Source organism: Symphalangus syndactylus, chromosome X (genome assembly GCF_028878055.3).
Source record: "Symphalangus syndactylus isolate Jambi chromosome X, NHGRI_mSymSyn1-v2.1_pri, whole genome shotgun sequence".
In the NCBI taxonomy this organism is placed as follows: Eukaryota; Metazoa; Chordata; class Mammalia; order Primates; family Hylobatidae; genus Symphalangus; species Symphalangus syndactylus.
The window spans coordinates 67,527,104-67,669,111 of record NC_072447.2 but is presented as its reverse complement, the minus strand read 5'-3'; the positions used below and the strand labels follow the sequence as shown (position 1 = coordinate 67,669,111).

The window sequence follows — 142,008 nt, the reverse complement described above, 5'->3', positions numbered from 1 at the left end:
GTAACACAAAAAGCATGATCCATAGAAGAACAAATTGATAAATTTAACAGCCATGGTGGCACATGCCTGTGGTCCCAGCTACTCAAGAGGCGGAGATGGGAGGTTCGCTTGAGCCCAGGAGGTCGAGGCTACAGTGAGCTATGATCACACCACTGCACCCCAGCCTGGGTGGCAGAGTGAGAACCTGTCTCAAAAAAAGGGGAGAGATCTCCATACCCATCCTTATAACAGCATTTTTCACAACAGCCAAAAGGTGGAAGCAACGCAAATGTCCATCAGTGGATGAATGGATAAATAAAATGTGGTATATACATACAATAGAATAATACTCAGCATTAAAAAGAAAAGAAATTCTGACACAGGCTACAACATAGATTAACCTTGAATACATTATGCAAAGTGAAATAAGCCAGTCACAAAAAGATAAATATTATATGAATATCGGGGTATTCAAATTCAGAGACAGAAAGTAGCATGGCAGTCGCCAGAGGTTGTGGGCAGAAGGGGTTGGGAGGTTATTGTTTAATAAGTACAGTTTTGGTTTTGGTTATGCACAATATAAATCATTCTGCCATAAAGACACACACACACATATGTTCACTGCAGCACTATTCACAATACCAAAGACATGGAACCAACCTAAATACCTATCAACGACAGACTGGATAAAGAAAATGTGGTACATATGTGTGGGGATTATGGGAACTACAATTCAAGATTTAGGTGTGGACACAGCCAAACCATATCAGATGGTAACGTTTATGTTCTGTGTATTTTACCATAATTTTTAAAAATAAAAACAAATGTGTCAATAAAGCTTTCCCATAATGAAAAAAAGACAGTGTTTACAGTGGCCAGGCACAGTGGCTCATGCCTATAATCCCAGAACTCTGGGAGGCTAAGACGGGTGTATCACTTGATGTCAGGAGTTCAAGACCAGCCTTGCCAACATGGTGAAACCTCGTCTCCAGTAAAAACATAAAAGCCAAGCATGGTGGCGTGCGCCTGTAATTCCAGCTACTCAGGAGGCTGAGGCATGAGAATTATTTGAACCCAGGAGGCGGAGGTTGCAGTGAGCCGAGATTGCACCACTGCACTCCAACCTGGGTGAGGACTCTGTTTCAAAAAAAAAAAAAACCCCTTGTATCCAGCATATAATCCTCAAAATTCAAAAATAATAAAACTATCCAAAATATGCAAGAGATGTGAACACCTTGCCAAATAAGATATGTAGATAGCAAATAAGCATATAAAATATGCTCAAATCATTAGAGGATGCAAATAAAAACGATGAGATACCACTACATATCTAATGTCAAAAAACCTGGCCAGGCATGGTGGCTCACACCTGTAATCCTAGCACTTTGGGAGACCAAGATGGGAGGATCACTTGAGGCCAGCAGTTCAAGACCATCCTGGTCAACACAGTGAGACCCCATCTCTATTTAAATGTTATAAAAAATAATAAAAAAATTTAAAAATTAAAAAAATAAACTGACACCCCCAAGTACTAGAAAGGATGTGGAACTGAAACTTTCATACTGATGGGAATGTGAAATGGTACAGCCACTTTGAAAAACAGTTTAGAAGTTTCTTAAAATGTCAAACATATGCTTACCATATATCCCAGCAATCCAACTCTAGGTATTTACTACAGATAAATGAAAACACAAAATGTTGCATACAAATGTTTATAGCAGCTTTACTTGTAATTGTCCAAAACTGCAAAGATCCTAAACATCCTTCAACTGCGGAATAAACAGTAGTAAATCCACACAATGGAGTGACTCAGAAATAAGAACTATTAATATACTGAGGAATATGGATGAATCTCAAATGTATTACTCATAGCAAAAGAAGTCGCTCTCAAAATGCTACATACCATATAATTTCACTTATGTAACATTCTTCAAAAGACGAAAATATATGGCCGGACATGGTGGTTCATGCCTATAATCCCAGCACTTTGGGAGGCCGAGGTGGGTGGATCATTTGAGGTCAGAAGTTCAAGACCAGCCTGGCCAGTGTGGTGAAACCCTGCCTCTACTAAAAATACAAAAATTAGCCTGGCATGGTGGTGGGCACCTGTAGTCCCTGCTACTCAGGAGGCTAAGACAGGAGAATCGCTTGAATCCGGGAGGTGGAGGTTGCAGTGAGCCAAGATCACGCCACTGCACTCCAGCCTCAGTGAAAGAGTGAGACTCTGTCTCAAAAAAAAAAAAAAAGACAAAAACCTAAGAACAAAGAAAAAGGCCAGGCGCAGTGGCTCACTCTTGCAATCCCAGCACTTTGGGAGGCCAAGGCAGGAGGATCATGAGGTCAGGAGTTTGAGATCAGCCTGGCCAACACAGTGAAACCCCATCTCTACTAAAAATACAAACATTAGCTGGGCGTGGTGGCAGGCGCCTGTAATCCCAGCTACTCGGGAGGCTGAAGCAGGAGAACCGCTTGAACCCTGGAGGCGGAGGTTGCAGTGAACAGAGATCACGCCACTGCACCACTCCAGCCTGGACAACAGAGCTAGACTCCGTCTCAAAAAAAAAAAAAAAAACAACAAGAACGAAGAAAAAAACCAGTGACTGCCAGGGTTTGGGTGTAGGGGACTGGTTTTGACTGCAAAGTAGCAGGAATGAATTTGGTAGGGACAGGCTTCTGTACCTTGGTTGCATTGGTGGTTACACAACTCTACACATTTATCAGAGCTTTATAGAACTGTCCACCAGAGTGAATTTTACTGTAATGTAAATGTTTATAATTTTCAAAACCTGAAGGCATAAAATAAGCCTACTCATTGTATGATTCTATTGATATGACAGTCATGCTAAAGCAAAACTATAGGGGCAGAAAACAAATCAGTGGTTAGCAGAATCTGAGGGTTGGGGATAGGAGTTGACTACAAAAGGGCCTGTAGAGTTTTAGGGGGGTGATGCAACTATATTTCGATTGTGATAGTGGTTCACTCCTATATATGTTTGTACAAACTCACATAACTAAAACTATAAAGAGTGAACTTTACTATATGTAAATTGAACCCTAATTGTTTTGAAAAATGAAGGTAAAAAGAAAATACTTTTTTAAAAAAAACCTTTGAGATATGCTGTAGGTAGAGAAACTGCACTCCCAACATCTTTTTTGTTTTCCTCTTTTTTTTTTCCCTGAGACAGTCTCACTCTGTTGCCCACGCTGGAGTGCAGTGGCACAATCTCGGCTCAATGCAGCATCGACCTCCTGGGCTCAAGAGATCCTCCTGCCTCAGCCCCATAGGTAGCTGGGACTACAGGCATGAGACACCATGCCCAGCTAATCTTTGTATTTTTTTGGTAGAGATGAGGTTTCGCCATATTGTTTAGGCTGGTCTTGAACTCCTGACCTCAAGTGATCTGCCTGCCTTGGCCTCCCAAAATGCTGGGATTACAGGTGAGAGCCATCATAACTGGCCTGCAGTCCCAAATTCTTGCCGACATGACTACTTTAGTTCTCTTTGATTTTGGCCAAATTATGCTCCCATGCTGTTTCTTACTCATTTAGATACTTCCATTTCTAATATTTACCTCCCAGCACTTCTCCATTACTGATGGGGCCACCTCCTGATAAACCCGTAATTTGCAAATTACAATGGGTTTACCAGGAAGTAGCCCCATCATAAGTAGAGGTGCATTCTGAATGTATACTGCTTTTCCACCAAAAATCCTACATCAAACCACCAAAAGTCAGGGACTGTCTGTATTTTAAATGCTAAATTACAAAACGCTGTATGATTGCAAAATAGACTTAGCTGTCCTGGTATGCAATTTTTTCATTATAACACTATTACATACCAGGAGAGTTCAATGAGATAGTGTGAAATAAGTTGTAGCCTATTCAAGAGCACTGAGTGTAGTTTTAGCAAGACACTAAAAACTAGTAGTTTAAGAAACTAAAGAGTTTTTTAAACCAAAAAAGAAAAAATGCATTTAACAGACTTGATAACAGAGACTGGCACAAAGTAGGGGCTTAATCAATCTTCCTTTGTTAAGGAGGCAGTACAATACAGAGGAAAGGGCCTGCATATGGTTTTAATCATGCTTGGGTTCCAATCCTAGCACCACCACTTAATATGCCCACTTGGGTCTGGCCATGCTGTCAACTTTTTTTTTTTTTTTTTTCCCCGAGACGAAGTCTCACTCTGTCCCCCAGGCTGGAGTGCAGTGGTGTGATGTCGACTCACTGCAACCTCCGCCTCCTGAGTTCAAGTGATTCTCCTGCCTCAGCCTCCTGCATAACTGGGATTACAGGTGTGAGCCACCATGCTTGGCCAACATTCTGAGATTACTTCTTTTTTTCATTTGGGGAGATGAATCCCTTACTAGCAGAGCTGTATTGAGGGTTAAAGGTGGTAATGGGTCTCCAGGGCTTGGTGCAGTTTGTACTCAACAAGTACGTAATTCTCTCCTTTGGTTGCCCCTGAATACAAGAGTGGTCTTGTACTTCCCTGCCTGAACAGCCCGCAGCCAATGGCACTCCAGTCCTTGTCACATGGTTCCACTCTTAGGATGTAAATTAGGAGGTACCAGCTTGAGAGGCAGAGGCAAAGGCAAGGTTAAGATGCAGCTGTGGGGCCGGGCACAGTGGCTCACACCTATAATCTCAGCACTCTGGGGAGCCGAAGCGAGTGGATCACTTCAGGTCAAGAGTTCGAGACTAGCCTGGCCAACATGGTGAAACATCGTCTCTACTAAAAATACAAAAATTAGCCAGGCGTGGTGGCGGGTGCCTGTAATCCCAGCTACTCGGGAGGCTAAGGCAGGAGGATCACTTGAACCAGGGAGGCAGAGGTTGCAGTGAGCCGAGATCACGCCATTGCACTCCAGCCTGGGTGACAGAGCAAAATAAATAAAGGTGCAGCTGTGGGTCGAAGGATGGTGTGGAAGTTTGGGGTAGACGTCCAAGACTGCAGTAATGCTATGCCCACCCACTTCAAATGTGTGAACTCAAGTAAATTGCTGGGAAGTGAAGTCATGGGCAAAACCCCCAAAATACCCTGGCAAAGAAAGAAGATTGTGTTTCAGTTGCAATCACCTACCCTAGTCCCTTTCTGAGGGCCTCTGGCACTGCTCGGGCTCACTGCCCTTGTCTGATGGGGTAGGATCTCCCAGAGGAGACAGCTAATTGTACTTTAATGAGGTGACTTACAGACACTGGAAAAGGAGTTGGCTGGTACACTCCCATATATAGCAGTTCTCTCGAGGATACAGTCTGTGAATAAATGGTACCAGAACCCTCTTGAGCCATGGAATTCAAATGCTGGTGCAATAGGCGACATGGTCACACAAGGGCAGGGTCCAGCCAGAGTACTTCAGTTAAAGAGATTCCTCCAATTCACAATCTGCCCAGAAATGCCCCCAAGACGGGGCTTCCCCCTAAAGCCTCCCTACTAACAGATGCTTTGTTTTCTCTTCACGCAAACAGGGTAGTGCCTACCATAATTCAGCACAAGCCAGGCTTGTTTGTTCTCTTCTTCCCTCTACCCTATTCCTAGAACCTTCCAGAGACACAGGAGGCTCATTACTTTCTGCTTTCTCTCACTGCCACCCAGGTGAAGACCTATGAACTTGGAAGATGCATGGCCCAAAGCCCACTGCAGGCATGCCTTGCCACTGAAATCTCCTGTGGGGTGGTAAAGAAACCATCACCCTCCCACAGGGACCCCCAGGTCTACCAGCAACCTAACTTCTAGTAGCATATTCACCTGTCTAAGAGAGTTTTGTAGGTAGAGTTTTGTAGGTCAGCCCTCAACAGGTGTTAGCACCTGAGCTCTGCTGATACTTCTTTTACTTCTCTTGTAAAACAGAGTAGGGGTTAAATAGAGGGTATTGGATTTGGCAGCTGCAGCCCCTTGGGACTTTTTTTTTTTTTGAGACGGAGTTTCGTGTTGTTACCCAGGCTAGAGTGCAATAGTGCCGTCTGGGCTCACTGCAACCTCTGCCTCCCTGGTTCAGGCGATTCTCCTGCCTCAGTCTCCCAGGTTCAGGCGATTCTCCTGCCTCAGCCTCCCAAGTAGCTGGGATTACAGGCACCTGCCACTAAGCCCGGCTAATTTTTTTTGTATTTTTAGTAGAGACGGGGTTTCACCATGTTGGCCAGGCTGGTCTCGAACTCCTGACCTCAGGTGATCTGCCCACCTCGGCCTCCCAAAGTGCTAGGATTACAGGTGTGAGCCACAGCACCTAGCCGGGACTGTTTTTACTGGAGGAGGGGGAGAAGACACATAGTGGGGAAAGCGTTCTTTCAATATGCAGATGCTTCAGGGAGAACCAAACTATTTCACTGGTATTCCCCCATACCACCGGCACTGGTGCTTGGAGTGGAAGGGAAGTGAGATCAGTCGATTAGTCACCAACACCATCATCAGCATTGCCAGAGAGGTCGAGAGCAGACATCATGGAATCAGACAGCTTGCTGGCAATTTTATCTGCAAATGGAGAAATACAGGCAATCTTTTTGTGGCTGGCTTGCCACCAGGAGGCCTGCTGATGCTGGCCTACATCTACCTTGGTCTACATCAAGCTCCTGAACTGGCTCACTTACCCCCAAACACTACCACAAAACTGGTGAGTGCTGGAAGCCACTGCTCAGCTTCACAGGTAGGCAATCCATTTTTCTACCTGTGAAATGATCATCCCAACACAGCTTCTATCTCAGGGTTTCAGACTCACTGGGCTCCAAGTATTTTTGTCCAAATACCAAAGCAATAATTTTCTTTTACTGTGTCAAACTTAGCGCTCTACCATTACCCTCAAAACAAAGCTCTCACAGCAAAGGGCAACATGGCCGTATGTTCACCATAAGCCTGAACGTTTACCAGGCACACCTCCCATCCCCCAGACACACCCTGTTGTTCCTCAGGATGGCCCCCAGACTTCACCTCCTCCAAGAGGCCTTCTCTGATCACCCCTATCCAACCACCATCCCCAGGCCGGGTTAGGTTCCCTCACTGTGCTTGCTGGGTCTTCAACGTGATTACTATGTGCTCGTGCTGCCAAGGCCTGTTTTCTTGTCTCCTCCTCACTCCCTAATAAGACTAGGAGTTCAAAGGCAATTCATCTGAATTCCCAGGACTCAGTGTGGAGCCAGGCCAAGAGTGAATGTCTGATTGTGTATATTTGGTTACAGAACACAATCTAGTTCAAAGAATAGGGCTGATGGGGTCAATCAACCCAAAGTCGGTATTTTGGCTCCATCAACTACAAGTTGTCTTACCTTCAGTGCGTCACTTAATGTCTCTGGACCTCAGTTTTCTCACTTATCAAATAAGGGTAAGACTTTTGCAATGAGTTAGTGAAAATAAGTACAGCATGGAAACCCAAATGGGCCAGCTACACAATGTACCACCATTAAAACAAGGGGAAGAAGTTCTTTTGTGTATTAACATAGACATACCCCTAAGATACACTGAGTGGAAAAATGATAGGGCAAAACCATGTGTCCAGCAGATTGGCATTTGTGTGGAAAAAGAGAACAAAGAATATATAGATATTTGCTTGTGTGTCTCAGGAAAGACACAATAAACTAACTGGCTGACGAGGGGGCAGTCTGGATGACTAGCGGGTGGGAGAGATTTTACTGTATATCCTCTTGTACCTGTAGGATTTTGAGTATATTGCCTATTGATAAAGTAAAAATTATATATAGCCTGCAAGCTACCTAACGCACAGAGAGTACCTGATAAATAAATGGTTATTATTTGATACATAGACTAGGCAGGCCAGTGGTTCTCCCAGTGTGATCCCCAGAGAAATAGCATCAGCTGGGAACCTGTTAGAAATACAAATTCTAACAGGCCGCGCAGAAGACCTACTCAATTAGAAACTATGAGGGAGGGGCCCAGAAATCTGTGTTTTTAACAAACCCTCCAGGGAATCCTGATGTGAGCTGAAGTTTGAGAACCACTGTGCTAGTAGTTGAGCCTCCTAGCTCATCCCTGCCCCCAACCCTAGACTGGAGCTGGACACAGAGAGATACTCATTCAGGAGCCCCAATCAAGATCCCAGGTGGGGCCACGTGCGGTGGCTCACGTCTGTAACCCTAGCACTTTGGAAGGCTGAGGCAAGTGGATCAACTGAGGTCAGGAGTTCGAGACCAGCCTGGCCAACATGGCGAAACATCGTCTCTACTAAAAATACAAAAATGAGCCGGACATAGTGGCAGGTGCCTGTAATCCCAGCTACTCAGGAAGTTGAGGAAGGGGAATCGCTTGAACCCAGGGCGCGGAGACTGCAGTGAGCCAGGAAAAAAAAAAAAAAAAAAAAAAAGATCCCATGTGGGCCCTTTTTAGAGCACAGGGTTGGTCAGGGGCTCCCACCTGCACGTTTCTGCATCTTCTTCTTATTTTTCAGGGCAGATGCCAGAGCCTGGCCCTGTTGCAGGGGGTCCGTCTCCATGATCCTCTGCAGCACTGGGCGGCGGTCCACTGAGCAGATATCCACCATATTGTTGCTCTTAGGGCGGTGGTCCACATTGCGTTTAGCCCACCCCATCTGATGACGGTTCGGATTGGTGCAATACCCAGTGAGATCTCCAATCTAGGGAGAGACAGAAAACATAACGTTGAGGTCTTAACCCCCAGAGAACCTCCAAAGACTTCTGCAGAAAAGGTAGGGACACAGGCTTGGGTAAGAACAGGAGCCTAGAGCCATGTGGAACTAGGCTCCAATTCTGGCCCCACCACACTCCAGCAGGTGCTTAGTTAACTCTCAGCCTCAGTTTCCTATCCGTCAAATGGGGGGTGGATAAGGGGTAGTTTGCATGGCTTTTACAAGAATAAAATGAAAAAGTACGCCGGGCACGGTGGCTCATGCCTATGATCCCAGCACTTTGGGAGGCCGAGACAGGCAGATCACAAAGTCAAGAGATCGAGACCATCCTGGCCAACATGATGAAACCCCGTCTCTACTAAAAATACAAAAATTAGCTGGGCATGGTGGCACACGCCTGTAGTCCCAGCTACTAAGGAGGCTGAGGCAAGAGAATTGCTTGAACCTGGGAGGCGGAGGTTGCAGAGAGCCGAGATCACACCACTGCACTCCAGCCTGGTAACAGAGACTCTGTCTCAAAAAAAAAAAAAAATTTCTGGCGGGCACAGTGGTTCACTAGGATTAGGTCTGTAATCCTAGCACTTTGGGAGGCCAAGGCAGGAGGATGACTTGAGCCCAGGAGTTTGAGACCAGCCTAAGCATCAAAATGAGACCTTTGTCTCTACAAACAATTCTGTTAAAAATTAGCTGGGAGGCTGGGCGCGGTGGCTCACTCCTGTAATCCTAGCACTTTGGGAGGCTGAGGCGGGCAGATCACTTGAGGTCAGGAGTTCGAGACCAGCCTGGCCAACATGGTGAAACCCTTTCTCCACTGAAAATACAAAAATTAGCCAGGCATGGTAGGGGGTGCCTATAATCCCAGCTACTTGGGAGGCTGAGGCAGGAGAATCATTTGAACCCAGGAGGTGCAGGTTGCAGTGAGCCAAGACTGCACCACTGCACTCTGGCCTGGGCAACAGAGCAAGACCCTGTCTCAAAAAATAAAAATAAAAATAAAATTAGCTGGGCATGGTGGCTTGCATCTATAATCCCAGGCACTTCGGAGGCTGAGGTAGGGGGATTGCTTGAGCCCAGAGTTCAAGGCTGTAGTGAGCCAAGATCACACCACTGCACTCCAGCCTGGGTGCCAGAGCAAGACCCTGTCTTAAAAAAAAAAATTTTTTTTTGACATCTACTTTGTGTCCAGCTCTGTGTGGGGCAATGCTGGGGACAAAGAAATGAGTGACTCCATTCCATCTTTTTTTTTTTTTTTTGAGACGGAGTTTCGCTCTGTCGCCCAGGCTGGAGTGCAGTGGCATGATCTTGGCTCACTGTAGCCTATGCCTCCTAGGTTCAAGCAATCCTCCTGCCTCAGCCTCCCGAGTAGCTGGGATTATAGGCGTGCATCACCACACCTGGCTAATTTTTTTTATTTTTAGTAGAGATGGGGTTTCACCATGTTGGCCAGGCTGGCCTCGAACTCCTGACCTCAGGTGATCCACCTGCCTTGGCTTCCCAAAGTGCTGGGATTACAGGCATGAGCCACCGCGCCCGGCCTCAGTTCCATCTTCAGGAAACAACCAGGCTAAAGAAGATACAATGATCTATACCACTAATCAGAGTATGGTAACTGCCCATTAGAAACATGAAGGATGAGTGACTGAGGTTAGGGACAATAGTGGTGGTCAACATACTACCGATGGGTAGGGGTCATTCCTGACTGAACACTGAAAAAACATAGAGCACACCTGAGTACCAAAAACAGTGTCTGTCTCTGGCTGGGCGCAGTGGGTCACACCTGTAATCCAAACACTTTGGGAGGCCAAGGAGGGCGGATCCCTTAGAGTCAGGAGTTCGAGACCAGCCTGGCTGACATGGCTGGGTCCTGGACCACGTGCTCCTGACTCCCTTGCCCAGAGAACTCCTCAGCTTTCAAGACGTGGCTTGACAGGGTTTGGCTATGTCCCCACCCAAAAATCTCATCTTCAATTATAAACCCCATAATTCCCACAATCCCTACATGTCAAGGGAGAGACCAAGTGGAAGTAATTGAATCATAGGGGTGGTTTCCCCCATGTTCTTATCATGATAGTGGGTTCTCATGAGATCTGATGGTTTTATGTGTTTGGTAGTTCCTCCTGTGTTCATTCTTCTTCCTGCCACCTTGTAAAGAAGGTGCCTGCTTCCCCTTCACCTTCTGCCATGATTGTAAGTTTCCTGAGCCCTCCCCAGCCATGCTGAACTGTGAGTCAATTAAATCTCTTTCCTTTATAAATTACCCAGTCTCGGGCAGTTCTTTACAGCAGTATGAAAACGGACTAATACATGACTCAAGCAAGACTTCCTTGACCCACAGGTAGTACAGGTTAGGGTCCTTGGATCCATGCTGTCCCAACCTCGAACCCTATCTGCACCCTATGAGTCTCCCATTACAGTGCGGATGTCTGTGTCTGAAACCCACTAAAATATGAACTCCTCAAGGGCAGAGATAGGGGATGGACTGGCAAAAGAAGAGGCTGAAAAAACCTCTAGGAGTCATCATATCATGCCCTGCAGATCTTCAATAGCAGGCCACAGGCATATGGACTTGATCGTGTAGGTGCTGGGGAGCCATGAAATCAGTTTAAGCAGGGGAGGTGACATGGTCAGACTGGGCCATTAGAAACCAGGGGACATGGCCAGGTGCAGTGGCTCACGCCTGTAATCCCAGCACTTTGGGATGCCGAGGCAGGTGGATCACCTGAGGTCAGGAGCTCAAGACCAGCCTGGCCAACATAGTGAAACCCCATCTCTACAAAAAAAAAAAAAAATTAGCCAGGCATGGTGGCGGGTGCCTGTAGTCCCAGCTGCTCCGGAGGCCGAGGCAGGAGAATTGCTTGAACCCAGGAGGCAGAGGTTGCAGTGAGCTGAGCGAGTTTCCGTCTCAAAAAAAAAAAAAAAAAGAAAGAAAGAAAGAAACTTTGGGACATATGTCCAAGTAAGTGAGGGCTGGAAGCTTAGTTTAGGGTTACAGGAACGGTAGGGATGAAAAGGATGAAAAGCTTGTCAAAAGATTTAGGAGGGAGAAGACATAGGTCTTGCTGACTGACAGAGTATAAGATCCCAGGCCAGGCATGGTGGCTCACGCCTGTAATCCTAGCACTTTGGAAGGCCAAGGCAGGCAGATCACCCGAGGTCAGGGGTTCGAGACCAGTCTGGCCAACATAGCAAAACCCTGTCTCTACTAAAAATACAAAAATTAAGCCGGGTGTCATGGCACATGCCTGTAATCCCAGCTAATTGAGAGGCTGAGGCAGGAGAATCACGTGAACCTGGGCGGCGGAGGTTGCAGTGAGCCAAGATCACGCCACTGCACTGCAGCCTGGGTGACAGAGTGAGACTCTGTCTCAAAAAAAAAATAAAAATAATAAAAAATAAAATAAAATAAAATCCTGGTACTAGTTAGGGAGAAGAAAGAGTCGTTTGCAAGTTGGACTACTGGGTGGCTAGATAGTGATACCTGCTCTATGGGCTAGAACCAGGGCTGGGAAAGCTGCCTTAGAGAGCAAGCGTGCTTCCTGGACCTGTCATTGCTTGGTAAAGGATGCACTAGGCCAGGCATCCAGAGGCCCATAGGGAGCGAGTGAACCACCCACATCTCACCACATGAAAGGCAGGTAAAAGGGACTGACCACTTCCCAGAGCCCTGGGGAGAGAAGAGGGTTGCCATGAACAAAGATGACAGGTACCTTATACACGGTGGTTTTATTTTCAATGGCATCTGCTATTTTCGTCATCGGAGAATGCAGCAACTTGATCTCCATTTCAAGTGGGTCCGTGTCACCCAACAGCTCATCAGATTCTCCAGTGGCCAAGCCTTTAACACAACCAACACCACTGTCAGGGCCCTGGCTCCCCTCTGTTGCCAGCCCCCTGGTCAGGCCTTAGTGAAAAGGATACATGGATGCTTCCCAGGGGAGTCAAGTGCAGGAACTTTTTCACTCCTGCTGAGAGGCCACATCACCAAGAATTAAAAGCATGGGTTTTGCAGTAGGATATTCACTTGCTGGGAGCTGGACTCAGAGCTTCAGCTTCCTCATTTGGAAAATGGGAATTCCACAAGTCCTCTTCAAACTGGACTGCTGTGAGACATGGCAGATGTCTGTAATGCTCTGGCCCAAGATGCTGCTCTGCAAATGGCAGGCACTGGGATTCCCTCCCCAGGACCAGACTTTCTCCTCCTCTCTCTGGCCCCTTGCCTGGAGCTGGCCTCTACTGCAGCCCTCAGATGTGCCCACTGCCCAGTGCCCCACTACCCTCATGCCTGCTTCTATAATTTTGCCCCTATTCCCTACCCTTGGCCTTCTAATCCCTACTCACCCTTCATGATCCAGCACTAGGGCCAACTCCTCCAGGAAACCCTTAACACTAAACCTGTTCCTCACTGTCTTCTCAATTTCTCAGACCTCAGTCTTTTGCCAAAATGTATTCTCAGTGATGGAGCACCTCTTGCCCTCACATCCAACCAGGGTCAAGCATCATCATAAGAACATAAACTCAAACCCCTCTCAACTGCCCTACTTAACAGAAGAGGAAACTAAGGCCAGATACAGTGGCTCATGTCTGTAATCCCAGCACTTTGGGAGGCCAAGGCAGGCAGATTGCTTGAAGCCAGGAGTTCGAGACCAGCCTGGCCAACATGGCAAAACCCCATCTCTACTAAAAATAAAAAAAATTAGCCAGGCATGGTGGTGCACACCTATAGTCCCAGCTATTCAGGCGGCTGAGGCGCAAGAATCACCTGACCCCAGGAGGCAGAGATTGCAGTAAGCCAAGATCATACCACTGCACTCCAGCCTGGGCAACAAAGCAAGATTCTGCCTCAAAAAAGAAAACAAAAAAAAAACAAAAAGAGGAAACAAATTCAGAAAGGGGGCTGAATTTGTGGCCCAAAGCCACATGGAATACAAACTAGAAAGCAGGCAAGTCCTCTTAACCTCGTATGTAATACAAGGACACTAAAAGACCCAGAGAAGGAAAACTACTGGACCTCAAGAGAAAAAACAGAGAATCTAGAAGCCAGGCTAGCCAGGGCTTCCTCAACTACCCTATAATGTCTACAGACAAGCCCAGAGGGCACTGGATACCTTTCTTAGGCAGTGTAGAGAATGAAGCAGGGAGCCACAAGCCAGGGCTGCAGAGAGTAATATCTGAGGAGAGCAAACATTCTCAGGAGTTTCTGAGAGTCACATCTCTGTTCCCCAGCAAATAATCATCTTAATAAAAACTAACATTTACTGAGCATCTATTTACTATATGCCAGGCACTGTTGTTCTAAATGTCTTTTACATTATTAAATAAATCCTCATAACTACCTTATCAGGTGGACTTACTGTCCCCATTTTACAGATGACATCATTGAGACAAAGAAGTGAAGTAATTTGTTTAGCATCACACAGTAAAAAGGAAACAAAGCTCGGATTTGAATCCAGGCAGTCTATACTTTTGGACACCCAGCTCCTCTGAGCTGGAAGAGTCTTCAACAGGGCACGAGAACTGGGTCAAAGGCCACCTCTGCTGACATCTTTTTGGCAAATATCAGCTTTCTGTGACTTGGGTACCTTACTCACCGACAGGGGTAAGAAGGAAAATCTAGAAATGGACCTGAAATGGTTGTGAAAAAGCCTAAGGCAACATTAGAGAGTTTTTGAGAGAATGTCTCAGTCCATTCCAGGTCCCAAGAGACAGGAATGGAGCCTCACATTTCCAGAGCACCTCAATGGGTACCAGGCACTTTTTCTTTCGTACTTACCAAAAGCTCGCAATCACCCTCCCCCAACCTGCGCTGCCAGGGCCAGATTAGAATTCCCCACCTTGCAAGAAAAGAAATATTAGGCCTCAAGCTGCTTAAGCAACTTGCCCAAAGCCCAAGTAGGGCCAAGGAAGCGGGAGGTCAAACGTGGAATTTGCTGTCAGGTCTGTGTGGCCCCACTAGTGCAAGACCAAGTGCACCCACTCTTCCCACACTTACATTCCATGGTGTCTTCATTGGCCTGTTCAGTATCCTCAATGTCAAAGACCTCGGTCATTTCCTTAACGATCTCAGCACTGAGATGGGTGGGCAGAGTGTGAGTGGCTGGTGGTGGTATATAGAAGCTGATCTTCCCGCTGCATTGGAAGATAGGGGAGATTAGTGGTGCTGTCACTGAGAGAACCAATGACAATCCAAGAGACAATGAGTTTGCAGGCCAGAAACAGCAACGGAACAAGAAAACCCAGACAGTGGCTTCTGAACAAGAAGGAGTTGAGTTGCTGGATAATCACCGGGCATAAAGTCTCGAGCAGGACATGACCTGGCACCTTGGCCATCCTCTGCCCCAAGACCCAGGAAGTCAAGCTGCCCCAGTGGCAATGAGCACAGATGAGCCCCTCTGGGGAGCCAGGCTCCCAGCAGGCCTCACCCTTACCCCTAACCCCCTCCTCACCTCACCCAGTCAGCTAGGACAGCTTTGGCCGCCTGTTCCTGACTGTATAAGCCTCCCTTCTTCTTCTTCCCCAAACGGTGGGCCACTGCCGTCAGAAAGTGCTCAGTGGTCTGGAACCCAGAGATGCCATAATAGTTGGAAATCTGGTGAAGGGAGGAAGGAGAAAAGTCATGAGGAGGAATGAAGGGCCCTTGAAGTAAGGCAGGGCATCAGCCAGGGCTCTGCTGCGAACCTCCTCCAGGTTGCAGCGCTGCAGGATGGTCTCCACTGGGGTCACAGGGTCTGCCAGCTTCTGCACGTGGACGCAGTTACGCAGGATGGTGCCCACCTCTGAGTTGGGCCCTGGGACAATGCCTGGAGCATCCAACAGCCGGATGAACTTGTCCAGGTAGACCTCCTGCATGAATCTGGGGTGAGGAAGAAGAAAGCCCGGATATGTCTGGCATCATAGAGGCCCCAGTCATGAAGGTGGGCCTGGGATGTGGGGGTGTAAAGGAGTGAGGGGAGGGTGTATTAGAGACGAAGGTGGAGAGACGTAGAGCTGGAGGAGGGGTGACTGGGGCTCTACAGACTTGAGGCTGATTCTAATCTAGCCTCTGCCACTGGGGACTGAGCTGCAGGACCTTGGGCAAGCTTGACTCTCCAAGCCTCAGCTGCTTCATCCAGTCAACAGAGCTCCCATTAGTAGCCCAATCTTGCATCGCTATTCAGAAGCTTCAAGGCGCTAATGGGAACCACCCATGTAGGGACCTGGCCTACACCTAGGGTGTATCAGGAAAATGAGGACTATGAGACTCCCATGCCTGGGGAAAGCATCAGGGGATGGTCCACGATAAGGAAAGGGACAGGGGCTGAAGGCATAGGAGTTGGGGGAAAATGGTAGGGTCAAGGAATTGTGGAGTGGAGGAGCAGGCAGGTGCTTACTTGGTAATTCCAGGAACAGCTCCCACGCTGCATGCGCGGCTGCGCTTCAGGCTATTGATCAGGCTGCTCTTCCCAACATTGGGAAGACCTACAAAGTAGCAGCAGATGTCTCAAGGCAGAAGAGGCCCTCAGGAACACTCAGGCCAGCCTGTGTGAGGGAGGCCTAGCCAGGGGCAGTAACCAGGCCATGCGGAAGCCAAAAAATTGAGCTTGGCCTCCTCCCTTCCCACCCCAGGCCCTGACAAAGCCCCTACAGGGCCTTTATACCTCTCCCCTCCATTTGTGAGCATGCTAGATAGGTATGTCCCTCTTTCTAGACGTGACACCAACCTCCCACCCACAATCAGCCAGGCAGAGGTCCTCAGTGCAAGGCCTCAGTGGCACAGTCCAACAGAAGGTGGACATCGAGAAATGTCTAAGAAACAGAGAACAACCTGTCTGGGTGTATCATTCCATGGATGGGGATAGAGGTCATCTCCAAATGCCAGTCTCTCTGTGCAGCTGTCTACCTGAGGTATGTATTTTGCTGTTTGGGCATCTGTCAGCCATTCTCAGCCTGTGGATGTCTTTGTGTTTCCCCTCACTGGGCCTCATTCTCACCGTTCTCTTTCTGTATGTGCTCAATTTACATGTGTGTACTATTGTCTCAAGCATATGCTTGTTTCAACCCGAGAAAGCTGATTGCCTAAAGAAAAAAGAAGTGTATGTCTAAGTATACCTCTTGTGCATGAAGCCTCTGCACACCTCTCTCCCCCCTCCCTCTCTCTAGGTCATTCTCATTCTAAATATCACCATGCATGAAAGTCTCTACACATCTCTCTCTCTCTCTCTCTCTTTCGGTCATTCCCATTCTCAGTATCACCACTTTTTCCTTTTCTTGTCTCTCTCCCACTCAGTCTCTTTCTCTATCTTATCTTTGTTTCTCTCTGTGTCTCTGTATCTAAGCACCTCTTTCTCTGCCAATTTGTCTGTCTCTCATTCTGGCCATTGTTCTTTTCTCTCTGATTCTCTCCACCCCACCAATCCTGCCTCTATTTGTAATTCCCTCCATGCCAACTCCTGTCAGCGTCTGTCCATGCTCCTCGTCTCTGTGGGCTGGTCACTTCGTGGATGCCTCTCTGTATGTGTCTCACAGTGTCTCTTCTACTCTCTCCCTGTCTGCGCCTCCTTAACCTCCTCTCTGTATGTCTCTATTTCTCTCTGTACAGGTACACATACCTGCCTCATTGTGACATGTCTGTGTATTTGTGTCCCTCTGTGACTCTGAGTATGTGATTATGTTCGAGGGTCAAAGTGTATGTGGGCACATGCGTGTCTTCTTTTTTTTGAGACGGAGTCTCGCTCTGTTGCCCAGGCTGGATCTCAACAGTGGCACGATCTCAACTCACTGTAACCTCCACCTCCCAGATTCAAGCAATTCTTCTGCCTCGGCCTCCCGAGTACCTGGGATTACAGATGCTCGCCACCACACACAGCTAATTTTTGTATTTTTAGTAGACACGGGGTTTCGCCATGCTGGTCTCAAACTCCTGACCTCAAATGATCTGTGCGCCTCAGCCTCCCAAAGTGCTGGGGCTACAGGCATGAATGAGCTGCTACATCCAGCCCTCCTTGTGGTTCTATGCGCGTTGGGGGAGCAGCATTGGGGTGGGTGTGTGTGGGAAGGGCTTGGTCTACATGCATTTTGACTCTGGTTCTGTCTCTCTAGATGTGCCTCCTCTGGATCTCTGGGTCTGTAGTGTGGGTCTGCGTATGTGTTTGTGGATCTGTATGTGTACTTAAGAGCTATGTGTATGTGTTCCTCTGTATGTACAGCCTTGTCCAGTCTGCTTCCATGTATATCTCTCTCTGAATTTGTCTCTATCCCTGCAGTGTGTTTGTCTCTCTCATTCTTTCTTTGGGAACACATGTCTGCCTCTCTACATACATGGGTTATCTCTACCCTTCCTATGTCTCCCTTGACAGATCTCTGTACGCATGTCTGTTTCTATGTCCTTTTTGGTGTTTCTGATTGTATCTCCCTCTTTACTTGCCTCCATCATGTAAATTTGTCTCCTCTTTCCATTCCCCACCAATCCTGCCATCTGGCTTCCCAGTGCGTTCTCTGTGTCTTCTTCTGTATCTATCCCGGTATGCGTACCTATACCTTCTCAGTGTCTAGCTCTCTCTCCAATGTCTTTCTCACGTGGCTTCACATTCTCTCTGTGGTGATCTATCTCTGCCTCTCTCAATTTCCCTACTCCATGCCCATCATCCCTCCCTCAGGAACCTGTGTTCCAGAAAGGCCCAGGTTTGATCCTCAGCTCTGCCTTGTCTTGCACAGGGCTGGGCTCCAAAAGTCCCTTTGCCCTTCTCTGGGCCTCACTCAGAATTCTCATTTGTAAAAGGGAGATGGTCACCCCACCCTCCCATAGCTCTGATAGGATGAGATGGTACCACCTCCAAGCCTGGCACCCTGCATTTGCTCCATGGATCTAATACTCAATACACAGTGATGACCACCCATCCAAGTTACAAATCACGAAACCCTTCCTGAACCACTCCTCTCTTCCCCCAAAAGACAATGAAGCTCCCAAGATCCTTTCACCCAGTGAAGTGTCCGCCCAAGAAAGAAGCCTGAGCCCCATGACCACCCAGCAGGTCTTACCCACAACACCCACACGAATGTGGGTGCGCACTTCACCAAGGCGGCAATAGTTCCCCAGAACCCTCATGAGGTTTTCAGCTCCAAAGCAGGCTTTGCTTTTCAGCAGTGACTCAGAGGCCTGATCTACTGGCATGCTGCAACGATTCTGGAGAAAAAAAAATGAATATTACAGAAGAGACGTCAGGTAGCAGATGAGGTCTGAGCCCAGATTTCCAACTTTCAGGGCCTCCCTATGATCACTGAGCTCCTCAGCCTGAGACGGAAGGCTTCTCACACAGATCTTGAACACGTGTCACTTCCCCATTCCCCTCCACTGTCTTTGTGTCTCCAGTCTTCTCTGCCCCTGCCTCTGCTTCGACACATGTCACTTGCCTCCCTCGGCAGTGGCAGGATGGCATCCTGGCTCTAAATAGGCCAGGTTTGAGCTCCAGGTCTACTTCTCACAGGCCTATGTCCAGCAAAGCCTGATTCCCTTCTCCAGGCCTCAGTGCCCTGTGTACACAACAGGGATGCCCACCCTCCCTGCCTGCGCAAGGATGAGAGGGAGCCTGGCCCACAGCCTACCCTCCCCCTATTCCTCACACAGGACAAGGCCATCCCAACCTTTACTCCTGATGCCACCTCCTCTGCCCAGAATTCCCTCCCTCCTCTTCCCTTACTTTTTTTCTTTGAGACAGAGTCTTACTCTGTCACCCAGGCAGGAGTGTGGTGGCGCAACCTTGGCTCACTGCAACCTCCACCTCCTGGGTTCAAACGATTCTCATGCCTCAACATCCCAAGTAGCTGGGACTACAGGCATGCACCACCGCACCCGGCTAACTTTTGTATTTTTAGTAGAGACAGAGTTTCGCCATGTTGGTCAGGCTGGTCTCAAACTCCTGGCATCAAGCAATCTGCCCACCTTGGCCTCCCAAAAGGCTGGGATTACAGGCGTGAGCCACCACGCCCAGCCACAGCATTGTTTCCAATATCACAAAATTGGAATTAGCCCATATATCCATCAATAAGAAACAGGTTAAAAAGCTGTAGCCTTAAAGTGGAATACAAATGAAATACAGCTGTTAGAAAAGGTGGCTTCTGGCCGGGTCCTGTGGCTCATGCCTGTAATCCAGCACTTTGGGAGGCCAAGGCAGGCGGATCACTTGAGGTCACAAGTTTAAGACCAGCCTGGCCAACACGGCAAAACCACGTCTCCACTAAAAATACAAAAATTAGCTGGGTGTGGTGGCACGCACCTGTAATCCCAGCTACTCGGGAGGCTGAGGCAGCAGAATCGCTTGAACCCGTGAAGCAGAGGTTGCAGTGACCCAAGATTGCACCAGTGCACCCTAGCCTGGGTGACAGAGTGAGACGTCATCTCAAAAAAAAAAAAAAGAAAGAAAGAAAAGAAAAGGCGGCTTCTATTTTTGCCATCAAAAAGGCCAAGAAGCTGGGCACAGTGGCTCACACCTGTAATCCCAATACTTTGGTTGGGAAGCTAAAGCAGGTGGATCACTTGAGGTCAGGAGTGCAAGACCAGCCTGACCAACATGGTAAAACCCTGTCTCTACTAAAAATACAAAATTAGCCAGGCGTGGTAGCGCATGCCTGTCATCCCAGCTACTCGGGCGGCTGAGGGAGGAGAATCACTTGAACCCGGGAGGCAGAAGTTGCAGTGAGCCGAGATCGTGCCATCCCACTCTGGCCTGGGCAACAAGAGCAAAACTCTGTCTCAAAAAAAAATTAAAATTAAAATTAAAAAAAGGCCAAGAAAATGTAAATAAGGTATCACGTTTCTGAAAGGTTTAAAAGTTTAACGCTATCAAATGTTGCCAAGGGTGTAGGAAAAGAGGCCCTCTCACGCATTCATCTACCCCACTGGTGGGAGTATAAATTGGTACAGCCATCATGGAGGGCGATTCATCAGTGTCTAGGTAAAGGTAAAATGCAGAAAGGCTATGACCCAGCCACTCCCTTTCTCTACCTCACCTACAAACACACACTTGCCCATGTGCCAAGGAGACATGTGCAAGGGTATTTGTGGAAGCCCAGGTTATGACAATAAAAAACTGGAAACTAATTGTATTCAGCATCAAAAAGGCACATCTCTATAGAAAGATGTCCAAGAGAAAAAAAAAACTAAGCCACAGAATGATATCCATAATACTTCCAAACAGTATTCCCTCTTTATATATACACTTCTATGTATATCCAAAGCACAGAATAATATTTGGAAGAAGGCCGAGTGCAGTGGCTTACGCCTGTAATCTCCGCACTTTGGAAGGCTGAGATGGGAGGGTCAGTTGAGGCCAGGAGTTCGAGACCAGCCTGGGCAACAAAGCAAGCCCCCCCCCCCCCGCCATCTCTACAAAAATAAAAAAGATAAAAATTAGCCTGGCATGGTGGCATGCACTTATAGTCCAAGGTACTCAGGAGGCTGAGGCAGGAGGATGCCTTGAGCCCAGCAGTTTGAGGCTGCAATGAGCTATCATCACGCCACTGCACTGAGGCCTGGATGACCAATTGAGACCCTGCATCTAAAATAAATAAAGTCTGGAAGAATACGCACCGAACTGTCAATGGTAGTTACCTCTGGGTATGAATAAAGGAGACTAGAATTAGGGAGACTGGTGAAAGGGTATTTAAGCTTTATCTGTAGTTAATTTTATTTTTTCTACTTTATTTTTAAATAAGTTTAACATCCAATGCAAAATTGAAAAGAAATGTCCCTTAGTATCCAATTTCTCTCCCAGAAACAGTTTCTGTATTAATATTTTACAAAGCATACATATTTCTCTATTAATGATATAATTGGGAAGAACTGTGATTTGTTTCAAAGAGAAAAATGATTGGAGGTATACGTATTTTTTAAAGTTAACAAGTAGTTCGTTGTGCACAGTGGCTCACACTTACAATCCTAGCATTTTGGGAAGCCAAGGCTGGTAGATCACCTGAGGTCAGGAGTTCGAGACCAGCCTGGCCAACATGGTGAAACCCCATCTCTACTAAAAAAAAAAAAAAAAAAATACAAAACTTAGCCACAATCCTGGCTACTCTAGAGGCTGAGGCACAAGAATCACTTGAACCCAGGAAGCAGAGATTGCAGTGAGCCGAGACGGTGCCACTGCACTCTAGCCTGGGTGCCAAAGTGAGACTCTGTCTCAAAAAATAAAAAATAAAGTTAGACCGGGAGTGCTGGCTCACGCCTGTAATCCCAGCACTTTGGGAGGCCAAGGCGGATGGATCACCTGAGGTCAGAAGCTTGAGACCAGCCTGGCCAACATGACGAAATCCCATCTCTACTAAAAATACAAAAATTAGCCAGGCATGGTGGCACGTGCCTGTAGTCCCAGCTACTCAGGAGGCTGAGGCAGGAGAATTGCTTGAACCTGGGGGGCAGCGGTTGTGGTGAGCCAAGATCACGCCATTGCACTCCAGCCTGGGCAACAGAGTGAGACTCTGTCTCAAATAGATGAATAAATAAACAAACAAACAAGTAGTTAACTGTATTTTACAAATTCCCTATAGACATGCTTTAACCTTACAACTGAAAAAAAAGAAATGGTTCCTGAAGAGTGATAATACAGGAAGAAATCAAGTGAAACTAATATTAAGAAGTCACTGGCCAGGCATGGTGGCTTATGCCTGTAATCCTAGCACATTGGGAGGCCGAGACGGGTAGATCACCTGAAGTCAGGAGTTCGAGACCAGCCTGGTCAACATGGCGAAACCCATCTCTACTAAAAATACAAAAATTAGCAGGGCATGGTGACGTGTGCCTGTAATCCCAGCAACTTGGGAGGCTGAGGCAGGAGAACCATTTGAACCCAGGAGGTGGAAGTTGCAGCGAGCCGAGATCGCACCATTGCATTCCAACCTGGGCAATAAGAGTGAAACTCCGTCTCAAAAAGAAAAAAGTCACTCGGTGGAGCAAAAAGCTCAAAGTTGAAGGCTCAGTTCAATTACTAAAGGGCTGGAGGTCCAAGTCCAAGTCACCACCCCCCCAGCTCTGGCCCCAAACTACCCTGAAAGTGGCTAGATGACCCTAGCCCCAGGCTTACCAGGTTTTTGACCTGATGCTGGGTACTGGCCTTGAAAGCCACGGTTGGCAACTCATTCCGAAGGTAATCCAGCCATTTCTCCACAACCTCCTTGGGGACCAGGTCTGTGGTAAATATAGGAACAGATGGGGCTGGTAAGCAGAACACCTCCATGGTTCCCTCCAAAGACACCTCCACCCATACCCAAAGCTAGGCCCACCTACCATCAACAGGTCTCTCAACTGGCCCTGTCATTCCCATCCAGTCCGCAGGCTGGAGTTAGAAAGGACAGTCTGGTCTATGGGATGCGTTAGCCCTCCCTGAGGAGGCCTCTGTTCCCTCAGGGAAAATGGACAAACTAGCTATCTGGTCCCAAATGTTCTCTTTCCAAAACAGCGCCAGGAGCATCAGAGACCTCCCAAATATTGTGTTTCCCATCCCCTCTCTGGATCATTCTAGGTTGGGCCAAATGTCAAAGATAACCCTAACAAGAATGGCTATCATGTGTGAAGTACTGACCACCATGTACCAAGCATTTTATCATTAATTCTTACAACAAATCTGTGAGGTTGGGATACCCGTGGCCCATTTTACAGCTAGAGAAACAGGAGCTCTTGGAGGTGGCATGACTTATCCAGTGTCTCAGAGAAAAGAATCAGGACAGGTGGGGGGCTGAACCCCAGACCGGAGTGACTCCTGAGCCCATGTGCTCCTCTGCCCCACTCTTTGAGTTGAGGGTGGAGGAACTCTCCAGGGTTCTCCAAAAACAGAGAAGGCTCAAAATGGCAAGAACAGGGGACTGAAAGGCAGACAGCCTTGGACTCCACACCTAACTTGTACCATACTCTGTGATACAGGCTTTGAAAATCAGAACAAAAATTTCTACTTTGCATGACGATTATGAGTATCACTGAGTTGCTGGGTTCAGTGTCTGGTCCGAGCTAGACGTTAAAGATGGCCTGCCCACCTTCCCTGTCACACCCAATCCTGCCTAACACCCACCAATCTTGTTCAAGACCAGGACCAGCTTCTTGTTGCCTTGTGCTCGCAGGACAGCCTCCTCCATTTGGAAGCAGCGGCAGCCTAATGGGTCTCTGGCATCCAGGACTTCCAGAATCACATCAGAGTATTCCACCACCTGCAGGGCAGAGGACCAGGGGATGAGGGCAGGGAAAGGATAGGGTAGCAGTGACACAGGCCTGTGAAACAAAAATCTCCTTCTCAGTCAGGAAAAAACAGAAATGGAGAGGAAAAGGGGCTGGACTGGAACCCTCCCCCAAAAGCCTGAAGAAATGGAACCCTGTACCTTACGGAACTCCTTGTAATAAGCCTTCCTTGTGGCCTCGTCATCCAGCTGAGGAAACATATTTAATTCCTGCAAAACTTCCTCCTAAAGGAGAAGAAAAAAAGAGAATGGTCCAGGGGAGGAGGAGGAGAGAGCGAGAAAGAGAAGCAGGGCTTTGGAAACTATAGGAGGCTTTAAAAATCATGTGAGTCCTGGCCATCAGAGAAATCCAAATCAAAACCACAATGAGATACCATCTCACACCAGTTAGAATGGCAATCATTAAAAAGTCAGGAATCAACAGGTGCTGGAGAGGATGTGGAGAAATAGGAACACTTTTACACTGCTGGTGGGACTGGAAACTAGTTCAACCATTGTGGAAGACAGTGTGGCAATTCCTCAGGGATCTAGAACTAGAAATACCATTTGACCCAGCCATCCCATTACTGGGTATATACCCGAAGGATTATAAATCATGTTACTATAAAGACACACGCACACGTATGTTTATTGTGGCACTATTCACAATAGCAAAGACTTGGAACCAATCCAAATGTCCATCAATGATAGACTGGATTAAGAAAATGTGGCACATATACACCATGGAATACTATGCAGCCATAAAAAAGGATGAGTTCGTGTCCTTTGTAGGGACATGGATGAAGCTGGAAACCATCATTCTCAGCAAACTATCGCAAGGACAAAAAACCAAACACTGCATGTTCTCACTCATAGGTGGTAATTGAACAATGAGAACACTTGGACACAGGAAGGGGAACATCACATACCGGGACCTGTTGTAGGGTAGGGGGAGAGGGGAGGGATAGCATTAGGAGATATTACCTAATGTAAATGACAAGTTAATGGGTGCAGCACACCAACATGGCACATGGATACATATGTAACAAACCTGCACGTTGTGTACATGTACCCTAGAACTTACAGTAAAATAATAAAAAAAATCATGTGAGTCTCAAGCCACCAAAAAGTAGCTTTGGCCAACCAATAAAGCTGGGAACTGGAAGAAAAATGGACAGAACCCCATGGTTCATGTGTGCACCTATGTGTATGTGTGTGCTCGAGCACCAGGTGGAGACCTGAGTGTGCACATGGGTGTGAAAGGGAGGGATGGAGGAGGGAGGTGTGAAAAAAACAATCTATGAGGGACACAGGATGGGGGAGGCATACACACTGCATGTCAGAAAAGGGAGTATGAGCTGGCAAGTGTGTATTCTGTGTGTGAGACAAGAACATCTGCCAAAAAGGCAGCAAGAAGCCCTAGAAGGAAGACAACATCCCCTCACATATGCTCCTCTCTGTCTCTCAATCCTCTCCTCATACTCTCGCTCCCTCTCCCCCAACCCCATCCCCTGGTCACATGTAACTCTCCCAGCCACCAGCCCCAGTCTTTAGGCTCAACCTTGGGAGAGAGGAGCTCTCCAGGGGTGTCCAGTCACGGGTAAGGCTCAAAATGGCCCTTTATCTCCCTCTATCCCTCCCTCCCTCCCTTCGTCCGTCCCCACGGTTTTCTATCCTCTTTACACTGATTCCCTTGTTCCCCTCCAACAACTTCACACCCTTCCGTCTTCCCTCTCACAGAAAAACGGCAAAAGATGCTTTGAGCAAACCTACCCAGGGGCAAGGGCTACACTCTTACCTTATGCTCAAACTCCTCCTGGCGTCTTAGGACATCCTGACAGTAGCTCTCGATGGTCCTGCGTTTTTGTCTTTCTTGCTCCCGGGCAGCCTGCTGCTTCTCCCTCATCTCCTCAACCTAACAAGTGAACACACCCTGGTACTGGAGCTGACTGGGTCTGCAGCCTAAGGGAGGGATGGGTGACAGGCAGAGGAAATGGCACGACATGGCAGAGGTGGGAGGAGCAGGGTCCAGGGAGAGGGAAGATATGACATCAGGAGATGAGGGTTTGAGAAGAAGAAAAAGAGAGATGAAGGGAAGAAAGAGTTGCAGAGAAAGATAAAAAGAGGGTACAAAAAGCAGAGAGAGAACGTATCCTAGGCAGGCAGAACCACTTAAGACCAGAGATGGAAAGAAGCCAAGGTCCTGGGATGCTTCATCATTTAAAGATAAGGAAGAAGGCCGGGCAGGGTGACTCACGCCTGTAATCTCAACACTTTGGGATGCCGAGGCAGGTGGATCACCTGAGGTCAGAAGTTCAAGACCACCCTGACCAACATGGTGAAACCCCGTCTCTACTAAAAATACAAAATTAGCTGGGCGTGGTGGTGCACGCCTGTAATCCCAGCTACTCAGGAGGCTGAGGCAGGAGAATCACTTGAACCCGGAAGGAAGAGGTTGCAGTGAACCGAGATCACACCATTGCACTCCAGCCGGGGCAACGAAGTGAAACTCCATCTCAAAAAAAAAAAAAAAAAAAAAAAAAAGAAAGAGGAAAAAGCGGCAAAAGAGACTGTCAGTGGCTAGTCAAAGAAGAAGAAGGACATCCAGGAGAGTGAGATGACAAGAAAGTCCACGTGCTTCAAAGAAAGCATAGCCTCAAATGCTGAGCATTCCAATAAGATGAGGGAAGAACACTATTCATGAATGTGATGTCAGGGAAGGCGCTGATGAGGCCAGCAGGCGTAGTGTCAGCAGAGCAGTGGAAGCATAAGCCAGACAGCAATGGACTGGGTGGTGAGCAAATGCACACATAAATCCAGTATCATGGTAACCTCCCTCTCTCCCGGCTTCCACAAATTGCCTCAACAACCCTAACAACTCTTGCCTTTGCCCTTCCATTCAACACTTCTGAGGACCTGGCATTCAAGGCAGGCCCTCTCTCTCCCCACCAAGGCAAAAAGCTTACCCTCTTCTTCTTTAATTCAGTCTCTCGATTGGCATGATCATTGGGGTGAACAAAATGAGGTGCAGAGGGCACTTTGGAGGTTGCTTTCTTCCCATTTTGCTTTGCAGGCTGGCCACCACATAAGAGAAAAAAAACAGAGGTAATGAACCCATGGAAATCACCTCAAAAAGGCAGCAAGAAGCCCCAGAAGGAACACAACATCCCCTCATAAATGCCCCTTGTATCTCTCAATCCTCTCATCCTCTCACTCCCAAGGTGAGCAGCAGGAGTTAAAGCTTCTCAGATAAGTGTAGTTGTGGGGACAAAGAAAGGAGAGAGGCAAAAAGGGCTCCATCCCCAAAGATCTGCCCATCTGGCTGGGTAGAGGTCCTCTCTCCCATAGCCAGGCAGGGACTGACAGGAGACCTCTCAGAGGGGAAGGGCAGCTGGGAAGGTTTCCCAAGGCCCAGGGATAACCTTTCTAGATAAGTGACTCTCAAAAGAGTGGTCCTCAGACCAGCAGTAGCAGCAGCACCTGGGAACTTGCTAGAAATACAAATCATCGGATGCCATGCCAGACCTACTGAATCAGAAACTCTGAGGTGGGGCCCAGCAATCGATGTTTTCCCCCATCCTCTAGGTGATTCTAGAGGACTGGTTAAAGTTTGAGAGCTTCACCCATGCTAAATTGTGAGAACCCAAGCCTTCTCTGGCCTATACCTTCTTCTCATTGCTCTTTCCCAAGCCTTACTTACCCACACCTTTCCCAGCAGGACCAGGAGATCCAGGAACCAAAGATGATGTTTTGGCCTCCCTCTTCTCCATAAGAAACAGGGACTTGAGAATCAGACAGTCTCAAATCCCAGTTGTGTTATCTTGAACCTAGGAACTTTCTCACTGACAGTTTCCTCAACCAAAACACGGGGATAATGATAATCCCTACCAAGGTAAATCAAGCACGAAGCTGCATGTGGCTTGGGAAAAATGCTGCTGATTCTCTGCTGCAGCCACCCAGAGAGGGAGGGAAAGCCAGATCCACTGACTCCAATGTGGCACTCTGTCCAGAGTCACCTAATATTTACTGGGTTTAGTGGGCCTCTCCCAGGACAAGCAACCTGTTCTTGACCTTAACCTCAACAACAGGCATACCTTACCTGAGGGTAGGGCCAACTTATCTTCTTGTGGCCCTTGGAAGCTTCACCTGGCTTTTTATTTTCTACAAAAGAAAAAAAAGAAAGAAAAGAGCCGTCATCCATCTACGCGATATTTGTTGACACCTGAATCAAGGCCAGGCCACACTGGGAACCTAGCTAGGAAGCCTCAGATGCCATGTCTGTCTAGATCCAGCACAAGACAAGAGATGCAGATGCCAGCAATAGTATCAGAGGAAGTACTGGATATATTTGCAACATTATTTCATTGCAAATTCAAATAATTCTGAGAGGAATTCTGTACAGAGAGTAACCTGAATATGTGCTTGTGACTCCTCTTTCCCCCAGAACTTCCTACTGGGGGAAACTCAACAATTTAAGTGCCAGGCTGAGGTGAGGGAGCTGGCAGCATGAGAAGGTAATCTAAGGAGTCCCAGCCCACTAAGCCTGGGCAGATGCCCTCAGTATGTGGGGAAAGAACTATCCTTCCTGCTGATCCTGCTCAGGCCATTGCCTCCAAAAGGACTTGACCTACTCAGCCAAAATGCTGCCGCCTCCCTCAGATACAAAAAGGAGAGATCTACCACTTCTCCAGTCATGACTTAGCAAAGCCCAGGAACTTATGAGGCCTCTCCCCTTCTTCAATAAGAAGTCCCATCTCTCATCCCGTTCACAGTTGGCCTATTGGGAAGAATGGCTCCCTTTAATTCTTACCATCTTCACAGGGGCTCAAGGAATTCCTAGAGAGACAGGAGTTTCTGGAAGGTCAGGATATATACAAACAAATATATTATATGAGCAGCTCAAGAATACCACACAGAGAATAGGCTCCACAATCACATCAGTTGGCTCCCACTGCAGAGTTAATGTAGGAAGCAGAACTTAAGTTCTACTGCAAATTCTTTTTGAGACCGACTCTTGCTCTACTACCCAGGATGGAGTGCAGTGCTGTGATCTGGGCTCACTGCAACCTCTGCCTCCAGGGTTCAAGCGATTCTCCTGCCTCAGCCTCCCGTATTCGTATACAAAAATACAAATTTTTGTATTTTTAGTAGAGATGGGGTTTTGCCATGTTAGCCAGGCTAGTCTCGAGCTACTGCAAATTCCTAAGGAGAATCAAGAAGATACTTCAAAGGAACTGTGTGAGAAAAAAAGATTTCCCAAAACTTGACATTGAATAAAAATTCAAAAGCCGGGTGCCATGGCGCATGCCTGTAGCCCCAGCTACATGGGAGGTTAAAGTAGGAGGATCCCTTGAGCCCAGGAGTTCTAATCCAGCCTGGGCAACATAGCAAGACCTCATCTCTTAAAAAAATACACAAACACAGACTGCTTTAACAGTCCAAACTTAAGCTGGGCACAGTAGCACCTGCCTGTTGCTAGCTGGGAGGCTGAGGCAAGAGGATCACTTGACCCTAGGAGTTCGAGAACAGCCTAGGCAACATAGTGAGACTCTGTCTCTTAAAAAAATTCAATAGAAATAGTGAAAAACAAAAAACACATCACTAACAACCAAATTAATAAGCTAGAAGACCAAAGGAGGGAGCTTACTTAGAGCAAAAATTCAAAGAAATGGAAATGATGAGCAAAAATATAAAAGAAAAAATGGACAATAGAGCCAAGAGAACTAAAATCTAAACAACAGGAGTTCCTGAGAAAAGGGTACAAATGGAGAAGCAATAATTTTCTGAAATAACAGACGAAAGTTCCTTAAGTTGAACATAGGCTTGAGGTTTCAGATTGGAAAGACACAGGCAGCAGCAAGATTAACAACCAAGGCCGGGTGCCATGGCTCACCCTGTCATCCCAGCATTTTGGGAGGCTGAGGTGGGAGGATCGCCTGACACTAGGAGTTTGAGACTAATCCAGGCAACATAGTGAGACCTTGTCTATACAAAAAAAAAGTTTAATTAACCAGGTGTGGTGGCGTGCACCTGTAGTCCTAGCTCTCAGGAAGCTGAGGCGGGAGGACTGGTTGATCCCAGGAGTTCAAAGTTATAGTGAGCTATGATGGCACCACTGCACTCCAGCCTGGACAACAGAGACCCTGTCTCAAAAAAAAAAAAAAAAAAAGATTAACAACCAAAAAGACATACCCTGGACATATCCTGATGAAATTTCTGAACTCCAAAGATAAAGAGAGAAAATTCTAACCAATAGATCACTCTTACTATGTGAAGGTAAGAAAAAGACATTTTCAGGTGAGCAAAGATTACCACCTGTCTTTCTTTCCTTTCTTTCCTTTCCTTCCTTTCCTTCCTTCCTTTCTTTCTTTCGTCCCTCCCTCCCTCCCTCCCTCTTTCTCTCTCTCTCTTTTTTTTTGAGACAGAGTCTCGCTCTGTCGCCCAGGCTGGAGTGCAGTGGTGCCACCTGAGCTCACTACAACCTCCACCTCCCGGGTTCAAGGAAATCTCCTGCCTCAGCCTCTGGAGTAGCTGGGATTACAGGCGTGCACCACTGTGCCTGGCTAATTTTTTTATTTTTAGTAGAGACAGGGTTTCGCCATGTTGGCCAGGCTGGTCTCAAACCCCTGGCCTCAAGTCATTGGCTCGCCTTGGCCTCCCAAAGTGCTGGGATTACAGGCATGAGCCACCACGCCTGGCCCTGTGTTTCCTTTTGGATAAAATTACTGGCAAAATAAAAATTAAATCAGAATAAAGATCCCAAGCTAAAGGAAACAAATAGTGGTGGGCAGGAAATCTACTAAAACTTATCACTGAGGCCAGGAGCGATGGCTCACAGCTATAATCCCTGCACTTTGGGAGGCCAAGGCGGGTGGATCACTTGAGGTCAGAAGTTCAAGACCAGCCTGGCCAACATGGTGAAACCCCATCTCTACTAAAAATACAAAAATTAGGAGTTTGAGACCAGCCTGCCCAACGTGGTGAAACCCCATCTCTACTAAAAATACAAAAATTAGCCAGCTGCCTGACTTGAGGTCAGAAGTTTGAGACCAGCCTACCCAACATGGTGAAATCCCGTCTCTACTAAAAATACAAAAATTAGCCGGGCGTGTTGGCACGCACCTGTAATCCCAGCTACTTGAGAGGCTGAGGCAGGAAAATTGGTCGAACCCAGGAGGTGGAGGTTGCAGTGAGCCAAGATCGCACCACTGCACTCTAGCCTGAGCAACATAGCAAGACTGTGTCTCAAAAAAAAAAAAAAAATAGCCAGGTGTGATGGCACATGCCTATTGTCCCAGCTACTCAGGAGGCTGAGGCAGGAAGACCACTTGAGCCCAGGAGGCGGAGGTTGCGGTGAGCCATGATCACACCTGCACTCTAGCCTGGCCAACAGAGTGAGACCCTGTCTCAAAAAAACAACAAAAAAAGGATTCTTAAAATCCAAGAAGCATATCATAAGGAAATAGCTCAGAACTGAAATACCAAATTATTTCAACAAAATCCAGGAATCAAGTAATGGGGGTTGGAAAAGCAAAAGCATGAAAGCATGCTAAAGGTTTCATTTTGAAAGGGTAGGTTACAAAATAGTCATTATTTAACTTTGATAAAGTGATAAATACAGAATTAATTATGTTTGATATAAATATGAATACAATTACCAACATAACTTTAATTACCAATGGAGGATTGTTTAAAAACTTCATCAAGTTAGCAAAACATAAATAAGGGAATAAAAGGAAACAAAATAAATAATAAATATAAAATAAGATGGTAGAGAGCCATGCACGGTGGCTCACACCTGTAATCCCAGCACTTTGGGAGGCTGAGGTGGGTGGATCACGAGGTCAGGAGTTCGAGACCAGCCTGGCCAACATGGTGAAACCCCGTCTCCACTAAAAATACAAAAATTAGCTGGATATGGTGGCAGGCACCTGTAATCCCAGCTACTCGGGAGGCTGAGGCAAGAGAATCGCTTGAACCCAGGAGGCGGAGGTTGCAGTAAGCCGAGATCGCACCATTGCACTCCAGCCTGGGTGACAGGACGAGACTGCATCTCAAAAAATAAATAAAAAATAAGACGGTAGAAATCTGACCAGACATAAACGCCTCATAACAAATGTGAATGGGTCGAATTTAAATAAACACAGTTTAAATAAACACGAAACAGACCCCCAGTCTCCTTTCTTCTAAAGTACTCATGTTGCAACAATAGCAAAAAAAAATGTGAGGTTTGGAATGAACCAGGTCTGGACATTTTACTCAACAATTTCCATCTGCCTAACTTCCCTGGAAACTGAGTGCCTGCAATGGATACAAGCACACAATGAAAGAAAATACATCACTTGGAGAGAAAAAGAATGTGCTTCAGAGGGGAGAAGAGAAGGGGGGAGGGAAAAAGGAGAAGGGGGTGCAGTCAGTCATCCCTCTCAGCACTCAGGAGCCTCTGCTCATAGGTTTTTCAACAACTCCAGAGAGAAAACAGCTACCATTTTATAACCAGCAGATATTCTTACTCTGGCTCAACAACTACCTAGCTATATGACCTTGAAGAATTTTTCAAAACCTCTCTGAGCCTCAATGCATCCACCAACATCATCTAGGCCTAAAATCACCAATTCATCAGTACGCAAAAGCAGATCTCTGTATTCGTTAATCCCTCATCTCCCATACTGTCACCCACAGATGTCCCAGTACACCCACTGACTTCATTCCCCTCATCCTTCCTCTGCCATAGCATCAAATTTCCCACAACATTCTCTGAAACTCCCACCTGGGTGATCAGCACTCCCCTAACAACCTCTCCCTGGGATCAATTCTCCAAGCTCCTGCCTTGATACTTGGCTCTCCCAAGGACAATGTTTCACTTGCAGGCCTCTCAAAAGGTGGTTGTTGTTTTCACTGGCACATGTTTATCCTGGGGTCAGTAGGTAGAGTACGTAGTCCTCCAGACTCACCAGTGCCAAGCTGAGACTATTTTTCCCTCTTGTTAAAAAGAAAAAAAAAAAAAACCCAGGTGTGGTAGCTCACGCCTGTAATCCCAGCACTTTGGGAAGCCAAGATGGGAGGATTGTTTGAGCTCAGCAGTTCAAGACCAGCCTGGACAACATAGAAAGACCCTCATCTCTACTGAAAAAAAAAAATTAGTGGGGCATAGTGGCAAATGCCTGTAGTCCCAGCTACTCAGAAGGTTGAGGCAGGAGGATCGCTTGAGCCCAGGAGGTTGAGACTGCAATGAGCTATGACAGCGCCACTATACTCCAGCCTGGGTGACAGAGTGAGACTCCATCTCAAAAATGTGTGGAGGGGGATAGGATAAAAACCCTGCTCTTTTTGAGGCCCCAACTAGGCTGCTATGCCTGTCATCTATGACTTACTTTTCCTCATCTATTGAAGCACCTGGTTCATTGCTTTTCTTTTGACCCAACTCCTGCCACCAACAACCTGGGTGACTTTGGAGATCACTGGGCAACCCTTCCAACAATCTAGGTTTCCCACTTCCTTGACATCTTCATCTCCAAGGATCTCCATTCAATCATAGTCACTCACCCACTCATTCCTATGGTTACACCTATGGGGGAACCACTTGCAACTGCTTGGACTTCTGAAAGTAGTCTCGACACCCCTCTCTCCTATCTTCAAGCTCATTTGTCCAACCTCCTAGAGACTTGAACGTTCTACTCAGTTCCTTATTTGTCAGCCATCCTTCTTCCCTTCCTGTCCAGCTAGCATCCCACAGTCTGTTATTACAATTGCACTCCTGCAAAAAGCCGCAATTCCTTTGCCCCTCCACTGCCCTACTACGACATCTTTATCAGTGTTTGGTAACTGACCAGCAGGCAGACAAGGCAGGCAGGCAGGCAAGTTCCATGGAGTATACACCTGTGCCACCAACACCAATAGCTGTAAACTTCTTTGATTTTTTTTTTTTTTTTTTTTTTTGAGACAAAGTCTCGCACTGTCACCCAGGCTGGAGTGCAATGGCGTGATCTCGGCTCACTACAGCCTCCGTCTTCCGGGTTCACGCGATTCTCCTGCCTCAGCCTCCCAAGTAGCTGGGATTACAGGCACACACCACCACACTCAGCTAAATTTTTGTATTTTTAGTAGAGACGGGGTTTCACTACGTTGGCCAGACTGCTCTCGAACTCCTGACCTCATGATCCGCCCGCCTTGGCCTCCCAAAGTGCTGGGATTACAGGCATGAGCCACCTCGCCCAGCCAGTTGTAAACTTTTTAAGTGATAGAACACTCCCCCCTTAAAAAATAACCACTCAAACATGAACAACAGCGGCCAGGCACAGTGGCTCATGCCTGCAATCCCAGCACTTTGGGAGGCCAAGGTGGGTGGATCCCTTGAGGTCAAGAGTTGGAGACCAGGCTGGCCAACATGGCGAAACCCCGTCTCTACTAAAAATACAAAAAAATTAGCCAGGCGTGGTGGTACGCACCTGTAATCCCAGCTACTCAGGAGGCTGAGGCTGGAAAATCACTTGAGCCCAGGAGGCGGAGGTTGCAGTGAGCTCAGATCATACCACTGTACTCCAGCCTGGGCGACAGAGCGAGACTCTGTCTCGAAAAAAATTAAAAATTTAAAAGAATGCACAACAGTTAAAACTGCATTTGAACGCTCTTTAGCACTCCTCGAAAACGTTCCCAGACTTAATCATTATCATTTGGGTCCAAGATACCCCTAACCCAGAGTGCAGACAGCTGCACCACACGTTACCTCCCCCCAACTTTCCCAGCAACCATCCCAGTTAGTCTGATCATTAATTGCAATTTACCAGTGAAGGTCTTGGTTTTGTGTGCACAAAGGAAGTTTTTCTATTTAATTTTCACCATTTTCCTCACTAATGTAGATGTATAGAATTATTCTTTATTTTTAACAGGTAATAGATTCATATGATTCAAAAAAACAAAAAGGTGTTATTTTGAGGTCTCCCTCCCATGCTTGTCCCTATCCATTGCAGTCCCCTCACTGCCACAAGAAACCACTTTATTAGTTTATTGTGCATCATTTTCTTTATGTAAATACCAATATATATTCTTATTTCCTCCCATTTTCTTCCATAAAAGATAACATACTATAGTCCTGTTGGCCAACTTCTTTCAGTTAGCAAATCTGAAGATCTTTCCATCTAATAGTCTTCCCACACAATACAGTTTTTCCATATAATCTTTCTATAGAATACTTCTTTATCTTTTAAACAGCCAGAATTCTTAAGTATGCATATATCCTACTTTAACCAGGTAATTTTTGTCTTTTCCATCACTATCAATATTTTTATCATCTAGTATTAGATGTTCCTAAATAAAGTATAATTACCACCTTTCTTGTGTTACTTATAAATATGATTATTTGGTCGGGCATGGTGGTTCACGCCTGCAATTCCAGCATTTTGGGAGGCCAAGGCAGGCAGATCACTTGAGGTCAGGAGTTCGAGACCAGCCTGGCCAACATGGCAAAACCCCGTCTCTACTGGTAACAAAGCGAGAGTCCATCTCAAAAAAACATAATAAAATAAAAGTGTGATTATTTGCTTTTGGTATTAACAGTATGATTCTTGATGACATTTTTATGATTATATAAAAAATGTATTTTTTTCCCACCAAGCTGTCCACTGGCAGGGTCAGCATTCACAAAGAAAACAGAGCCACTGGGTTGCACAATCCTCATCCAGCCTGCCCAGTGCCAGTGTGCTATCCAAATGTTATCATTTTCTTTTCTTTTTTTGTTTTTTTTTTTTTTTTTGAGACGGTGTCTCACTCTGTCGCCCAGACTGGAGTGCAGTGGCACGATCTTGGCTCACCACAACCTCTGCTTCCCAGGCTCAAGCGATTCTTCTGCCTCAACCTCCCAAGCAGCTGGGATTATAGGCACACTCTTAACCACTAGTGCAACTTATGGTACCAACTGATAGAGAAAAATGTTAGGACATGTCGGGGTTACAGGCAGTGTGATATGTTGTTTACCGCAATTCACCTCAGATCATGTCACTTAACCTTGCTAAGCCTCAGTTTCCTCATCTGTAAACTGAGAATGGGGCATAATGGAAATATTCTCTTACAAGGAAGTCAGGAGGACAGCAATGATACCATATGAAAAAGATCCAGACTGAGTGATCTGAAACATATTCAACAGTTTTTAAAAGTTGCTGTGAAGGCCGGGCACAGTGGCTCACGCCTATAATCCCAGCACTTTGGGAGGCCAACGCGGGCAGATCACTTGCAGTCAGGAGTTTGAGACCAGCCTGGCCAACATGGTGAAACTCTATCTCTACTAAAAATACAAACAGTAGCCTGGCATGGTGGCACACACCTATAATCCCAGCTACTCAGTAGGCTGAGGCAGGAAATGCTTAAACCTGGGAGGCGGAGGTTGCAGTGAACTGAGATTGCACCACTGCACTCCAGCCTAGGTGACAGAGCGAGACTCCATCTCAAAACAAAAACCAAAAAAACAAAAAGTTGCTGTGAAATTCTATGAATATTCATTAAAAGCACAGGATTGGGAGGGGTGGTAAAGGAAACTCACTGTGTCTAAGTTTCATCGTGATGACCAGCTTGAAAGCAGATAGGTTCAAATCTGCTTGCTCTCTTCCTGTCAGAATGGGAGAAGAAGCAATTTGAAGACAGCTGGGAACCACAATGCCACAAGCCCCCTCCTAAGTCCCCTGAAGGTAAAATGTTAAAGAACATTATGAGGAAGGCATAATAAATTAGGAAAACTGGGAGAAGCTGGAGCTAAAGCCTCATATGGCTGAGTCCACACAGAGAAGGCAGTGTCATACTACCCAAAGGGAGGAATAGATCTCAACCTCATTCCGGGAGGAGTCAGTGGCTCAAAGCCACTGGGCTTTGAGCCCAGTGGGGTCAAATGGGGTCAGATGGGGTCTTTGGTCCTTATTCCTCCACACTGTAGTGTTATATTCTAGGTAGGGGACTAGTGCTCAACGCCACACTGAGGGGAAAGGGACATGCAAGGATGGTCTATTTCTATATGGGGTGGTAATAGTGCCTCTTTTCCCAAGTAGGGGATTCTCCATCTCATCTACCCTGGGAGAGGTGGTGGGGAAGGGTGTAAATAAGATCCCAGGAGTCTACCCTGGGGAAAAGGGGCCTGAGAACAGGGATTCTTACCTGAGTGTCTGTATGGACTGAGATAAGTACAAAATCTTGGAGGAGGGGGTAAAAATCTGTGCCTGCATATGCCTGGGGTTTATACCTTGGTGATTTCGGTTGGGGGGATTGCCATCTGTCCCTCTACTCTGGGGTGCAGAGAAACTGGGGAAACCCACAAAGTGGCTGTGTGCATCTCTGCTGCATGGGAAAAGAATCACAGATTTGTTTATCTCTAGATTGTGGGGATGGGTCCTGCGTCTCTTTACTCTGGAGAGGGCTGTGGTACAGGATCGATATGCCTGATTCCACAACTATGCAGCTTTGAATAAGCGGGTCTGCACCTTACCTGCAGTGAGTTATTCTGGACCCTTCTATGGGAGGTGGACTGTGACAACTTTCATCTTTTATGCTGGTTGAAGTCAGCAGCACACTAACACTGAAAGAAATAGGGGCTCTGGTTCTCTGCATGGGTGGTGTGTGGAGGGGGCAGGCAATGCAGCTATAAATTAACAGATCAGCCCTAATACTTGGGGGTGGGGGCGTCTGTGATTCTACCCTGGGTGGAGAGAAACACATCTGAGCTTCACTACCTTGGGTAAAGGGGAGAGACCATACGCACTGAACTGCCAGGTAATCAGCAATGTCACTCCCTCTCAACATTACAGGGAGGGAGACCTGCATATCTGCTCCTGTAGGGTATCTCCCTTGCTACATTTAGTGATTCTAAATATTTGGGGGAGGTAGGGGAGGTAGGGGGATGATCTGTGTCTACCTCAAAGGGAGAGGAACACATCTGAGCCCCTCTACCCCCACGGCCCCTCAAGGGGCAGACCTGACTGTCTCTTCATGGATTAAGGTCTGTTCCTGTTTGCTTCGAAGCACGTTGGGTGCTTCGAAAAATTACACATTCGGTAAAACGGGGGCCACGGAAGTAGGGATCAGGTCTGATTCTCCACAATGGGGACTCACTCTAACCTAAGAGGAGGGGGCAATCGGCTTAGTTGTCCATAGGCTGAGGCCTGTAACTGCAACCACTTTGGGGACGGGTGAGTTGGGGAGCGATACTGAGGGCTCTAGATCTACGCGAATGGGGAAGAGATGCCCTCCCTCTGTATATTAAATGTTTCTAAGCTCCTCTATAATGGTATGGGAGCAGATACATCAAAGCCTCTGTCTGTCCTGAGGAGGTGCCTCGAGGCGGCTGTCTAAAGCCAAGCCAAGGAAGTGCCTTAAGTCGGGAGAAGTCTGCGCTGCTCATCTGGGTGGAGGGAGATGTCTCTACACGGTTGGGGTGGATGTCCCCCATGCCTTTGGTGGGTCGACTCCCGTTTATACAGAGTGAATGCAGAATGGAGCCTCACTATCTTGAGGACGATCAACGCTTCACCACACAAGTGAAGTTGGTGCCTCTCTACACAGTGTGTCCCGGGTCTACACCTTTCTAGGTGGGATGGGGCAATGCTCCTCTCCCGGCAAACTCCACTCCGCGAAAAGGCAATTCGGCGCTTCTCCACGTGTGCCGCGATCCCTGCCCCTCTTACGGGCCCTTCTACCCAGGAAGGGATCCGGCTGTTTACCTCTCTATTTCAGGCTGGCGGGCATCTCTGGTTTCACATCCAATAGACGATCCTAACTGCCCGGCCGTCTAGGTGAGCGCACACTGTAAGAAAAGAAGAGAGAAGTTTCTTACCCACACTTCCGGCGGGGATCTGAGAAGCGAGGGCAACACGACAACTCGGTTGGGCGAGCACAAACTCTCGCGCAGCTAGGCTCTGACTTCCGGATCCCAGGCTGGCGGCGCCCGACTCCGCCCGTCTCCGCCCACCGTGCGGTCTCCGCAGGGGGGCGGAGCTTCTGACTGACAGCTCGCGCCCGCCCGTCCCTTCCTCGCGACCACGCTGGCCCCGCCTCCTGGCTGCCCCGTAGGTAAGGAAATAGCGGAGGAGGGAGAAGGAGGACGGCGAAGTGACCGGGAAAAAGCGGCGGGTGGACTGGTGCGGCCATATACCTTACTTGCAAGCCAAAATTTTGTCTGCGGGCATCTGTCTGGGGTTAAATATGCGTGCTCATAACCAGGCAGTGACCACGCCCAATCAGACAAGGGTGGGGGATGGTGTCTTTGTTTGCCTGGAAGATGGCGACAGCAGGGTGTGAGAAAATGGCCGCCTGGGTCACATGTCTGGCCGAGTATTCCCCACCTGAAGTGAATTGGTTAGCTGTTCCCAACCACCTTCCCGGGTCCTTGAGCCCCAGACCATCCCTGAGCACTCCCAGCTTTTTCTGCATACGTTTAGATCTATGGCCATACCCAACCCGAGCTAGAGCAGGAGCCAGAACAACTAGAAGCCTCTCCCACCCTTTTGCCTTCTTCCCCTCCTACTCCATCCTTCCCTCAATCCCGGAGCAGCGTCTGCAGAAGGGAATGAATTTATATCTCTGGAGTGGGGCAAGTAGGGGTTTCTGAAGCCATCTCAAGGAGCTGGCTGGGAAGTGAGGTCTCCCCCCACAAAATAGTAAATACTAGTCTGCAAATGTTTTCTTCTTGATGGTTTAATTCCAGCCCCTCCTCTTCCTCAAGCCTAAACCCTGGGGTGGGGCACAGAGTAGGTGGAACTCTGTGCCTCCGAGGGTGGGTTTGTTTCTCCACTTCAAGCACAGACAGGCTGAAAATGACTCCCTCTGTCCCTTTATTCCTTACATAAACAGGACTCACTACCTCTCTACATCGTTGGAGGGCTTCTAACCTCTCATCCTAGAGACACATGAAATTCCTCTGGACCCCAAACCAGCCCTGACCACTTTCACCTTTCCCCCTGCATTTGCAATTTTTTTCTGTTTCTCTAAGACCTAACTCTTGTCACTTCGATGAAACCTTCCCTGACTTTCCCAGATGAGTTAGAAACCCAGAGCACCTTACCTATACAGCTAAGCTAGCACTTATCACAATACTGTAGTTGTTTATGTGACTCTGTCTCCACAGGAGGGTGAACTCCCTGAGAGCAGGGGCCATGTATCTCAAGCTTTCAACAACACCCAGCACAAGACTGGTGCGAGGCAGGCTTCAACAAATGTTTGTTAAATGGGTGAGTTTACAGGCCTGCACCACAAAAAATGGGAAATGGGCTGTTTAATAGATGGCATTGGGAAATTTGGCTCTCCATGAAAAGAAATATAAAACTGGATCTCTATTTATTCCACCTAAGAGGGTAGACTGTGAATGTGAAAGATAAAACTATGAAGTTAATAAATGCAAGAGAATATCTTTGTGACTTGTGACGGGGGAAGGACTTTTTAAACAAAATCCCAAATGCACAAGATATATGGGAAAAAATACAATGAAATCTTGTGGAAACTAGTTATTACGACTTTGGAAAACAATTAGGAAGTATCCACAATAGCTGAAGATGACCCTGGGACCCAGCAGTTCTAGTATTGGAGATGATTGATTAATAGGTAGGTAGATAGAGATCACCCCTAAACTTTAACTCCTAGAGAAATTCTTACACATTTGCTCAATGAGCATGTGGAAGAATGTTCATTGCAGAACTGTTTGTAATAGAGAAAAAAATGTGAACAGCCCAAAATTCCACCAACAGGAGAATGAATAAGTAAATTATGGTATAGCCATATGACAGAATACTATGCAGAATACTATAATGAAAAAGAATGAATCATGTTGCATGCATTGACCCAACTAAATTTCAAAAACACAATACTGAGATAAAATACAAATTGCAGAAGGACACATAAAGTATGAAACCATTTATATAAAGTTTTAAAATCTAGAAAACAGCAAACAATGTTGCTTATAGATTATATAGATATATAAACAATAATTTTTTTTGAGACAAGATCTTGCTCTGTCATCCAGGCTGCAGTGCAGTGGCTTGATTTCCTCTCCCTGCAGCCTCTACCTCCCTGACTCAAGCCATCCTCCCACCTCAGCCTCCCAAGTACCTGGGACTACAGGCATGTACCACCACACCTGGCTAATTTTTGTATTTTTTGTAGAGACAGGGTTTCGCCGTGTTGCCCAGGCTAATCTCGAATTCCTGAGCTCAAGTGATCTAACCACATCTTGACCTCGCAAGGTGCTGGGATTACAGGTGTGAGCCACCACCCCCAACCAACAATAATTTTTAAGGAGAAATACCAAATCCAGAATACTGATTACCTCTGGGGAAGAAAACAAAAGAACAGAATGAGACAGAGATACTCAGGGAACTTCAACTGTTTGTCTAATATTTTACTTTCTAAGCTAGGTGGTAGGTACGTGGGTTTTTGTTATATTCTCTATACTTATTTTTATGTCTGAAATATTTCATATTTTTTAAAAGACTACAAGGATCTGAAACAAAATGTTAATAATAGTTAAATCTAGATTAGTGGTTCTCTAACTTTCCCCAGCATCAAAATCACTGGGAGGGCTTGTTAGAACACCAATTACTGGGCCTCATGCCCAGAGTTTTGATTCAGTAAGTCTGGTTTAGGGCCCAGGATTTGCATTTCTAACAAATCAAAGTGACATTATCAGTGAATTTAATTTTCTTCCTTGTACTTTTCTGTGTTTTCCATGTATTTGATGAATATATATTACGTTAGTGAGAGATTGTGTTTTTTAAAATCTCTTTCATCTCTACTTCCCACTTTCATTTCCCTCCTATAGGCAGCCATTCAAAGGTGTTTTATGCATATTTTTGCATATATGCATTCTTGCAAAATACGTATTATTGCTTTATGTGTATTTCCTCCTTTTTTTTTTTTTTTTTTTGAACCAGGGTCTTGCTCTGTCGCCCAGGCTGGAGTGCGGTGGCATGACCTCCACTCACTGCAACCTCCGCCTCCTGGGCTCAAGGGATCCTCCCACCTCACCCTCCCAAGTAGCTGGGGAACTGCAGGCGCACGTCACCATGCCCAGCTAATTTTTAAAGATGTTTTTACTGGTCTCAGCTGCACACGGTGGCTCACACCTGTAATCCCAGCACTTTGGGAGGCCGAGGCGGGCAGATCACCTGAGGTCAGGAGTTCGAGACCAGCCTGGCCAACATGGTGAAACCCTGTCTCTACTACAAAGAAAAATACAAAAAATTAGCTGGGCACCTTCCTTCCTTCCTTCCTTCCTTCCCTCCTTCCCTTCTTCTTTCTTTCTTTTTTTCCCTCTGTGGCCCAGGCTGGAGTGTAGTCGGCTCACTGCAGACTCCCTGCCTCCAGCTCCCGTGATTCTCCTGCCTCGGCCTCTGGCCTGCCTGGGATTGCGGGCGCGCGCCACCACCCCTGTCTGGTTTTTGTCCTTTGGCTGGAGGCGCGGTTTCGCCATGTCGGCCAGCCTGGTCTCCAGCTCCTGACCTCGAGTGGTCTGCCCGCCTCGGCCTCCCAAGGTGCTGGGACTGCAGACAGAGTCTCGCTCACTCGGTGCTCGGTGTTGCCCGGGCTGGAGTGCGGTGGCGTGGTCTTGGCTCGCTGCAGCCTCCGCCTCCCAGCCGCCTGCCTTGGCCTCCCAGGGTGCTAGAATTGCAGCCTCTGCCCGGCCGCCGCCCCGTCTGGGATGTGAGGAGCGCCTCTGCCCGGCCGCCCCGTCTGGGAGGTGAGGAGCACCTCTGCCCAGCCGCCACCCCATCTAGGAAGTGAGGAGCGTCTCTGCCCGGCCGCCCATCGTCTGGGATGTGAGGAGCGCCCCTGCCCGTCCGCCCCATCTGGGAAGAAGTGAGGAGCGCCTCTGCCCAGCCGCCCCGTCTGGCCCCGTCTGGGAAGAAGTGAGGAGCGTCTCTCCCGGCCGCCCCGTCTGGGAAGAAGTGAGGAGAGTCTCTGCCCGGCCGCCCCATTTGGGAAGTGAGGAGCATCTCTGCCTGGCCGCCCATCGTCTGGGATGTGAGGAGCGCCTCTCCCCGGCCGCCCCGTCTGGGAAGTGAGGAGCGCCTCTGCCCGGCTGCCCCGTCTGGGAAGTGAGGAGCGCCTCTGCCCGGCCGCCCCGTCTAGGAAGAAGTGAGGAGCGTCTCTGCCCGGCCGCCCATCTGGGAAGAAGTGAGGAGAGTCTCTGCCCGGCCGCCCCGTCTGGGAAGTGAGGAGCGCCTCTGCCCGGCCGCCCATCGTCTGGGAAGCGAGGAGCGCCTCTGCCCGGCCGCCCATCGTCTGGGATGTGAGGAGCGCCTCTGCCCGGCTGCCCATCGTCTGGGAAGTGAGGAGCGCCTCTGCCCGGCCGCCCCGTCTGGGAAGAAGTGAGGAGCGTCTCTGCCCGGCCGCCCCATCTGGGAAGAAGTGAGGAGCGCTTCTGCCTGGCCGCCCCGTCTGGGAGGTGTACCACGGACGCCAGACACAATGTGGGGGCTGGTCGTGGTGGCTCATGCCTGTAGTCCCAGCACTCTAGGAGGCCGAGGCGAGTTGATCACTTGAGGCTAGGAGTTCAAGACCAGCCTGGCCAACATGGTGAAACATATGAAAAATACAACAGACAAACCAACCAACCAACCCAGCAACAACAAAACAGGTCTATCCTGGAGTCATACTCTTTCTATTTTCCTCCCTTTCTGATCCTTTATCCCACTTTCTTTTTCTTCCTCTTCCTTCTCCTTCTTCTTTGTCAAATAGAGGATTGAGTTATTATCATTGATCCAAAGTCCCTCTCTCATTTATTTTCTTTAATTCCCACCCCCCATTTCTATTCCCCGTCTTCCCATGTGCAACCTTCCTAATATGTTTGATATGCATCTTTTTGTTTGTATGTATTTTTAGAAAATGTTTACTGTTTTGTGTGCAAAAAAAAAAATTTAATAAAAAAAAAGCAGGGGAAAAAAAAAATTAGCTGGGCATGGTGGCAAGCGCCTTAATCCTAGCTACTTGGGAGGCAGAGGCAGGAGAATTGTTTGAACCCGGGAGGTGGAGGTTGCAGTGAGCCAAGATCAAGCCATTGCACTCAAACCTGGGGGACAAGCACAAGACTTCTCTCAAAAAAAAAAAAAAAAGATTTTTTTACTGGTCTCGAACTCGGGGCTCAAGCAATCTGCTTGCCTCAGCTTCCTAAAGTCATGGGATTGTGGGTGTGAGCCACTGCCCCGGCCAAATTTTTATTTTATATTGTTTCCAAATTCAGAACAATTGAAAGAATGGTATAATGAAAGCCCATATACCCTTATACTTCACCAAATATCATCCTACATAACCACAATACCATTATCAAACCTAAGAAGATTTAACTATAATTCAATAATGCCATCAAGTATAGCCCATATTCACATTTCCACCCAATTATCCCCAAAATGCAGCTTTCATTTTTTGATTCCAGGATCTAATCAAGGTTTATCTATTACATTTCTTTTTTTTTTTTTTTTATTTTTTTGAGGCGAAGTCTCGCTCTGTTGCCCGGGCTCGAGTGCAGTGGCACAATCTTGGCTCACTGCAACCTCTACCTCCTGGGTTCAAGTAATTCTCCTGCCTCCACCTCCCGAGTAGCTAGGACTATAGGCGCAGGCCACCATGCCCGGCTAATTTTTGTATTCTTAGTAGAGACAGGATTTCTGCACATTGGCCAGGCTGGACTCAAACTCCTGACCTCAAGTGATCCATCCACCTTGGCCTCCCAAAGTGCAGGGATTACAGGCATGAGCCACCATGCCTGACGTTTATGTATTACATTTGGTTGTTATATCCCTTTAACCTCTTTTAATCTAGAATAATACCCCTATATTTTTTGTGTTTCAAATGACATTTATGTTTTTGAAGAGTCCAGGCCAATTGTCTTGTAATATGTCCCATATTCTGGATTCATTTGTTCTTTTCACATGAATAGATTCAGAATAAATATTTTTAGCAAGAACAGTACATAGGGGATATCCTTTATTTTGTATTGTCACCTCAAGAGGCACATGACATCAGATTGTCTCACTATTGAGCATACTTTGTATTTGTTGTTTTTCTTTTACATAAATATCTCATTCTGGCCAGATGCGGTGGCTCATGCCTGTAATCCCAGCACTTTGGGAGGCCAAAGCAGGCAGATTGCTTGAGGCCAGGAGTTCAAGACCAGCCTGGCCAACATGGCGAAACCCTGTCTGTACTAAAAATGCAAAAATTAGCTGGGTGTGGTGGCGCACACCTGTAATCCCAGCTACTGGGGAGGCTGAAGCACGAGAATCGCTTGAACCTGGGCGGTAGAGGTTGCAGTGAGCTGAGATCACACCACTGCACTCCAGCCTGGGCGATGGAGTAAGACTCTGTCTAAAAAAAAACAAACAAACAAAACTCATTCTGTTTTTCATTCAGCCTAGTGTTTTTAAGGTCTATCCATATTGCTGTGTGTACATCTAATCTATTGCTTTTTTTTTTTTTTTTTTTTTTGAGCTGGCATCTCACTCTGTTGCCCAGGCTGGAGTCCAGTAGCGCTATCTGGGCTTACTGCAAACTCTGCCCCCCAGGTTCCTGCCTCAGCCTCCCGAGTAGCTGGAATTACAGGCACCCACCACCCTTTTTAGTTGAGACGGGGTTTTGCCATATTGGCCAGGCTGGTCTTGAATTCCTGGCCTCAGGTGATCCACCCACCTCGGCTTTCCAAAGTGCTGGGATTACAGGCGTGAGCCACTGTGCCCAACCTGACCTCATCCATTGCTTCTATCTGCTCATGGTAACCATACTGTGCCTTCACTGCACAGATTGCCTCCAGCTCTCTGATAATACTTCAGTGAACATCCTTGTACTTCCCTTATTGACCTGTGTGAGGATTTCTTTTGGAACATACACTCAAGAACCACATGATTACATTCTAAAGTATGCATATACTTAGTTTGACTTAAGAACACCAATACTTCTAGATGGTTCTCTGGGATGGCAGTACCAGTTCACACTTTCACCATGTGTGAGAATTTCTGTATCCCCACATCTTCACTAACACTCGACATTTTCTAGCTTGCTATTTTTTGTTTTTAAGACAGGGTCTCTCTTGTGCTCTCCTCGGCAGCACATATATTAAGACAGAGTCTTAATGCAGTAGTGCGATCTTGGCTCACTGCTACTTCCACCTCCCGGGTTCAAGCAATTCTGCTGCCTCAGCCTCCCTAGTAGCTGGGATTACAGGTGCCCGCCACCATGCCCTGCTAATTTTTGTATTTCAGTAGAGATGGGGTTTCACCTGACCTCAAGCAATCCACCCACCTCAGACTCCCAAAGTGCTGGGATTACTGGCATGAGTCAGCACGCCCGGCCAAGATGGCTAATTTTTGCCAGTCTAATAGGTGGAATAGGTTTTAATCCATCTAGATTCCACCCTCATATGTGTTAATACGTGGGGATGTAGTTTTATTATTCTCCACATGGTGAGCCAGATTTCCTACCATCAAATACTGAACAATTCCTCCTTTTCCCATTGATTTGCCATGCCACCATTATCATATGTTATTATCCATACACACATAAACACACATACGTCTTTTTCTGTCCTTGGGCCAATACCACCTTGGTTTTAGTATGTTGTAATGTGTCTAAATATCACGTGGAGCATTTCCTCTTCTTTAGTCTTCTTTTTAGGTGTCTTAGATCTATTGCCACATAAATTTTAAAATGAGTCTATCAAGGTCTTCAAAAATCCAACTGGGATTTTGATTGGGATCACACTAAATTTATAGATTAATTTGGAGAAACTGCCATCATTGTAATAATTACTCATTCCATCCAACAACATGGAATATACCCTCATTTCTTCAGTTCATCATCTTCTGTGTTCTTTATTAAAGTTTTCTCTTAAGAATTGTATATTTTAAAAAATAAAAATGAGGTCAGGCACAGTGGCTCACACCTGTAATCCCAGGATTTTGGGAGGCCGAGGTGGGCAGATCACGAGGTCAGAAGTTCAAGACCAGCCTGGCCAACATAGTGAAACCCCGTCTCTAATAAAATACAAAAATTAGCTGGGTGTGGTGGTAGGCACCTGTAGTCCCAGCTACTTGGGAGGCTGAGACAGGAGAATCGCTTGAACCCGGGATGCAGAAGTTGCAGTGAGCCGATTGCGCCACTGCACTCCAGCCTGGGTGACAGCGAGACTCTGTCTCAAAAAAAAAAATTAAAATAAAAATGAATTGGTTACCTTGGATGTTGCTACGGCATCAGCTCATTCTGCTGATAATTAATCAACAAATGGAAAAAATCTGGCATTATTCCTGCCTTCCCACATGAATCATATTGCAGGTTAATCAAATAGATAATTAGGGAAAGAGCTTCTTTATGGGAGACTCACAACTTACAAATGCAAGAGAAATGGCAGTGTTACAATTCAATCCCTAATGAGATAATGGATTTAAGAAAAAATATGGCTGCTAAAACCATAGGTGAATTTGGGGAATTATAACAGAGGAATTAGGCTGATACCATCTGACCCTACTCATCAAACTTATCATCAAAGACAGAAAACAAGATATATGCGCTTTCTTATGTTGTGCAATAAGAAGTATACAGCGCTATTCATGAAGTATACTTTTAAACAAGAAGGAAAAAAGAAACAATTTAATCAAGCATCTCTATTTAACTTCATTTACAAAAAATTCAGGGAATATAGGAAGAGAAACATGTTAAATGATACCGGGAGAAACAATACACCAAAGCAAGAACCTGGGAAATTTTACAGGACAAATGAGCCAGTATATTCAACAAATAAATGGAAGGAAGAAAAGAGGGAAAATTACAGATTAAAAAGAAAATAAGGCTGGGCATGGTGGCTCATGCCTGTAATCCCTGCACTTTGGGAGGCCGAGGCGGGTGGATCACTTGAGGTCAGGAGTTCAAGACCAGCCTGGCCAACATGGTGAAACCCCATCTCTACTAAAAATACAAAAATTAGCTAGGCATCATGGCACATGCCTGTAATCCCAGCTACTGGGGAGGCTGAGGCAGGAGAATCACTTGAACCCAGAAGGCAGAGTTTGTGGTGAGCCGAGATCGCACCACTGCACTCCAGCCTGACGGACAGAACGAGACCTCGTCTCAAAAAAAAAAAAAAAAAAAAAAAGATTAAAAAGAAAAAGGAAGGAAATTTCAGAGATAAAGCAAACAAATGCAATGTGTGGATCTTGTTAACAACCAGATTCCAATGAAGTATAAAAATATTTTTTTTTTTGAGATGAGATCTTGTTCTGTCACCCAGGCTGGGGTGCAGTGGCAAGATCTCAGCTCACTGCAGCCTCCGCCTCCCAGATTCAAGCGATTCTCCCACCTCAGCCTTCCGAGTAGCTGGGATTATAGGGGTGCACCACCATGCCCAGCTAATTTTTGCATTTTTAGTAGAGACAGGGTTTCACCATGTTGGCCAGGCTAAAAAAGGTATTTTGGAGATAATGAAGGACAGTAGAACATGGACTGGGTGTTAGATGATATTCAGGAATAAATGTTAAATATGTTGGGTACGTTAGACTGGGCACAGTGGCTCATGCCTGTAATCCCAGCACTTTGGGATGCTGAGGCGGGTGGATCACCTGAGGTCAGGAGTTTGAAACCAGCCTGGCCAACATGGTGAAACCCTGTCTGTACTAAAAATACAAAAATTAGGCCGGGCACAGTGGCTCACGCCTGTAATCCCAGCACTTCAGGAGGCCAAGGCGGGTGGATCACGAGGTCAGGAGATTGAGACCATCCTGGTTAACACGGTGAAACCCTGTCTCTACTAAAAATACAAAAAAATTAGCCAGGCATAGTGGTGGGCACCTGTAGTCCCAGCTACTTGGGAGGCTGAGGCAGGAGAATGGCGTGAACCTCAGGGGTCGGAGCTTGCAGTGAGCCAAGATCGCGCCACTGCACTCCAGCCTGGGCCACACAGCAAGACTCCATCTCAAAAAAAAAATACAAAAATTAGTCAAGCGTGGTGGTGCACACCTGTAATCCCAACTACTCCTGAGGGTTTGGCAGGAGAGTTGCTTGAACCTGGGAGGCGGAGGTTGCAGTGTGCCCAGATCGTACCACTGCACTTAGGCCTGGGCGACAGAGCTAGACAATGTCTCACACACAAAAAAAACTGTTGGGTATGTCAACATTATTGTAATTATGCTTTTTAAAAAAAAAAGTGTGTTAGAGAAACATGGTTTTTATGTGTGAGATTACCTCAGGTCTGGAATTTGCAATAAAATACTCCAGGGCTGGGCACAGTGGCTCATGCCTGTAATCCCAGCACTTCGGAAGGCAGAGGCAGGGGGATCATCTGAGGTCAGGAGTTCAAGACCAGCCTGACCAACATGGTGAAACCCTATCTCTACTAAAAATACAAAAATTACCTGGGCTTGGTGGCAGCTGTAATCCCAGCTGCTCGGGAGGCTGAGGCAAGAGAATCACTTGAACCCAGGAGGCAGAGGTTGCAGTGAGCCTAGATGGCGTCATTGTACTTCAGCCTGGGCAACAGAGCAAGACTTCGTCTCAAAAAAACACACAAAAAAATCCTCCAGATGTATTCAGGCATTACTTATGCATTAAAATACATTAACAAGTAAGTTTTAACAAAGAATTGTATATTTCTTAAATTTCTAATTGCCTTCGAGTTTTGTTACTTTGTGAAGTTTTTTTTTCTTTTTTGAGATCAGGTCTCGCTCTGTCACACTGGCTGGAGTGCAGTGGCGTGACGTGGGCTCACTGCAGCCTCTGCCTCCTGGGGTGAAGTGATTCTCCTGCCTCAGCCTCCCGAGTAGCTGGGATTACAGCTGTGTGCCACCACGCATGGCTGATTTTTGTATTTTTAGTAGAGATGGGTTTCGCCATGTTGGCCAGTCTGGTCTTGAACTCCAGGCCTCAAGTGATCCACCCTCCTCAGCCTCCCAAAGTGCTGGGGTTACAGGCATGAGCCACCGCGCCCAGCCTGAATATGTCACTTGTAATAGAAAAAACACACATTTTGAATATTGAAACTATTTAAAAATTATACTTTGAGATTTCTAATCCCCATCTAGTCCATCCAGTTCCCCTGCACCCCCACAGGTATCAGTTTTGTTAGTTTATTTTGTCTTCTTCTAGTGTTTCTTTATACAGATGCAAACAAATATAAATGTATAGCGTATTCCACCTTCCGCATTACACAGAAGGTGCCATACTATGTATATTGTTATACATATTGCTTTTTTCACTTAATACATCCTGGAGGCCAGGTGCAGTGGCTGACACCTGTAATTTCAGCACTTTGGGAGGCCCAGGTGGGCGGATCACCTGAGGTCAAGAGTTCAAAACCAGCCTGGCCAACATGGTGAAACCCAGACTCTACTAAAAATACAAAAATTAGCCAGGTGTAGTGGCACACGCCTGTAATCCCAGCTACTCAGGAGGCTGAGGCAGGAGAATCGCTTTAACGCAGTAGACAGAGGTTGCAGTGAGCCGAGTTTGCGCCACTGCACTCCAGCCTGGGTGACAGAGCTAGAATCCGTCTCAAAATAAATAGATTAATTAATTAATTAATACATCCTGGAGGTCTTTCCCTATCAGAGCACTAGAGAGTTTCTGGTAAGTAGAAAGCATGAAAGTAGAAAGCTTTCTGTATGAAAGCACGTAGGACTGCTACCTCAAAGTATTAGGTAATGTGAATGTATGTTATGTGCACATTTATTTAATGACTGTGCAACAAAGGATAGATAGTTCATACATATGCAAATATTTCTGTAGGATAAATTCCAGGAATTACATTTGTAACTTTGGGAGATATTGCCAAAATTGCCTCCACAGGTGTTGTATCATTTTGCATTTCTACCAGCCAAATGTGATTGTATCTGTTTCACCACAGCCTCACAAGCAACGGAGTGTATTGTGAGACTCTTGGATTTTTGACAATGATAGGATAGAAATGGTATCAGGCCAGGCATGGTGGCTCACGTCTGGAATCCCTGCACTTTGGGAGACCGAGGCAGGCAGATCGCCTGAAGTCAGGAGTTCAAGACCACCCTGGCCAACATGGCAAAACCCCGTCTGTACTAAAAATACAAAATTAGCTAGGTGTGGTGGTGAATGCCTATAATCCCAGCTACTTGGGAGGCTGAGGCAGGAGAATTGCTTGAACCAGGAGGCAGAGGTTGCAGTGAGCCAAGATAGAGCCACTACACTCCAGCCTGGGTAACAAGAGTAAAACCATCTCAAAAAAAAAAAAAAAAAAGGAGAAAAAGAAAAAAAATAGTATCTCAGTGTAGTTTTGCTTTTCATTTATTATGAGTGATGATAATTTTTTCATGTGTTTAAGGGACTTTTTATGTGTTTTTCTATTAATTATCTATTTACATCCTCTGTCTCTTTTTCTGTTTGGTCTCTGGCCTTTCATTCATTTCAGAACTTTGTTATATAATTAGAGAGGTCATAAACTCTACTCCTTTAAATACAAGTTTTAAAAATTAAATAAATAGGCCGGGCGCAATGGCTCACGCCTGTAATCCCAACACTTTGGGAGGCCGAGGCGGGCGGATCACAAGGTCAGGAGATCGAGACCATCCTGGCTAACACAGCGAAACCCTGTCTCTACTAAAAATACAAAAAATTAGCCAGGCATGGTGGCGGGCGCCGTAGTCCCAGCTACTCAGGAGGCTGAGGCAGGAGAATGGCGTGAACCTGGGGGGTCGGAGCTTGCAGTGAGCCGAGATTGCGCCACTGCACTCCAGCCTGGGTGACAGAGCGAGACTCCGTCTCAAAAAAAAAAAATTAAATAGAGAGATAGACCTTTGTCAATGATCTCAGCTATCAATTTTTTCCCCAGTTCATCATTCTTCAGACTTCGCTAATGGACTTTTTTCCAAAGCAAATTTTATTTTTTATTTTATTTTATTTTATTTATTTATTATTATTTTTTGAGGTGGAGTCTCGCTCTGTCGCCCAGGCTGGAGTGCAGTGGTGCAATCTCAGGTCACTGCAACCTCTGCCTCTTGGGTTCTAACGACTATCCTGCCTCAGCCTCCCAAGTAGCTGGGATTACAGGTGCCTGCCACCACGCCCAGCTAATTTCTGTTTTTGTTTTTTTGGTTTTTTGGTTTTTTGGTTTTTTTTTGAGACAGAGTCTCGCTCTGTCGCCCAGGCTGGAGTGCAGTGGCGCGATCTCGGCTCACTGCAAGCTCCGCCTCCCGGGTTCACGCCATTCTCCTGCCTCAGCCTCCCGAGTAGCTGGGATTACAGATGCCCGCCACCACGCCCGGCTAATTTTTTGTATTTTTAGTAGAGACGGAGCTTCACTATATTGGCCAGGCTGGTCTGGAACTCCTGACCTCAGGCAATCCGCCCGCCTCTGCCTCCCAAAGTGCAGGGATTACAGGCGTGAGCCACCGCATTTGGCCTCTGTATTTTTAGTAGAGATGGGGTTTCGTCATGTTAGCCAGGCTGGTCTCGAACTTCTGACCTCAGGTGATCTGCCTACCTCGGCCTCCCAAAGTGCTGGAACTTACAGGCCTTAGCCACCGCACCCAGCTGCAAATTTTATATTTATATAAATATATGTTTTCTTTCATGGATTCTAGATACTGAGTCATAGTTTTGTGATAGATTGCATTAATGACCCCAATTTTTCATGTGTCTCTTTATCTAACTTTGGTAAAGGTAGTAAGTACCTTCCCACACTGACTCTTGAGTTTGGCCATACAACTTGCTTTAATCAATGGGATAGTAGCAAACTTGATATAAGCAGAGACTTGAAAAAGCTCTTGCATATTCTGCTTCCTCTCTTGGACCCCTGCCACAGCTGTGAGAACATATTCAGACTAGCCTCCTGGAGAGATGTGAGAGACAAGTAGAAATGAGCTTGGTCATCCCAGCCAATGTGTCCTATAGCAGCCAACCAACCTCCAGCCAAGCCACCAACTGGGTGCAGACACATAAGCTAGCCCAGTTGAAATTAACACAGCCTAGTCCAGATCATAGAACCTCCCAGCTGATCCATAGACTCTGTCTAAGTTTTGGTACATAATTATTCACTTTGGTTTACAACAGAGCATTATTGTGGCAGTAGTCCCCCATCATCATTCTTTGTTTTCAGAGATATGCTGGCTATGCTTGCTTGTTATTTTTCCATATGAACTTAGAATCAGCTTGTCTAGTTTCAGAAAAAGAAAAAAAATGATATGCTTTTTTTTGAAACAGAGTCTCGCTCTGTCGCCCAGGCTGGAGTGCAGTGGTGCAATCTCGGCTCTCTGCAACCTCCACCTGCCAGCTTCAAGCGATTCTTCTGCCTCAGCCTCCCAAGTAGCTGGGATTACAGGCACCCACCACCACACCCAGCTAATTTTTGTATTTTTAATACACGCAGGGTTTCACCATATTGGCCAGGCTGGTCTCGAACTCCTGACCACGTGATCTGCCTACCTCGGCCTCCCAAAGTGCTGGAATTACAAGCGTGAGCCACCGTGCGCAGCCAAAAAATGATAATGGGCTTATACTAAATTTATAAATTAATTTGACATCTTTGTGATTTTAAGTCTTCCCATCTGAGAACATGGCATGTCTTTCCATTAGTTCAGAGTGTTATGAATGTTTCTCATTAAGGTTTTAGACATTGCTTGTGAAGGTTGTTTGTAGGTATTTTATCTTTTTTGTTGCTCTAATAAATGGAGCCTTCTCTTCCATATATCTTCCAACTGAATGATTTCTATATATTAATTTTATATCCTGCTACCTTACGGAATTCTCTTGTTTGTAGTAGTTTCTCTATTGGTTTGTTTGGGTTTTGTGGCTATACAATCTGATCATCTATAAATGGTGATAGCTTTACTTCTTCCATTTCAATTGTATACATAATTTATTTCTCTTTTCTAATTGTAATGATTACTACCTGCAATGCAATTTTTTTTTTGTTTTTTGTTTTTAAGACAGAGTCTCCCTCTCTCACCCAGGCCACAGGGCAGTGGCAGGATCTTGGCTTACTGCAACCTCCACTTCCCAGGCTCAAGTGATTCTCATGCCCCAGCCTCCTGAGTAGCTGGGATTACAGGTGTGCACTACCACACCCAGCTAATTTTTGTAACTTTAGTAGAGATGGGGTTTTACCATGTTGGCCAGGCTGGTCTCAAACTCCTGGCCTCAAGCAATCTACCTGCCTTGGCCTGCCAAAGTGCTAGGACTACAGGCGTGAGCCACAGTGCCCAGACAACCTCCAATAAAATGCTAAATTGTAGTGGAGAGAGTAGGTACCCTTAGTTGGTTTCTGATTTTAGCATATAAATACTGGTGGTATTTCCTGGTTAAGTGAAATGCTGGATTTGGGGGATCTATCTATCTATAGAGAATGAGATAAAAAATATATCAAGGAAGAAACCACATATTCCTCTTTTATTGAATGTTTTTATAAAGAATGGGTATTGATACCAAAGTTACTGAAGGAGAAGAAAAATAAAAGAATGGGTGTTGAGTTTTGACAAACAACTCTTTGGTATCTCTGAATAAAACGATAGGATTTTTTTACTTAGATCTAATAATAGGTTAGATTATATTAATGGATTTCCTAATATTGAACAATTCTTGCATTCCTGCAATAAAACCCACACAGTCATGGATTCTATTTGTTAATAATTAGGATATTGTGCCGATATTCCTAAGTGAGAATTAGTCTATATGGTTTTCTTTTTCTTATGGAATCTTTGTCAGATCTTGGTATCAGTGTTATTATTCACTTGATAAAAACATTTTTAAAGTGTTCCTTCCTTAGGCTCAGGAAAATAAAGAATAGTATTTGAATTATCTGCTTTTTAGTGTGAAAAGACTTCCTGTTGTGAAAGGATCTTGGTCTCTCTGGTGCTTTGAGGAATTGGGGAGCTCTTTATAACTTTCTCTATTTCCGTGAAAGTTGATCTACAAGGCCAGACGCGGTGGCTTACGCCTGTAATCCCAGAACTTTCGGAGGCTGAGGCGAGTGGATCACCTGAGGTCGGGAGTTCGAGACCAGCCTGACCAACATGGAGAAACCCTGTCTCTATTAAAAATACAAAATAATCCAGGCTTGGTGGCGCATGCCTATAATCCCAGCTACTCAGGAAGCTGAGGCAGGAGAATCGCTTGAATCCGGGAGGCGGGGGTTGCGGTGAGCCGAGATCGTGCCATTGCACTCCAGCCTGGGCAACAAGAGCGAAATGCCATCTCAAAAAAAAAAAAGAAAGAAAGAAAAGAAAATTGATCTACATGGACTTATCTTTTAGGGTCAGTTTGTAAATTATATTTTCGTAGGACATTATCCATTTCTTCCAGTTCTTTAAACAATTTCTATAGAGTTGTGTTTTGTGATTTTTAAAACGTCTTCTTACTATAGTTATGTGCAACTTTTCATTTATTTTGTATATTTGTGCTTTCTCCTTTTCCTGATTATGTTATCTAATAGCTTATATAATTCTTTTTTACAGAATCAACCCACTCATTTATTAGTCCTACTGTTATCTATTTTATTATAGATAAAACTCCTTTATTTTAACTTTTATTTTTGTTAATTCATTCCTTCTGCTTCCCTGTATTTGTTTTGTCTTTCGCTAACTTTTTCAATCTGATGCTTATTCATTTAGTTTTTTTGTTTGTAATGTAAGTATTTTAAGGCTATGAACTTTCCACTGACCACTGCTTTAGCTGTATCCATAGATTCTGATACGGAATGTTTTTATTGCCATTATTGTCTAGAAATTCAGCAATTTTGGTTTGTTTTTTGTTTGTTCATTTGTTTGTTTTGAGACAGGGTCTTGTTCTATTGCCCTAGCTAGAGTGCAGTGGTGCAGTGGCAGCTCACTGCAGCCTCAAACTCCTGGGTTCAAGGGATCCTCCTACCTCAACCTCCCAAGTAGCTGGGACTACAGACATACATCACGACACCCAGCTACTTTTTTATTTTTTGTAGAGACAGGGATCTCACTGTGTTACCCAGGCTGGTCTCAAACTCCTGGCCTCAAGTGATCCCCCCATCTCAGCTTCCCAAAGTGCTGAGACTACAGGCATGAGCCACTGAAACCAGCTCGAGTTTCCCCTTGACCCAAGAGTTGTTTGAGAGTTTTCAAGTATTCAGATCCATTTTACACTGATCTCTAGTTTTATCCAGTTGTGATCAGAGAACATTGTCTATATTAGTTTTACTTTTTGGGATTTATTGAGATTCTCTTCTTGTCCTAATATTGAGTGTGCTGTTTAGGTTTTCTGGTTCTTACTAGGTTTTTTGATCCTTTGCTCTGTTCTGGAATGAGAAAGGTAAGTTTAATTTCTCCTGTTCTTAGTGTGTTTCAATTTATAATCTATTTCTCCTTGTATCTCATTATTTCAGCTTTGTGAAAATTGCTATTTCGTGTGGTACAAAAATATTAGTAACTTTATATCTTCATTGTGAATTGTGGCTGTATTAGTCCATTTTCACACTGCTGATAAAGACATACCTGAAACTGGGAAGAAAAAGAGGTTTAATTGGACTTACAGTTGCACATGGCTGGGGAGGCCTCAGAATCACGGCAGGAGGCAAAAGGCATTTATTTCTTACATGGCAGCGGCAAGAGAAAATGAGGAAGAAACAAAAGTGGAAACCCCTGACAAACTCATCAGATCTTGTGAAACTTATTCACTGTCACGAGAATAGCACTGGAACTACTGGCCCCCTTGATTCAATTACCTCCCCCTGGGTCCTAGCCACAACACATGGGAATTCTGAGAGATACAATTCAAGTTGAGATTTGGGTGGGGACACAGCCAAACCATATCAGTGGCCTTTTTTGTCTCAATTAATGCTTCTTTGTAATAAACTTTTTATTTTTTATTAATTTTGGATTCACAGAAAGGTTGCAAAGATAGTACAGGTTTTCCATACACCCTTTACTTAGTTGCCCCTCATGTTAACATCTTGTATGACTACCTTCGTCTGAGCTAACTGAGAGATTAACATTGGTATGTTACTATTAACTAACATCCAAACTTTATTCAGATTTCACCAGTTTTCCACTAGATATCCTTTGTCTATCCTAGACTTCAATTCAGATATGACATTGCATTTAGTCACCATATCTCCTCCAATCTGTGACAGTTTCCCAGTCTTCCCTTGTTTCTAATGACCTTGTCGATGCTTTTTGTTATGAGTTCCTAACTTGTCGAAAATTAAGATGCAACATTTTTGCTTTTATTATTTGCCTTTTATTGGTATGCCTTTGCCCTTTCTTGTATTTTTAGCCTTTCTGAGTCAATTTGTTTTAGTTGACTCTCTTGAATATAGCGTTGAGTTTTGCTCAGTGATCCAATATAAAAATATTTTTCCTTAAACACTTGAGCTAAGACAGTTTGTATTTATATATATGAAAGATGTTTAGTGTTAGTATTGCCATATTATTTTATTTTATTTTATTTTTTTCGAGATGGAGTCTTGCTCTTTCACCCAGGCTGGAGTGCAGTGGCACGATCTTGGCTCACCGCAACCTCCACCTCCCTGATTCAAGCAATTCTTCTGCCTCAGCCTCCTGAGTAACTGGGATTACAGGTGTCTGCCACCACAGCTGGCTAATTTTTGTATTTTTAATAGAGATGGGGTTGCACCATGTTGGCCAGGCTGGTCTCAAACTCCTGACCTCGTGATCCGCCCGCCTCGGCCTCCCAAAGTGCTGGGATTACAGGCGTGAGCCACAGCACCCGGCCTGTCATATTATTTTAATGTCTTTCTATATGTTTATATATTAAAAGCATTTCACTATATAGTCTGTTTTGTTTGCTTGTTTTTGTAATTATCCTGACATTTAGAAAAGCTTATATTTTGGTCTGCTGATTAATTTTAAGTATCTTTTTTTAATTACCTTTTTCTTTTTTATTTTTTTGAGACAAGGTTTCCACTCTGTCACCCAGGCTAGAGTGCAGTGGCATGATCACAACTCACTGCAACCTTGACCTCCTGGGCTCAAGGAATCTTCCCATTTCAGCCTCTGGAGTAGCTGGGACTGCAGAGGCATGCCACCACGCCCGGCTAATTTTTTTTTTTTTTTTTATAGAGACAGAGTCTCACTTTGTTGCCCAGGCTGCTCTTGAACTCATGGGCTCAAGTTATCCTCCCGCTTCAGCATCCCAAAGTGCTGGGATTACAGGTGTTAGCCACTGTTCCTGGCCTGTATTTTCTTTTTTTGTTTGTTTGCTTTTGTTTTTGTTTTTGTTTTGTTTTGTTTTGTTTTTTGAGACAGGGTCTCACTCTTGTCTCCCAGGTCCGAGTACAGTGGCATCACCTCGGCTCACTGCAGCCTTGACCTCCTGGGCTCAAATGATCCTCCCACCTCAGCCTCCTAAGTAGCTGGGACTGTAGACACACACAACCATGCCTGGCTAATTTTTTTTTATTATTATTTTAAGACAGAGTCTTGCTCCGTTGCCCAGGCTGGAGTGCAATGGTGCAATCTCAGCTCACTGCAACCTTTGCTTCCCAGGTTCAAGCGATTATCATGCCTCAGCCTCCCGAGTAGCTGGGATTACAAGTGCCCACTACCACACCTGGATAATTTTTGTTTTTTTTGTTTTTTGTTTTTTTTTTGAGACGGAGTCTCGCTCTGTCGCCCAGGCTGGAGTACAGTGGTGTAATCTTGGCTCACTGCAAGCTCCGACTCCCAGGTTCACGCCATTCTCCTGCCTCAGCCTCCCGAGTAACTGGGACTACAGGTGCCCACCCCCGCACCTGGCTAATTTTTTGTATTTTTAGTAGAGACAGGGTTTCACCGTGGTCTCAATCTCCTGACTTCATCATCTGCCCGCCTTGGCCTCCCAAAGTGCTGGGATTACAGGCGTGAGCCACTGTGCCCAGCCTTATTATTATTTTTTGTAGAGGTGGGGTTTCACCATGTTTCCCAGGCAGTTAAGAGTTATGCATCTGGCCCGGCGTGGTGGCTCACGCCTGTAATCCCAGCACTTTGGGAGGCCAAGGCGGGTAGATCACCAGGTCAGGAGATCGAGACCATCCTGGCTACCAGGGTGAAGCCCCGTCTCTACTAAAAATACAAAAATTAGCCGGGCGTGGTGGCGGGCGCCTGTAGTTCCAGCTACTCGGGAGGCTGAGACAGGAGAATCGCTTGAACCCTGGAGGCGGAGCTTGCAGTGAGCCGAGATTGCGCCACTGCACTCCAGCCTGGGCGACAGAGCGAGACTCCGTCTCAAAAAAAAAAAAAAAAAGTTGTGCATCTATATGTATAAGTGAAATGAGCCTAAAATTTTCTTTTCTTCTGTTGTCCTTATCAGGTTTTAGAATCAAGATTTCAAGATTGTACTAAACTGATAAAGTGAGCCAGGAAGCTTTCTCTCCTTTTCTATTTTCTGGAATAATTTCTGCAAGAAGAGAATTAATGGTTCTCTTAAGAATCTGGCACAACACACCTGTAAACCATCTGGGCCTGAATTTGGGGGGACATCCTTGTCTACCATTTTCATTTATTTTCTTTCTTTTTTCTTTTTTTTTAAATGGAGCTCTGTCACAGAGGCTGGAGTGCAATGGTGCAATCTCGGCTCACTGCAACCTCTGCCTCCTGGGTTCAAGCAATTCTCCTGCCTCAGCCTCTCAAGTGTCTTGGACTACAGACAAGCACCACCACGCCCAGCTAATTTGCTGTAATTTTAGTAGAGATGGGGTTTCGCCATATTGGCCATGCTGGTCTCAAACTCTTGACCTCAGGCATGAGCCACCATGCTCAGCCGATTTTAATTTCATTAATACTTAGCAGTCTATTCAAATTCTCTATTTCTTCAGATACAATTTTTCTTATTTTATATTTCTCTCTCTTTTTTTTTTTTTCTCAGACGTACTCTCACTCTGTCACCCAGGCTGGAGTGCAGTGGCACAATCTCGGCTCACTGCAACCTCCTCCTCCCAGGTTCAAGTGATTCTCCTGCCTCAGCCTCCCAACTAGCTGGGACTACAGCACCACCACGCCCAGCTAATTTTTGTATTTTTAGTAGACAGGGTTTTACCATGTTGGCCAGGCTGGTCTTGAACTCCTGACCTTAAGTGATCCCCCATCTCCTTGGCCTCCCAAAGTGCTAGGATTACAGGCGTGAGCCACCGCACCCAGCCCGTCTAGTTCCCAATGGTCAGGTTTCTGACTTGAGTGTCTGATGGTGGCTTCACAGAGAGGAGGGCAGCAGAGGAGCAGCATACCTGTCATTTGGGGAACAGAGGGAGTTTGCCTACATTTGTACTTCCAGCAAAGGAATGGGATTCTCTGTGACTTTGGATATTTGTGACCGTATGTGATTGTGCATACTTCTAGGAATGTGTATGTTTGTACATGATGCTCTACTGTGCTTCTATTTATATGAAAATATAAGACTGAAAGAGAACAATTTTTTTTTCAGACGGAGCTTTGCTCTTATTGCCCAGGCTGGAGTGCAATGGCGTGATCTTGGCTCACTGCAAACTCCGCCTCCCGGGTTCAAGCGATTCTCCTGCCTCAGCCTCCCTAGTAGCTGGGATTACAGGCATGTGCCACCACGCCCGACTAATTTTGTATTTTTAGTAGAGACAGGGTTTCACCATGTTGGTCAGGCTGGTCTCAAACTCCTGACTTTGGGTGATTCACCCACCTCTGCCTCTCAAAGTGCTGGGATTACAGGCATGAGCCACCACGCCCGGCAAGAACAATTTTTTGAAAGGGAATTGGTTAAATTATCCTCTGTGTAGCTATTCTTCTGTATCTGTTCACACAGGTCCCTGAGCTGAGAGGGGGTAATTCCGTGGGTCTCTCAATGTCCCTATGTATGTCTCCATCTCTGCCAGCGGGTGATTCATTCTGTGTGCTTTTCCATGTCTCTGAGTATCTGCATCTGTGAGAGTCTGATTCTATGTGTGTCTCTATGTCTCTGCACACATCTGGGTCTCTAAGGGTAGGGGATTCTGTATGCATCCCTGTCTTTCGCTGTAGAAGCATATGCATGGAGTGCACATGCTACGTGGTAAGTTCAGACTCTCCAAGTCTGGAAGAAACATTACAACAGGAAATGCTCTGGATTCCAGCTTCCGGATGGAATTTCACTCAGAAAAGTACCCCTTCCTGGTCTTCCCAATAAATGCAGCATTCTTTGTCTTTCAAGAGACTGAGTTGAGGGGGTTTATGCTAACCTTGACCTCAGAGGCCACGTCTTTCAGGAGGATTTGGCAGACCCATGAAATTCCACACCCTGCCACTCACCTCTTGCCAGGCCTACTTCTTCCTCTTGAACCCTTTTATAGCTCCACATTATCTACCAAAACAATTCCAATCTAAATTGTCCAGAGCAGCCAGAGGAAAACACAAGGAGATGGGGACAAAGAAACAGCATAAGATTAAGTAAATAAATAAAGATATATAGAGGGACAGAAAGACAAAGACCAAGAAAGAGGGTTTGAAGGGTGAGAATAAAGAAACAGAAGGAGGGCCAGGTGCAGTGGCTCATGCCTGCAATCCCAACATTTTAGGAAGCCAAGGTGGGCAGATCACTTGAACCCAGGAGTTCGAGACCAGCCTCAGCAACATGGCAAAACCCATCTCTACAAAATACAAAAAATTAGCCAGGCGTGTTTGTGTGCACCTGTAGTTCCCAGCTACTTAGAGGGCTGAGGCAGGAGGATCACTTGAGCCCAGGAGGTCCAGGCTGCAGTGAGCCACGACCACGCCACTGCACTCCAGCCTGGGTGACAAAGTTAGACCTTGGGTCAGAAAAAAAAAAAAAATAGAAGGAGGCTGGGTGCTGTAGCTCACGCTTGTAATCCCAGCACTTTGGGAGGCTGAAGGCTGAGGTGGGAGGATCGCTTGAGCCTAGGAGTTTGAGACCAAGCTGGGCAACATAATGAGACCACATCTCTCAAAAAAAATTTTTAAAAATAAGCCAGGCACAGTGGCTCACGCCTGTAATCCCAGCACTTTTGGAGGCCAAGGTGGAAAGATCACTTGATCCCAGGAGTTCAAGACCAGCCTGGGCAACATAGTGAGACTTTGTCTCTACAAAAGTAAAGGCAAACTTAGCTGGGTGTGGTGGCACATGCCTGTAGCCCCAGCTACTTGTGAGGCTGATGTAGGAGGATCACTTGAGCCTGGGAGGTTGAGGCTGCAGTCAGCCGAGATTGTGCCACTGCACTCCCACCTGGACAACAGAGTAAGACCCTGTCACAAATATTTCTTTGTATAAATATGAAGAAACAGAAGGATGGAGACAGATATACGGAAAGATGAAGTGAGCAAAATGGAGAACGAGGGACTGGCTGAAATGAGGCAGGAATGTAGGGAGAGATATAAAGAGATGAGGACAGAGACAGAAAGAGATTGGGTTCAGAGAAGCAGCTACATTAAAAATGAGGGAGAGATTAATGGGTACAAATATACTATTTGATAGAAGAAATAAGACCTAGTGTTCGATAGATCAGTAGGGTGACTATAGCTTACAGTAACCTATTACACATTTCAAAATAGCTAGAAGAGAATAATTCAAATGTTTCTAGCATAAAGACAAATATTTAAGGTGATGGATATCCCAATCACACTGATTGATTTTTACAAATTGTATAAATGTATTAAAATATCATATGTGGATGGGCGCAGTGGCACATGCCTGTAATCCCACTACTTTGGAAGGCCGAGGCCAAGGTGGGTAGATTGCTTGAGTCCAGGAGTTGGAGTCCAGCCAGGGCAACGTAGCAAGACCCTATCTCCACAATAAATAACAAAAAATTAGCCAGACATGGTGGTGCCCACCTATAGTCCCAGCTACTTGGTAGACTGAGGTGGGAGGAAGGCGTGAGCCTAGGAGGTAGAGGCTGTAGGAGCCAAGATCACGCCACTGCACTCCAGCCTGGGCAAAAGAGTGTGACCCTATCTGAAAAAATAATAATAATAAACATTGTTAAAAATCATATGTACCCCAGCCAGGCGTGGTGGCTCACACCTGTAATCCCACCACTTTGGGACACCAAGGTGGATGGATCACTTGAGGTCAGGAGTTCGAGATCAGCCTGCCTAACATGGTGAAATACCATCTTTACTAAAAATACAAAAATTAGGCTGGGCACGGTGGCTCATGCCTGTAATCCCTGCACTTTGGGAGCCGAGGCAACTGGATCAACAAGGTCAGGAGTTTGAGACCAGCCTGGCCAACATGGTGAAACCCCTTCTGTACTAAAAATACAAAAATTAACTGGGCATGGTGGCGGGCGCCTGTAATCCCAGCTACTTGGGAGGCTGAGGCAGTAGAATCGCTTGAACCAGGGAGGCAGAAGTTTCAGTGAGCCAAGATCGCGCCACTATACTCCAGCCTGGGTGACAGAGCAAGACTCAGTCTCAAAAAAAAAAAAAAAAAAAAAAAAACAGAATTAGCCAGGCATGGTGATGCACTTGTAATCCCAGCTTCTCTGGAGGCTGAGGCATGAGAATCACTTGAACCTGGGAGGCAGAGGGGTTGCAGTGAGTGGAGAACACAGCACTGCACTCCAGCCTGGGGGACAGAGTGAAACTCCATCTTAAAAAGAAAAATCAGGCCGGGCACGGTGGCTCAGTCCTGTAATCCCAGCACTTTGGGAGGCCAAGGCGGGTGAATCATGAGGTCAGGAGATCGAGACCATCCTGGCTAACATGGTGAAACCCCATCTCTACTAAAAAATACAAAAAATTAGCCGAGCGTGGTGGCGGCTGCCTGTAGTCCCAGCTACTTGGGAGGCTGAGGCAGGAGAATGGCGTGAACCTGGGAGGTGGAGCTTGCAGTGAGCCGAGATTGCGCCACTGCACTCCAGCCTGGGTGACAGAGTGAGACTCCGTGTCAAAAAAAAAAAAGAAAAAAAAATCATATGTATCCCCAAAATATGTACATGTATTATGCCTCAATTAAAAATTGTTTTAAAATAAAATTAATTAGGCTGGGTACGGTGACTCACGCCTGTAATCCCAGCACTTTGGGAGTCCGAGGTGGGCAGATCGCCTGAGGTCAGGAGTTCAAGACCAGCCTGGCCAACATGGTGAAACCCCATCTCTACTAAAAATAAAAAAAATTAGCCTGGCATGGTGGTGTGTGTCTGTAATCCCAGCTACCTGGGAGGCTGAGGCAGGAGAATCACTTGAACCCAGGAGGCAGAGGTTGCAGTGAACCAAGCTCGCACCACTGCACTCCAGCCTGGGCAACAGAATGAGGCTCCATCTCTAAATAAATAAATAAATAAAATTAATTATAAACAAAACAATTGTGGGCAGAGAGAAAAACAAAGCATAGTAATAGCCAGGTAGATGGAGGGGGAATGACTAGGATTAGATAAACAAAGATGGAAACAGAAATGGTGATGACAATGGGGAGGAAAATGTCAATGATGTCGAAGTCTACATGTTTGAGCGTTTGTTCTGTCTGAAACATCTTCTAAGAGGTGTACATGTATTAACTCATTTAATCCTCACAATAACACTATGAAGCACAGGTACTATTATCAGCCCTATTTTACAGATGAGGACACTGAGGCACAGCAAGTCAATGGCACATCTAGGACTGGAATCCAAATAAATAGTCAAATACCAGAGTCCATACTCTTGACTACTTTGTCAGTGACACAGGTAGAGACAAAAGGACATGGAGCTGGGGACAAGATAGCAGATGAAGCACACCTAGCGACAGAGATGGGGACAAGAGTCAGACACATGAGGAAAACAGCCCAACAAGAGAGATGGTGACAGAGAAATAGAGGTAAAAATTGGATATAGAGTGATGAGAGAGAATCAGACAGGGAGAAGGAGGCAAGAAGACCAACATAGGGGTGTCTGTGAGAGAGGGAAAGACAGAAACAAGAATGTAAATGTTAAGAGGGAAAAAATGAAGACAGAGATACAGAGATTGGAACAGAAAGGTGAGAATAGAGAAAGACAGTGGTAGCGGGGAGCAGAGACAGATGAATGCAGCAACACAAAGAGATGAGGACTGAGAGAGACAGCCAGAGATAGGATAAATTGGGACAGAGTGATGGAGACTTCTGGAAAGACATAAAAGAGGCCAAGGAGCCAAGGGAAATTGAAAGGAAAACAGAAAAGACAGAAATTCTGGAACACATAGAAATTTAGAAACAGGCAGGGTGCGGTGCCTCACACCCAGCAGGTTTGGAGGCTGAGGCAGGCAGATCACTTGAGGTCAGGAGTTCGACACCAGCCTGGCCAACATGGTGAAACCTCATCTCTACTAAAAATACAAAAATTAGCTGGGCGTGGTGGTGCATGCCTGTGATCCCAGCTACTCAGGAGGCTGAAGCAGAAAAATCACTTGAACCTGGGAGGCGGAGGTTGCAGTGAACTGAGATCACACCAGCACACTCCAGCCTGGGTGACAGAATGAGACCCCGTCTCAGAAAAAAAAAAAAAAAAAACAGATGAGGGAGAACAATGTGGTCATATATATAAGGACAGAGACATGGACCAAGATGAGGATCATGAGTTAGACTCAGACAGGATGGAGACAGGGTAGCCGGCAACATAACTAACAGAATGAGAGAACAAGAGTGAGAGGGGAGAGAGTCTGAGAAAGAGAATAGGAGAGACAGGAAAAAGAAGCAGCCAGACAATTGTAAACAGAGAGACAAGAAAAAGCAAAATAGAGACAGAGATAGGGGATGTCTGAGAGGTAGTGACAGTGATGGCTAATTGGGAGGAAGAGAGACAAAAACATGAAAGAGAAATAGTGGCCAGGCACCGTGGCTCATGCCTGTAATCCCAGCACTTTGGGAGGCTGAGGTGGGTGGATCACCGAGGTCAGGAGTTCCAGACCAGCTTGGCCAACATGGTGAAACCCCGTCTCTACTAAAGATACAAAAATTAGCTGGGTGTGGTGGCGGGCACCTGTAATCCCAGCTACTCGGGAGGCTGAGGCAGGAGAACTGCTTGAACCCAGGAGGCGGAGGTTGCAGTGAGCTGAGACTGTGCCATTGCATTCCAGCCTGGGTGACAGAGTGAGACTCTGTCTCAAAACGAAAAAAAAAGAGAGAGAGAGAAAAATAGAGATAAAAGGATTAAATCTTTCTGATCCAACACTCAGTCACAAGTCTCTTGGCTATATCAGGGCGAGCACGGGGCCATATGGGGCCCACTAGACTATGAATTCAGGAAGGCAAGGCCCAGGCCTTTGTTATTCCTTACTGTATCCTACACTCATGATAGAGTGCCAGTCACATGGAGAGCTCCATTTATTAAACATTAGGCACCATGTCCTGTGCATGCCTTTTCGTGGATTATGTCATCAGAACCTCACAGCTCTGATGTAGTAGGTGTTATTATCATCCACAGTTTACACATGGGGAAACTGAGACTCCAAACAATGAATAACTTGCCCAACATCACACAGAGGAGCTAGGAGTGAATGAAGCTCCTGCCTGGACCAATGGTGAGAGTATATCATAAACCAAGGATTGGGATGAATCCTTTCCCATGCACTGAAGACACAAAAAGCCAAATTCCAGTCTGCTTGCTTCCAAGGACTACATGTTTGACTACAATGCCATACTGCTTCAATTGAAGGTTTGCTGACAGACTAATGGAAGACTGCGGTCTCTAGGGTAAGTGTGTCCTGACTCCTTGTACTCTGGAGCTCCCTCCTTCTAGTAGACGAGGCAGACCTACCTAGATTAGAGAGACTGGGAAAGCTCAGAGACACTGGGGAAATGGCAGAAATAAAGCCCTGTGGGAAAAACTCGGCCTGGGAAAATCAGAGAAAGCTTCCTGGAGGAGGAGGTAATTTAAAGAGGCCAGAGGTAGATTTACATAGAAATCAATGAAGCTTAAGCTTCAGGGCCCCTCCTTTGCACAGGTCTCTTCCAAGGCCCTGTTTAATGAACAGTGAACAATCACAGTACTGAAGGTTTGTCATTCTACAAAAAAATTAAAATGTCCTGAAATCTTATAGCTCATATATGAAAGAAACTAGACAAGGGTTTTCCCAAATTTGATAGCAGTCCTAAACATGTATAAAATATTATTATAATATGAAGCTGAAACTTTGCTAAACTGTCAATAGTAAAAAACAAATTTCTATCAATCATGCTATTAAGAAAGACTAATTTTTTTTTTTTTGAGACTGGGTCTTGCTCTGTCACCCAGGCTGCACTGTAGTGGCACAATCATGGCTCACTGCAGCCTCAACCTTCTGGGCTCAAGGGATCCTCTTGCCTCAGCCTCCCGAGTAGCTGGAATTATAGGCAGGCACCACCATGCCTGGCTAATTTTTTAGTTTTTTGTAGAGACAGGTCTCACTATGTTGCCCAGGTTGGTCTCCAACTCCTGGGCTCAGCCATTCTCCCGCCTCAGCCTCCCAAAGTGCTGGGATTACAGGCATTAGCCACCGCGCCTGGCCCTCTATTTTCTCTATCGCAAATGACCTTACTTCATGCATCAGTGACAAAATAGAAGCCATCAAACATCGAGAATTTTTTACAGGGCCTTTATCTTCCCACCACTCAATCTGTAAAGTTACCTGTATTTGCATTTGTCTTTTTCTCATTCCTTCCTGTTACAATTAAGGGTCCAGGGACCCTCTGAGGCTCAGTACCCTAGATCCCAACCCCAACCTTTCCTTTCCCTTGTGTTAGTGCCTTTCTCTCTCTCTCTCTACTGGATCATTCCCAGAAGGAAACATAGTGCAGCATCTCTCATCTTAAAAAAAAAAAATCATTATTTGACCCTCTTCCTATGATCATGCTATGTCCCTTCACAGCCATGTTTCTCAAGGGAGCTGCATACACACATAACCCCACTTCACTGGGGTGGGAGGAAGTGTTCCCTCTAACCTCAGTGAGGATCCTATAACAATCTACACTCCCTCCGGCCCTCTAGGCAATTAGTCGTATTTTTAAAATTAATGTATTTTTCATGATATACATTATAAATTTTATAATATACATATCTGTACAGTTTGAATAAACAATTTAAAAAATCTGTGTCTCTATCACCTAGCTTCAATAAGAGATCATTTACTAATGACAAAACTCCTTGTATGACTCTCCCCAGTCACGTCTCCTTCATCTCTGTGACAGGTAACTGCCGTCCTGAATTTTTCATTTTTCATTCCTTGCTTTTCTTGTTTTATAATATATGACTGCATCCACATACTGTTTAATTCTGCATGGTTTTCAGCTATATATAAACATGTTCTTCTGTGACTTTTTTGAATCAGTATTAGGTCTCCTGAGTCTCATCCATGTTGATACATGTAGCTACAGTTCATTCATTTTTAAAATTTCCTTATACTATTCTGTTGTGTAAATATGTATGAGTGGGCCAGGTGCGGTGGCTCACACCTGTAATCCCAGCACTTTGAGAGGCAGAGGCGGGTGGATCACCTGAGGTCAGGAGTTTGAGACCAGCCTGACCAACATGTCAAAGCCCTGTCTCTACTGAAAATACAAAAAATTAGCCAGGCGTGGTGGCAGACACCTGTAATCCCAGCTACTCGGGAGGCTGAGGCAGAGAATTGCTTGAACCCAGGAGGCGGAGGTTGCAGTGAGTCGAGATCACGCCCTTGCACTTCAGCCTGGGCAACAAGAGTGAAACTCCATCTCAAAAAAAAAAAGTATGAGTGTATTTATCCTATACTCTTGTTTCCAGTTTCTTGCTGTTACAAACAGACTTGTGAACATTCTTGTACATGACTCCCAATACACATACCTGTGCAAGGGTTGCTTTAAGGAGCAGTTCTCAAACTTTTTGGTCTCAGCACCCCTTTATATTCTTAAAAAGCATTGCAGACCCCAAAAAGCTTTGATTTATGTGGTTTATATCAATTGATATTTGCTGTATTCGAAATTAAAGCTGAAAAAGTTTAAATACATTAAAATAACAAACCAATTACACTTAACAATATATTTTTAGGCCGGGCGCGGTGGCTCAAGCCTGTAATCCCAGCACTTTGGGAGGCCGAGGCGGGCGGATCACGAGGTCAGGAGATCGAGACCATCCTGGCTAACACGGTGAAACCCTGTCTCTACTAAAAATACAAAAAATTAGCCGGGCGTGTTGGCGGTCGCCTGTAGTCCCAGCTACTCGGGAGGCTGAGGCAGGAGAATGGCGTGAACCCGGGAGGCGGAGCTTGCAGTGAGCCGAGATTGCGCCACTGCACTCCAGCCTGGGGGACAGAGAAAGACTCCGTCTCCAAAAAAAAAAAAAATATATATATATATATATATATATATATATTTTATGAAAAATGACTATTTTCAAAACAAAAAGAATTCAGTGAGGAGTGGCATTGTTTTACATTTTTGTAAATCTCTTTACTGTATGGCTTAATAGAAGACAGCTGGATTCTCCTATCTGCCTCTGCATTCAATCTGTTGTGATATCACATGTCATGTAGCCTCTGGAAAACTCCACTCTACATTCCTGAGAGAATGAGAGTAAAAAAGCAAGTAACATCTTACTATATTATGGTTTTGGTTCTCCCCACTACCCACCTCCACAGGATCCCCAGATCACACTGTGAGAACTGCTGCTCTGGGGTATATACCTAGAATTGCCAGGTCACAGAGTATGTGCATCATTCAGCTTTACTAGAAGATGCCCAACTTTTTCTAGAGTGGTTGTATCAATTTACCCTCCCACCAATGGTATCCAGTGGTATCCATTCACTCTTCATCCATTCTGATGTTCACCCTCACCACTCCTCCAAAACCACTACTATCAAGGTCATCAATGATATCAATGTTGCCATAGCCAATGGACCCTTTTAAATCCTCATCTTCTCAGCACTCTTGGAACGTCCTTGACACACTCCTGGTTATGTCCCTGCCTCTTTTTTTTTTTTGACACGGAGTCTCGCTCTGTCGCCCAGGCTGGAGTGCGGTGGCATGATCTCGGCTCACTGCAAGCTCCGCCTCCCAGGTTCACACCATTCTCCTGCCTCAGCCTCCCGAGTAGCTGGAACTACAGGCGCCCGCCACCACACCCGGCTAATTTTTTGTATTTTTAGTAGAGATGGGGTTTCAGGGTGTTAGCCAGGATGGTCTCGATCTCCTGACCTCGTGTTCCGCCCGCCTTGGCCTCCCAAAGTGCTGGGATTACAGGCGTGAACCACCGCGCCCGGCCTTTTTAAAGATTTTTTTGAGACGGAATCTCACTCTGTCGCCCAGGCTGGAGTGCAGTGGCGCGATCTCGGCTCACTGCAAGCTTCACCTCCTGGGTTCACGCCATTCTCCTGCCTCAGCCTCCCAAGTAGCTGGGACTACAGGCGCCCACCACCAAGCCCGGCTAATTTTTTGTATTTTTAGTAGAGGTGGGGTTTCACCGTGTTAGCCAGGATGGTCTCGATCTCCTAACCTCGCCATCCACCTGCCTCGGCCTCCCAAAGTGCTGGGATTACAGGCGTAAGCCACGGCGCCCGGAGCTCTTTACTTCTTTTTCAGTCTCTGCCAACTCCTGCTCCTTCACTCAACCTGTAAATTTGAAGTTCCTCAAAGCTCAGTCATGGATCCTCTTCCTTTCTCAGTCTTTACTGTTTCAGGGTGATTTTTTTCTACTCTTGACTTTTATGCCATCTCTATGCTGACAACTCTCACTTATATCTGAAACAGGCTTCTCCCCTGGGATGTATATACCACTATCTACTTGACTTCTCCACTTGGATATCTCAAGGGCATGTCCAGCTTAGCATATCCAAAACTGAACTCTTGATCTTCCCCTGAAAATCCGTTCCTCTTTTGTCTTCCTCATCTCATCACCAGATCTCTTGGAGTCATCCTTGATTCCCCTGTCCCCCTCATTCTCCCAAGCCTTCACACCAAGCCTTCTCAATTCTAAATATCTCTCAAATCGGTCTGCCTCTCTCCATCTCCACTGCCACCTCCTTAGTCACCTCACCGTCATCTCTGGCCACAGTAGGTTCCTAATCTTGTCCACCTGCAATTCAATCTAGAGCAACCAAAGTCATCTTTGTAAAACGTTAAATATACCCTGTGAATCTCAAGCTTAAAACCTTTCAATGTGTATTTCAGCATTTCGGGGATGTGAGGTATCTGCAAAAGCGATACTATTTCCTCTGGATCCAGTTCACATATGATACAAACTGAAGCGTTTCATGAAACATATTTACCCTTCCTACATGATCCTATGATACACTCTTTTTATTAATTAATTAATTAATTTATTTGTTGTGTGTGTGAGATGGAGTCTCGCTCTGTCGCCCAGGCTGGAGTGCAGTAGCGCGATCTCGCCTCACTGCAACCTCCACCTCCCGGGTTCAAGCCATTCTCCTGCCTCAGCCACTCGAGTAGCTGGGATTCCAGGCACGCTCCACCACACCCGGCTAATTTTTGTATTTTTAGTAGACAGGATTTCACCATATTGGTCAGGTTGGCCTCAAACTCCTGACCTCAGGTGATCCACCCACCTCAGCTTCCCAAAGTGCTGGGATTACAGGCGTGAGCCACCATGCCCAGCCCATTCTTATATTTTCTATTCTTAAATTGATTTCAGTACCTTCTCCAGTCTGACCCACGTTTAAAAGCACTGCTTCAATATCTTTTCATTGCTTGTAGAATAAAACCCATTCTTCTTAACATGGCCTAAAAAGCCCTGCATAATCTAGCTCCTGCCTACCTTTTGAATCTCATATCCCACCCCTCTTGCCTTTCAAGCACTATGCTTTAGCCATATTAGCCTTCTATAGCTCCTAAATAGGCCATTTCTCTTTCCCCCCAGGGCCTTCCCACTTGCTGTATCCTTTGCCTGGAGCACTTTTGTGTCCACTCATCTGCCAACTCCCACTCCTTCAGGGCTCAGCTTAAATAGCAGCCCTTGCCTGACCCCTCAGGCTAAATCACCCCCCCAACACACACACACATACCCGTTATTCTCTTTCCTATCACCCTGTTCTGTCCCTTTATAACCTTATCACAATTTGTAATTATGTGTGTTTATGTGTTGTAATTATGTGCTTATTTCACATCCTCCCCAGTACCAGCCAGTGAACTCTGAGGACAGTTTTTTCACCATTGTCTTGTTCATGTCTGTCTTATTCACTGCTGCATACCTAGTGCATCACATGGTGCCTGGCCCATAGTTTGTGTTCAAAAGACATCCGTTGAATGAGCTGAGATCTGAAGAACAAATGAAGTGGAATTGGGGAGATGCAGAGAAAGTTTCACTCAGCGAGAACAGCATATGCAAAAACTTGGAGGCTAGAGAGACTAAGGAATAGTCTAAGAATTTCAGCATGGAAAGGCTGGCAGGGGCACAGATCATGAAGGGCCGTTTAACCTTTCCTGTTAAGGAAGGTGGGTTTCCTTTTGAGCCAGTAGAGACTCACTGAAGAGTCCTAAACATGGGAGTGATATAATTTGATTTAACTTTTATTTAATTATTTATTTATATTTATAATTTTTTTTTTTGAGACGAGTCTTGCTCTGTCGCCCAGGCTGGAAGCAGCACGATCTTGGCTCACTGCAACCTCTGCCTCCCGGGTTCAAGCAATTCTCTGCCTCAGCCTCCCGAGTAGCTGGGATTACAGGCATCCGCCCCCACACCTGGCTAATTTTTGTATTTTTGGTAGAGATGGGGTTTCACCATCTTGGCCAGGCTGATCTCGAACTCCTGACCTGAAGTGATCCGCCCGCCTCAGCTTCCCAAAGTGCTGGTATTACAGGTGTGAGCCACCGCACCCGGCCTTATTTATGTTTTCAAAAGATATACACTGCCTATAGTGTAGAGAATAGATTCCAGAGAACAAGACTGAAATAGGGAGGCTGTGACAGTATTGCAGGTTAGAAATGGTTCTGGTCTAAACCAGGGTAGTGGCCCCAGAAATGTAGAGACTACATAAATAGATTTGGTAGGAGGTCAAAATGATGGGAATTGGTGACTGCACGGGGGATGGAGGAGAGAAAAGAATTAAGGGTTTAACCCAGGTTTCTGCTTTGACTGGGGTCATTCACTAAGGTAAGACACAAAGAAGGACAAACAGGTTGGAAGGAGGATGCCTTGAGTTGGGAAGAAGCTGAGGTTTTAGGTGTCTCTGGGATATTCAGGTGGAGCTCCCTAATAACCAGTTGAATGCATGGGTCAGGAGAAATATCTGGTTTTGAGGTATCGATTTGGGAGTCATCAGCAAAGATATGACCATTGAAGCCATGGGAGCAAATGAGATAAAGAAAAGAGCGGCCTGTAATCCGAGGCTTCTCTTTCCTCAAGTGGATCACTTGAGGTCAGTGGTTGGAGACCTGCCTGGCCAATATGGCGAAATCCCATCTCTACTAAAAATACAAAAATTATTCGGGCGTGGTGGTGCATGCCTCTAATGTCAGCTACTTGGGAAGCTGAGGCAGAAGAATAGCTTGAACCTGGTAGGTGGAAGTTGCAGTGAGCCTAGATCGTGCCACTGCACTCCAGCCTGGGCGACAGAGCAAGACTGTCTCAGAAAGAAAGAAAGAAAAAAAAAACCGTATGTAGAGAGAGGACAAGAGTGCTCAGGCCAAAGCCCTAAAGAGCACCAGCATAAAGGGTTGGACAAAGAGGAGCCTGGAAAGTAAAAAAGAATTACTAAGGAAGTAGAAGAAAATCAAGGAAAGTGCAGTGTCATGGAAGTGGTTTAAGGAGGAGGGAGTGGTCAACAGTGCCAAATGCTATCAAGAAATCAAGTAGGATAATCTCTGAAAAGATTCTATGGGGGCTAGGCCCGGTGGCTCACGCCTGTAATCCCAGCATTTTGGGATTACAAGGTTAGGAGTTCGAGACAAGCCTGGTCAATATGGTGAAACCCCGTCTCTACTAAAAATACAAAAAATTAGCTGGGCGTAGTGGGGGGCACCTGTAATCCCAGCTACTCGGGAGGCTGAGGCAGGAGAATCGCTTGAACCCAGGAGGCCGCTGCATTCCAGCCTGGGCGACAGAGTGAGACTCTGTCTCAAAAAAAAAAAAAAGAGAAAAGAAAAGATTCTGTGGGATGTAGTGAGATGTTTCATTGCAGACCCCGATGAGAGAGAGCAGTTTCAAGCAAGTAGTGGAGGCAGATTGGAGTGGGTTGAAAGATAAGTGGGAGGTGGGAAAATGAAGACAGTTGGGTGTAGGCAACTCTTTTGAGAAGTTTGTAGAAGAGAAGAGAAGGAGGTGGTTGGAGAGGCAGAATTCTTGGTAATTGTTTATTTGTTTTTAGATGGAAGAGGTCTATGTTTAGATGCTGTTGGGAAGGAGCAAGGACAAATTCCTAGGCTTCGTAGCAAAAAGTCAAGAGCTTCCTCTGCGGTGGCTTCTGTTTACTCTCTGCAGTAAGTTAGGTTATTTGCTGAGGGTTACAGGGCAGATGGAGCAGTTGGGGTTTGAGGCAAAAGGAGGTTTGAAATGGCCACTGTGGAGAACGGAGGGAGAGATAACTAGTAGGGTTGTGGGTCAAAACTGAGGGCCTAGTAGAAGCTGGGAACCATGAGTTTATAGTGGCACAAATCTGTGAAGTTAATAGTTTTCTCCAGCAACGTTTAGCTGCCTGGGCGCAGGCATGGAAAAGGCGGACAGTTGGACCGATTCAAGATTGGGATGTTGCCAGGCGGATGCGACAAATCAGGGAACTGAGGGTATTTAAGAAAGTGACTAAGTAAGGGACTATGATATCTGGTCTGAGCAGAGTGAAGGAGAATCAGAGACAGGTCCTCTATGAGCCAAGCCCTAGGAACACTCGGGAACATGCGGAAAGGCTTTTGGAAAAGAGAGTGAAGGGCAAGCAGAGGGGGGAAGACCTGAGATGGGATGGAAGGGCAGATATGGGGGGAGGGGGTTAAGCCCGGAGACTTGCCTGTGGGGAAAGCAGGCTGAGGGGGAATTTTTTAAGGGGCAGTAGGGCCTTGAGAGCCGGCAGCAGCGAGAAGTGAGGCGGACCCGAGCGAGGGGGCGTGGTCAGGCGCAAATCCCGGGCGAGGGGGCGGGGCCCCGGTAACTGGGTCCCAGCGCCGCTGTGGCTGCGGCTGCCTCTGCGAGGCTCCCGCCTCCCCACCCCCTTCCCAGGGCTCCTTCCCGCCCGCCGCCGCCGAGACCCAGGCTGAAGCTGGGGAGGACGGTGGAGCCCGGCCCAGGCCGTTCTCCTGCCCCGGCGGCTGGAGCATCGTCTGGGACGACTGGCTGAAGGCGAGCCCCGCAGCCTAAGCGCAGCGCACACGCGCGCCCCCGGCCACCGCCGTTCTCTCTTCCCTCCCCTCCTCTCCCCTCCCCTCTCCTCCGCCCCCGGCCTCGGCTGCGGCGGGAGGAAGAACGCTTTCCAACCAGCCAGGAGAGCCCAGATCTATTCCCATTCGGGGAGAAAGAAGAGACCCCGCACTTGGATCCGACCGACTTCTCGCCCCGGGGCCACGGAAGTGGCTCGCAGTCCACGGGAGAGTCCCCGCCGAGCGTAGCCCTCCAACCCTCGCGCAACCGCAGCCGCATAGACAGCGCTCCCCAGCGGGCCCCCGGCCCCGCCGAGCCCACTCCCCGCGCGGGGCCGGGGCCGGGGCCGGCGATGCCTGGCACGGCAGCGGCGGTGGCCGCGGCTGCTGCTGCTACTGCCACCGCTGCCACGGCTGCTGGCCCGGGCCCGGGCTGGGGGCTTGAGTCTCCGCAGTGGGGCTGAGCCCGCAGCCCCGCCCCCCGATCCTGAGGCCGCTGCTCCGCCGGGCGCCGGGCCTCCTCCGCCCGCGCCTCCGCCCCAGGAGCTGGAGCCAAGCGGGGAGCTCGGGCCCCGCGCCCAGGCCCGGACCATGCATGGCCACCGAGCCCCGGGGGGCGCCGGGCCTTCGGAGCCCGAACACCCGGCCGCGAACCCGCCGGGCGCCGTTCCGCCGGCCTATGCCGACTCGGACCCTGGAGCCTCGGAACCCGGACTGCTGGCGCGCAGGGGCTCAGGTTCGGCTCTTGGCGGCCCACTGGATCCCCAGTTTGTCGGACCCTCGGACACCAGCCTGGGCGCTGCTCCGGGCCACCGGGTCTTGCCCTGCGGTCCCAGTCCACAGCACCACCGGGCCCTGCGCTTCTCTTACCACCTGGAGGGCTCGCAGCCACGGCCTGGTGAGTGAGTGACTGAGAGAGCATGGGAGCCCGGGCCACGGGCCTGGTACTGGGAGCGGGTTCTTGTTCTCAAGCCCTCTAAGCCCCACCTCGGGACAGGCTCGCTTACCTCGGCCCTTTGGGTTCCCTCAACCCCCTCCCCCTCCCCACGTCCCTTGGCCTTGTGTCCGGTCCTTTCTACCTCTGTCCCCATCTCCTCTCTCTGTCCCTTGTGCCCCTCAACCTCTCCAACCCCCTTCTCGTCTGTCTGCTGAGGCTAATGGGAGAGGGAGCACTCGCGAGAAAAAGAGGGAGGATTGCAGGGCAGCAACGGATATTTGGTTGGGGAAACCAGGGTTTAGTTTGGAGAACAGAAGAAAAAAAAGGAGCCTTCCATTTGCCAAGCGCCTACATTGTACCAGGCACTGGACTGGGTGCTTTACATGGATTTTCATTTCAGCTTCAGGAACCCTCATGAAGTAGATACCATTAGTCCCATTTTGTAGGGAAGGAAACTGAAGCTCAGAGAAGTTAAGCAACTTGCCCAAGGTCACACAGCTAGTATGGAGCCACGATTCAAACCAGATCTATTTGTGTCCAAAGTCTGTGGTCTTTCTGCTTCCCCAAACTGAGGCTGGAGACCATGAAAGTAATGCCAAGCCTTCTGCTTATGTGATTTTCTCCTGTACTATTCAGCAGCCCTGGAGTATGAGCGGAAAAAAAAAAAAGAAAGATGGTGGATTGATCCAAGGTTGGGATTTTGCCAGGTGTGTGTGGCGGGAGAACAAGGGAAGGAAGGAGTAGAAGGTGGGCCTTGGGAGTCAGGCTAGAGGAGAAGGCTGGAGGGGCTGATAGGTAGGGAGACAGCAGAAAAGCCAACAGAGGCAGAAGCCAGTTGTAGCAGTAGCTGGAGAGCTGCAGGGCAACGAGGTTGGTTGTGATGTGAAATCAGGATGGTTTCTTGGATTCGAAAAGGTGGAGCAGCTCTAAGTCGGGCTGAGGCCACAGACTACTGCCTTTGTGCTACACAGACCTGAGTGTCTGAGGAGCGCAGCAGGACCTTCCCCATCTGGGGACATTCTCATATGGGCCTGAGCCCAGGAGCCACAGAAGAAGAGCAGCGCACATCTGCCCTGCCTTCCACTGGGACTGAAGGAGTTGTTAAGCCCTTGGGGTCTCCCGGGTTCACACCTCAGGCTCCACAGATCTCTGGGACCATGGCCTTGCACCAGGTAGCAGTAGTGAAGTATAAAGCATGGGCAGGATGTGCCTTTTGCTGCGGTCATGACCTTGGGCTAGTCATGGAACCTCTGGGAGATTTCAGGGGGCTCCCTCAGTGTGGGCTGAAGATATCCAGCTGGCAACAGGCCCTTAACGCCCTGGCCTGCATGTTACTTCTGCTGGCTTTCCGAACTCCCCTTGACACTGTGTAAAGCCAGTTCCTTTTTGCAGATGCCAAAACAGGCCACAGGCACTCCCACCCCAGGACTTTTGCATTGGCTTTTCCTTCTGGCTGGAAGCTCTTCCCCTAGCCCTCCACCTGGCTTGCTCCTCGTCTTGCATATCTCAGGTCAAATGTCACCTCTTCCAAGAGACCGTCCCTAACCACTTTACGTAGGGCCACTTGTGAGTCTCCATCAGAGACTGTGAGTGTGCTTCCATCCTTGCACTTAGTACGATCTGAAATTATCTTATTGTCTGTGTCTACTCGCTTATTGCCTATCTTCCTTCAGTAGAATGTGAGCTCCATGGGGGCAAGGCGATTATATCTCTTTTGCTCACTGTTGTATCCCCAGCAACTAGCGCAGTGCCTAACACAGAGTAGGTGTTCAAGAAATCCTCATTAAATAAATGCCTAAACAGATACTAAAGAAGTACATAGTAGGCCCTCAGTAACTATTGCCTAAAAGAAGGACACCAAATTCCTTCCCTCTGGATACTCTTGATCTGAAAGTCAGTAGCTGGGCAATGTCTAGACCCCCAGTCTCTGGCCTCTGTGATCAATACATGGTGATGATTCTGAGTATGCCTTCCCAATCCACCAATTCATTCAAATTACAAATCATAATACCCTTCCTAAGCCACTCTCCTCCTCCCCAAAAAAGCAACACAGAGTTCCCAGGATCCTTTTCCCCAACGAAGTCCCTGCCTCTGTAATTGCATAGTGGGTGTCTTTTTTTTCTTTTTCTTTTTCTTTTTGATTCAAGATGGGGATTAGGAATAAGACAAGTGTCAGAGAAGGACCTGACCTCCTATTCTAACTAATTCACTTTGTGACCCTGGGTGAGTGACTTCCCTTCTCTGAACCTCAGTTTCTTCATCTAGAGAATGCAATGAGGAGTCTATGAGTTAATGGTTGTAAAGCCTGCAGCATGGTATAAATCCTCAGCAACCAGGAGTTTAAAAAAAATAAAATTAAGTTAAAAAATAAGAGAAAAACCTTCTGAAGAAGAGGCGGAGGAATTACTCAGGCCCTGACTAGGCGGGTGCCGGGCCATGTGATTCACTGCAGCATGGGTTGTGAGAGGCCGCCTCCCCCACTGCCCAGCCGGCCCAGGGGTAGGCACAAGTGACTTGGCTTCTCTCTCCACGGGACTAGCCTATAATTGGCCCTAAGAGGGCAGGGTTAGTGGTTGTAGGGTGTGTGTGTGTAAGAGAGAGACAGAGAGGGTTTCCTGAGCTTCAATTAAAGGGCTGAAACATGCTAGTCCACGTTAAGATTTCCCTGTGCCTGCTGACTTCCTCCCTAAAGCTGCTGAGACCTTTATTGAATCACCATCTTTAGGGCTCAGTGCCTGGGGGTGGGGGGAGGCTTTTAAAAATAATAATTGTATCTTAGCCATGTGAACAGCCTTGAATTGCTTCAAAGTGCTTTCTCTTTTAGTGATCCTGTCTGCCTCTTGGTGGGGAAAGGGACAGTTGTTATTATGCCCATTTTCCAGGTTGATTAAACCAAAGTCCTCGTTGGATCACTGGGAAAACCCAGTGAAATGCCAGAGAAGGGTGTGAGAGAGTAAGAAAGCGGTTTGCTTGCAGGGGTTTGCAGAGATGGCTGCTCTGTTCCTCAGGGTTGAGGCCTAGAATGTCCTTCCAGATGCGGGGATTGTGGGGATATTGGTGTCTGACCCTAGCCAAGTCAAAGGAGTTGCACCTGATGTTAGAGCCGTTTTGCGGGTAATGGGGGAAACTGAGCCAGTTGAGGGGGGCAAGAGGAGGGGCTGACTCTTTCTCATTTGGATTCTGAGGTATCTTCAGAGTCTCCAAGAGTAAAAATTGGAGCTAGAAAAGACCCTAGATACTGTCTCGTTCTGGGTTTCTGAAACTGAGTGAGCATCAGAATCTCTTGTTGACCTTAAAAAGAAATGTGATTCCACACTCCACCTCAGAGTGCCAGAATCTTGGGGTTGACAACCAAGGAACCCATTTTCAAAAGCTCCTTAGGTGATTGTGATGCACAGCCTAGAGTGGGAACCGCTAGTTAAGTCCGTTTTCCAGATGGGGCAGTGAGGGAGGCTCAGAGAGGTAGTGATTTTTTTTAGCCATGGTCCTACAGTGAGTCAGCATCATTAGGGCCAGGAGAATACATCGGCCTCCCCATCTAAGGCCCTTTCCCCAGAGCCCCATGTGGGCTTCTGTCAACTCACTCCCAACCGCAAGTGGAGGCACGGGATTAAACACAAAGGGAGAGGCAACCTCCCACCCTCATACACACAAACACTGGCTGCCTCAGTTTACCCTTATTCTCAGCTCTCGTGAATGGCTGCCATTTGGCAGTTCAAATTGGAAGGCAGTTGCCATTCTGGGACTCTAGGCAGAGGAAACCCTGGCATCATCAGTGCCCAGTGCAGGGTCTGGCCCTAAGGAAGGGCTCTAGAGGGGTGTCAGTAAAGGGTTGTAGAGCTAGAGAAGAACATGGAGGACAATTCAGGTAAGAGGTTCAGTGGGAGCAAAGGCAGCAAGACACAGGGCACTGGGGAATAGGGCTGGTATTGGGAGGAGTGGAGTGACAAGGCTGACAAGGAACTTTCTTCTGAGGGTGAAGAGAAACCATCGAAGGGTTTATTAACGAGAATGACATGCTCAGATGGGGATGTTTGGAAACTCTCCCTAGCTGCATGGGGAGAATGGATGGAAGGGGTGCAAGAGTGGAAGCAGGGAGACAGGCAAGTGAGTGTTGCAGTTTTCCCAGAGAGAGGTGATAGCTTGGGTTAGGAGTGATGGCCTTGGTAGTAGCTTGGATGTAGAGGCTGAGACAGAAGGCAAAGTCCAGATTGCTCCATGTTGTTTTCTGAAACCAACTACAGTGACCTGGTGGATGTTGGTGGGGCCATCTATATACAAGAGAGGGAGGAGGTTTGAGGGAAGATAGTGAATCACATTTGAGACAAGTTGAATTTGAAATGCCTGGGGGTACATGCAGGTGAAGATGGCCAGCAGGCATTTGTGGGTTTGGTTCATTTTTGTTTTTTACTACCCAGGATGATCACTTTTAATATTTTGGTCTGTTTTCTGCTAGATCTTTTTTTACATATTGATGTATATTTTACATAATTGAAATCATACTATATGTTCAACTTTATATCATGCTTTTCCATTTAATGTATGTATTTTTCCAACATCATTAAAAACTCTTCATGAACATTTTTTTTTGAACAACATTTTAATGACTGCATAATAATATGCCATTGTATGGATTTACCATAATCTTTTTTTTTAAACTTTTATTTTAGGTTCGGGGGTATATGTGCAAGTTTGTTATATGGGTAAACTGCATGTCAGGGGGATTTGGTATACAGATTATTTCACCACCCACGTAATAAGCATAGTACCCGATAGGTAGTTTTTTGATCCTTACCCTCCTCCCTCCCTCCACCCTCAAATAGGCCCCGGTGTCTGCTTTTTGTTTCTTTGTGTCCATATGTACTCAATGTTTAGCTCCCATTTATAAGTGAGAACATGCAGTATTTGGTTTTCTGTTCCTGCCTTAGTTTGCTAAGGATAATGGCCTCTAGCTCCATCCATGTTTCTGCAAAGGACATGATCTCATTCTTTTTTATGGCTGCATAGTATTCCATGGTGTATACATAACACATTTTCTTTGTCCAGTCTACTGTTGATGGGCATTTGCGTTAATTCCCTGTCTTTGATATTGTGAATAGCACTGTGATGAACATACATATGCATGTGTCTTTATGGCAGAACGATTTATACTCCTTTGAGTATATACCCAATAATGAGATTACTGAGTTGAATGGTAATTCTGCTTGAGTTATTTGAAAAATTACCAAACTGCTTTCCACAATGGCTGAACTAATTTATATTCCCACCAGTAGTGTATAAGCATTTCCTTTTCTCTGCAACCTGGCGTGTTATTTTTTGACTTTTTAGTAATAGCCATTCCGACTGGTGTGAAATGGTATCTCATTGTGGTTTTGATTTGCATTTCTCTAATGATTAGTGATGTTGAGCATTTTATCTTTTTTTTTTTTCTCTGTCACCCAGGCTGGAGTGCAGTGGCTCTATCTCAGCTCACTGCAACCTCCGCCTCCCAGGTTGAAGCAATTCTCCCACCTCAGCCTCCCAAGTAGCTGAGATTACAGATGCTTGGCACCACACCCAGCTGATTTTTGTATTTTTAGTAGAGACGGGGTTTCGCCATGTTGGCCAGGCTGGTCTCGAACTCCAGACCTCAGGTGATCCAACCGCCTCGGCCTCCCAAAGTGCTAGGATTATAGGCGTGAGCCACCACTCCTGGCTGATGTTGAGCATTTTTTTCATATGCTTATTGGCCACATGTATGTCTTCTTTTGAAAAGTGTCTGTTCAAGTCCTTTGCCCCCTTTTTAATGGGATTGTTTATTGCTTGTTGATTTAAGTTCCTTATAGATTCTGGATATTGGACCTTTGTCAGATGCATAGTTTGCAAATATTTTCTCCCATTCTGTAGGTTGTTTACTCTGTTGATAGTTTCTTTTGCTGTGCAGAAGTTCTTTCATTTAATTAGGTCCCATTTGTCAATTTTTGTTTTTGTTGCAATTGCTTTTAGTGCCTTCATTATGAAGTCTTTGCCAGGTCCTATGTCCAAAATGGTATTTCCTAGGTTGTCTTCCAGGGTTTTTATAGTTTTAGGTTTTACATGTAAGTCTTTAATCCATCTTGAGTTGATTTTAGTATATGGTGTAAGGAAGGGGTCCAGTTTCAGTCTTCTGCATGTGGCTAGCCAGTTATCTCAGCACCATTTATTGACTAGGGAGTCCTTTCCCCATTGCTTCTTTTGTCAACTCTGTCAGAGGTTAGATGGTTGTAGGTGTGCTGCCTTATTTCTGGGCTCTCTATTCTGTTCCATTGGTCTGTGTATCTGTTTTTGTCCAGTACCATGCTGTTTTGGTTACTGTAGCCTTGTAAGTATAGTTTAAAGTCGGTAGTGTGATGCCTCTGGTTTTGTTTTTTTTTGTTGTTGTTGTTTTGTTGTTGTTGTTGAGACGGAGTCTCGCTCTGTCGCCCAGGCTGGAGTGCAGTGGCGTGATCTCGGCTCACTGCAAGCTCCGCCTCCCGGGTTCAAGCAATTCTCCTGCCTCAGTCTCCCGAGTAGCTGGGACTACAGGCGCCCGCCACCACGCCCGGCTAATTTTTTGTATTTTAGTAGAGACGGGGTTTCACTGTGTTAACCAGGGTGGTCTCGATCTCCTGACCTCATGATCCACCCACCTCGGCCTCCGAAAGTGCTGGGATTACAGGCATGAGCCACTGCACCCGGCTTTTTTTTTTTTTCTTTTTTGTGACTGAGTCTCGCTGTGTAGCCCAGGCTGAAGTGCAGTGGCATGATCTTGGCTCACTGCAACCTCCTCCTTCCGGGTCCCGGTTCAAGAAATTCTCCTGCCTCAGCCTCTGATTACAGGCACACGCCACTGTGCCCAGCTAATTTTTGTATTTTTAGTAGAGACGGGATTTCGCCACGTTGGCCAGGCTGGTCTTGAACTCCTGACCTAGTGATCTGCCCACCTCGGCCTCCCAAAGTGCTAGGATGACAGGCGTGAGCCACCGTGGTTTGGGTTTGTTTTTTTGTTTTTTGTTTTTTGTTTTTTTGTTTTTTTTTCAGATGGAGTGTCACTCTGTCGCCCAGGCTGGAGTGCAGTGGCATGATCTCGGCTCACTGCAACCTCTGCCTCCTGGGCTCAAGTGATTCTCCTGTCTCGGCCTCCTGAGTAGCTGGGATTACAGGCGCCCGCCACCATGCCTGGCTAATTTTTGTATTTTTAGTAGAGACATGGTTTCTCCATGTTGGCCAGACTGGTCTCGAACTCCAGACCTCAGGTGATCCGCCCGCCTCGGCCTCCCAAAGTGCTGGGATTATAAGCTTGAGCCACCATGCCCAGCTGGCTTTGTTCTTTTTACTTAGGATTGCCTTGGCTATTTGGACACTTTTGGTTCTATATTAATTTTTAAATAGTTTTTTAAAATTCTGTGAAGAATGTCATTGGTAGTTTGATAGGAATAGCATTGAATCTGTAAATTGCTTTGGGCAGTATGGCCATTTGAACAATATTGAGTCTTCCTATCCATGAGCATGGAATGTTTTCCCATTTGTTTGTGTCATCTCGCAAGCAGGCATTTGGACGTAAGATTGGAAAGCTCAGGAAAGAGGCCTGGGCCAGTGATGTTTGGGAGTTTTCACCACCAGCACATACCATGTATAGATCTGGAACCCAGTCCCATCCTTGAAGACAGACAGTAAGGTTGGCAGGGTCACACTCCGATGACTTATTCAGTACCTGCTGGAACTTTGCCATAGAAATGCCTTTTTTCAGGGGAAAGCAGTTTTTAAAGTATATTTTCATGAAGCTGAGACCCAGCCATTTTTAAAGCATATTTGAGGGCTCGGCACAATGGCTCACACCTGTAATCTCAGCTGCTCAGGAGGCTGAGGCACAAGAATCACTTGACCCCGGGAGGCAGAGGTTGCAGTGAGCCGAGATCGCACCACTGTGCTCCAGCCTGGATGACAGAGCGAGACTGTGGTTTTTTTGTTGTTGTTTTCTTTGTTTTTGTTTTTTGACGGAGTCTTGCTCTGTCACCCAGGCTGGAGTACAGTGGCAATCTCGGCTCACTGCAACCTCCACCGGCCGGGTCCCCGTTCAAGCAATTCTCCTGCCTCAGTCTTCCCAGTAGCTGGGATTACAGGCGCACGCCACCATGCCCAGCTAATTTTTGTATTTTTAGTAGAGACAGGGTTTCACCATGTTGGCCAAGCTGGTGTTGAACTCCTGACCTTGTGATCCTCCTGCCTTGGCCTCCCAAAGTGCTGAGATTACAGGCATGAGTCACCGTGCCGGGCCAAGACTGTGTCTTAAAAAATAAAATCAACCGGGCACGGTGGCTCATGCCAGTAATCCTAGCACTTTGGGAGGCCAAGGCGGGTGGATCACTTGAGGCCAGGAGTTTGAAACTAGCCTGGCCAACATGGCGTAATGTTGTCTCTACTAAAAATACAGAAATCAGCCAGGCGCATGGCACTTTGGGAGGCCAAGGTAGGTGGATCACAAGGTCAAGAGATCGAGACCATCCTGGCCAACATGGTGAAACCTTGTCTCTACTAAAAATACAAAATTAGCTGGGCGTGGTGGTGCGTGCCTGTAGTCCCAGCTACTCGGGAGGCTGAGGCAGGAGAATCACTTGAACCCGGGAGGCGGAGGTTGCCGTGAGCCAAGATCGTGCCACTGCACTCCAGTCTGGTGACAGAGCAAGACTCCATCTCAAAGAAAAAAAAATAATCCAGGTATGGTGGCACACGCCTGTAATCCCAGCTACTCAGGAGGCTGAGGCGGAAGAATTGCTTGAACCCAGGAGGCAGAGGTTGCAGTGAGTCGAGATTGTGCCACTGCGCTCCAGCCTGGGTGACAGAGCGAGACTCTGTCTCAAAAAAATAAATAAAATAAAATAAAGCATATTTGCCAGGCACGGTGGCTCACGCCTGTAATCCCAGCACTTTGGGAGGCCGAGGCGGGTGGATCACGAGGTCAAGAGATTGAGACCATCCTGGCCAACATGGTGAAACCCCGTCTCTACTAAAAATACAAAAATTAGCCAGGCGTGGTGGTGCACGCCTGTAGTCCCAGCTACTCAGGAGACTGAGGCAGGAGAATTGCTTGAACCCGGGAGGTGGAAGTTGCAGTGAGCCGAGATCTTGCCACTGCACTCCAGTCTGGCAACAGAGCGAGACTCCGTCTCAAAAAAAAAAAAAAAGCATATTTGAAGCCAGGCATGGTGCCTCACATCTGTAATCCCAGCACTTTCGGAGGCTGATGGGGGAGGATTGCTTAAGGGCAGGAGTTCATGACCAGCCTGGGCTACATAGTGAGACCCTGTCTCTACAAAAAATATTTTTAAATTAGCAGGGCATGGTGGTGTATGCCTGTAGTCACAGCTACTTGAGAGGCTGAGGTGGAAGGATCACTTGTGCCCAGGAGTTCGAGGCTGCAGTGAAGTATGATTGTGCCACTGCACTTCAGCCTGGGTGACAAAGTGAGACTCTGTCTCAAAAAATACCAAATAAATAAACATATTTGCACGAAGCTGAGACCCATTTCACGTACACCTAGGGTAGCTGGCTATTGCAAAGTATTGAGGGAGGAGTACTTCTGAAAAGCAAATCAAACATTGGTAAAGTAAATTTGTGTGGTTCCCTCAGTGTTCTCTCTGTTGAGGGCATCCTGAGAGGCCAGTGAGGGGGTTTGCTTATGGAAAGGAGAAGAGAGGGCTTGGGACAGGAGGAGGCAGTGGGGTCTGCTGGGGAGTTTTGCAGAGCAGTAGTTTGAGATTCCAGGGGAGAGTCTGGGGAAAGAACCAGATTTGGTTCCTAGTCCACTAGGGCCTTCCAAACAAACACAACAAAATGTAAAGACTCTGGGTAGCTGGGAAAAGGACTTCCCCAGACAAGACTAAAAGAATAGAAGCTTCCAAATTGCAGATGGTTGGCAGTCTGCTCTTGGCCCTTTCAGGCCCCTCTGTCCCTGGGGGAGGGCCCAGATGGGGCTGCCTGCTTCCTCAAGGGAGAGTGGAGTGGCAGCTAACAATGCCCCAGACAAACCCAAGCCATGGCTTTCTGGGGGCCAGTTAGCTAAATGCCTTAGGCAGATGTGGAGCTGGCCAGACGCTGGCTGGGTGGGGCTAGGACCTGTCTGGAATGAGGGCAGGAAATGCAGTCTGCCATTGGCTAGCACCACAGAGTTCAGTTCCCTCATCTGGAGAGAGCAAACATCTTTGGAGCAATGAGTCCAGCCTCTCTGGGCTCTGGTGCCCAGTTCCTTGGACCTGGAAGGTGTGACACCTCCAAACGGTGTCTGAAAACACACACAGCTCCTGAGACAAGGCTGCAGGGCAGTAGCCGAGGGAGCCTCAGCACTCCTGGCTCTGCTATTGGTTCACTGTTCCTCCAGGCCTCCCTTCCCCTCTCAGGGTCTTAGTTTCCCTATTTGTAGTATCACAGACCTGGTCATTGTGGCATCAGTAAATAATACTTGGTGAGCAAATAGGGGACAGGGGAAGGGAGAGCGAAAGAGGGGAGCAAGGGGGGCATTTCTTTATTTAACATGTACCTGTTGAGTGCCTACTATGTGCTAGGCCCTGTGCTTAGGTGCCAGGTAGGCAACAAGACAGTCACTATCCCTGTCCTCGTGGAGCAGATATCTAGCAGGAAAGACACACTACAAGCAATTCCAAGCGCAGATGCTGCAAGAACACATGAGGGTGGGGGGAGTGGGTGGACAGGGCAAAGAAGATATTTGAGTTGAGACCTGAAGGATAAATAGGAGTCCAGAGGTAGGGAGAAGCAGACTAGCAGCTCGGGTCATGGGAACAACATGTCCCAAAGCCCTAGGCGGAAGAGAGCACTTTCGAGGAACAGACAAACGGCCATTGTAGCTGGATCATGGGGCGGGGAAATGTTCCTGAGCTAGCCCTTCCTTGTCGCTGTGCTCAGGAGTTTCACCCCTGAAGGCAAAGGGAGCCCTTCACAAGGCTGAAGGGATTGCAGGGGACTGTGTTTTCCAAAAGCTGGCAGTGGTGTAGAGAATGCCTTGTAGAGGCCCAGAAGATGGGAGGGAAACCAGTTAGGGGGCTGGAGGGGGAATGAAGCATAGGGATTCTAAAGCAACTGACCACGGTGCATCTAAAGGACTTGGGGCCTGGCTGGACATGTGGGTTGAGGGAGAGGGAGAAACCTAGAACTTGGGCAGCTGGGCGGATGGAGTTGTCCTTCCTGCGATGGGGAAGGCAGGAGGAGAAGCAGACCGGGGCTGGGGTAGGAGTGTCGATCACGATGTGCTGAGGCTGAGGAGCCTGAAGACAGGACATCTAGGTGACAGCACCCAGTTGGCATCAGATATGCCTATCTGGGTCCCAGAGTAAGGGCAGGTGGGTGAGGGGCACAGGTATGTAGCTGAGACTAAGAGGGAAGAGCCCTCCTTGGCGCTTCCCCATGGCCCCTGCAGGGAAAGGGTTAAATCGCGGAGGGAAGGCGCCTGTGGAAAGCGGGAAAGGCGGGACTGGCAGGGCTGGCCTCTGGGAGCTGCAGCTGGCATAGAAGCCCTTCCGCCTGCCTGGGGCCTGCTAGGCCTGGGCTGCCACCGCCCGCACCACCGCCTTTGCCTTCGCCTTCGCCTTCGCCTTTGCCTTCTCTGCTCCCCCTCCAGCTCCTTCCCTGCTCCCCTAGGCTGGGGGGCCCCCCTACCTAATGCATTCCAGGTGTAGACAGCCCCTCCCCCACCGCACGGGTGTGGGAGGGGCAGGGAAGGCTGGGGTCACTTTCACCGCATCTCTTAGGGAGCATCTCCCAGGCTTGCTGACTGCTTCTCTCTCTGGAGAATTCCCTCAGGGATCTGTGTTTGGGCCTCCCTGACTCTGGCAGGGGCTGGGAGCAGAGAGAGCCCCCGAGACCCAGGTCTGCCACTTTCTAAAGTGTCATGTGACCTTGGGCAAGTCACCTCATCCCTCTGAGCCTCGGTTTTCTCATCTGGAAAATGGGGTTGTCATTCCCACCTTCTAGGGATGTTGTAAGGATTCAATGCCACAGATCCATCCCCAGCCCTTGGCATGGCACATTGTCACCATGTTCAACAGATGGCCCTGCCCTGCCCTTTTTGTCCCTGCCCCTCTGCCTGGGCCTGTATCCCTTGCTGACTGCCATGCCCTGTGTGGACCTGTCTCTGTCTCCCTTCTGACTTGTCCCTTCCTTTTGTCCATCTCCCTCTATGTCCATCTCTGGGTCTCTGTGGTTTTCCTGTCCTCTCCCTCCTTGTGTTTGTCCCAGTGTCTTTCTCTTATCATCTGTCTTTTCCCCTCATAATCCCTCTGTGTCTCCAACTCTCAGATTTGGCCAGGCCTCTGGTGAATGAGAAGGGAGATGGGTGGGTGTTGGGGTCCCTGGGGTTGAGGCAAGGGTCAGAGGGACCATCCCCCTAGCGGCTTTGCCTCACGGGAAGGGGAATCTCAGCCAGCGTGGCAGCCCCAGCATCTGGTAATTACTGTTCCCAGTGCTCCCAGCTGCAGCTCCACTCCCTTCCCTTCCTGTCCTCTGAAGTCCCCAGCTCCTCCCGGGGCGGGGGGAGGGAGTTGGGCGGGGGTGGAGCTACCGCCCCCTATCCTCTGGCCTCTAGTCCAGAGAAGCAGGGAGGAGGTGGCCAGGCCCTCACAGTAATCAAGCAACTGGAAGAGGGATGGGCTGCTTGTGCTCTTATGTGGCTGCTTGGTTTGTGTGTGTGTGTGTGTGTGTGTGTGTGTGTGTGCACGCGCGCCTTCTTTGTCCCCGTGGATCTGTTTTGTGTGTGTGTCTTAATGTTCTTGTTTCTATATGGCCATCTGAGTGTTTGCATATAGATCCATGTGTGTCTCTGGGTCTGTATGTGTTACGTGCTCCTCTGTGCCTGGTTGTATGTCACCTTGGCACTAAGCATGTGGGAGTTTCTAGATGTTTCTGCGCGTGGGTCTCCTTAGATCTTGTGGATGTGTCTGTCTGTTTCTATACCTGTGTCTATTCCTGTGCCTGCGTCTGTCTCTGCATGCCCCCTATAGGTCTGTGGTGGTGGTGTGGTGTAGGGAAGGGGGTGTCTGCTTGCTTGTATCTTTTGGCCTTTCCTGATCCTTCTTCCTGCTGTGGAGCCTTCTTGCAAACCCATGACATTACATGCTTCAAATATATGCTTCACCCATATCTCCCCACCCAATATCCACACTTTTGCCCACTCTTCTTCCCTTGTCTGCGGAACCATTCTCAGTTCATCTATACCTAAAAAAAACACACCCCATCCTGGATGGCGCAACTAAAAACCACCTCCTTTAGGAAGTCTTCTCTCCTCCCCCCTCCAAATGTGATTTCTTTCCCAACTCAGCAGTCACTGAAGATGTGCTCTGTGACTCTTGGGATCTGGTCCCAGCTCAACCACTTTTAGCTGTCCTCAGGCAAATTATTTTGCCTCTCTGTACGTCAGTTTCCTCATCTGTAAAATGGGTAATAGCTCACCGGATCATTAGGAGGATGCCGTACGAGATAGCATCAACACAACACCTGGCCCAGAGTTGGTGTTCAGCAGTTGAATCCTCATATCTTATATCCTCTACTAAAAAGTGAACAGCTTGAGTTCCAGAGATTTCTGCATGTTCTTACAATCTCCTGCTCTCTCTTCTTTAGGCATCCTGCACAGGGCAGAAGGTAAACTGGGTCAGACAGAACAAAAGGCAGATTCCAATTCAGGGAACTTCTGACAAGTAATGCATGGGCCAGCTCCCTGAGCCTGCTCAGACACAGAGGAAACTGGGCCCTTCCGGGGAGTGGGAGATAGGACCTGAAAGGCTTCTAGTCAAGGGCAAGAGCATGTGAGATAGGGCAAGGCATAAACAGCAGGGGTAGAATGAGCCTTCAGGATCATCTAACTCAGATAGTGCAACATGATGGCCCACAAGTTGAATTTGACTCACAAGTTTCATTTGGCGTGCCCACAGTTTTTAAAATTAAGGGATTTCACATGAAAAACCTGGATTTCCTGGCCAGGCACAGTGGCTCATGCCTGTAATCCCAGCACTTTGGGAGGCCGAGGCGGGTGAATCACCTGAGGTCAGGAGTTCAAGACCAGCCTGGCCAACGTGGTGAAACCTCGTCTCTACTAAAAATACAAAAATTAGGCAGATGTAGTGGCGTGCACCTGTAATCCCAGCTACTCGGGAAGCTGAGACTGGAGAATCACTTGAACCCGGGAGACAGAGGTAGCACTGAGCTGAGATTGCGCCACTGCACTCCAGCCTGGGCGACAGAGTAAGACTCTGTCTAAAAAAAAAAGAAGAAGAAGAAAAATCTGGATTTCTGGATTCCCTTGAAATATTGGAAGACCTGACAATACAGGGCCGTATTACTGCAAGGTGACACCTGGGTGGAGGGGAGAAGCTGCTGCTTCTCCTTCAGGTTAGGCATGTGCTTTCCAGTTTAACCCAGTCCCCACCATTCCCTATGGCCTTAGACTGTCCCACTCTACAGAAAGTTCCTTACTTTATACTTTATATTCTGCACTTTCCAGAAACATCCTTCTCTTTACAGAAGGGGCCTCACTTTACAAAAAGGATTTCTCCTATTTAACAGTCTTCTGTTTTGTCATGATCCTTAAGAGTCCTTTGGTTACAAACAGGCCATCCATTTTACAAAAGGGCCTTTAGAGAACTCTCCTCACTTTACAGCATGTCCCTCCACTTTGAAGAAGGCTCCTCTTTTTGGAAAAACTTCTTCCCTTTACAGAAGGGCCTTCTGTTTATCAAAGAGACCTCCATTTCACAGAAAGTGTCTCCATTTTGAAGGATGGAACGCTCTTCAGGAAACTCGAAAGAGTTAGGAAGCTCCTGACTTGCCAGAATGGCCCCCACTTCTTGAAAGTGTCTTCACGCTATAGAAAGTGCCTCCATTTTTCTGCAGAGTCCTTATGTTGAGAAGAATAGTCGACTTCAGGGAAGGAACCCCTGAGCTACCCACAGGGTTCCTGTAAACAGCTCCTTCTGCACATTTCACACTTGACCCAGCTTTGTGTTTGAACTTTCAGAGACAACATCTGCCAGGTCAGGCAGCCTGGGTGCAGTCTGGCCTTGAAGGCGGAGTGGGGCAGCTGGCCTGCAGCTCACATTCAAGGGGCAGGTGGGAAGAGGTGGGGCAGTTATGGCTTTTTTTTTTTTTTTTTTTTTGTCAAGCAGAGGGAAGCCCCTTCTCCTGACAGAATTGGCTTCCCAAAAGGCACTTTCCTTTCTGCTGTTCTTCACTCCCTCTGTTCCCTTTCCCCACCCCACCCCCAGGAATTCCAGCTGTCCCGGGAGCCTACCTCTCAGCCGGGAAAGGAAAAGATTTGAGGGCTGTAGGGAGAAGTTTGCTTGGGCTGTCAGGAGGCCTGCGTGCTAGGGGCCGGCTTCTGCTCACCCTAGGATCTCCCCGATTGCTCACAACAAGCAGAACACACGTTTTCTCCCCATTTTAGCATCTCTGCAGAGCTATCCTTCATAGCTGTGGGCCCCAAATGGGGAAATTGGGGCCCAGAGCTTTGAAGCCACTTGCCCCAGGACACCAGGGAGTTAATGGCCAAGGGCCAGCCTGGGGCCCTAATAGCTGTCTTGAGATTAAGCCAAGGCTACAGCTGGGAGAAGCCAGAGGGGCTGCTACTAGCTGGGGAGGGGGAAAACTTGGCAGCTGAAATTCCCAGGAAGGGGTGAGGGAGATGCAGGGTCCAGTTCCAGTGGGAATGGGCAAAAGGAGCCCTTGTCCTCAGACTCAGCTAGATGCTGGACTTTCTCTGCCAGTAAACCCAGAAGCCTGTGCTCAGGGCACCTGCCACGCAGGGGCATGCAGCAACCAGAAACAATTTTTGCAAGGATTTTCCTATTTCAATAATAATAAGTTGTCATGGGAAAATTCAAACCTCAGCTACACTTCTTGACACTTATTTTACAGTTTTTTTTTTTTTTTTGGTTTGTATTTTGAATTGAATTTGAATGGGGAGGACAGGGCACCATTGTCTTCACTGCCCTACCACCTCGCATAGGAATCCTGCCCTGATCTGTCCTGGTGAGTGGGGCTGGGTTCTGTGTCTCTCACTGGCTGAGTTTGCTTGTGTTTCTCAGTGTATACACAGTTTTGCGTTGGGTTGTAGCCAACAGCCCATGGGCTTTTGTATCTATGTGTGTAGTTTTGTGGCTTTGTGGATGTGTGATTCTGTTGGTTTTCAAGTTTAACCCATATCACTCTGTGTGTGTGTGGTGGGGTGGGGGTGGGTCACTGTGCTCTTTCCCTTCATTGTCCCATAGGCTCCCCCAAACCAAGGAACTGCTATTATTGTCCTTTTTTCCAGATAAAGAAACTGAGGCTCAGGTAGATGGGGAGACTTGCCCAGGGCCACACAGCTAGTAAAAGGTAGTGTTGGGATCTAAACTGAGGTCTGTGCAAGTCCTAAGCCAGCTGTTCCTAATACAGGTGCTGCAGCAGTTCAATCCATGCAGTCCGATCAGTGATCATGATGACACCACCCTTGTTGGGAATAGTCAAGTATCATGGTTTTTTAAATTAGTGACTTAAAAAAAAAAAAAAAAGACCAGATTCAAGGCCATCCCTGAAATAATGGCACTGTTGTGAGCATTCAGATGCCCATTGCAGAAAAAATTGGGTAGAGTCCCTAGCCTGCTTGAGGCTTAAGTGGACAAGAGTCTGGGGGAACTCTGGCTACCAGGTGCTATCTTGAAGGCCTGGCTCTGCCACATTCATTTGGAAGCTTTCCCTGACTAGGGTTGCCAGAATTAGCCTTCAAAAAGTATTTAATACAATTAGATTTGAATTTCAGATATACAATAAGTCATTTTTTTTTTTTAGACGGGGTGTCACTCTGTCGCCCAGGCTGGAGTGCAGTGGCACGATCTCGGCTCACTGCAGCCTCCGCCTCCCGGGTTCAAGCCATTCTCCTGCCTCAGCCTCCTGAGTAGCTGGGATTACAGGTGCCTGCCACCATGCCCAGCTAATTTTTGTATTTTTAATAGAGATGGGGTTTCACCATGTTGGCCAGGCTGGTCTCAAACTCCTGACCTCGTGATCTACCCACCTCGGCCTCCTAAAGTGCTGGGATTACAGGCATGAGCCACTGCGCCCGGCCCAACAAGTCATTTTTTAAGTATAGCTTAAGAAATTTTTAGCATAAGCATTCATGAGACATATTATGCTAAAACATTCCTTGTTTATCTAAAATTCAAATTTAACTGAGTGGCCGGGCGTGGTGGCTTACGCCTGTAATCACAGCACCTTGGGAGGCTGAGGTAGGTGGATCACCTGAGGTCGGGGGATCGAGTCCAGCCTGGCCAACATGGTGAAACCCCATCTCTACAAAAATACAAAAATTAGCTGGGCTTGGTGGCAGGCACCTGTAATCTCAGCTATTCGGGAAGCTGAGGCAGGAGAATTGCTTGAACCCAGGAGTCGGAGGTTGCAGTGAGCCGAGATCGCACCATTGCACTCCAGCCTAGGTAACAAGAGCAAAACTCCGTCTCAAAAAAAAAAAAAAAATTTAACTAAGTCAGTGTCCTGTATTTTGTCTGGCCACCCTATCCATTCCCCTCCCCTGAGCTTCCCCAGTCCCCACAGGCTCACCCTCGTTGCCTTTCCTGAGTTAGAATCTTTTGTCTTTGAGATTGGGAGCTCCCTGAGGGTAAGGGTCAAGATTGCCCTTCTGGCCTGCTGAATGCCTGGGGGGGCAAGGGTTTGAGAGTGGGGCAGGAAGGGTGCACACCCCACCCCCATCCCCACAGCAGAGCTGGCACAGTGCACTGGCACTCCTGGGGTGCCTAGGTGACAAGAGATGTCCGAGTGGCAGTGGTGGTTGTGTGTGTGCAGTTGTGCCGAGCACGGTGCACACAGACATGAGTAGCTCTGTAGTTCTCTCTCTGGGTCTTTGAGGGATATGCACAGTTGGTGTGTGGCTGGGTACATTTCCACACAGTGTTATCAGATTTGGTGGTGGCGGGGTGTGGTGGTACATACCTGTAGTCCCAGCTACTTGGGAGGCTGAGACAGGAGGATTGCTTGAGCCCAGGAATTCGAGACCAGCCTGGGCAACATAGTAAGGCCTCACTTCAAAAATAAAAAATAAGAAAGATTTGGTGGTGTGACCAAATGTGTGTGACGGGGGCTCTTTGGTGATCTCTGCTCTACTGGGCATTGGGGAATTGTAAATCCATTGATGGAAGGGGCAGTGCTGGTGGAGGATCTTGTCAGGTGTGGAGGTGTGGGTGTGGGTGTGATAATGTTGTGGATTATCAACCACAAGAAAAATGGGCTGGAATTGGGCACACTGGCTCATGCCTGTAATCTCAGCACTTTTGGAGGCAGAGGCAGGAGGATCTCTTGAAGCCAGGAGTTTGAGACCAGCCTGGGCAACAAAGAAGGACCCCATCTCTACAAAAAAAATAAAAAATAGCCAGGCATGGTGGTGAGTACCTGTAGTCCCAGCTACTTGGGAGGCTGAGATGGGAGGATCACTTGAGCCCAGGAATTTGAGGTTACAGTGACCTGATCACACTACTGTACTTAACCCTAAGCAACAGAGCGATACCCTGTCTTAAAAAAAAAAAAAAAGGGCCGGAGAAAATGAATCCAGGACCTTGCTGGGTAGGGACGGGATGGGGCAGTGGGAAGGGCTGTGGTTTCTAGGAAGGAGGAGGGGGGCCTACCCTGGGAGCTCCCCAAAGGCAGGGATGGGATTTTCTCATCCCCAAGCACAGGGTCTACTAGGTTCAAAAATATTCTGGAGACCAAACTCAGCCAAGGAAAGCCATAGAGTTCAGCATGGTCATGAGGGGCCACTGAGAGCTAGCTGAGAAGTTTCTTTTTTTGGTGTTTTTTTTTTTTTTTTTTGAGACAGAGTTTCGCTCTTGTTGCCCAGGCTGGAGTGCAATGGTGCGATCTCAGCTTACCGCAACCTCCGTCTCCTGGGTTCAAGCGATTCTCCTGCCTCAGCCTCCCAGTAGCTGGTATTAGAAGCATGCGCCACCACGCCCAGCTAATTTTGTACTTTTAGTAGAGATCAGGTTTCTCCACGTTGGTCAGGCTGGTCTCAAACTCCCAACCTCAGGTGATCCACCCACCTCAGCCTCCCAAAGTATTGGAATAAAGGCATGAGCCACCACACCCGGCCTAGCTGAGAAGTTTCTGTCTTCCCATGGACAGTGGGGAGTTATAGAAGGTTCTTGTGCAGGTAAGTGGCATGATCTGAGCTGGACTGTAAGAAAGTTCATTCAGCCACCTGGAGGGAGCAAGACTTGGAGGAGCCAAGGAGGCCACTGAGGGAAAATAGGAGACAGGGAAATGTAGGCAGAGAGACAAGGGAGAGGGAGTTCTGAAACGAGAGGGAGGGATCTTGAACCTTCCCCCGCTCAGTGAAACCTAGCCTGGTTCTTGGCCAGGCCTAGGCTCCTAAACTGGACCCCTGTTCAACTCCCTGTGGACAGGGTTGAGGGGTGTCCCTCTCACTAGCTACACTGCAGTTTGTGACTTTCTGAAGCCGTTGGGTCCACCCTGCCCCTCCTGGTTCCCCTCTTTTCCAGCTTCCCCTTGGAGAGCAGGGTTAATAAGAAAGAAATCCAGTCCATGACCAGTCTGCCCGAAAGTGTGCCATTCATTGATTTGCTCTGCGACCTTGGGCAAGGCCTCTCTCTCTGACTCCATCTCCTCACCAGAAACTGGGCTGACAATCTCTGTTCCTCTCACCTGGGACTCCAGGGAATCTTTGCATTTCGTTCAGCCTCCTCTTCCTGCAGGGCTGCCTGCAAGGAGGCAGAGAGAATGGAAAGGCAGGCCTGTCTGTGGGCTCTCAGGTGAGATGGGTGAGGAGGGAGCAGTGGGTGGGCTAGGGCAGGGCCTTGGAAAGTGGCATGTATGGTCACTCCATCCCGAGGACCAGCACTGGAGCAGAAGGAGAGCAGCCTTATCCAGGGACCCTGCTGCTTTGCTACAGATAGGGTAGGGAAGGCTTGCCCAGAGAGGCCTGCCTGCTTTGAGGTGTGGAGGCAGGTGGGCTCGCCCAGGCCCAAGGAGGCAGACAAGGGGCACCAGGGACCCTGGCACCTATGTGTGTATATCTGAGAAGGGGTCTCTGCATGGCAGGGTGCCTGGCTTTACTCACTGCATCTCTGGCCCTGTCAGCTCCTCTCTGTCTCTCTCCCTTGCTCTGGCCATGTGTCTCTCCAACCACGTCTCCGCCTGTGCCACCCTCCAGGTGATTCATCTTCTTCACCCCCACGCCCAGGGGGAGGGCAGGGCAAGACCAGGCCAGGATGTGCTGAGCAGGGCAGGGTAAGCGGCACAGCTGAGTGGAGAGGAGCGCCTCCTCCATCCTGGCCAGGCCCTGCCAGCTTAGGTGGGGAAGGAAGTGAGGAACGACACCCAAAGCAAGGTACAGAGTTGGGGAGGGGCGCTCGGCCTGGGGCCTGGGGCACCCTGTTCCCTCGGTGCTGGGAAAGGACCCTGATCTGAGTCCCCTGGGGTGGACGTGGCTGGGATGTAGCCAGGGGTGAGGTCAGGGGCCTAGGGAAGCTGCCGGAACCCTGTGGGTTGGGCTATTTCTTCCCTCCAGGACTGGGAGACCTAAAATTCCCTGTGACTCTTTCTGCCTGTGTGACCCTGGAAGGGAGGGTGCAGAGGTCTTTGTGTGTGTATGTTTTCACAGCAGAGTTTGCATGTGACATAGTGACTGTTTAGGAGGAAGCAAGTGTCCCACAAGTGTGTGTATTCCTGGGCCTATGGCTAAGACCCAGGGACACCGTGGATGTGTTTGTTAGATGAGTATGACATAGTAAATGACAGTTGTCCCTTGGTCTCCATGGGGAATTGGTTCCAGGACAGCCTGAAGATACCAAAGTCACCAACACTCGAGTCCCTTATATAAAATGGCATGTTATTTGCATATAAACTATGTGTATCTTCCTGTATACTTTTTTTTTCTTTTTTTGAGATGGAGTCTCTGTCACCCAGGCTGGAGTGCAGTGGTGTGATCTTGGCTCACTGCAACCACCACCTCCCTCGTTCTAGCGATTCTCCTGCCTCAGCCTCCCGAGTAGCTGGGATTACAGGCATCCAGCACCACACCCAGCTAATTTTTGTATTTTTGTAGAGACAGAGTTTTGCCATGTTGGTCAGGCTGGTCTCGAACTACTGACCTCAAGTGAACCGCCCACCTCGGCCTCCCAAAGTGCTGGGATCACAGGCGTCAGCCACCGCACCTGTCCCTTCCTGTATACTTTAAATCATCGCCAGATTACTTATAATACCTAATACAATGTAAATGCTACGTAAATAGTTGTTATACTGTATTGGCTTTTATTTATATAATTTTTATTGTTGTATTGTTTTTTGTTTTTTTTTTCCAAACATTTCAATCAATTAGCTTCCATGCAGAGGCCAAGGATGCAAAACCCATGAATATGGAGGGCCACCTGTATGCCACATGTCTGTGATTGTGAGTTCGTGTTTCTGAGTGTGTGGTATCATGTGACTTTATGCTGTTTTGCCACTGTATGTGATTGTGTCTGACGTGGTATAATTGACTCTGTGTGCCTATAGTCTTTGTGTGTAACCATGTTTGCAGGTGTGACATTATGGTGTGTATGACACTCCATGGCCCTGCAGTTGTGAGACACAGTGTAAATGACAATGTATATCTTTTGTGACTCAGTGAAACCATGTTTGAAGAATGTCTAACTGGGTATATGATTGTATGTGGTTGGGCGGTTGTATGAAGCTGTGTGTGAGATGATAGAATTGCCATTGTGTGACTGTGTGTCTTTGTGACTGCATGACCATGTTTGCAGGTGTGTGTGATACTGCAAGGCTGTGTGATCGTATGTGAGGTTGTGACCGCAGGTCTTTGTGACTGTGTGTAACTAGGCTTTCAGGAGGGCGATCACCTGCAGTTGGGCGAAATGGTGTAAATAACACCAAGTGTTTCTATGACTGAGTGGGCCCATTTGTGACTAGTCATTTATGAGACTGTGTGTGATATAGGCTAATAGACCCTTTGTGGCTGTGAGTGGGAGGCCATGTGGCTGTGGCACAGCGTAACTTAACACCATGTGATGGTGGTACCTCCGGGAGCTCTTGACTACTGCTCACTCTCTTGTCCTCACACCTGTTTGCCTCCATCTCTCCCTATGCAAGGGGTTTTTGTGGCTCCCTTCTGCTACAGGATGGATGTCAGCCTAGCATCCAAGGCCTTTCCCACTCCTCTGTGGCCCCACCTGACTTCTCTATCATTTGAGGCACTCCCACAGCCCCCTGCCCAGCCAGGACCACATGAGCTCCACATTCCTTTCTTTGGGGCATGCCATCCCTGGGGTGGAGGGTCCCTCACTGCCTCCCAGACCAAATCCTCTCTCCTAAGCATGACCATCATCTCCTCTAGAGCCAAAGATAGAGGTGGCTTTAGGGGACATACAGTGAGGGAAGAGGGACAGTATAAAAAGGCCTCCCCTTTTTCTGAACTGGCTGCTTGATGTAAAGTTATTCCTGTGACCTGAACTCTGGATGCTGCACGTGTGTGTGTGGCAGGGGTGGAAGATGCATGTGGGTCTGTGTAGATGTGGAAGTTGAGGAAGGTAGTACAGATTGCTGAGAAGTTAGGATTTTTTTTTTTCATTTTTCTTCTTCTTCTTCTTTTTTTTTTTTTTTTTTCTTGAGACAGCGTCTCACTCTTTTGCCCAGGCTGGAGTGCAGTGGGGTGATCTCAGCTCCCTGCAACCTCCACCTCCCAGGCTCAAGTGATCCTCCCACCTCAGCCTCCCAAGTAGCTGGGAATACAGGTACACACCACAATGCCCAGCTAACTTTTATATTTTTTGTAGACACAGGGTCTCACCTTGTTGCCCAAACTCATCTCGAATTCCTGAGCTCAAGCAATTCTCCCTTCTCAGCTTCCCAAATTGCTGGGATTACAGGCATGAGCCACCGTGCCCAGCCATAAGTTGGGATTTCAAGAAGCAAAACTTGCTCATGAAACACAATTTCATCATTTTTAAGCACACTTAGCTGCACAAAATTGTAAACAAGAAAGTCTAGATATTCTCAGAGCCTTAACAAAAACGTTGAAGAATGGGTTATACTCAGTATACCTATGTGGCTGTAGAAACAAGGGCACAGCCACCCCCAGCCTGGTTAAACTCCCTAGTAATACTGCCTGCTGACATACATGGAATCAATGCACTAGCCACAAAGAATTCTTATCTATTGATGAAAACAGCCAGCCCCAGCCCTGGGTCTGGCTCTCCATCTGAGGGCTAGGATAGGGGCTTCCCAGAAAAACACTGCGGCCAGGAAAGGGGCTCAAAGAAACCCAATACCCCAGATAGCTGCTAAGACATGCCAGTCTTAACTTTAACCCCAGTCCCCTTTGGGTTAAAGTCAGTTACTTCACACCCATTTTCTCCCTTCCTGCAGGGCTGCACCAGGGAAACCGGATCCTGGTTAAAAGTTTGTCCCTTGACCCTGGCCAAAGCCTAGAGCCTCATCCAGAAGGTCCCCAGCGGCTTCGCTCAGACCCAGGCCCCCCAACTGAAACCCCTAGCCAGCGTCCTTCACCACTGAAGCGGGCACCGGGCCCGAAGCCACAGGGTAAGTGGTCCCGGAAAAGAGCAGAGAAGTGGCCCAGGGGAGGGGACAGAGGAGGGGAGAAGTTAGCCAGTGGCAGAGAAGAGGGTTTGTTAGAAGGATAGGGACACACCGTGCTCCCGGTGCAGTGCTACCTACCTAGTGCACAGAGGGCTGTGGCCTGAGGCTAATGCGTGCATACTGTGATCTCACCTCAGCCCCTTTTGTGTCTACCTCAGGCAAAGGTGCAGATTGGGGTTTGTGGAGGGGGTTGTGGCCTGGCCATGACAGACAGCCACCTGCAAATCCAGCATTTTTTTTTTTTTTTTTTTTTTTTTGAGACAGAATCTCACTCTGTCACCAGGCTGGAGTGCAGTGGCATGATCTTGGCTCACTGCAACCTCCGCCTCCTGAGTTCAAGCAATTATCCTGCCTCAGCCTCCCAAGTAGCTGGGACTACAGGCACGTGCCACCACGCCCAGCTAATTTTTGTATTTTTAGTAGAGATGGGGTTTCACCATGTTAGCCAGGCTCAAATCCAGCTCACCGATGTCTCCCTTCTCTCATCCCCATTCGTCTCTCCAGTGCCCCCAAAGCCCAGCTACCTGCAGATGCCCCGGATGCCCCCACCACTGGAGCCCATCCCCCCTCCACCATCACGCCCACTGCCTGCCGACCCCCGAGTGGCCAAGGGCCTGGCCCCCAGGGCAGAGGCCAGCCCCAGTTCTGCAGCAGTATCCTCGCTGATTGAAAAGTTTGAAAGGTGAGTCTGGTCCCTAGGGCACCCTCTAGGGGAAGGGGGGAGCCTGGGACAGGAAGGGATAGTCAGGAGAGGCCTCTCAGTCAAGCTCATACCCTGCCTCCATGTGTGTCCACCACCCACCTCAGAGAGCCTGTGATTGTCGCCTCGGATAGGCCAGCCCCTGGCCCCAGCCCAGGTCCCCCAGAGCCAGCCATGTTGCCACAGCCACCCTCACAGCCACCAGTGCCCCAGCTCCCCGAGGGCGAGGCCTCCCGCTGCCTGTTTCTGCTGGCTCCTGGGCCCCGGGACGGCGAGAAGGTGCCCAACCGGGACAGCGGCATTGATAGCATCAGCTCGCCATCCAACAGCGAGGAGACCTGCTTCGTCAGTGATGATGGGCCCCCCAGCCACAGCCTCTGCCCTGGGCCCCCTGCCCTGGCTAGTGTGCCTGTTGCCTTGGCCGACCCCCACCGGCCTGGCTCCCAAGAGGTTGACAGTGACCTGGAGGAGGAGGACGACGAGGAGGAGGAGGAAGAGAAGGACAGAGAAATCCCAGTGCCCCTGATGGAGAGACAGGAGTCTGTGGAGGTACTGACCTGTGTTCACCGAGAGGCAGGTCCATGTGGAGAACCTGGGAGCCTTTTATGCTTGATTCTTCCCCTAGCTCAGTATTTCTCAAAATAGGACCTTGTTTCCAAGCTCTGTGACACTAGGCAAGTCTTTTCCCTCTCCGCTTCCCTACCATAAGCCTCAGTTTCCTTATTTGTAAAACGGAAAGTCTCTTACATCCATAGAGACTTCTCAACAGCTGGAGGAGGGGCGCAAGAGCTAGAGCCCTGCAGGGGCCCGAGGCTGTGCAGATGAAGTCCCTTGGCAGCAGGGACCCCTTTCTGTGCCCAGGCAGCCTAACATTTCTTCAGAAGGCACCCTCGCACTTGAGTTAGATCTCGGCCAGAATACTTGCTCTGCTAGGACCAAGCTCAAGTGTAGGGGCCAAAGCCAGGGACTGCCGGCATGGCAGGTAGTCAACACATATATCTAACGAATAGGAAACTGGGCCAACAGGCAATGAGTTTTATACGTTCTTATACTTTTGTGCTTTTCTCACACCTCAGGTACTCAGCAAGCCCTTGCTGATAGTGCACTGAGTGGGTGAATAAATGATTAATTAACATTTATACACCACTTAATCTATAGTTTGATGTGTTTTATTTATATTAAATTATCTAATTGTCTCCATTACCAATGGACTTCGGTCCTATTATTATTTTGTTTTGGTTTTGTTTTTGTTTCTCACCAGCCTCTACATTAAATAGATTCTATTATTATCTGTATTTATGGATGAGGCGTCCTAAATACAGAGCTGTTAAAGAACTTACACAAGCTAGTGAATGGCAGAGCTTAGGATTTGAACCCAGGAAGTCTGACTTACCATCCCACATGCTTAACCACTACACTCTGCTGAGTGAACAGAGAGAGTGGGTGAATGAGTTGTTGAGTGAGGGAGTGTACGTCATCAGAATGGAGGGGTAGGCTTTATGGTAGACTGGGGAGTCAGGGATGAAGCTGAAGGACTTACAGATCTAGAGATGGGGGTCAAGGTTATCTTAGGGTGGTATTAGGCTTAGAGTGGCATGGGAACTGTTTTAAGAATTCTGGGGGCTTGGGTGAGGGTTACGATAGAGGATGATGGATCAGGGGTTACTGTTTCTCCTTTCCAGTTGACTGTGCAGCAAAAGGTGTTTCACATTGCCAATGAGCTCCTGCAAACTGAGAAGGCCTACGTTTCCAGGCTCCATCTCCTGGATCAGGTGAGTGACCCCTTGGGGGTACCAGGGCCCCAGGACCTTGTAGGTGCATTTCAAGGAGGAAGTGATAGGGCCTGAGTTCAATCCCACCATTGTGGCCAGAATTTAGAGGCGGTAAGACTCCTCTCTGACCTTGAAGTCAACTTGTCCCTGAAGCCAACTCTGATTATGCCCCAAGCTTGATCAGTGAGGGCTGATACCAACCCTCACTCCTAACGCTGGGCAGGTACACCAGCCCTGACTGCGACTCTGACGCTAGTACTGACTGGGACCCAGATCCTGAATTTATCCCTAGCTGTGAACTTCATTCTAACCCTGGCCCTATTCCAGATCCCAAATCCACTAGAATCCCTGAGAGTAGAGATTTTTATCTTTGTTCACTGCTCTATCTTACCCTCTATGACAGTGCCTCGCACACAGCAGACACTCAAAAATATTCATTAAATGAACAGATCTAATTCCAACTTTCTCTCTGACCCTGAATCTAATTCTAAGCCTGACCTTGATCCTGACTTTGTTTCAAAATTGTTCCAAAGCCTAACTCTTGGCAGCAGGGACCCCTTCCTGTGCCCAAGCAGCCTAACGTTTCTTCAGAAGGCACCCTCGCACTTGAGTTAGATCTCAGCCAGAATACTTGGTCTGCCAAGACCAAGCTCAAGTGTGGGGGCCAAAGCCAGGGACTGCTGGAATAACCTGAAATCCATCTCCCCAATATATAACCCTAACCCCATTCCCTGTCTCCTCAGTCTCAACACCAATGCTGATCCCAAAGCTCCACAAGCCTCCCCACAAATACTGCCCTCACCCTTCACCAGCCAAGCCCCAGGCCCAGCTGGGCTGAGTGAGTGCTTCTGCCCTGCCCCACAGGTGTTCTGTGCCCGGCTGCTGGAAGAAGCTCGGAACCGCAGTTCCTTCCCGGCTGACGTTGTCCACGGCATCTTCTCTAACATCTGCTCCATCTATTGCTTCCACCAGCAGTTCCTGCTGCCTGAGCTAGAGAAGCGCATGGAGGAATGGTGAGGGGCCCTAGACCTAGACTGCCTACTCCCCTATCCACCTGCCTGCCGAGCCCAGACCCAGAGGTGTACACAAGACTTCATTTCTGCTTGCTCTTCCTCTTAGTGACTTTTGAAAAAGGAATCAGAGCCGGGCACGGTGGCTCACGCCTGTAATCCCAGCACTTTGGGAAGCTGAGGCAGGTGAATTACCTGAGGTCAGGAGTTCGAGAACAGCCTGGCCAACATGGCGAAACCTTGTCTCTACTAAAAACATTAGAAATTACCCTGGCATGATGGCGCGCGCCTGTAGTCCCAGCTACTTGGGAGGCTGAGGCACAAGAATCGCTTGAACCCGGGAGGCGGAGGTGTGGTGACCCGAAATTGCACCATTGCACTCCAGCCCAGGTGATAGAGCTAGACTCTGTCTTAAAAAAAAAAAAAAAAAGAAAAAGAAAAAAGAATCAGGCCCAAGCTCTGCCTTCCAGGATCTCCCAGTCTGATGTGGAAAACAGACCAGAACTCAGAAAATTACAACAGAATAGCACAGCCTACAGGAGTATGAGGTTAGGAGCCAAACTGGCTGAGTTCAAATTCCAGCTGTGCCACTTGCTAGCTTTGAGCAAGTTTCTTAAGTTGCTATGCCTCAGTTTCCTCATCTATAAAATGGGGGGAAATAATAACGACCTACCTTGTAGGGTTGTTTTAAGGATTAAATAACTTAATACATAAAAGAGCTTAGAACAGTACCAGGTATAGGCCCGGCATGGTGGCTTACGCCTGTAATCCCAACACTCTGGGAGGCCGAGGCAGGCGGATCACCAGGTCAGGAGATCGAGACCATCCTGGCTAACACAGTGAAACCCTGTCTCTACTAAAAATACAAAAAATTAGCCGAGTGTGGTGGCGGGTGCCTGTAGTCCCAGCTACTCGGGAGGCTGAAGCAGGAGAATGGCGTGAACCTGGGAGGTGGAGCTTGCAGTGAGCCGATATCGTGCCACTGCACTCCAGCCTGGGCAACAGAGCAAGACTCTGTCTCAAAAAAAAAAAAAACAGTACCAGGTGTATTCAATAAGTGCTCAATGGATGTGAGCTTTTGTTATTTTTACGGTGCTATGATAGAGCAGAGAATGGGAGGCTGTGGGAATCCAGACAAATGGACCAAGCCTAGCTTGGAGATTACAGAAGGATTCAGGGAGAAGGTGATGCCTAAGCTGAGTCCTGAGGTAGAAGGGCAAGGTTTACAGGCAGCCTCTCAGGCCTTCTTCCAATCCAGCCTTTAGAGTCCACACCATTTGCCAGAATGGTCTTTCTAAACAACAGTCAGACCATGTCTCTCCCTGCTTAAAATCATGTCCACATTCCCCATACCTACAGATTCTCCACACCTACAGAGTCAAGTGTGTCCCCCTCACCAGACTGTGACCACAGACAGCCAGCATGAAGCCTGGTTCCTATATCTGCCCACGAGTCTGTGAACCCTGAGGGCTGGGACCAGGTCTGGTTTGCTTTGCTCCTACACCAGACTGACCAATGAGGAGTACAACCAGGCCTGGTCTCTTTGTCTCACCTACCAGATGGTGACCCTCTCAGGGCTCAAATGGGTGTGAATCATTTCTGGGTCCCCAGCATCACCTAGCACACAATTGATAATCAGTGTATAAAGTGGTCCTGGCAGTAAGGTCTCAGGGTGGGTACTTCAACCAGTACTCGGGCAGGGCAGAATTGAGGCAGGTGGCATCCCAGGCTGTGGTCTGAAGTCAAGCCGAGCCTCTTGGCCTCATTGGCCTGTAATGTAAGCAGCATTTCTGAAGGAGCAGACTAGCTGAGAAGTAGGTTTCTAGGACTGAGATGAAAGGTATCTGCCTGGGGCTGGAAACCTGTGGGGGAAGTTTCTGAGGGGCAAAGAGCAGCAGGACCACATCAGCCCCTAATTCCACCCCAGGGACCGCTACCCACGCATTGGAGACATCCTGCAGAAACTGGCCCCCTTCCTCAAGATGTATGGTGAGTATGTGAAGAACTTTGACCGGGCCGTGGAGCTGGTCAACACCTGGACAGAGCGCTCCACCCAGTTTAAAGTCATCATCCATGAGGTGCAGGTAAGCGGTCAAGCTGGAGGGAGCAGACTCGGGGAGGAGAGGTCTGCAGGGACGTGGTGGGGGATCTGCAGCCAGATCTGAGCCCCTCTGCTTCTGCCTGTCACAGAAGGAGGAAGCCTGTGGCAACCTGACATTGCAGCACCACATGCTGGAGCCTGTGCAGCGCATCCCCCGCTATGAGCTTCTTCTCAAGGACTATCTGTTAAAGCTGCCCCATGGCTCCCCGGACAGCAAGGATGCCCAAAGTGAGTGTGTGCACCCAGGCCCCTTCCTACTCCTCCACACTAATAGCTCTAGGCCAGACCTCTGAGGCAGGATCCCAAGACTTAATTCACAGGGTCGGCCTTCCATTGCCACATGATTGAGATCCCAGAGGAGGATCTCCAAACTGAAAGGCCTACATTGAGGTTCTGAAGTGAGACTCCAGGATGAGATCCTCCTTCTGAATGTTCTTTTTGGGTATTCAGGCAGGGACCTCCAAGTTGAGACCCCTGCCTGAATACCTGTAGAGAACATTCAGAAGGAAATCCCCAACCTGAACTTCCCAACTGGAACCCCAGAGTTTGAGTGGCATGCCCATTATGATCCCCTAAAGGAACTCGTCCATTTCCTAGATCGAGACCTTGGCCAAGGCTGACCCCTAGACTCACCCCCAAATGAAGTTGTACCAAATGAGAAAGGAAACTGAGCCTGAAACCTCAGAGACTGAGCCACCAAGCTGAGAGGCCAGACTGACCCCTCAGGCCAAGCCCACATCACAGAATCTCCACAGCTGAGCTCCCCAGAAAGCCCTGGCTCATCAATTTTCCATCCTCCAGATTTAGAGCTTTCCTCCATGTCCGCCAGCCACTACCCAGAATGAACCTCTCAAAAGAACCTCCAAATTGAGCACCCTAGACTGGACCCCAAATTTTCTACCTCTCAAATTTGGACCTCTAGGCTGAGATAACCTCCTCCCCAGACTGAATCCTTACACATTGAACCACTAGAAAAGTCTTCTATCCCGATTCCTCCAGTATCAACCTGAACCCCACACCCCAGATAGAGCTCCCCCCAGCCTACCCCACTTTCTCTTCCCCAGATTATTTTCATTCATTCATTCATTCATTAACTTAACAGCTACTTACTGAGCACCTCCATGTTTTTGTGCATTGTTCTAGGTACTGGGGATATAGAGGTGAACAAAACAGACAAGGTCCTTGATCTCAGGGAGCATATATTCTAGTCAGCAATGAGACACAGTAAACAAAAATAATAAACACACAGTAGAGGCTGGGCGCAGTGGCTCACGCCTGTAATCCCAGCACTTTGGGAGGCCAGGCTGGGGGATTGCCTGAGGCCAGGAGTTTGAGACTAGCCTGGCCAACATGGTGAAACCCTGTCTCTACTAAAAGTACAAACATTAGCTGGGCGTGGTGGCGGGCACCTGTAATCCCAGCTACTTGGGAGGCTGAGGCAGGAGAACTGCTTGAACCTGGGAGGTGGAGGTTGCAGTGAGCCGAGATTGTGTCACTACACTTCAGCCTGGGCAACAGAGCGAGACTCCATCTCAAAAAAAAAAATAGCTGGGCGTGGTGGTGGGTGCCTGTAATTCCAGCTACTCGGGATGCCGGGGCAGGAGAATCACTCGAACTCGGGAGGCAGAGGTTGCATTGAGCTGTGATTGAGCCACTGCACTCCAGCCTGGGTGACAGAGCGAGACTCCATCTCAAGAATAAATAAATAAGTAAATAAATACACAGTAGAATATTAGATAGGTGCTGAGTATAATTCAGAGAATTAGAAGAGGCTGGCATGACAGTGGCTGGAGAGCCTACTTGAGATTGGGTGGCCTGTCTGACTAGAAGACAGTGAGTCAAAACCTGAATAAAAAGAAGGTAGGCACATGCCTGTTGGGGTGGAGCATGTTCCAGGCAGAGGCAACAGCAAGTATAGTGTCCAAGGCAAGGGGAGATATTAGGGGAGGTGGGGTGCTGGACAGGTTGCATATCTCTGGATCAGGAAGAAGGTCAGTGTGCCTGAACATGACAAGTGAGAGTAGAATGGTAAAAATGAGGTTGGAGAGAGGAGCAAAGACTGAAGGCCAAGATAAGGAGATGGATTTTATTCTGAGTGTGGTGGGTAGCTATGGGAAGGTTTCGATCTTGATTACTTGGGGAGCAAGAGAGAGAGCTGAGAGATCAGTTAGAAGGCTTTTGCAATAATCCAAGTGAGAAAAATTGGCTTGGATGAGGACAGTAGCAGTAGAATCAGTGAGAAATGGTTGGATTCAGGATACATTCTTTTCAGAAGCAGCACTGAGAGGACTAGGGTGGAGTGGATGCGGGGCTTGGGAGAAAGAGTCAGGAATGACTTGTAGGTTTTTGGCTGGTGGCGATGGTTCCTGAGATGATCTTAGGAGTCTGACTTTGGACATGTTCAAAGTGAGCTGCTAGTCAGGCAGTTAGATGAATCTAGAATTCCAGGGAGAGATTTGGATGTCATTGGCACATAGATAGTATTCCAAAGCCATAGGGCTGGCCAAGATCACCAAAGGGAGTGAGTGTAAAAGGAGGGGAAAGGGGGCCAAGGACAAAGCTCAGGGAAGTGGAATCAGCAAAGGAGACTTAGAAGGAGCAGCCCTAGGCTGGGCGCGGTGGCTCACACCTGTAAGCCCAGCACTTTTGGAGGCCGAGGCAGGTGGATCACAAAGTCAGGAGTTCAAGACCAGCCTGGCCAACATGGTGAAACCCCGTCTCTACTGAAAATACAAAAATTAGCCAGGTATGGTGGTGCACGCCTGTAATTCCAGCTAGTCAGGAGGCTGAGGCAGTAGAACCACTTGAACCCGGGAAGCAGAAGTTGCAGTGAGCCGAGGTGGCGCCACTGCACTCCAGCCTGGGTGACAGAGCAAGACCCCATCTCAAAAAAAAAAAAAAAAAAAAAAAGCAGCCCTAAAGGTAGGAAGAAAACCAAGAAAGTGTGGGGTCCTAAAAGCCATAAGAATGGGGGTTGAGGCCGGGCGTGGTGGCTCACACCTGTAATCCTAGCAATTTGGGAGGCTGAGGCGGGCAGATCACCTGAGGTCTGGAGTTTGAGACCAGCCTGCCCAAGATGATGAAACCCCATCTCTACTAAAAATACAAAAATTAGCCAGGCATGGTGGCCGTGCCTGTAATCCCAGCTATCCTGGAGGCTGAGGCAGGAGAATCGCTGGAACCCGGGAGGCAGAGGCTGCAGTGAGCCAAGATCGTGCCACTGCACTCCAACCTGAGCCACAGAGTGAGACTCTGTCTCAAAAAAAAAAAAAAAAAAGAATGGGAAGTGGACAGCTGTGTCCACTGCTGTGTCCACTTCCCAAACTGAGCCTTCTCCACCCCGCCAGATGGGGCACTTTACTACCAAGCCTAGACCCCTAGAAAGAACTAGGCCTCTAGAAAGTTTAATAGCTAAGCTCTACAAGCAGACATCTGCAGCATAAGGAAGTACCTCATTCCTCCTGCTGAAAAAGAGCCCTCACTGAGGTGCCAACCTAAACTTCTAGAAAGGGCCTTCCAGACTGATTCTCTGGGATGGGCCCCATGGACTGACATCTCCAAACTGAACCTTCATACTAAGCCCATTCTGAGGTCCCAGTTATAGGTCCCAACACTGGTTTCTCAAACTAAGATCCCCAGACTGGGCCTCTTCCCACCTGGAATACTCTTCCCACCCTGAGCCCTGAGAGTGGGTTCCCAGTGAGAGCCTTCAGCCTGAGGTCCCCAAAAGAGCTTCCCAGTCTGATCTCCTTGGCCACCATTCTATAGACAAGTATTGCCAAACTGAGCACCCTAGATTAATTCTCCTATTTCATATCCCTCAGACCGAAACTTTCAGCCTGAACTTAAAAGACTGACTCTCCAGGTCCATCCTACAGACTGAAGCCCCACTGAGCCCCCAGACTGGATTCCCTGAGTTCCCCAGAGGGAACCCTGAAATTCAGCAGCCCAGACTGAGCTCCAGACAGAGATTCCAGACTGTGTTCTCCCCAGCCCAAGTCCCCTAGACTGATGACTGATGACCCCTATTTTTCTTTTTTCTTTTTCTTTTTTTTTTTTTTTTGAGACAGCGTCTTGCTCGTCACCCAGGCTGGAGTGCAGTGGCGCGATCTCGGCTCACTGCAACCTCCGCCTCCCTGGTTCTAGCGATTCTGCAGCCTCAGCCTCCCGAGTAGCTGGGATTACAGGCACCCACCACCGCGCCCAGCTAATTTTTGTATTTTTAGTACAGACGGGGTTTCACCATCTTGGCCAAGCTGGTCTCGAACTCCTGACCTCGTGATCCACCTGCCTCGGCCTCCAAAAGTGCTGGGATTACAGGCATGATCCACCGTGCCCGGCCAACGACCCCTATTTTTCATTTACCAGATGGAGAGTCCCATGATGAGCTCCAGGACTAATGCCCTAGATTATTAGACTGTCCCCCAAATTAAGCCACTCAGGCTAAGTGCCTAGTCCCATGTCTACATTGAGCTCCCAGGACTCACTTCTGCAATTTTATTTTCACACTGGATCCCCAGCATAACATCCCCAGGTGAAAATTCTCCAAATAAGCTCCCTGCACTAGATCCAAAGTGACCCGCCAAGGAAAGCAACCTAGAGTGGGCTCCAGATAGAGTCCATTTTCTCAACTGTATATCCTTGGGCAAGCAGCTCAGCCTCTCAGCCTAAGTTTTCTCACATGTAGAATGGGGATGATAATGATACCTACCTCATACGGTTGTTTTGAGAAGTAATGAGATAATCTGGGTAAAGCTTCTAGCACAATGCCTGGCACATGGTAAAGGCTCAATAAATATTAGCTGCTTTTATTACTAAATGCACTGGCTAATGCCCATCCCTCTAAAATTGGCCCCAGGTTGAGTTTAAGAAATTTATTTTTTATTTATTTATTTATTTATTTATTTATTTATTTATTTATTTTTTGAGACAGAGTCTCACTCTGTCACCCAGGCTGGAGTGAAGTGGCGCAATCTTGGCTCACTGCAACCTCTGCCTCCCAAGTTCAAGCGATTCACTTGCTTCAGCCTCCTAAGTAGCTGGGATTACAGGGGCCCACCACCACGCCTAGCTAAATTTTGTATTTTGGGTAGAGACAGTGTTTCACTGTGTTGGCCAGGATGGTCTCAGTCTCTTGACCTCGTGATCCACCTGCCTCGGCCTCCCAAAGTGCTGGGATTACAGGCGTGTACCACCGCACCCAGCCTATTTTTATTTTTATTTTTTTTGAGACTGAGTCTCGCTCTTTTGCCAGGCTAGAGTGCAGTGGCACAATCTTGGCTCACTGCTATCTCCGCCTCCTGGGTTCAAGTGATTCCCCTGCCTCAGTCTCCCAAGTAGCTGGGACTACAGGCACGCACCACCATGCCTGGCTAAGTTTTGTATTTTAGTAGAGATGGGGTTTCACCATGTTGGCCAGCATGGTCTCGATCTCCTGACCTCATGATCTGCCCACCTCGGCCTCTCAAAGTGCTGGGATTACAGGCATGAGCCACTGCTCCCAGCCTTTTATTTTTTTATTATTTTTATTTATTTATTTATTTATTTTTTTTTTTTTTTTTTTTTTTTTTTAGTAGAGACGGGGTTTCGCCATGTTAGCCAGGATGGTCTCGATCTCCTGACTTTGTGATTCGCCCGCCTCGGCCTCCCAAAGTGCTGGGATTACAGGCGTGAGCCACCGCGCCCGGCCTATTATTTATTTTTTTTTTTTAAGTGAAAGCAAGTTTATTAAGAAAGTAAAGAAATAAAGAATGGCTACTCCATAGGCAGAGCAGCCTGAGTTGAAGAAATTGAGCTTCCTGTTTTATATCAATTCCAACCCTATCTGAGGCCCCAGGACGAACCTCACAGCTTGAGCTTGGCCAACTGAGCTTCCTTAATGGAGCCTCCCAGATTGAGCTCCCCACATCGAGTCCAAAGATGAAACTTTGTCCCCAGAAACAACTTCCCGGTCTGGTTTTCTGAGCTGTTCAGAATGAGAATCTGAATGAGAGCCCGCCTGAGATATGCGCACTAAGATCCTCAGCCCAAGATCCTAAGCTGAGCTCCCAATTTTTTACCCCTCAGACTAAATTCCCCAGGCTTAGCCTCACTGAATCATATGTCTGGTTCCCCAGACTGACTTGCCCACTTTCTACTTTCCAGACTGCACTCTGGAGCCTGGACCCTAGACCAATCTCCCCATACCAGGCCCTCTGGAACTCCTGCCCTCAGTTGCCTACGCTGGGCCCAAGACTAAGCTCCAAACCAAGATCCTAGACTGCCAAGCCCAGACCAGGCCCCACTAAAGCTTCCAAACCAAGCCCCTACATCAGGCCCCCCAGATTGCACTCCCTAGCCTGAACTCCTAAATGAAACTCTAGACTGAAATCCCCACACTGAGTCCCCAGGTAGGGACTGTACACCCTGGATCCTTGGAAATGCCAGCCTGTACTCCACATGAGACATCTCCAGACAGAGCTCATTGTAACAAAGCCTCCAGTCAGAGCCCATCAGCCTACACAGGCCTGAGCTTGTGTGCCCACAGCTTGCCAGAGTCTTCTTCCTATCCCCTTCCCTGGGTGCCCCCTACCTCTACCACTCAGCCTGCCCCCTGCCTTGGGGTTGGGGAGATGTAGGATGTGTAGGAGAAAAGGCAGCTGGGAGATCATTCCCAGCTCTGATGCCAACTCTGCCACCCAGGTAGGCAACCTAGGGTGGCCACCTTCTCCCTGAGTCTTGGTTTCCTCATTGGATAAATGGGGCACAATCATCTATATTACAGGGTTGTTGTGAGGGTTGAAGGAGCTCATTTATCCAAAGCATCTGCCTGGAGAGGGCAGTGGGACCTTGGCCCTGTCCTAGGGAGCTCGTAGTCTACTGAGGAATATGGATGCAGATGTATAAATACATGATGAGCACTGTGACTAGTGGGACAGAAGGTAGGAAGCTGGAGTGGTCAGCAGAAGCCACATCACCAAGGGCTTTGAGTCTTTTTTTTTTTTTGAGACATAGTCTCCCTCTGTCACCCAGGCTGGAGTGCAGTGGCGCGATCTCGGCTCACTGCAACCTCCACCTCCAGGGTTCAAGTGATTCTCCTGCCTCAGCCTCCCGAGTAGCTGGGATTACAGGCACGTGCCACCACGCCTGGCGAATTTTTATAAATTTAGTAGAGTCAGGGTTTTGCCATGTTGGCCAGGCTCGTCTTGAAGTCGGGTGATCTGCCCCCTTCGGCCTCCTAAAGTATTGGGATTACAGGCTTGAGCCACCGCGCCCAGCCTCACCAAGGGCTTTGAATGTCAGGCTAAAGGGCTAGGTCTTTACCCTGCAGGCACAGGGGAGCCATTGACAGATTTGAGCAGAGGAGTGACAGTAAACTGTGTGAGAAAGCTCCTTCTGGCAGCCAGGATGGAAGAAGGGTTGGAGATTGGAGCCCGGCCCCTGAAAGGCATGTGGATGCCTGAGCTGGGACAGGGGCCATAGATGTCCATGAGCACCAAAACTTGGTCATGAAGAGAGAGCCCCTTAGGAAAACAAGACTTGGTTGGCCAGCCATATGGACCTCCTTCAGAAGCACCTCTGCTCCTCCAGCACAGGCTGATCTGAGTGGGGAGATCCAGCACGTACAGAATGGGGTACACGAAGACTGTGGCCAGGCCTCAAGCATGGGTGGGATTTATTAGTGTGTGGAGATGTACAGGGACTCATTTCAGCTTTTTCTTTTTTTTCTGATGTTACCTGGTCACTATAGGAAATACGGAAATTACAGAAAAAGATGAAAGAAGTAGGAAAAAAATCACCTGTGATGAGCCCCCAGAGAATAAGCACAATGAACATTGTGACATAAATTCTTCCTGGTGTTTTTTACACATGTATACTTGTAAAAGTGAGATCATTCTATATAAACATGTTTGTATCCTTTTCTTAAAACACCCTGAGCATTTCCCAGCTTATTAAAAGCCCTACATGAGGATCATTTGTAAAGGTTGTTTAATGTTCCATTGTATGAAGACACCATAATGTATTTAACTGAACCCTACAGTTGGCCATTTTTTTTGGCAGGAAAGAGGTACAGGTGAAGGTGTGCTCCCCTATAGATGGACATTTTTGTTTCCCACTTGGAACTGTTGTAAATACCAATATGACAAAAGTGTGTTTGTGTATAGAATGTGTATTTTCCTAGCATAGATACCCAGATCAGAATCATTGAGACAAAGAACAGGATCATCTCATTGTTTCTTTATGTGGCTTTTTCTGATTATAAAAGTAATACATGTTCTTTGTCAAAAATATGGAAAATACAGAAAAACCTAAAGAAGATAATAAAAACCACCCACAGTCCCACCAACCAGAGACAACATGGGTATGCTTCCTTCTGGTTACATATGTAAATAATCTTATTATTATTAATGGTAATAATAATCTTGGCAAGCTTGCATTTTTTTATTGGCTGCCAACTACTCCATCTGTTGTGATTCTGGCATTGTGACATTGGACAACTTCTGATTTTAAATGATGTTGCTGTGGACATCTTTGAGGGTGGAGCTTTCTGAGATGGGAGGGTGTGATCAGGCCAGGCGGAGCTATTCAGGGAGGAAAGAAGCCCCGAGGCTGGGTGCAGTGGCTCACACCTGTAATCCCAGCACTTTGGGAGGCTGAGGTGGGCGGGTCACAAGGTCAGGAGTTCGAGACCAGCCTGGCCAACATAGTGAAACCCCGTCTCTACTAAAAATACAAAAATTAGCCAGGCATGGTGGCACGTGCCTGTCATCCCAGCTACTTGGGAGGCTGAGGCAGGAGAATCGCTTGAACCCAGGAGGCAGAGGTTGTGGTGAGCCACAATCACGCCGCTGCACTCCAGCCTGGGCAACAGAGGGAGACTCTGTCTCAAAAAAAAAAAAAAAAACAAAGCCCCGGAAAGGCTCCTCTCTGCTAGTCCTCCATTTGACCTCACCCCTTTATGCCTGTAGAGTCTCTGGAGCTGATCGCTACAGCAGCAGAGCACTCGAATGCTGCCATCCGCAAAATGGTGAGTGGCCCTTCTAGCCCCTGCCCTTCCTTGGCCACCCACCTGTGGTGTCTCCATCCTGGGGTGGGGGTGTCGTGACTTGTGAGCATCTGATGGGAGGCTGGCACCCCAACCATGCCTTTTGTTCCCTGTCTTCTGCCAGGAGCGAATGCATAAGCTGCTGAAGGTATATGAGCTCTTAGGGGGCGAGGAGGACATTGTCAGCCCCACCAAAGAGCTCATAAAAGAAGGCCACATCCTTAAGCTGTCAGCAAAGAATGGGACCACTCAAGACCGATACCTCATACTAGTAAGTGCCAGGCATGGAATTGTGGGTGGGTCATGCCCCTCCCAACACACACACACATAGTGACCTAGTACTCACTCAAGACTATACCTCCTTTCATTCCTGAAAGAGGAAAAAAAAGAAAAACAGACTATACCTCCTGCTAGCCATTCTCTCCTCTAGTAATGAATTGTATTTTCACTACCTAGCTAGAATTCTTTTTCTCCACTTTACAGATGAGGTAAATAAGCCTTGCAGAGAAGTGACTTGCCCGAGGTTCCCCACTAGGAAGTGTCTCCCATGCCTAGGCTCTTTCCTTGTGACCCCTGTGCCCAATTTGGGCTGTCTTTTCTCCATCTATTGCCTACAGTCCTTGGCAGTAAAGCTTCAAGGCAAGGAGCTGGGCCACATCCCCACTAGGCCCTCCGCACATACATCCCAAACTTTTTTCTTCCTAGTTCAACGACCGCCTCCTTTACTGCGTGCCCAGGCTGCGGCTCCTTGGCCAGAAGTTTAGCGTGCGGGCACGCATTGATGTAGATGGCATGGAGGTAAGCATCCAGGAGGTGGGAAATGGGAACTTGGAGTGGGGCACTGGTGTTGGAAGGGACAAAGATGCTGGCTTTGACCCTGAGTCTGTGCGTGTATGTGTGCAGACGGCTAGGGCCCTGTGGAGTTCAGTGGCCTCACCATGCCCCTTTCTGCCTCCATTCAGCTAAAGGAGAGCTCCAACCTCAATCTGCCTCGAACCTTCCTGGTGTCAGGAAAGCAGCGCTCCCTTGAGCTCCAGGCCAGGTACTTATCCTTGCCTATGCCTTTCCTCCAGCACCTACCTCCCTTTTCTTCAGATATGCTAAGGCATTCCAGGCCCAGAGATTGTTCCAGAGAAAAGATGGGCACCTTTCCCCAAAGATGCAGCCTTGCTCTTCAGCGGTGGGGGTGATCCCTAAGGGTTAGACGCCATTTAGATTCAGGGTGAGTACTTCACGATGTGGGGAAAGGTGGCACTCCTGCCAGGGAAACTATTTGGAAAATGAATAAGCTCTCCCTAATTGAAGCAAGAATTTCTTCTGGTGGATTTTGTTAGAGGAGGGAGAAGAATGGGATGCGAAACCCAACATGAATAATACCACCACAAATAGTTTATTGTAGATTCAGAGATCTAAGAGAAATAACAATCAAATGCAGTACTTGGTCCATGACAGAAGCCCAGTTTGGGAAAAAGAGCCCTAAAAGACATTTGTGGGACAATAAGAGAAAATTTGGCTGTAAAGTGAACATTAGATATTGAGAAATTATTGCTGTCTTAGGTGTGATAATGGTATGGTGGTTATGCAGCAGAATGGCCTTGTTTTGCAGCAGTACATGCTGAGGGCTTAGTATCACAATGTCTGTTAATTACTTTAAAATGGTTCAGCACCCAAAAAATACATATGTAACCATACATACACATTTGCACACATATACATACATACACATATACAGTCATGCACTGTATAATAACATTTTGGTCAATGACAGACCACATATACACAGTGGCCCCATAAGATTAAAGTACCATATTTTACTCTACCTTTTCTTTTTTTTTTTTTTTGAGACAGAGTCTCACTCTGTCACCCAGGAGTGCGGTGGCATGATCTCAGCTGACTGCAACCTCCACCTCCCAGGTTCAAGCAATTCTCCTGCCTCAGCCTCCTAAGTGGGATTATAGGTGCACGCCACCATGCCCATCTAATTTTTGTATTTTTAGTAGAGACAGGGTTTCACCATGTTGGCCAGGCTGGTCTCGAACTCCTGATCTCAAATGATCTGCCCGCCTTGGCCTCCCAAAGTGCTGGGATTACAGGCATGAGTCACTGTGCCTGGCTTTACTATACCTTTTCTAAGTTTAGATATGTTTACATACCCAAATAATTAGTGTGCTACAAATTGCTACAATATTCAGTACAACTGTAACATGCTTTACAGGTTTGTAGCCTAAGAGCCATAGGCTGTACCTTATAGCCTAGGTGTGTCAGTACACTCTCTGATATTCGCACAACAATGAAATGGTCTAACAACACGTTTCTCAGAACACATCCCCGTGGTTAAGTGACGTGTGACTGTATGTACATATATATGAAGTAAATATGGCAAAATATAAAAAAAAATTTGCATCTCTATAGTGGGTATATAGATATGTATTGTACTTGTGCTATCCTGTTTACTTTTTTGTATGCTTGAAGATTTTTTTTTTTTTTTTTTTTTTCTGAGACGGAGTCTTGCTCTGTCACCCAGGCTAGAGTGCAGTGGCGCGATCTCGGCTCACTGCAAGCTCCGCCTCCCGGGTTCACGCCATTCTCCTGCCTCAGCCTCCCGAGTAGCTGGGACTACAGGCGCCCGCCAACACGCCCGGCTAATTTTTTTGTATTTTTAGTAGAGACGGGGTTTCACCGTGTTAGCCAGGATGGTCTCGATCTCCTGACCTCGTGATCCGCCCGCCTCGGCCTCCCAAAGTGCTGGGATTACAGGCTTGAGCCACCGTGCCCGGCCAGCTTGAAGTTTTTTATAATAAACATTTTAAAATAATAGCATGGGATAATGGCCAGCCATTTAACAGAGGGGCCTTTCATATCCACTCTCTACTTGGATGATTATAATCATAGCTCATATTTCCTGAAGACTTAGTTTTTTTGCCAGGTACTGTTTTAAGTTAATGTTAACTTAAAATTTTAAGTCTAAGTTGACTAGTCAAAAGCTTACAAGAGCCCTAGAAGTAGCTACTGTTACCATAAATCTACTTTACAAATGGGGAAACTTAGGTGTAGGACAGTTCTGCATGCAGGGCGCAGTGGCTCACGCCTGTAATCCCAGCACTTTGGGAGGCCAAGGTAGGAGGATCACTTGAGGCCAGGAGTTCGAGACCAGCCTGGGCAACATAACAAGACCTCGCCTCTTAAAAAAAAAAAGAAAGAAAAAAATATTTATGTACTTGCCCAAGATCCCAGAGCAAGAAAGGAGCAGAGCTGAGATTGGAGCTCAGGTCATCCGCCCTGGAGTCCACGTTCCTAACCACTGTCTATGCTGCCTTCTGAGGGACCAGGTGAAAGGGTATCAGGGTCATGGTGAGGGCCAGAGGATGGATGCATGTCAGTAGATGGCCTGCTTCTGACAGGCTGTGAGAAAGTGAGAAATGACTCGCTGGGACTGCAAGGAGGTGGGAGAGAGAGAGATGAATGTGAGATAGAGGGTATCCTCCTGGGGGATGAAGTGAGTCTTGAAGCTTGGGGAGATTGAGAGCCTCATGGAGGCCTGCAGCAGGGAAAGTGAGAGCAAAACAGGTGCCCTGCACATCCAGGGGAGTGACAAGCCACGTGACAGGGATTCATCATCTGCAGAGAGGAAAGGGGCTGCAGTGGCACACTGGGCCCAGAAGGGGCAGCCAAGCAGTGTAGGATTTCCTCCTAGTGGCAGCAGGAAGGCGTGGAGGGTTTGCTTTGCTTTGCAGTCACTTTTACTGCCCTTAAAAGAAAAAAGAAATTTAATGCAAATTTTCAAATATCTGGAAAAGTATAAGTACAACAAGCACCCAGATGCCCACAACTTAGACAGCTGCTTCTCAACTTTGGCAACCTTTGGAATCAGCTGGGGAGCTTTTGAAAAATACGGATGCCTGGGACCCACCTGCAGAGATTCTGATTTAATTGGCTTGGGGGATAGCCTGAACATGGAGAGCTCGAAAAGCTCCCCAGGTGATTTTATTTTACTTTTTAATTTTTATTTATTTATTTTTGAGATGGAGTCTCACTCTGTCGCCCAGGCCATAGTGCAGTGGCGCCATCTCGACTCACTGCAACCTCCGCCTCCCGGGTTCAAGTGATTCTCCTGCCTTAGCCTCCTGAGTAGCTGGGACTACAGGTGCATGCCACCGCGCCGGCTAATTTTTGTATTTTTAGTAGAGACGGAGTTTCGCCATATTGGCCAGGCTGGTCTTGAACTCCTGACCTCGTGATCTGCCCGGCTTGGCCTCCCAAAGTGCTGGGATTACAGGCATGAGCCACCACGCCTGGTCCCTAGGTGATTTTAATGTGTGTATTAGGGTGTACAACCACTTATTTAAGAGTCAACTACTGACATTAAATGTCTTTTGCCGAACCATTTTAAAGTAAATTACAAATATCAGGACACTTCACCCCTATACACTTCAGCATGAATAGCCAAAAAACTCTACTATACTGTAGTTCTTCTTCTTTTTTTTTTTTTTTTTGAGATAGGGTCACTCCCTGTCATCCAGGCTAGAGTGCAGCGGCGTTATCATGGCTCCCTGCAGCCTCGAACTCCTGGGTTCAAGTGATCCTCCTGCCTCAGCCTCCCAAGTAGCTGGGAATACAAGCATATGCCACCATGCCCAGCTAATTTTTGTATTTTTTGTAGAGATGAGGTCTCACTGTGTTGCCCAGGCTGGTCTTAAACTCCTGGCCTCAAGCAATCCTCCCGCTTCAGCCTCCCAAAGTGCTGAGACGACAGGTATGAGCCACCACTCCGTCTATTGTGGCTCTTAAAAATAAAAAGCAACACTTGTTCACTTCTAAGAAATTATAAATTAGAAAATATAGATAAATAAATTTTTTTTTTTGAGTCACAGTTTCTCTCTTGTTGCCCAGGCTGGAGTGGCAGCAGTGGCGCCATCTCAGCTCACTGCAAGCTCCGCCTCCCGGGTTCAAGCAATTCTCCTGCCTCAGCCTCACAAGTAGCTGGGATTATAGGCTCCCGCCACCACGCCCGGCCAATTTTTGTATTTTCAGTAGAGATGGGGTTTCGCCATGTTGGCTAGGCTGACCTCAGGTGATCCAACCACCTCGGCCTCCCAAAGTGCTGGGATTACAAGCATGAGCCGCTGCACCTGGGCAATAAAATGATTTTTTAAAAGAATACAATCAGAATAGGCCAGGCGTGGTAGCTCATGCCTGTAATCCGTACATTTTGGGAGGCCAAGGCGAGAAGATCACCTGAGATCACAAGTTCAAGACCAGCCTGGCCAACATGGCGAAACCCTGTCTCTACTGAAAATACAAAAATTAGCCAGGCGTGGTGGCACACACCTGTAATCCCAGCTACTTGGGAGGCTGAGGTAGGAGAATGGCTTGAATCTGGAAGGTGGAGGTTGCAGTGAGCTGAGATCACGCCACTGCACTCCAGCCTGGGTGACAGGGCAAGACTCCGTCTCAAAAAAAAAAAAAAGAGAATACAATCAGAACAAAGTGATTGCAGTGCAGTGCAGGGCAGACAGAAGAGTCAGGGAAGGAAGACAAAGGGAAGGGGAACTCACACTGATTGAGCATCAAGTGTGCCAGACATTGTGCTGAGCACTGTACACGTTACTTCAGTTACTGCTGAGAACCCAGAGAGTGATAATCATTATCTCCATTTTACAAATGAAAAAAAAAACTACCCTCTTTTCTCAAACTTGACATCCCAGCAACAGAGAATTTTTTTTTTTTTTTTTTGAGACGGAGTCTTGCTCTGTCGCCCGGGCTGGAGTGCAGTGGCGCGATCTCGGCTCACTGCAAGCTCCGCCTCCCAGGCTCACGCCATTCTCCTGCCTCAGCCTCTCCGAGTAGCTGGGACTACAGGCACCCGCCACCACACCCGGCTAATTTTTTGTATTTTTAGTAGAGACGGGGTTTCACCGTGGTCTCGATCTCCCGACCTCGTGATCCACCCGCCTCGGCCTCCCAAAGTGCTGGGATTACAAGCGTGAGCCACCACGCCCAGCCAATTTTTTTTTTTTTCTTTTTTGAGACAGAGTGTCACTCTGTCACCCAGGCTGGAGTGCAGTGGGACGATCTCCGCTCACTACAACCGCCACCTCCTGGGCTCAAGCGATTCTCATGCCTCAGCCCCCTGAGTAGCTGGGACTACAGGCATGAGCCATCACACCTGGCTAATTTTTGTACTTTATAGTAGAGACAGAATTTCACCATGTTGGCCAGGCTGGTCTCCAACTCTTGACCTCAAGTGATCCACCCGCCTTGACCTCTCAAAGTGCTGGGATTACAGGTGTGAGCCGCCCACACCTGGCCAGCTGATAATTATTGACATGGTTTCTTTTATGTTCTATGTTCTCTCCCACACATTTCACCCTTACCCCTCTACCTGAGGCCTAGCACCTCCTTGAAAAGTCCTCACCCAAACTTCAGACTGGGGCATGTCCCCTCCTCTGGGCTCCTTGGCCTTATTTTCACCATCAAAACACTGATCTCCCTGTATTGTCCCTGTCTATTTCCTCTACTAGACCATGAGCTCCTTGAGGGCAGGGTCCTCTCTCAAGCTCAAGTTCTTAGCACAGGGTCTGGAAAGTATTAGTAATCGTTGAATAAATAAACCCAGGCAGATGATGTGACTTGCCCAAGATCATATAAGTAATAGGTGAAGAAGAGGGTCAAGCCCAGGTCTTTCTGACTCCAAAACACCTGCTCTTCCACTCCAATTGCTTTTTGTGGGCCTGCCTAACCAAATGTCTTTCTTTTTTATTCCCCACCCCAAGGACTGAGGAGGAGAAGAAAGACTGGGTCCAGGTAACATCCAAGGCTCTGTGGTAGGGGGCTAGAAGAGTATTAACAGTCTCCTAGGGGTTGATTCTCCATCAATACTCACATCTAACCAGAATGGTCCCGGACAACTGTCTTTCAACAAACTTTACTATCCCCATTTTACAGATAAGCAAACTGAGGTACAGAGGTTGAGCAGAAACTCACAAACTCTTCTTTTAGGAAGCTGGTTTCTCTGAGGGTGTATAAGGTGAGGGTGTCAAGCTCTGTAAAATCTTAAGCCCAGAAGGTGGCCAGGAAAGCCACCTGAGGTTTTTCAGCCACCACTCCCCCTCCCCCATTTTATACTTGTAACACTGAGACCTGGATTTGGGAGGGGATTTGTTCAAAGTCATCCACCTACCAGTGACAGAGCTGGGTCTGAAACCCAGCTTTTGTAACTTCAGGCTAGGGTATAGGAAGGTGAGGCGAGGGTAGAAATGGGTGGTTTGTGGGGTGATCTGACTTCTCATTTCTTACACCTCCTCCCCAGGCCATCAACTCCACCCTCCTGAAGCATGAACAGACGCTGGAGACCTTCAAACTGTTGAACTCAACAAACAGGGAAGATGAAGACACCCCGCCCAACTCTCCAGTAAGAGTCCCTGCCCTCTTTCCCCTGCACTGGGACCCCTTCCAGACTTCCAAATGCCCACCTGACCTTTAGATGATCCTCTCCCTTTCCCAGAGGGTAATGACCGGAGAGGCAATGCATGACCTCAGAAGCAGTCTTCCATTGGTAGGGCCACAGATAAATCATTGGGGAAACAGGCCCAGAAAGTATAATAGAAGTGACTTGTCTTCACTAGCACAGCTAGGAGCAGAGCCAGGACTTAAAGGCAGGTCTTCTGAATGTGGCTGCTCCCCCTACCCCCAGCCCATCCCCACCCCACGATAATCCAAGCCTTGGAGCAGGAACAAGGGCTGGCTGGACTGGGTTGGGGAGTAGCTGTCTCTGACCTGAGACCTGGCCCTCCCTACAGAACGTGGATCTTGGGAAGCGGGCCCCTACGCCCATCCGGGAAAAGGAAGTCACCATGTGCATGCGCTGCCAGGAGCCCTTCAATTCTATCACCAAACGCAGGCACCACTGCAAGGCCTGCGGGCATGTGAGTGTTGGGAGGCAGGGGCAGAGCTAGGGAGGGGACAGAATGGCAGCCCAAAGGCCCACTGCAGAGTGGGTACCCTCCAAGTGGGGGGGAGGCCACAAGTCTGCTGTGGGAGTTGGTAATGCTGAAGGGAAGACCCACTGGAATCAGGCTGCTCTTGCCCACTTGCCACCCCAGGTGGTTTGTGGGAAGTGCTCTGAGTTCCGGGCCCGCCTCGTCTATGACAACAACCGCTCCAACCGTGTGTGCACTGATTGCTATGTGGCCTTGCACGGGGTGCCTGGGAGCAGTCCAGCCTGCAGCCAGCATACACCCCAGCGCCGGAGGTCCATCCTGGAGGTAAGAGCCAGCCCCTGACTAACTCTCCCACAGTGGGCAAATGGGCTCCAACTCTACCCAGTGAGACTGAGGAGGCCCGAGTATCTGGGAAACAGTAGTGATCAAGGGACCCAGGCTTGGAGTGAGTAAAATGACGGCAAGAGTGAATGAAAGACAGTCATCTTTAAGTACTTAGACATTTAATCCCCACAGTAACTAATCTGCCCATGCTATTGTTCTCTTTATTTTGCAAATGAGGAAACTGAGGCCCAGAGGGGTCATTTGCCCAAATTACACAGCAAATCAGTGGCAGCACTGGATTTTTTTAAAATTAAAAAATTGGCTGGGCATAGTGGCTCATGCCTGTAATCCCAGCACTTTGGGAGGCTGAGGAGGACGAATCACTTGAGGTCGGGAGTTCGGGACCAGCCTGACCAACGTGGAGAAACCCCGTCTCTACTAAAAACAAACACAAAATTAGCCAGGCATGGTGGCGCACGCCTGTAATCCCAGCTACTCAGGAAGGCTAAGGCAGGCGAATCGCTTGAACCTGGGAAGCAGAGGTTGCAGTGAGCTAAGATCACGCCATTGTACTCCAGCCTGGGCAACAAGAGCAAAACTCCGTCTCAAAAAAAAAAAAAAAAAAAAACAAATTAAAAAATTGTCTTTTGTTATTACAAAGTAGGATAAGTAGAACAATATAAACAAAAAATAATAAAATACCGTATCCCTTCTACCCAAAAGTTACCACTGTTAGGGCTTATCCTATCTTTCTAGGCATATATGCACAAACACACATTTTAAAGGTTTTTTTAAAAACAAATCTAGGTATTTATTTAACACTTAAAAGAGTACTTACTCTGTGCCAGGAACTATTCTAAGCACTTTGCATATATTAATTCATTTAATTCTCACGTCAGCCCTCTTTGCTCTCCAAGTCAATACATTTTCATCTAGAGCTGGGATTCTAAGCCAGACTTCATTAACCACCCACATACCCCCTTAAAACCACAATGCTAGATTACCTCTCACTGAGTGTAGGAAATGGAAGTGTGATGAAAGACAGAAAAAAACATGAGGCCTAAATGTGTGAATGGCTTGAGGAATGAATGCTCTGACTGAAGAAAGAATGCCTGAGATCCACACACTCCTTCCACTGGCCCGTAGAGGCAGCAGCCGTTGCCCAAATGAGGCAGACGAACCTAGCTTTGAATCTCAGCTCTAGCTGATTCACTGGGTGGCACTGGACAAATCACTCCTGCCACCTGAGCTTGAGCGTCTTCATCTGAGATAGGAATAGCAGTCCCTACACTGAGGAGGTATTAAAGCCAGGAGGAGCCAGGCTAGGCCTTCTGTCAACATTTATGCCCGGTGTCTCTGGCCACAGAAACAGGCCTCGGTGGCTGCAGAGAACAGCGTCATCTGCAGCTTCCTGCACTACATGGAGAAGGGTGGCAAAGGATGGCACAAGGCATGGTTCGTGGTCCCTGAAAATGAACCCTTGGTGCTGTATATCTACGGAGCCCCTCAGGTATGCATCCTACTCCTTCGGGTCCTTTCAGCCACCTGGCAAAGCCAGGTCCAGTCCTTGACCTCTCCTTGGCCTTGGAAGATAAGGTGAGCCTATCTCTAAGAGGAAATCAGAACCCCAACCCTTGAGAGACAAAGACCGGCTAGAGACAGGGAGTGGTTGTGGTATGTAGGGAAAACCAGGATGAGTTGTGGGCCTGGCTTCCTGGAAGGAGTAGAGATGGGGAACTGCTAGGTCCAATTTGGAGTGGGTAAGAGTATGCAGATGGGACCGAGTGCAGTGGCTCACGCCTGTAATCCCAGCACTCTGAGAGGCCGAGGCAGGTGGCTCACCTGAGATCAGGAGTTCAAGACCAGCCTGGCCAACATGGTGAAACCCCGTCTCTACTAAAAATACAAAAATTAGCCTGGCGTGGTGACATGTGCCTGTAGTCCCAGCTACTCAGGAAGCTGAGGCAGGAGAATTGCTTGAACCTGGGAGGCAGAGGTTGCAGTGAGCCAAGTTCATGCGACTGCACTCCAGCCTGGGCAACAGGGCAAGACTCTGTCTCAAAAAAAAAAAAAAAAAAAAAAAAAGTATGCAGATAGGGGCAATAGCATAGACAAAGGCCTGAAAGCATTATTTGGTATGCTAAAGAGACTAGCCCAGCAGTTTTGTGAGAAGAGGCGGGGGCGGGGGGAGACAGGTATTTAAACCAGCCTGCATTTTAGCCCCAGTTCTGCCATGTTCCTGTTGATAACACTGGAGCCAGGGAAGGTTCCTGAGTAGGGGACAGAAGACAGAGCATATGCAAAACCAGTTAGAAGCTGGGGCAGGGGGAAAGGTCTAGCCCCAAGGTGGCCCCAGCTCTGTCCCTCCTCCCGCCAGGATGTGAAAGCCCAGCGCAGCCTGCCCCTCATTGGCTTCGAGGTGGGACCGCCCGAGGCAGGGGAGCGGCCTGACAGAAGGCATGTCTTCAAGATCACCCAGAGCCACCTCAGCTGGTACTTCAGCCCTGAGACAGAGGAACTACAGCGACGCTGGATGGCTGTGCTTGGCCGGGCGGGCCGAGGGGACACGTTCTGCCCGGGGCCCACACTGTCTGAGGACAGGGAGATGGAGGAGGCACCGGTGGCTGCTTTAGGAGCCACTGCTGAACCCCCCGAATCCCCCCAGACCCGAGACAAGACCTAGAGGGTTTGGGGCAAACTGGGAGCCCCCACCCCACACTCTAGCTGCCCATGTCTGATTGGGGGCTCTAGCCCCTTCCCTCCCAGCTCAGTCAATACTTGAACTCCCATCACGGGCACTTTCAATCCCGAATGCTGGGTCTTGGGTTTTTTAATTCATCTTTTCACAAAACGTGGGCTTTTAAAAAATATATTCCTACAGTGATATCAATTTTTATTAATCCCTGTCCCCAGGGAGGATGGGAGCCGTTGCTAGTCCGGCCTGAATTAGGTCGTTTTTCTCCCTTATCCCTCAATACCCTACCCACAGATCCTGCCTCCACCCAGTTCCCCACAAAGCACCAGAGGTAGGAGACCTGGATTCAAGTGCCAGCTCTGCCACTGACCCTGGGGCCCCGACCCACCCCTGCCTCCTCAGCCAGTGTCTTCACATGTACAACTCCACGTGGGGTGGCAACTAGACCTCTCCTGCCTCTCCCATGGCTTACAGCTTCTACCCGGCCCCAAGGCTACCCAGTATTTTATCGTCCAGACCCATGGCAGGGCCACCGGGCAGGACAGGGAAACGGGGGGAGGACAATGGATACTCAGTTTTTTGTGGTTTTTGTTTTTTGTTTTGTTTTTTTAAGAAAAATACAGTTTATTTCAGGCTTACAGTAACTTTCATAGCACTGCTGTGCTCCATTCGTTCATCTGTTTGGTTGTCCAAAGTACCAGGCTGCTAGGGTGGGCCCAGAAACCGCACCCTTGTAAACTCTGAAGCTGAGTTCCCAGAAGGCTGATTCTAAGACTACTACCACTCACAGGTCAAGTCACAGATTAAGCAGTAAGGTATTATTTATTAAGATCTTAAGCCTCACCCCTGAACTCAAATGGGATGGGATAAGGAGTAAGGAAAGAGGTTAGAGGAGACAGAAAACAAAGCCCAGCTCTTCCAAGCTCACCACCTAGCCAAGCTCTTCGAATTCCTGAGGGAACCCAGGACTGGAGGCTGGGCTGAAGGAAGGCAGCATTCCTGGGAGGTTCCAAGTTCTGGGCAGGGGTACAGAGCTGTTGCGTGTGTGTGTGTGGGGTGGGGTAAGGGAGAGCCTCCAAAGCTACTTTCGTTCACATTTTCAACTATTCTCTCTTCCACCTGCATGTTCATCTCACCATTCCTGACCCAGCCAGCCCCCTATCACTGAGTACTGCTGCTGCTGCTGATCCTCTCCTCCCCAAATCCACCTGCCCACTGTCCACCGGCATCTAGCTCCTCCTCCAGCCACACCCACACTCACTCATCCCCTTCCTCACAATGACCGCACCCAAAAGACACTATACCGGGGAACCCGGCTTCGTCACTCGGATGTTAACTAAAGGCCCAAGGGAATGTGCTGGACAAGGTCCCCCCACCCCCAAGACCAAGGACCCTAGGTTTTCCTTGCCCTGGAGGGAGCCAGACGGAGGAAGAGGGGAGAGGGTGGAGATGGGGTAACCAGTCCACAGGTCTGCAATCCTCAAAAAAAAAAAAACCCCTACAGACAACTCTCACAACAGCAAATAAGGGCCCAAAGCCATTTCCAATCATCCCCACTCATTTTTTTCTCCGGACAATGGTCCAGCCATCTTCCACTATATCCTCTTCCTTAATAGTCTGAGCGTCTGGATCAGAGGGTTCAGGCTGGGGGCAGACCCCATCTGTAGCAGCCCCATCATTCGTAGCTGTGACCTGGAGGGGAGATTTAAAAAAGGGCTGAATACACTGACCATTGGAGACCCAGGCTCTGCTCCCGCTTTTCCAGGATTGGCTGTGTAACTTTAGGAAAGTTCCCTGCCCTCTCTGGATAATACTACTACCACCAACCACCACTATCCCCTTATCACTTCCCTGTGAATCTAGCTGCTCTCCCAGAAAATTGAAAACATCTGTATCCCCCAACCCAGGGGGCACCCACTTCACCTCCATCTCTTCCACACTGTCCACATCATCTTCATCCTCATCAGTCTCTCTAGCTGTCTTAAGTGCAGTGGCTGTGACCTTGCATTTCCTTTGAGTGATGCGGGAGGCCATCTCCCTCAGAGCAGCCCCATCACCCCTCTGGAAGTGGTGGAACATGGTCTGCAGTTGCTGGCTCACCTACCAAGAAAATATTCAACCAGTTTGGATTTTCCAGAGAATCTACTATACAAACAGCCCGTGTTTGAAGCAACAGTGGGGAGTAGGTTGGATTTTTCCAGAAGAGAAAAGAGCTCTTTCCTCCCCAAGGAATTAACCAATGAAGCAACCACATATGAAGGGCTCAAATGAGGGCCTAAAGCATCAAAAGAGAGCCTAACTAGCAGGGAAGGCTCTAGAACTGGGCTTTGAAAGAAGTAAGATATAAAAGGGAAGGTAATCTTATTGGGGAGCAATGGTAACCAGAGCAGGGGTGAAAATGGACCTGGACTGGCCTGACCTGCCCTTGGGATGGGGGTGAGGAACAGGCCTGGATGGGAATGATGTATAGAAAGAAAAGAAGGCAGGGTTTGGAAAGGCTACACTTTTTCCTCTAGGCAACAGAGAGTCACAGTCAAGAGTCTTGGCCCAAAACAGACAGCTGGGGAGAAGAAAGACTACAGGTAGGGAGACTGCAGTTGTGCCCATGATAAGCTCACCTGGGGCAGACTCCCGTCTTCCACAACTGTATCAAACTCGTTGGTCAACAGCTCTCCAAGGAAGTCTTCCACCTCATCTAGCTCCAAGTCAGCTAAGTAGAAACGGACAGGGCCCTTGGGTCAAAGACCAGCCAACTTCATCACCCCTGCCCACTGCTCTTCAATATCTACTTGGATCTGCAACTGGGTGGGTAAAGGCACAGTGAGTCTTTTATCTGCTAAAGTGTTCTGCATTCCAGGTTTTAACATAATTTTTTAAGAACCACTAAATATTAATACCTCATTTCCAATCTCTTCCATCCTGCCTTTTATCTGCTAAAGTGTTCTGCATTCTGGGTTTTAACATAATTTTTTAAAGAACCACTAAATATTAATACCTTATTTCCAATCTCTTCCATCCTACCAAGGCCTCTTCCCACAACTCCCAGCCCTACACTCACCCTCTTTCATCTAGCCTATTCTAACTAGCCTCCCCTCTATGAGACCTTGAGCAAGGTAGTTCTTTCTGAGCCTCAGTTTTCTCATCTGTAAAGTGGGGCTAATGGTGGCCTCCTCAAAGGTCTGTTATGAGGAACCATCCAACACAATGCCTAGCACAGTGAACATCCATAATCCATGTTAATTTCTATCATGCAAAAGCTGAAGTTTTTGAAGTGTAGAGAACCTTCACAACTGTGGTTCCACTGATAAAAGAAGCCACAGACCAATGGGATAGTTAAGAAGAAAGAGACATAGTAATTCCAATGATTAAATCATCATAGCCTTGACACTGACATCCTACTGTGTGACTCTGACCGAGCCACCTTCCTCTCTGGGCTTCAGTTACCTATGGGCTTATGCTCTACTTTTTCTGAATTAGAGAGTAACTCAAGAAAGTCTTCCACAAAGCTCCTAGCCCTCTCCCCTCTATGTACTTTCCCTGGGAGAGCTCATCCACACTCTTGGCTTTCCCTACCACTCAAACTTAATATCCCCCAAATTTATCTCCAACTGAGACTACTCTGTGCCTGGACGTTTCACAGATGCTGCAGATCTTCCATATCCAAAGCCAGACTCATCACCTTACTCTTCAAACCAGCATCGCATCCTCCAGGGTTCCTCTACTCGGAGAAAAGACACCTAATCCACCAATCAACTCAAACCAGGAACTTGCCTCTTTTTCCCTCCCTGTCTCCAGCCAACCAATCTCCAAGGCCCTATTCCATCCCTTCTTTGCCATGCCTGTTGCCACTGTCCTACTTCAGGCCTCATCAGTTTCTAGACAAAAACAGCGTTCTCATCAGTCTTTCCCTCTCCAGGTTATGCTTCATACTGATTATTTCCTGAACTTTCTAGCCAGCAAATCCCATCCTATTTCTCACCTTAGAACCTGCCCACGAATTTTTACCAGCTACTGCAGTGTTTCACAGTTTGCCTTTGAGAAACATCTGTTCTGCTGGGTCTTAAGGGACACTATCCATAGAAAGCTAATGAGAAACAAAAGCAAACAGGTTTTTTAGTGGTTCTTATTCTTACCCAAGCCTTAAATATGTTCATGAGTGTTAAGACTTTTCAGTGGGAACAGAAGAAAAGAGTTTTTCTTACATAAGGTAACTGGAGAAGCTTCTTCACTGAACATCTAACAGGACTAGTTAGCATGAATTTTGGCAAACACTGGCCTAAATGATAAAATCAAAGGCACATAAGGGCTTCCATGTCTTATGCTTTTCAGGGGGGCTTCCCACACCCCAGCTTCATCCTCTACCACTCCTCCACCCCCCATGCACACACACCCATACTCCAATACTGAGCTCCCTGCTACTTTCCAAATATAACACATTATACCCTCATGCCACAGAACTTGAGTGTTACTCTCTCTCTACTTCCCCCACCTAGTTAACTCCTTCTCATTAAGACCGAGCCCAATTCACCACCTCCACTGAGAAGCTATCTCCCCAGCCTGTTACCCCATGCACCCTGAGCTCCTCTTTATCAGAAAATCTATCAGTGTTGTAACTATTTACGTGTGTGGATCCTCACTGGATAGTATACTTTCTTGAGAGAGATGACTCTGCCTAATGTCATCTCCAAAGCTAGAAATCGAATGAAGATTTTTTTAAAAAACCATACTATGCAACAGGCCCTCTACTGGGCCTCTTATTCTTGTATATCCCTCAAGACGAGCCTACGGTGTAGATCTTTGCTGTCCAAACAGCCACAGGTGGTTACTGAGCACTTGAAATATGGCTAGGCCAAATCGAAATGTGCTAAAACTGTAAAATACCAGATCTTGAAAACTTAATACTAAAAAATGTAAAATATCTCAATGTTTTATACTGACTACATGTTGAAATATTTCGTACACACCTAGTTTAATAACATTGATTTCATCTTCTCGCTTTATTAAAGTGGCTACTAAAAAAACTTAAATTACATGGGACTAGCATAGTATTTCTACTGTACAGCGCTGTGGTGGATACTTTTATACGCATTTTAGGAACTAGGAAACTGAGTCTCAGGGAGGTAAATTGCCTTGTCCAGAGTAATCCCACGAGTCAGTGGTACAGCCCGTAAAGCACTGGAATCCAGGATTCTGATTCTAAAAGCTGAATTCATTCCACCTCGCCTTTAGGTACCAATCCACAACTGCTCGAGAGGAAATGCAGGCTCTGCGGGATGGGGCTCCTCCTCTCCACACCCCCACACAGGCGGGTCGCAGCGCCTCACATTCACTCACCATTGCGCATGAAGTAATCCTCCACTGCACCCCCCAGCCACTTGGCCTTCTCCTGGCTGTGCACACCCCCGAAGCCATTCTCCACAGCGATCTGTAAACACAGGTCCAAGCCCACCAAGTCAGCTTGGGAGCAGACCTGGAGTAGCCTAGAGGCCGCTTACGCCGCCCAGCCAACTCCTCTTACGCCGCCTAGCCAAGCCTCAGGCACCTAGCCCAACCAACTCCTGTTCTGCCCCGGACCCTAACCTTGACCTTGCCCTGGCCCTGGCCCCACTGACCTGCAAGGCCGGCCAGGCCTCCAGGGCCGCGCAAACCCCAGCCCGGAAAAGAGCTCGCGCATCTTCTGCAGCGCCCGCCATTATCCGGCCCCGGTCCACGTGACGTCCCGGCGGCCCAATCCCTCTGTAGCTCGGCCCAGGCAGAACGAGACGCAAGCCGAGCCTGAGAACACAGGATTCTCTTTTTCCGCAGAGCTGGCAGCAAGACTAGAGCAAAAGAAAAATCTGTCAGAGGCCGGGCGCGGTGGCTCACGCTTGTAATCCCAGCACTTTGGGAGGCCGAGGCGGACGGATCACGAGGTCAGGAGATCAAGACCACGGTGAAACCCCGTCTCTACTAAAAATACAAAAAAAAAAAAAAAAAAAAAAGAAAAATCTGTCAGAGCGATCGATGACAGCACCAGAGTTAAAAACTCACTTAAATCAAAGGACACCAGACCTGAAGGACGTGTGGGGCCATGGTTTCCGGATCCGTGGGTACTGCGGAGGAAATATGTGGGGAACTTATTACAGATACAGATTCCAGGCCCTGGGGCAGAGGACTCAGTGAGTATAGCCTTAAAAATCTGCATTAAAAAAGCATCCTAACATCTGTATAGAATACTGCAACCAACAACGTAAAATACAATCAGCTCTCCCTATCGGGGGCGGTCCACATCCGTGAATTCAACCAACCTCAGATGGAAAATATTCAGGAAAAAATTGCATCTGCACTTAACATGTGCATACTTTTTTTCTTGACATTATTCCCCTAAACAATACAGTATAACAGCTATATACATAGCATTTACACTTTATTAGGCATTATAAGTAACCTGGAAATTATTTATTTATTTATTTATTTTTTTGAGACCGAGTGTCACTCTGTGGCCCAGGCTGGAGTGCAGTGGTGCCATCTCGGCTGACTGCAACCTCCATCTCCTGGTTTCAAGCAATTCTCATGCCTCAGCCTCCCGAGTACCTGAGATTACAGGTGCACACCACCACTCCCAGCTAATTTTTGTGTTTTTAGTAGAGACGAGGTTTCGCCATGTTGCCCAGGCTGGTCTCGAACTCCTGGGCTTAATCCACTTGCCTCAGCCTCCCAAATTGCTGGGATTATAGGCGTGAGTCACATCTGGAAATGATTTAAAGTACACAGTAGGATATTCGTAGGTTATATGCAAATACTATGCCATTTTATATCAGGGACTTGAGCATCCATGAATTTTGGTATCCTCTGGAGGTCGTGGATCCAGTCTCCCACAGATACCCAGGGATAACTGTACATGTTTTTCTGAAGTGCACAAGAACATTCTCCAGAACAGATCATACACTAGGCCATACAGTAGGCCTCCATAGATTTAACAGGATTGAACATACAAAGTATGTTGTCTGACCACAATGGAAAGAAGTTAAAAATCAGTAAAAAGAAACTTACAAAATTCACAAATATATAGGAATTAACACACTCCTAAGCAATAAATCGGTCAAAGAAAAAAATCACAAAGAAAAGTAGAAAACACTTTTAAATGAATGAAAACAAAAACATAACAAGATGCATGCGATGCAGCTAAAGCAACACCTAGAGGGAAATCTTTAGCTGTAAACATGCATATTTAAAAAGAAGAGCCGGACATGGTGGCTCATGCCTGTAATCACAGCACTTTGGGAGGTTGATGTGGGAGGATGGCTTGAGCTCAGGAGTTCGAGACCAGCCTGGGCAACATAGTGAGACCCCATCTCTAAAAACAATTTTAAAAATTAGGCCAGGTGTGGTGGCTCATGCTTGTAATCGCAGCACTTTGGGAGGCCAAGGCAGGCAGATCACTTGAGTTTGAGACCAGCCTGGCCAACATGGTGAAACCCCATCTCTACTAAAAATACAAAAATTAGCCAAGCATGGTGGCAAGCACCTGTAATCCCAGCTACTTGGGAGGCTGAGGCAGGAGAATGGCTTCAACCCGGAAGGCGGAGGTTACAGTGAGCCGAGATGGTGCCATTGCACTCCAGCCTAGGAGACAGAGCGAGACTCTGTCTCAAACTAAATAAATAAATAAATAAATTTGAAAACCAGGCCAGGCATGGTGGCTCACACCTATAATGTCCACACTTTGGGTGGGCAGATCACCTGAGGTCAGGAGTTTGAGACCAGCATGGCCAATATGAACAAACCCTGTCTCTCCTAAAAATGCAAAAGTTAGCCAGGCATGATGACACACACCTGTAATCCCAGCTAACTGGGAGGCTGAAGCACGAGAATCACTGGAACCCGGGAGGCAGAGGTTGCAGTGAGCTGAGATCACTCCACTGCACTCCAGCCTGGGCGACACAGTGAGACTCTGTCTCAAACAAACAAATGAACAAACAAAATTAGATGGGCATAGTGGCATATGCGTGTAGTACCAGCCACTCAGGAGGCTGAGGTGGGAGGATTGCTTGAGCCTGGGAGTTCAAGGCTGCAGTGAGCCGTGATTGTGCCACTGCACTCCAGCGTGGGGGACAGAGCAAGACCCTGTCTCAAAAAAATTAAAAAATGAAAGAATGATATCAAATTAATAACCTACACTTCCACTTCACAAAACCAGAAAAAGAAGAGCAAAGTAATCCCAAGGCAAGCATAAGAAAGGAAATAATAAATATTAGAACAGAAATAAATGAAATAGAGAATTGAGAAACAGTAGAGAAAAGAAAAAACAGTGAAACCAAAAGTCAGTTGTTTTTTGTTTGTTCGTTTGTTTGTTTTGAGATGGAGTCTGGCACTGTCACCCAGGCTGAAGTGCAGTGGTGCAATCTCAGCTCACTACAACCTCTGCCTCCCAGGTTCAAAGGAGTCTCCTGCCTCAGCCTCCAGAGTAGCTGGGATTACAGGCATATGCCACCATGCCCCGTTAATTTTTGTATTTTTAGTAGAGACAGGGTTTCACCATGTTGGCCAGACTGGTCTCGAACTCCTGACCTCAAGTGATCTGCCCACCTCAGCCTTCCCAAGTGTTTGGATTACAGGCGTGAGCCACTGGATCTGGGCGGTTATTTTTTTTTAGAGATGAAGTCTTTTTTTGTTGCCCAGGCTGGAATGCAGTGGCACAAACATTGCTCGCTGCAGCTTCAAACTCCTGGGCTCAAAGGATCCTCCTGCCTCTGCCTCCTGATTAGCTGGGACTACGGGAATAGGCCACCATGCCTGGCTAGTGTGTGTGTGTGTGTGTGTGTTTGTGTGTGTGTGTGTGTGTGTGTGTGTGTTGGGAGGGGGTGTCTCACTTTGTTGCCCAGGCTGGTCTTGAACTCCTGGTTTCAAGCGATCCACCTGCCTCGCCTCTCAAAATGCTGGGATTACAGGTGTGAGCAAATGCACCTGGCCAAGTCAGTTATTTGAAAAGACCAATAAAATTTACAAACCCTTAGCTAGACTGAGGAAGAAATAAAAGAAAGAAGACTCAAATTACTGAAATCAGGAATGAAAGAGGACGTATAATTACCGACCAGTCAAAAAAGACCACATATTATATGATACCATTTATATGAAATATACAGAATAGGTAAATCTATAGAGACAGAAAATAGATGAATGGTTGCCCAGGGCTTGGATGGGGAAAGAATAGATTGTGACTTCTAAATGGCTTCAGGGCTACTTTTGGGGGTGTCGAAAATGTTCTAAAAATTAGATGAGGTAATGGTTGCTGTTATGAGCTAAATTGTGTCCACCACCCCCCAAATTCATATGTAGAAACCCTAACCCCCAGTACCTCAGAATGTGACTGTATTGGGAGATAGAGCCTTTAAAAAGGTAATTAAGATAAAATGAGGTTGTATGGGTGGGCCCTAATCCATTATGACTGATGTCCTTATTTTTTTTTTTTTTTTTTGAGACGGAGTCTCGCTCTGTCGCCCAGGCTGGAGTGCAGTGGCGCAATCTCAGCTCACTGCAAGCTCCGTCTCCCGGGTTCACGCCATTCTCCTGCCTCAGCCTCTCCTAGTAGCTGGGACTACAGGCGCCCGCCACCACGCCCGGCTAATTTTTTGTATTTTTAGTAGAGACGGGGTTTCACCGTGGTCTCGATCTCCTGACCTCGTGATCCGCCCGCCTCGGCCTCCCAAAGTGCTGGGATTACAAGCGTGAGCCACCGCGCCCGGCGACTGATGTCCTTATAAAGAAGGGGAGATTAGAACTCCGTGCAATGGCTCAGATTGCTTGAGGCCCAGGAGTTCGAGACCATCCTGGGCAACAAAGCAAGACCCCCATCTCTACAAAAAAAAAAAAATTTTTTAATTAGCTGGGTGTGATGGCTGTAGTCCCAGCTACTCAGGAGGCTGAGGAGGGAGGATCACTTGAGTCCAGGAGGTTGAGGCTGCCGTGAGCCATGATTGTACCACTGCACTCCAGCATGAGTGACAGAACAAGCCCTGTCTCAAAAACAAAAAACAACAAAATGTAATAATAAGAGGAGATGAGGACACAGGCAAAGAGGGACACCAGAGAGGTGTACACACAGGGACAACTATGTGAACACACAGTGAGAAAGCTAAGGAGAAAGCCAAGGAGCAAATCAGAGGAAACTATACTAAAAGCCATTGAATTGTACACTTTACTTATTTGTTGATTTATTGATGAAAGTATTTCCTTAAAATTAGAAATCTAATTTACAAATTACAAATTTTTAAAAACTGACAAATGTCACAAACATCTTCTAACCCAGAAAGATAAAATATTATTTTGTTGTTGTTTTGTTTTTGTTTTGTAGAGGCAAGGTTTCACCATGTTGGCCAGGCTGGTCTCAAACTCCTGACCTCAGGTGAGCCTCCTGCCTCAGCATCCCAAAGTGCTGGGATTATAGGCGTGAGCCACCACGCCCGGCCAAAATAAAATATTCTTATTAATTACCTGACTCACCTCTCTACTAATTTTTCTACATTTTTTGATATCAAAGAGTTTATAGAACTCTTCATATGACAAGTATTTTATATTTTCTAACGAGAACACAAAGAATTCAATTGATTTCAATTCAGTTGAGTAAAATTTTTTATTATTGGTATTTTAGAAAAGTTTCAATTTCACAACTCATTATTAGTAATGTACATTTTAAGATTTTTGTCAAACTTGGGAAAATTTCTAGTTTCTTTTACATGTGAGCTGTAAGATTTCAGGTTATTTTAACTTCTCTTGGCACAGTGACAAATCTTAAACACTCTTCAAATAGACCAGGCTCAATAACCAGAGACCTGGAAGTGGCCTGTGCAAATGTGGGGCCCTGAGGCTTAAGATTGATTAGTTCTACGATAAATCTATCTCTGTGCAATGCCCAGGGAGAAAGGAGCACAGGGACTCATGGGAGTTCAGCAGAGGGTCCCTGACCCAGCCTTGGGGGTTGTGGCAGGCCTCTCGGAGATGACACGTGAGCTGATTCTTAAAGTTTGAGTAGAATTTTGCTGGGTGATGGGGAGTGTGTGTGTATGGGGGTGGAAGGTGTTACTGAAAGGAGGAAAGAGCCTTCTGTGCAGGGGAAAAATGTGTGCAAATACACAGAGGCAGGAAGCAACATGGTGTGTGATGATAATTAGAGCAATTTCAGACTGAGAGAGAACCTCAGGGACATAGCCTCCTCCGTAGCTCCAGAGACTCATTTTTTGTAGAGTCAGCAGATTGAGTTCAGAGAGGCCCAAATGAAGATATTGAAAACCTCAGTTCAAGTTCCCACAATCTGAGGCCTCAAACATACACAGAGAGAATAGGCCTGCTAGATATCCCCACACGTGGAGTCCCTCTCCGGGATGTAACAAACCAAAGCCTCTGAATGAACCCTGAGATTTAGCTTTGAGACTGAAGTCCAAGGCCGAGTATCCTAAGTACCAAACGTCTTCACCTTTTTTGTGACTTGAACCCCCATCGGAAATCTGGTAAAGTCAATATAGCTCTTCACAGAATGTTTTTATTTTAAAATTTCTGAGGCAGGATAATCGCTTGAACTCAGGAAGTGGAGGTTTCAGTGAGCCGAGATCGTGCCACTGCACTCCAGCCTGGGCGACAGAGCCAGATTCCATCTCAAAAAAAAAAAAAGAAAAAAGAAAAAACTTCTTTTGCAGAGACCAGGTTCTCACTATGTTGCTCAGGCTGGTCTCAAACTCCCGGGCTCAAGTAATCTTCCCTCAGCCTCCGAAAGTGCTGGGAATACAGGCATGAGCCTAGCCCAGAATAATGTTTTTAAATGCATACAATAAAATATAGGTTTACAAAGGAAGTCAAGTGTGTTAAAATACAGTTATCAAAATATTACAGAAACACCATTCCAAATTGTGTATTTGTTTGCCAATTTCAAAATTGCAATTAGGCCAGGTGCGGTGGCTCACACCTATAATCCCAGCACTTTGGGAGGCCAAGGCGGGCAATCACCTGAGGTCAGGAATGCGAGACCAGCCTAACATGCTGAAACCCCGTCTGTACTAAAAATAGATAAATTAGCTGGGCATGGTGGTGCACACCTGTAGTCCCAGCTACTCTACTCAGGAGGCTGAAGCAGGGGAATTTCTTGAACTCGGAGGCAGAGGTTGCAGTGAACCGACATGGCACCACCGCAATCCAGCCTGGGCAACAGAGTGAGAATCCATAAAAATTAAAAAAAAAAAAAAAAAGGGAGGGAGGGAGGGAAGAAAGACACAGACACCCCAGAATTCTATGCATGATGCTTTATAAGTCCATGTATCCCAAACTCAACTCCCAGCATGACACCTCAGACTGAGCTCCAAGATTAAAATGCAGGTTGAACCACCACATTGAATGTGCAGAGGATGCTTCCAGATAGAAAATTTCAGCCGGGCGCAGTGGCTCACACCTGTAATCCCAGCACTTTGGGAGGCCAAGGTGGGTAGATCACAGGGTCAGGAGTTCAAGACCAGCCTGGCCAACATAGTGAAACCCTGTCTCTACTAAAAATACAAAAATTAGCCAGGCATGGTGGCGCGTGCCTGTAGTTCCAGCTACTTGGGAGGCTGAGGCGGGAGAATCACTTGAACCCGGGAGGTGGAGGTTGCAGTAAGCCAAGATCACGCCACTGCACTCCAGCTTGGGCAACAGAGTGAGACTTTGTCTCAAAAAAAAAAAAAGAAAATTTCAGATTAGGACCAAGCCTGGGATCCCAAGACAGGGCTCACCAGACAGACATCCCTGGGTGAGGCCATCACATCCATATCTCCTAGGCTTGACCTCAGGCTAAAATCTCCAGACTGGGCTTCCAATACCTGGGCAGACTGAGCTCTGAAACTGGCACTCACTCAGTGAGAGGCTTAGTCATATGTCAGACAAATATCAGGCTCCCATATCAAATCCTCTCCCAACTGAAACACTAGAATTAGTGTCTCAAGAGTGAACCATCTGGGCAGATTCCTTGAGTCCTGGAGTTTGAGACCAGCCTGGGCAACATGGCAAAACCCTGTCTCTGAAAAAAATACAAAAATTAGCAGGACATGGTGGGACATGCCTGCGGTCTCCAAGCTACCCTGGAGGCCGAGGTTGGAGGATCAGCTTGGGCCCAGGAAGCGGAGGTTGCAATGAGCAGAGATGGCAGCAGTGCACTCCAGCATGGGTGACAGAGCCAGATCCCTGTCTCAAAAAAAAAAGAGTGAACCATCAACATGTAAACCGTTAACCTTAAAGTCATGTCGCCATAATGCCCATAATGAGCCTCTAGGTAGAGCCATGGGACTGAGTCCCCAAACTTAGCTCCTTGAAGGAGTATGGGGACTGGGACTGATATCCTGCAAGTGGGTCCAGGGTGAGTTCCCAGAAGGACCCATCACATACTAAAGCCACAAACTCATCCCCCCTGCTGAAAGTGTAGACTGAGCCCATGTTCTGAAACAGCTTCCCTCAGACTGAAAACCTAATATCTGAACCTGGAAATAACATGCCCAAGGCCGGGCACAGTGGCTCACGCCTGTAATCAGAGCACTTTGCGAGGCTGAGGCAGGCAGATCACTTGAGGTCAGGAGTTTGAGACCAGCCTGGCCAACATGGTGAAACCCCGTCTCTACTAAAAATATAAAAATTAGCCAGGCATGGTGGCGGGCCCCTGTAGTCCCAGCTACCTGGGAGGCTGAGGCAAGAGAATTGCTTGAACCCGGGAGTCAGAGGTTGCAGTGAGTTGAGGTCACGCCACTGCACTCCAGCCTGGGCGACACAGCGAGACTCTGTCTTAAAAAAAAAAAAAAAGTGAAAAAATTAGCTGAACGTGGTGGTGCTTGCCTGTAGTCCCAGCTACTCGGGAGGCTGAGGCAGGAGAATCACTTGAACCTGGGAGGCAAAGCTTGCAGTGAGCCGAGATGGCGCCACTGCACTCCAGCCTGGGCGACAGAGGGAGACTCTGTCTCAAAAAAAAAATAAATTCCCCAACCCTTCTATAGGTCTGTATCTGAAAACAAAACAAAACAAAACAAAACAAAACAAAACAAAACAAAACAAAGATAAATGATTAATAAAAATAAAAAATAGGCCAGGCATGGTGGCTGATGCCTGTAATCCCAGCACTTTGGGAGGCCAAGGCAGGTGATCACTTGAGGTCAGGAGTTCGAGACCAGCCTGGCCAACATGGTGAAACCCCATCTCTACTAAAAGTAGAAAAAATTAGCTGGGTCTGGTGGCGCGCACCTGCAGTCCCAGCTACTCGGGAGGCTGAGACAGGAGAATCACTTGAACCAGAGAGGTGGAGGCTGCAGTGAGCCAAGATCACGCCACTGCACTCCAGCCTGGGTGACAGAGTGAGACTCTGTCTCAAAAAATAAAAATAAAATAAAATAAAAAAATAAGAAAATTCCCCCACCCTTTTGCTCTCCAGAAAGGGCTCACCACAAAGGACCTCCCTACTCCCACACAGACCGAGATAAGACTCACCTTCACCTTTCCTCAATGACTCAGACAAGACCTGTCTTTATCCTTCCTCATTGCCCCAAAAGATTCCTAGATTGTCAACCCTTGTCTACTTGCCTCCATAAAATTCCAGTCCCCTTCCTTTTCTTTGAGATGTTTCTCAATAATGTATGGTCTCCCTGTTGCAGTAGCCTGAATAAAATAATCTCAATTGTCCACTGCATTTTACCTTTTACACCACCAGACTCCATCTTTACACCTAGACACGTTGTACTCAGATCCTCAGAGAAACTGCCTCATTTATTCACTCATTCTTTAAATATTGATTGAATGCTGACTATATGCTAAGCAATGGGGAGCCAATAAGACAGACAAAGGCTCTGCTTCCATAGGACTTACATTTGAGTGAGGATGACAGGGGAGGGAGGGTGGTCAGGGAAGGCACTTCTGAGGATATAACATTTAAGGTAGGCCGGGCGCAGTGGCTCACGCCTGTAATCCCAGCACTTTGGGAGGCTGAGGCGGGTGGATCACCTGAGGTCAGGAGTTCGAGACCAGCCTGGCCAACATGGTGAAACCTCGTCCCTACTAAAAATACAAAAATTAGCCAGGCATGGTGGCCTGTGCCTGTAATCTCAGCTACTCAGGAGGCTGAGGCGGGAGAATCACTTGAACCTGGGAGGCAGAGGTTGCAGTGAGCCAAGATCAAGCCACTGCACTCCAGCCTGGGCGACAGAACAAGAGTCCATCTCAAAACAAACAAGCAAACAAACAAAAACATTTAAGGTGTGCTCAGATGTAGAGCTGGAGAAAGAAGCTTCCAAGAAAAGGAAAGAGCAAACACAAAGGCCAGGGTGACAGTGCTTAGTATGAGAGGGAAAGAGCTACAGGAGATGACGTGAATGCCACAGGCAGGGGCCCTGTTAGTTATGGCAAGAAGTTTGAATTTTATTTTAAATATAGTGGAAAATCTTCTATGCCAGGTAATGAAGATATCTGACTTACATTTTTGAAAGATCACTTTGGCTATTACGTGGAGAAGGAATTATAGAAGGGCGGAAGTGGAAGCAGAGAGACCACTGGGAAGCTACTATAATAGTTTAAACAAGCCAGGCACGGTGGCTCATGCCCGTAATTACAGCACTTTGAGAGGCTGAGGCAGGCGGATCACCTGAGGTCAGGAGTTCGAGACCAGCCTGGCCAATATGATGAAACCCCGTCTCTACTAAAAATACAAAACATTAGCCAGACATGGTGGTGGGCACCTGTAATCCCAGCTACTTGGGAGGCTGAGGCAAGAGAATCACTTGAACCCAGGTGGCGGAAGTTGCAGTGAGCCGAGATCACACCACTGCACTACAGCCTGGGAAATAAGAGCAAAACTCCATCTCAAAAAAAAAAAAAAAAGGCTGGGCACAGTGGCCCATGCCTGTAATCCCAGCATTTTGGGAGGCCGAGGTGGGCGGATCACCTGAGGTCAGGAGTTTGAGACCATCCTGGCCAAAATGGAGAAACCCCATCTCTACTAAAAATACAAAAAAATTAGCCAGGAGTAGTGGTGCACACCTGTAGTCCCAGCTACTCAGGAGCCTGAGGCAGGAGAATCGCCTGAACCTGGGAGGCAGAGGTTGCAGTGAGCCGAGATTGCGCCACTGCACTCCAGCCTGGGCGACAGAGTGAGACTCCATCTCAAAAAAAAAAAAAAAAAGTTCAAACAAGAGACAATGGGGGTTTGGTGTAGACTAGAGATAGTGGAGATGGAGAGATGTGGACAAATTCAGGATAAATTTTAGAGGTAGAACCAATAGCACTCCATAATAAATTGAGTGTAAACGAGGTGAGAGAAGGGATGATTCTCAGCTTTCTAGTTCAGTAACTACTGGTTATACAGATGGGAGAAGGTGAGAGGGGGGAAAGACTTGGGGAAGAATATCAAGATTTCTGTTTTAGACATGTTCAATTTGAGGTGCTTGTGAGATAATCCAGTGGCGATGACAAGGAGGCAGTTGGTTCTACAAGCTCAGAGAACTTCAACATTTAGAGGTCAGCAAAGGAGACTGCCAGATGCTACTGAAAAGACAAGTAGGATAAGAAAAAAAAACAAACCTACCTGTTGGATTTGACATGAAGTCTTTGGTGACTTTGACAAGAGTGGGTTCTATGGAGTGGTATGAAGCTAGACTGCAGTTGGTTGAAGAGTGGGAGATGAAGTGGAGAGAGTAATATGTAACTTACATCTGGAGAAGGTTTGCATGAGAGGAACAGAGAAATAGGCAGTAGTAGGAAGAGCTCATGGTATTCAAGGGGGCTCTTAAAGATGGTATATCGGCCAGGCGTGGTGGGTCACGCCTGTAATCTCAGCACTTTGGGAGGCCAAGGCGGGTGGATCACCTGAGGTCAGAAGTTCGAGACAAGCCTGGCCAACATGGTGAAACCCCATCTCTACCAAAAATACAAAAATTAGCCGGGCGTGGTGGCAGGTGCCTATAATCCCAGTTACTTGGGAAGCTGAGGCAGAGGAATCGCTTGAATCCAGGAG

At 47.6% G+C, this 142,008-nt stretch overlaps 3 protein-coding genes and 1 long non-coding RNA gene across 9 annotated transcripts in view; 2 read left to right on the top strand and 2 right to left on the bottom strand.

The window, feature by feature from the left end:
• Positions 1-38,662, bottom strand: part of GNL3L (G protein nucleolar 3 like) — a 38,959-nt gene extending 297 nt beyond the window's left edge. Inside the window, exons 1-17 of one of the 4 annotated variants that reach the window (XM_063634823.1) lie at positions 38,563-38,626; positions 37,219-37,308; positions 36,286-36,351; positions 27,850-27,911; positions 26,717-26,824; positions 25,549-25,665; positions 23,913-23,996; positions 23,609-23,744; positions 22,628-22,731; positions 18,588-18,732; positions 15,941-16,028; positions 15,249-15,423; positions 15,017-15,159; positions 14,563-14,699; positions 12,281-12,408; positions 8,342-8,561; positions 1-6,451 (exon numbers count right to left, since the gene is read on the bottom strand). The exon at positions 1-6,451 is cut by the window's left edge and continues 297 nt beyond it. In XM_063634823.1, coding sequence (XP_063490893.1) covers positions 6,369-6,451; positions 8,342-8,561; positions 12,281-12,408; positions 14,563-14,699; positions 15,017-15,159; positions 15,249-15,423; positions 15,941-16,028; positions 18,588-18,732; positions 22,628-22,731; positions 23,609-23,744; positions 23,913-23,996; positions 25,549-25,665; positions 26,717-26,824; positions 27,850-27,911; positions 36,286-36,301 — 1,746 coding nt within the window. In that variant the 5' untranslated portion in view covers positions 36,302-36,351; positions 37,219-37,308; positions 38,563-38,626 and the 3' untranslated portion in view covers positions 1-6,368. Of the gene's footprint in view, positions 6,452-8,341; positions 8,562-12,280; positions 12,409-14,562; positions 14,700-15,016; positions 15,160-15,248; positions 15,424-15,940; positions 16,029-18,587; positions 18,733-22,627; positions 22,732-23,608; positions 23,745-23,912; positions 23,997-25,548; positions 25,666-26,716; positions 26,825-27,849; positions 27,912-29,780; positions 29,894-36,285; positions 36,352-37,218; positions 37,309-38,449 lie in introns of all 4 variants that reach the window. The other 3 variants (XM_063634825.1, XM_063634824.1, XM_055267299.2) reach the window with 3 other exon arrangements.
• A 52-nt stretch (positions 38,663-38,714) lies between these two features.
• On the top strand, positions 38,715-53,410 carry LOC134736011 (uncharacterized). Its single transcript, XR_010119659.1, has 3 exons — positions 38,715-38,798; positions 39,853-39,955; positions 53,095-53,410. It is a non-coding gene; the product is annotated as an uncharacterized lncRNA (long non-coding RNA).
• A 21,163-nt stretch (positions 53,411-74,573) lies between these two features.
• FGD1 (FYVE, RhoGEF and PH domain containing 1) lies at positions 74,574-125,665 on the top strand. Its single transcript, XM_055269124.2, has 18 exons — positions 74,574-75,757; positions 99,224-99,397; positions 99,959-100,136; positions 100,262-100,703; positions 101,837-101,926; positions 102,791-102,939; positions 104,864-105,020; positions 105,127-105,265; positions 113,986-114,044; positions 114,187-114,333; positions 114,768-114,860; positions 115,025-115,104; positions 120,836-120,866; positions 121,372-121,473; positions 121,862-121,987; positions 122,165-122,326; positions 123,693-123,836; positions 124,704-125,665. The coding sequence occupies exons 1-18, from the start codon at positions 75,451-75,453 to the stop codon at positions 125,007-125,009; spliced, it is 2,886 nt and encodes a 961-aa protein (XP_055125099.1). The 5' UTR covers positions 74,574-75,450; the 3' UTR covers positions 125,010-125,665.
• A 159-nt stretch (positions 125,666-125,824) lies between these two features.
• TSR2 (TSR2 ribosome maturation factor) lies at positions 125,825-130,787 on the bottom strand. Of its 3 annotated transcripts, none has more exons than XM_055269127.2 (5): positions 130,634-130,787; positions 130,356-130,446; positions 127,640-127,731; positions 126,945-127,112; positions 125,825-126,713 (listed from the first exon to the last, which is right to left on the bottom strand). In XM_055269127.2, the coding sequence occupies exons 1-5, from the start codon at positions 130,712-130,714 to the stop codon at positions 126,579-126,581; spliced, it is 567 nt and encodes a 188-aa protein (XP_055125102.1). In that variant the 5' UTR covers positions 130,715-130,787; the 3' UTR covers positions 125,825-126,578. The 3 variants fall into 3 exon arrangements, with proteins under 3 accessions (XP_055125102.1, XP_055125100.1, XP_055125103.1); XM_055269125.2 differs by having other exon boundaries at positions 126,945-127,121; positions 130,634-130,786; XM_055269128.2 differs by lacking the exon at positions 130,356-130,446 and having other exon boundaries at positions 126,945-127,121; positions 130,634-130,732.
• Positions 130,788-142,008: the final 11,221 nt, after the last annotated feature.

Excerpts from the sequence above, each read along its gene's own strand:
- FGD1 (XM_055269124.2), top strand. The coding sequence starts at position 75,451 with ATGCATGGCCACCGAGCCCCGGGGGGCGCCGGGCCTTCGGAGCCCGAA. Across the intron at positions 105,021-105,126 it reads TCATCATCCATGAGGTGCAG|AAGGAGGAAGCCTGTGGCAA; the intron begins GTAAGCGGTCAA and ends TGCCTGTCACAG. Across the intron at positions 105,266-113,985 it reads GGACAGCAAGGATGCCCAAA|AGTCTCTGGAGCTGATCGCT; the intron begins GTGAGTGTGTGC and ends TTATGCCTGTAG.
- TSR2 (XM_055269125.2), bottom strand. The coding sequence starts at position 130,714 with ATGGCGGGCGCTGCAGAAGATGCGCGAGCTCTTTTCCGGGCTGGGGTT. Across the intron at positions 130,447-130,633 it reads AGGCCTGGCCGGCCTTGCAG|ATCGCTGTGGAGAATGGCTT; the intron begins GTCAGTGGGGCC and ends CTGTGTTTACAG. Across the intron at positions 126,714-126,944 it reads ACAGTGTGGAAGAGATGGAG|GTCACAGCTACGAATGATGG; the intron begins GTGAAGTGGGTG and ends TCTCCCCTCCAG.